General features: G+C 45.5%; 5 protein-coding genes and 1 long non-coding RNA gene across 8 annotated transcripts; 2 read left to right on the top strand and 4 right to left on the bottom strand.

Moving 5' to 3' along the window:
* Positions 1–47,787: 47,787 nt before the first annotated feature.
* On the bottom strand, positions 47,788–85,016 carry LOC142656942 (uncharacterized). Of its 2 annotated transcripts, none has more exons than XR_012849777.1 (7): positions 84,905–85,016; positions 79,821–79,897; positions 68,387–68,498; positions 60,817–60,922; positions 49,642–49,828; positions 48,646–48,825; positions 47,788–48,159 (listed from the first exon to the last, which is right to left on the bottom strand). It is a non-coding gene; the product is annotated as an uncharacterized LOC142656942 (long non-coding RNA). The 2 variants fall into 2 exon arrangements; XR_012849776.1 differs by having other exon boundaries at positions 48,646–48,725.
* On the top strand, positions 47,885–74,778 carry SEMA3B (semaphorin 3B). Its single transcript, XM_075831964.1, has 18 exons — positions 47,885–48,147; positions 56,355–56,480; positions 58,070–58,224; positions 59,491–59,553; positions 60,766–60,885; positions 61,511–61,604; positions 64,825–64,944; positions 67,507–67,649; positions 67,783–67,900; positions 68,408–68,477; positions 69,341–69,485; positions 69,562–69,781; positions 69,860–69,951; positions 70,223–70,264; positions 70,352–70,509; positions 70,647–70,702; positions 72,576–72,715; positions 73,523–74,778. The coding sequence occupies exons 2-18, from the start codon at positions 56,381–56,383 to the stop codon at positions 74,000–74,002; spliced, it is 2,316 nt and encodes a 771-aa protein (XP_075688079.1). The 5' UTR covers positions 47,885–48,147; positions 56,355–56,380; the 3' UTR covers positions 74,003–74,778.
* On the top strand, positions 84,970–104,056 carry IFRD2 (interferon related developmental regulator 2). Of its 2 annotated transcripts, XM_075831965.1 has the most exons (13): positions 84,970–85,256; positions 88,766–88,825; positions 90,739–90,855; positions 90,949–91,033; positions 91,112–91,236; positions 93,135–93,292; positions 93,380–93,430; positions 93,604–93,770; positions 100,152–100,257; positions 100,339–100,476; positions 101,638–101,766; positions 101,853–101,948; positions 103,193–104,056. In XM_075831965.1, the coding sequence occupies exons 1-13, from the start codon at positions 85,202–85,204 to the stop codon at positions 103,271–103,273; spliced, it is 1,368 nt and encodes a 455-aa protein (XP_075688080.1). In that variant the 5' UTR covers positions 84,970–85,201; the 3' UTR covers positions 103,274–104,056. The 2 variants fall into 2 exon arrangements, with proteins under 2 accessions (XP_075688080.1, XP_075688081.1); XM_075831966.1 differs by lacking the exon at positions 88,766–88,825 and having other exon boundaries at positions 84,971–85,256.
* Positions 104,057–111,846: 7,790 nt separating this feature from the next.
* NAA80 (N-alpha-acetyltransferase 80, NatH catalytic subunit) lies at positions 111,847–116,213 on the bottom strand. Its single transcript, XM_075831960.1, has 2 exons — positions 116,154–116,213; positions 111,847–114,575 (listed from the first exon to the last, which is right to left on the bottom strand). Exons 1-2 carry the CDS (start codon positions 116,174–116,176, stop codon positions 113,393–113,395), a joined length of 1,206 nt encoding a protein of 401 aa, XP_075688075.1. The 5' UTR covers positions 116,177–116,213; the 3' UTR covers positions 111,847–113,392.
* A 3,419-nt stretch (positions 116,214–119,632) lies between these two features.
* On the bottom strand, positions 119,633–126,861 carry LOC142656936 (hyaluronidase-1-like). Its single transcript, XM_075831958.1, has 4 exons — positions 126,711–126,861; positions 123,941–124,842; positions 120,938–121,027; positions 119,633–120,191 (listed from the first exon to the last, which is right to left on the bottom strand). The coding sequence occupies exons 2-4, from the start codon at positions 124,835–124,837 to the stop codon at positions 119,874–119,876; spliced, it is 1,305 nt and encodes a 434-aa protein (XP_075688073.1). The 5' UTR covers positions 124,838–124,842; positions 126,711–126,861; the 3' UTR covers positions 119,633–119,873.
* Positions 126,862–130,665: 3,804 nt separating this feature from the next.
* Positions 130,666–138,213, bottom strand: LOC142656934 (hyaluronidase-1-like). The gene is made up of 4 exons (XM_075831956.1): positions 138,092–138,213; positions 133,809–134,734; positions 132,817–132,906; positions 130,666–131,963 (listed from the first exon to the last, which is right to left on the bottom strand). Exons 2-4 carry the CDS (start codon positions 134,712–134,714, stop codon positions 131,577–131,579), a joined length of 1,383 nt encoding a protein of 460 aa, XP_075688071.1. The 5' UTR covers positions 134,715–134,734; positions 138,092–138,213; the 3' UTR covers positions 130,666–131,576.
* Positions 138,214–144,179: the final 5,966 nt, after the last annotated feature.

Raw genomic sequence — 144,179 nt, 5'->3', positions numbered from 1 at the left:
TTCTCACAGCTGCAGTGTGTTACAATGTATCAGTGTAGGTAAGAGCTATCAGCTGGATTCCAGGACAGGAGAGTGATTTGTGCTTCTGATGTTTTTACCTCACAGAGGATTGTCTGCACTGATACACTGTAACAAACCCTCTGCTATGATGGTAAAAATAGCGATGCATGTAGTGTTATTTTTACAGTTAAAATGAGAAACACCTTGACCAATCCTGATGGACTTTGTTATAAGTCGCATTTTGGCCGCGACGTGTGAACCCAGCCTTAAAATTTGGCATATTTTATGAAGTTGCTCCGCCTCCTAGTTGTCCAATCCGCCACCAGTCAATCAGTGATCGTGTTTCTCTGATTACTGTAAACAGCAGGACGACACCACCCCTGTGTATGGAGTCTGTGGTGCCGCACGTCAGTACTGGAACGGACTCCCCTATTCTTACTATTCATAAAGGGTTAATTATTATTTTACTCCTCAGTGATGGAGACGTCTCTGCCCAGTGGAGCTTGCAATCTACCGAGATTAATGACCTCCGGGGTCGGTGTTGGGTGATTGTGAGGATTACTCCTCGTCTCAATGTATCGGGGTACAGAGATGCTGACCCGAGGAGCTCACACTCTTATGTCTGTGCCATATAGGATGGGAGCGATGTAGTGAACCCCTTAATGACCAGATGCTTTTTAGTGGTTTTGCCGGGTAGAGATGAAACAGTCCATGGAATATGAGAGAATCCCTCACCTGTTATTCTGTAATAACCACTCACCTCCCAGAAATATCCAGGAATCTTCTGGAAAAAAAAGGAGACCTTTCGCAAGAGCCGACAAATCTCCCCTAAATATTTCTCCCCGTTCTTGCAGTCCTCTTCACTCCTGAGCGCCACCACCGACAAAGTCCTGACACAGGGAAGAGGACTGCGGGAACGGGAGTATATGCAAAGTATGGCCTGAATTACTTTAAGGGGTCTATATTTATTTAGGGGGTCCAGACGGGTGTCTGTTTATGGGGAGTAATATCCATATTTAGGGGGTTTGTATTTATTTTGTGGGGTCTATATATTTCTCTATTGGCTGTATGGTGCATATTTAGGGCACTAGGGTCTGTATTAGTTTAGAGGGTCTGTAATCATTTTGGGGTATGATGAAGCGGAATCATAGGTCGTTTTTGGGGGAGGGGTGTGCTCGTGTTTGTGTCTGAATACAGAACTGAGCGCTATTTCCCATCGGTTTTGAACTCCTGCTCCCTGCGCTGACATGTTCCCTCTTCCTGGTCCAGAGCCTGCGGACTGCGATCTTTGCGGTAGACACCGGCGCCCCAGTGACTTCATATCGTTGCTGATATGAGAGGGTGTAGTGTTGATTAGTCCCCGACCTGTATGACTCCCCCTCCCTATTCGCAGACCAGGGTGACAATGAGCGCCTCTGTCCATACAATAGGGAGGGCTCAATTTTTGTCCCTTGGACCGGAGCCACCTCAAAGGACAAAAGAAGCCATTGTTGTGACGCCCCCACCACCGTCATCCAAGACATGGGAGACGCGGAGCAGCAGTTGTGTGTAATACTCAGTCTCGCTGTAGAAGGACACTGATGTGTGTGATTGTCTCGCTGTGGGACACTGATGTGTGTGATTGTCTCGCTGTGGGACACTGATGTGTGTGATTGTCTCGCTGTAGGACACTGATGTGTGTGATTGTCCTGTGTCACCTGCTGATGTCTGCTGTAGGACACTGATGTGTGTGATTGTCTCGCTGTAGGACACTGATGTGTGTGATTGTCTCGCTGTAGGACACCGATGTGTGTGATTGTCTCGCTGTAGGACACCGATGTGTGTGATCGTCTCGCTGTAGGACACGGATGTGTGTGATCGTCTCGCTGTAGGACACCGATGTGTGTGATTGTCTCGCTGTAGGACACCGATGTGTGTGATTGTCTCGCTGTAGGACACCGATGTGTGTGATTGTCTCGCTGTAGGACACCGATGTGTGTGATCGTCTCGCTGTAGGACACCGATGTGTGTGATTGTCTCGCTGTAGGACACCGATGTGTGTGATCGTCTCGCTGTAGGACACGGATGTGTGTGATTGTCTCGCTGTAGGACACTGATGTGTGTGATTGTCTCGCTGTGGGACACTGATGTGTGTGATTGTCTCGCTGTGGGACACCGATGTGTGTGATTGTCTCGCTGTGGGACACCGATGTGTGTGATTGTCTCGCTGTGGGACACCGATGTGTGTGATCGTCTCGCTGTGGGACACCGATGTGTGTGATCGTCTCGCTGTGGGACACCGATGTGTGTGATTGTCTCGCTGTAGGACACCGATGTGTGATTGTCTCGCTGTAGGACACTGATGTGTGTGATTGTCTCGCTGTAGGACACTGATGTGTGTGATTGTCCTGTGTCACCTGCTGATGTCTGCTGTAGGACACTGATGTGTGTGATTGTCTCGCTGTAGGACACTGATGTGTGTGATTGTCTCGCTGTAGGACACCGATGTGTGTGATTGTCTCGCTGTAGGACACCGATGTGTGTGATTGTCTCGCTGTAGGACACCGATGTGTGTGATCGTCTCGCTGTAGGACACGGATGTGTGTGATCGTCTCGCTGTAGGACACCGATGTGTGTGATTGTCTCGCTGTAGGACACCGATGTGTGTGATTGTCTCGCTGTAGGACACCGATGTGTGTGATTGTCTCGCTGTAGGACACCGATGTGTGTGATCGTCTCGCTGTAGGACACCGATGTGTGTGATTGTCTCGCTGTAGGACACCGATGTGTGTGATCGTCTCGCTGTAGGACACGGATGTGTGTGATTGTCTCGCTGTAGGACACCGATGTGTGATTGTCTCGCTGTAGGACACTGATGTGTGTGATTGTCTCGCTGTAGGACACTGATGTGTGTGATTGTCCTGTGTCACCTGCTGATGTCTGCTGTAGGACACCGATGTGTGTGATTGTCTCGCTGTAGGACACCGATGTGTGTGATTGTCTCGCTGTAGGACACCGATGTGTGTGATTGTCTCGCTGTAGGACACCGATGTGTGTGATCGTCTCGCTGTAGGACACGGATGTGTGTGATCGTCTCGCTGTAGGACACCGATGTGTGTGATTGTCTCGCTGTAGGACACCGATGTGTGTGATCATCTCGCTGTAGGACACGGATGTGTGTGATCGTCTCGCTGTAGGACACCGATGTGTGTGATCGTCTCGCTGTAGGACACCGATGTGTGTGATCGTCTCGCTGTAGGACACCGATGTGTGTGATTGTCTCGCTGTAGGACACCGATGTGTGTGATTGTCTCGCTGTGGGACACCGATGTGTGTGATCGTCTCGCTGTAGGACACCGATGTGTGTGATTGTCTCGCTGTAGGACACCGATGTGTGTGATTGTCTCGCTGTAGGACACTGATGTGTGTGATTGTCCTGTGTCACCTGCTGATGTCTGCATCACACCTGCGCCTGGTAATGTCAACACCCGATGCCGTACATGGGACAGCCCCCCTCTCTTGGGGTGATTTGAAGTTTGGGGGTCACAGATCAGAAGTGAATAAGTCAGAATGATCTCAGTCATCTCCTCATCCATTGCGGATTACACTATGGTATATGGAGGGTCAGGACGAAGGAGAGGGCAGTAAATCAGGGCGCAGAGTCTGGGGTACAGCGTCCCATCATCAGGGCCTTCCTGTTCACCCAAGATAAGCTGATCGGGGACAGGGGACAAGTAGCCTTGTGTTGCAATAACTTTTCATGTTCAATATCCTTGCTCGCTGCCAGTGAATGGAATCATTCAGTATTTACATCCAGCTGATAACCTGTCCTGCTCTCACAGCTGATGGGCTTGCTACATTGCATGATTTCTGATAATTACGATTGGGTGCGACTTCATGGATTTCTACATAGGATCTAAACAATTCCTTCATTTCATTGGTTGCAGTTTTGCATTAGAGCCCTAAACACGTCAGATTCATATCCGCTACGATGGGGGTGATTGTCGTCAGTCACTACTATTTACAAATGTAAACGGAAGCAGAATAGAGGGAAAAACCTCAGCGTGTGAACGTGGCCCTGGAGATGGCGCTGCGCTCGCCCGCTCTGCAATAAGAGCTGAAAACAGCAAATAACCTCTGTGCCCATAGAGCCCCACATCCTGACCCGCTGTGCCTGCTCGGTGGGTGATGGGGCATCTTCTCCCTCCTTTTTCTGTCGCCCCTTTATTACCCCACAGCAAGCCTCATCCCTGCCCCCTCCCAGCGGTGCCTATGTATGGGACAGGCGAGAGGTGACTGTGTGTGAATTGCCGCCTTGGGATGGGTCACTGCTCCGCCATTGTCTGAGATATCTCGCTCTCTGTGTCTCTCGTAGCCGCAGCACATGTAACAGTCACACAAAACAACCACTAATTAGGGGAGACAATGGGCGCTGGGTGGCCGGGGCTGTATGAATATTCTGCATCCCACTGATTTCATACACGCTCCTATCTATAGCTCTATCTATAGCTTTATCCATCTGAAGCTATTGATGGAGGAGCCGCCATTGTCCTCGCTCCGAGCTGAATGGAACAATAGACTCTTCTGCGCTCTCCATGAAAGACGAACTGCTTCCGAAGAAATAGTTTTCTCTTTGTCTGCTCATTCAGCATTATGACCCCTTTGGGGTGTCAGGGCGAGGCGCAGTCACTCTCTTATTACCGCACCGGCCAGGCTAGAGGCAAAAATTATTCTGTCAGATTTGTTAAAACTATTAATAACGGGAAATTGTGAATATATATACACGATTAGTTATATAATGAAGACATTCTGCAGCTGTGTACAGAGAATATACTCCCATCATCCCTGTCCCCAGGAGCTCACAATCTAATCTCACTGTCTCACATGCAATGTATCACTCCCATCATCCCTGTCCCCAGGAGCTCACAATCTAATCTAACACACACAATGTATCACTCCCATCATCCCTGTCCCCAGGAGCTCACAATCTAATCTCACTGTCTCACATGCAATGTATCACTCCCATCATCCCTGTCCCCAGGAGCTCACAATCTAATCTAACACACACAATGTATCACTCCCATCATCCCTGTCCCCAGGAGCTCACAATCTAATCTCACTGTCTCACACGCAATGTATCACTCCCATCATCCCTGTCCCCAGGAGCTCACAAACTAATCTCACTGTCTCACACGCAATGTATCACTCCCATCATCCCTGTCCCCAGGAGCTCAAAATCTAACTTCCCTATTTTAAACAGACATGTGGGAATAAGCCAGAGAACATAAACTCCCGGCAGATGTGGCCCCTGCTCAGATTTATACCAAGGACCCCAGAGCTGTAAAAGTGCAGCACCGTCCACTGCAACGGTCATTGTAATGTGCACCAGGAAGTGAACAAAGGCTCAGGACTTCATTAGAACAGATGAGCAGGTAACCCCGTAGTCTGGAACTTATAATCAGTACTGGAGCGTTATAAGAGGAGCGGCTGATATCAGTCACATATGATGTAATGTCTCTGGAGGATATAATAGTACTGGAGTGTTATAAGAGGAGCGGCTGATATCAGTCACATATGATGTAATGTCTCTGGAGGATATAATAGTACTGGAGTGATATAAGAGGAGCGGCTGATATCAGTCACATATGATGTAATGTCTCTGGAGGATATAATAGTACTGGAGTGTTATAAGAGGAGCGGCTGATATCAGTCACATATGATGTAATGTCTGGAGGATATAATAGTGCTGGAGTGATATAAGAGGAGCGGCTGATATCAGTCACATATGATGTAATGTCTCTGGAGGATATAATAGTACTGGAGTGGATATAATAGTACTGGAGTGATATAAGAGGAGCGGCTGATATCAGTCACATATATGATGTAATGTCTGGAGGATATAATAGTACTGGAGTGATATAAGAGGAGCGGCTGATATCAGTCACATATGATGTAATGTCTCTGGAGGATATAATAGTACTGGAGTGATATAAGAGGAGCGGCTGATATCAGTCACACATATGATGTAATGTCTCTGGAGGATATAATAGTACTGGAGTGTTATAAGAGGAGCGGCTGATATCAGTCACACATATGATGTAATGTCTCTGGAGGATATAATAGTGCTGGAGTGATATAAGAGGAGCGGCTGATATCAGTCACACATGATGTAATGTCTCTGGAGGATATAATAGTACTGGAGTGTTATAAGAGGAGCGGCTGATATCAGTCACACATGATGTAATGTCTCTGGAGGATATAATAGTGCTGGAGTGATATAAGAGGAGCGGCTGATATCAGTCACTTATATGATGTAATGTCTCTGGAGGATATAATAGTGATGGAGTGATATAAGAGGAGCGGCTGATATCAGTCACACATGATGTAATGTCTCTGGAGGATATAATAGTACTGGAGTGATATAAGAGGAGCGGCTGATATCAGTCACATATATGATGTAATGTCTCTGGAGGATATAATAGTGCTGGAGTGTTATAAGAGGAGCGGCTGATATCAGTCACACATATGATGTAATGTCTGGAGGATATAATAGTACTGGAGTGTTATAAGAGGAGCGGCTGATATCAGTCACACATATGATGTAATGTCTCTGGAGGATATAATAGTACTGGAGTGATATAAGAGGAGCGGCTGATATCAGTCACACATATGATGTAATGTCTCTGGAGGATATAATAGTACTGGAGTGATATAAGAGGAGCGGCTGATATCAGTCACACATATGATGTAATGTCTCTGGAGGATATAATAGTGCTGGAGTGATATAAGAGGAGCGGCTGATATCAGTCACATATGATGTAATGTCTCTGGGGGATATAATAGTACTGGAGTGATATAAGAGGAGAGGCTGATATCAGTCACATATGATGTAATGTCTCTGGAGGATATAATAGTACTGGAGTGATATAAGAGGAGCGGCTGATATCAGTCACATATGATGTAATGTCTCTGGAGGATATAATAGTACTGGAGTGATATAAAAGGAGCGGCTGATATCAGTCACACATATGATGTAATGTCTCTGGAGGATATAATAGTGCTGGAGTGTTATAAGAGGAGCGGCTGATATCAGTCACACATATGATGTAATGTCTCTGGAGGATATAATAGTGCTGGAGTGATATAAGAGGAGCGGCTGATATCAGTCACATATGATGTAATGTCTCTGGAGGATATAATAGTACTGGAGTGTTATAAGAGGAGCGGCTGATATCAGTCACACATATGATGTAATGTCTCTGGAGGATATAATAGTACTGGAGTGATATAAGAGGAGCGGCTGATATCAGTCACATATGATGTAATGTCTCTGGAGGATATAATAGTACTGGAGTGATATAAGAGGAGCGGCTGATATCAGTCACACATGATGTAATGTCTCTGGAGGATATAATAGTGCTGGAGTGATATAAGAGGAGCGGCTGATATCAGTCACATATGATGTAATGTCTCTGGAGGATATAATAGTACTGGAGTGATATAAGAGGAGCGGCTGATATCAGTCACATATGATGTAATGTCTCTGGAGGATATAATAGTACTGGAGTGATATAAGAGGAGCGGCTGATATCAGTCACATATGATGTAATGTCTCTGGAGGATATAATAGTGCTGGAGTGATATAAGAGGAGCGGCTGATATCAGTCACATATATGATGTAATGTCTCTGGAGGATATAATAGTACTGGAGTTATATAAGAGGAGCGGCTGATATCAGTCACATATGATGTAATATCTCTGGAGGATATAATAGTACTGGAGTGATATAAGAGGAGCGGCTGATATCAGTCACATATATGATGTAATGTCTCTGGAGGATATAATAGTACTGGAGTTATATAAGAGGAGCGGCTGATATCAGTCACATATATGATGTAATGTCTCTGGAGGATATAATAGTACTGGAGTTATATAAGAGGAGCGGCTGATATCAGTCACATATGATGTAATATCTCTGGAGGATATAATAGTACTGGAGTGTTATAAGAGGAGCGGCTGATATCAGTCACATATATGATGTAATGTCTCTGGAGGATATAATAGTGCTGGAGTGATATAAGAGGAGCGGCTGATATCAGTCACATATGATGTAATGTCTCTGGAGGATATAATAGTACTGGAGTGATATAAGAGGAGAGGCTGATATCAGTCACATATGATGTAATGTCTCTGGAGGATATAATAGTTCTGGAGTGTTATAAGAGGAGCGGCTGATATCAGTCACATATGATGTAATGTCTCTGGAGGATATAATAGTACTGGAGTGATATAAGAGGAGCGGCTGATATCAGTCACATATGATGTAATGTCTCTGGAGGATATAATAGTACTGGAGTGATATAAGAGGAGCGGCTGATATCAGTCACATATGATGTAATGTCTCTGGAGGATATAATAGTACTGGAGTGTTATAAGAGGAGCGGCTGATATCAGTCACACATATGATGTAATGTCTCTGGAGGATATAATAGTACTGGAGTGTTATAAGAGGAGCGGCTGATATCAGTCACATATATGATGTAATGTCTGGAGGATATAATAGTACTGGAGTGTTATAAGAGGAGCGGCTGATATCAGTCACATATGATGTAATGTCTCTGGAGGATATAATAGTACTGGAGTGATATAAGAGGAGCGGCTGATATCAGTCACATATATGATGTAATGTCTCTGGAGGATATAATAGTACTGGAGTGTTATAAGAGGAGCGGCTGATATCAGTCACACATATGATGTAATGTCTCTGGAGTATATATTAGTACTGGAGTGATATAAGAGGAGCGGCTGATATCAGTCACACATATGATGTAATGTCTCTGGAGGATATAATAGTACTGGAGTGATATAAGAGGAGCGGCTGATATCAGTCACATATATGATGTAATGTCTCTGGAGGATATAATAGTACTGGAGTGTTATAAGAGGAGCGGCTGATATCAGTCACACATATGATGTAATGTCTCTGGAGGATATAATAGTACTGGAGTGTTATAAGAGGAGCGGCTGATATCAGTCACACATATGATGTAATGTCTCTGGAGGATATAATAGTACTGGAGTGTTATAAGAGGAGTGGCTGATATCAGTCACACATATGATGTAATGTCTCTGGAGGATATAATAGTACTGGAGTGTTATAAGAGGAGCGGCTGATATCAGTCACATATGATGTAATGTCTCTGGAGGATATAATAGTTCTGGAGTGTTATAAGAGGAGCGGCTGATATCAGTCACATATGATGTAATGTTTCTGGAGGATATAATAGTGCTGGAGTGATATAAGAGGAGCGGCTGATATCAGTCACACATATGATGTAATGTCTCTGGAGGATATAATAGTGCTGGAGTGATATAAGAGGAGCGGCTGATATCAGTCACATATGATGTAATGTCTCTGGAGGATATAATAGTACTGGAGTGTTATAAGAGGAGCGGCTGATATCAGTCACACATATGGTGTAATGTCTCTGGAGGATATAATAGTACTGGAGTGTTATAAGAGGAGCGGCTGATATCAGTCACATATGATGTAATGTCTCTGGAGGATATAATAGTGCTGGAGTGATATAAGAGGAGCGGCTGATATCAGTCACATATGATGTAATGTCTCTGGAGGATATAATAGTACTGGAGTGTTATAAGAGGAGCGGCTGATATCAGTCACACATATGGTGTAATGTCTCTGGAGGATATAATAGTACTGGAGAGTTATAAGAGGAGCGGCTGATATCAGTCACATATGATGTAAAGTCTCTGGAGGATATAATAGTACTGGAGTGATATAAGAGGAGCGGCTGATATCAGTCACACATATGATGTAATGTCTCTGGAGGATATAATAGTACTGGAGTGATATAAGAGGAGCGGCTGATATCAGTCACATATGATGTAATGTCTCTGGAGGATATAATAGTACTGGAGTGATATAAGAGGAGCGGCTGATATCAGTCACACATATGATGTAATGTCTCTGGAGGATATAATAGTGCTGTAGTGTTATAAGAGGAGCGGCTGATATCAGTCACATATGATGTAATGTCTCTGGAGGATATAATAGTACTGGAGTGTTATAAGAGGAGCGGCTGATATCAGTCACACATATGATGTAATGTCTCTGGAGGATATAATAGTACTGGAGTGTTTTAAGAGGAGCGGCTGATATCAGTCACACATATGATGTAATGTCTCTGGAGGATATAATAGTGCTGGAGTGATATAAGAGGAGCGGCTGATATCAGTCACACATATGATGTAATGTCTCTGGAGGATATAATAGTACTGGAGTGATATAAGAGGAGCGGCTGATATCAGTCACACATATGATGTAATGTCTCTGGAGGATATAATAGTGCTGGAGTGATATAAGAGGAGCGGCTGATATCAGTCACATATGATGTAATGTCTCTGGAGGATATAATAGTACTGGAGTGATATAAGAGGAGCGGCTGATATCAGTCACACATATGATGTAATGTCTCTGGAGGATATAATAGTGCTGGAGTGTTATAAGAGGAGCGGCTGATATCAGTCACACATGATGTAATGTCTCTGGAGGATATAATAGTACTGGAGTGTAATAAGAGGAGCGGCTGATATCAGTCACACATATGATGTAATGTCTCTGGAGGATATAATAGTACTGGAGTGTTATAAGAGGAGCGGCTGATATCAGTCACATATGATGTAATGTCTCTGGAGGATATAATAGTGCTGGAGTGATATAAGAGGAGCGGCTGATATCAGTCACACATATGATGTAATGTCTCTGGAGGATATAATAGTGCTGGAGTATTATAAGAGGAGCGGCTGATATCAGTCACACATATGATGTAATGTCTCTGGAGGATATAATAGTGCTGGAGAGTTATAAGAGGAGCGGCTGACATCAGTCACACATATGATGTAATGTCTCTGGAGGATATAATAGTACTGGAGTGTTATAAGAGGAGCGGCTGATATCAGTCACATAAGATGTAATGTCTCTGGAGGATATAATAGTACTGGAGTGTTATAAGAGGAGCGGCTGATATCAGTCACACATATGATGTAATGTCTCTGGAGGATATAATAGTACTGGAGTGATATAAGAGGAGCGGCTGATATCAGTCACACATATGATGTAATGTCTCTGGAGGATATAATAGTACTGGAGTGATATAAGAGGAGCGGCTGATATCAGTCACATATGATGTAATGTCTCTGGAGGATATAATAGTACTGGAGTGATATAAGAGGAGCGGCTGATATCAGTCACATATGATGTAATGTCTCTGGAGGATATAATAGTACTGGAGTGATATAAGAGGAGCAGCTGATATCAGTCACACATATGATGTAATGTCTCTGGAGGATATAATAGTACTGGAGTGTTATAAGAGGAGCGGCTGATATCAGTCACATATGATGTAATGTCTCTGGAGGATATAATAGTACTGGAGTGTTATAAGAGGAGCGGCTGATATCAGTCACACATATGATGTAATGTCTCTGGAGGATATAATAGTACTGGAGTGTTATAAGAGGAGAGCTGATATCAGTCACACATATGATGTAATGTCTCTGGAGGATATAATAGTGCTGGAGTGATATAAGAGGAGCGGCTGATATCAGTCACATATGATGTAATGTCTCTGGAGGATATAATAGTGCTGGAGTGATATAAGAGCAGCGGCTGATATCAGTCACACATGATGTAATGTCTCTGGAGGATATAATAGTACTGGAGTGATATAAGAGGAGCGGCTGATATCAGTCACATATGATGTAATGTCTCTGGAGGATATAATAGTGCTGGAGTGATATAAGAGGAGCGGCTGATATCAGTCACACATATGATGTAATGTTTCTGGAGGATATAATAGTACTGGAGTGATATAAGAGGAGCGGCTGATATCAGTCACACATATGATGTAATGTCTCTGGAGAATATAATAGTACTGGAGTGATATAAGAGGAGCGGCTGATATCAGTCACACATATGATGTAATGTCTCTGGAGGATATAATAGTACTGGAGTGATATAAGAGGAGCGGCTGATATCAGTCACATATGATGTAATGTCTCTGGAGGATATAATAGTACTGGAGTGATATAAGAGGAGCGGCTGATATCAGTCACATATGATGTAATGTCTCTGGAGGATATAATAGTACTGGAGTGATATAAGAGGAGCGGCTGATATCAGTCACACATATGATGTAATGTCTCTGGAGGATATAATAGTACTGGAGTGTTATAAGAGGAGCGGCTGATATCAGTCACATATGATGTAATGTCTCTGGAGGATATAATAGTACTGGAGTGTTATAAGAGGAGCGGCTGATATCAGTCACACATATGATGTAATGTCTCTGGAGGATATAATAGTACTGGAGTGATATAAGAGGAGCGGCTGATATCAGTCACACATATGATGTAATGTCTCTGGAGGATATAATAGTACTGGAGTGATATAAGAGGAGCGGCTGATATCAGTCACATATGATGTAATGTCTCTGGAGGATATAATAGTACTGGAGTGATATAAGAGGAGCGGCTGATATCAGTCACACATATGATGTAATGTCTCTGGAGGATATAATAGTACTGGAGTGATATAAGAGGAGCGGCTGATATCAGTCACATATGATGTAATGTCTCTGGAGGATATAATAGTACTGGAGTGATATAAGAGGAGCGGCTGATATCAGTCACACATATGATGTAATGTCTCTGGAGGATATAATAGTACTGGAGTGATATAAGAGGAGCGGCTGATATCAGTCACACATATGATGTAATGTCTCTGGAGGATATAATAGTGCTGGAGTGATATAAGAGGAGCGGCTGATATCAGTCACACATATGATGTAATGTCTCTGGAGGATATAATAGTACTGGAGGATATAAGAGGAGCGGCTGATATCAGTCACACATATGATGTAATGTCTCTGGAGGATATAATAGTACTGGAGTGTTATAAGAGGAGCGGCTGATATCAGTCACATATAGAAGATTCTCAGCACTGGAGAGATGTGATATAAATGCTGATCATGGGGGAGGGGAGGTTTCTAGACTTCCGGTCACTCACTATTATAAAGTGGATGAGTAATAATTTGTAATATAATAACTTGTAGTTGCTGGAATATGCAGAGTATAATAGTCTACTGTATGAATATAACACGTCACCCCGCAGACTCCTGACTCACAGAATGTCACAGCAGCACAGAGTGATACATTTCTATATCCTGCCTGTCACCTATAAGGTTATTCTACTGCTGATTATTCTATATGGGATAAAGTGATAACAACTGTAAATTATAAGAATATTACAGGGCACCCGAAGGCTCAGCGACAAGACGGGGAGAACAAGGATCAGAGGAGACTTGTAATATTCATCATGATTTACAGATAAGAGTTCAGGGTCCATCATAATAATACAGTTCTCCCGAGCAGAAGACGATATACAGAAGACTCTGCACACTGTGGATTATACGGTTATAATGTTGTATATTATACAGGGATATTGTAGATTATACGGTTATAATGTTGTATATTATACAGGGATATTGTAGATTATACGGTTATAATGTTGTATATTATACAGTGATATTGTAGATTATACGGTTATAATGTTGTATATTATACAGTGATATTGTAGATTATACGGTTATAATGTTGTATATTATACAGCGATATTGTAGATTATACGGTTATAATGTTGTATATTATACAGGGATATTGTAGATTATACGGTTATAATGTTGTATATTATACAGGGATATTGTAGATTATACGGTTATAATGTTGTATATTATACAGGGATATTGTAGATTATACGGTTATAATGTTGTATATTATACAGGGATATTGTAGATTATACGGTTATAATGTGGCATATTATACAGTGATATTGTAGATTATACGGTTATAATGTTGTATATTATAAAGAGATATTGTAGATTATACGGTTATAATGTTGTATATTATACAGCGATATTGTAGATTATACGGTTATAATGTTGTATATTATACAGCGATATTGTAGATTATACGGTTATAATGTTGTATATTATACAGGGATATTGTAGATTATACGGTTATAATGTTGTATATTATACAGCGATATTGTAGATTATACGGTTATAATGTTGTATATTATACAGGGATATTGTAGATTATACGGTTATAATGTTGTATATTATACAGGGATATTGTAGATTATACGGTTATAATGTTGTATATTATACAGTGATATTGTAGATTATACGGTTATAATGTTGTATATTATACAGTGATATTGTAGATTATACGGTTATAATGTTGTATATTATACAGTGATATTGTAGATTATACGGTTATAATGTTGTATATTATAAAGAGATATTGTAGATTATACGGTTATAATGTTGTATATTATACAGTGATATTGTAGATTATACGGTTATAATGTTGTATATTATACAGGGATATTGTAGATTATACGGTTATAATGTTGTATATTATACAGGGATATTGTAGATTATACGGTTATAATGTTGTATATTATACAGTGATATTGTAGATTATACGGTTATAATGTTGTATATTATACAGGGATATTGTAGATTATACGGTTATAATGTTGTATATTATAAAGAGATATTGTAGATTATACGGTTATAATGTTGTATATTATACAGTGATATTGTAGATTATACGGTTATAATGTTGTATATTATACAGCGATATTGTAGATTATACGGTTATAATGTTGTATATTATACAGGGATATTGTGGATTATACGGTTATAATGTTGTATATTATAAAGAGATATTGTAGATTATACGGTTATAATGTTGTATATTATACAGGGATATTGTAGATTATACGGTTATAATGTTGTATATTATACAGGGATATTGTAGATTATACGGTTATAATGTTGTATATTATACAGGGATATTGTAGATTATACGGTTATAATGTTGTATATTATACAGGGATATTGTAGATTATACGGTTATAATGTTGTATATTATACAGGGATATTGTAGATTATACGGTTATAATGTTGTATATTATACAGCGATATTGTAGATTATACGGTTATAATGTTGTATATTATACAGGGATATTGTAGATTATACGGTTATAATGTTGTATATTATACAGTGATATTGTAGATTATACGGTTATAATGTTGTATATTATACAGGGATATTGTAGATTATACGGTTATAATGTTGTATATTATACAGGGATATTGTAGATTATACGGTTATAATGTTGTATATTATACAGGGATATTGTAGATTATACGGTTATAATGTTGTATATTATACAGGGATATTGTAGATTATACGGTTATAATGTTGTATATTATACAGGGATATTGTAGATTATACGGTTATAATGTTGTATATTATACAGGGATATTGTAGATTATACGGTTATAATGTTGTATATTATACAGCGATATTGTAGATTATACGGTTATAATGTTGTATATTATACAGGGATATTGTAGATTATACGGTTATAATGTTGTATATTATACAGTGATATTGTAGATTATACGGTTATAATGTTGTATATTATAAAGAGATATTGTAGATTATACGGTTATAATGTTGTATATTATACAGTGATATTGTAGATTATACGGTTATAATGTTGTATATTATAAAGAGATATTGTAGATTATACGGTTATAATGTTGTATATTATACAGCGATATTGTAGATTATACGGTTATAATGTTGTATATTATACAGCGATATTGTAGATTATACGGTTATAATGTTGTATATTATACAGGGATATTGTGGATTATACGGTTATAATGTTGTATATTATAAAGAGATATTGTAGATTATACGGTTATAATGTTGTATATTATACAGTGATATTGTAGATTATACGGTTATAATGTTGTATATTATACAGCGATATTGTAGATTATACGGTTATAATGTTGTATATTATACAGGGATATTGTAGATTATACGGTTATAATGTTGTATATTATACAGGGATATTGTAGATTATACGGTTATAATGTTGTATATTATACAGCGATATTGTAGATTATACGGTTATAATGTTGTATATTATACAGGGATATTGTAGATTATACGGTTATAATGTTGTATATTATACAGGGATATTGTAGATTATACGGTTATAATGTTGTATATTATACAGTGATATTGTAGATTATACGGTTATAATGTTGTATATTATACAGGGATATTGTAGATTATACGGTTATAATGTGGCATATTATACAGGGATATTGTAGATTATACGGTTATAATGTTGTATATTATACAGTGATATTGTAGATTATACGGTTATAATGTTGTATATCATACAGTGATATTGTAGATTATACGGTTATAATGTTGTATATTATACAGGGATATTGTAGATTATACGGTTATAATGTTGTATATTATACAGGGATATTGTAGATTATACGGTTATAATGTTGTATATCATACAGTGATATTGTAGATTATACGGTTATAATGTTGTATATTATACAGGGATATTGTAGATTATACGGTTATAATGTTGTATATTATACAGGGATATTGTAGATTATACGGTTATAATGTTGTATATTATACAGTGATATTGTAGATTATACGGTTATAATGTTGTATATTATACAGGGATATTGTAGATTATACGGTTATAATGTTGTATATTATACAGGGATATTGTAGATTATACGGTTATAATGTTGTATATCATACAGTGATATTGTAGATTATACGGTTATAATGTTGTATATTATACAGTGATATTGTAGATTATACGGTTATAATGTTGTATATTATACAGGGATATTGTAGATTATACGGTTATAATGTTGTATATTATACAGGGATATTGTAGATTATACGGTTATAATGTTGTATATTATACAGGGATATTGTAGATTATACGGTTATAATGTTGTATATTATACAGTGATATTGTAGATTATACGGTTATAATGTTGTATATTATACAGGGATATTGTAGATTATACGGTTATAATGTTGTATATCATACAGTGATATTGTAGATTATACGGTTATAATGTTGTATATCATACAGTGATATTGTAGATTATACGGTTATAATGTTGTATATTATACAGGGATATTGTAGATTATACGGTTATAATGATGTATATTATACAGTGATATTGTAGATTATACGGTTATAATGTTGTATATTATACAGCGATATTGTAGATTATACGGTTATAATGTGCTGTGGGGGGCACAGGGAACTGCTGTCAGGATCTGCAAAAGCCAAACTGTGTCCAGCATATTCAGGGTGCAATGCTCTGCAGGTGTGGGAGTGGGTGGCAGTGTCGCCTGTTCACGTCCCAGCTCAGGATTGGTCAGGGCAGAGCTCCTGTTTCCTTGGAGGGGAGATGTGGTGCCATGGAGCTTTAGAGGGGGGCACAGGAATCCCCTCCTCCTCCCCCGCTGCAGGGCCCGTTTTAAGTGATTAATGAGAGATCCTGCTGCTGGAGAGTGAGAATGGGGCCATGCCGGCTTGGTACCCACAGAGGAGGAGGGGGTACAACAGCAACAGGGATAAGTGGGTTAATAAGATGAGGGTACCAGCGGCCGTGAACTCAAGTGAACCCAGCCAATAATGCTGGATAAGGAAGGTTCAGACAATTGGGCCACTAATTAGCATAGACCATTGTACCCGGCTCCGTACCCACCTCAGAGTCATTCACTGCGGGACGCGACCCCCAGACTGCAGTGCGAGAGTCACCGCTGGCACCACAGAAAACTCGCACGGACATGAATGGCGCTCACAGGACGATCAACCGCTGATCGGCAAGACGCGACCATTCTTAACGACTGCTGGAGACATGTTCGGATACAAAGCTGCGCTCACCAAGAAGCAGACACGGGACAGTCAGTCATATTAAAGGGCCGGTACCATGGTATAAATAACAATCCTGACAACTTTCTAATAGACATTGTGTTTCCATTCCTCACTCAAGATATTAGTTTGCTTTCAGTGAATGACAACACAATTGTTTACATTCACAGGCTGAAAACCTGTACATACCTAGTCCTGCTCCCAGCTGAGAAGTGGATACAATCTTACCAAGTCTATACAGGATGGACTGCAAACTGATACATTGTAGCAAACTGCCAGAGCATTGCCTACATTGGAAACAAATCTTTTAAGATAAGGGTAAATTCACACACAGCGGATTTGTTGCAGAAACAACCCTGTTCAGATGAATGGAACAGATTTCCAGTTGTGAATAGACCCGACGGATGCCACTGTATAGGCATATAGTGGCATCTGTCGCCTATAGGCTCTCAGGTTAAAAACCGTATGCCGCATGATATATAGGTTTTATGCGGTCCGCCTCTGTATGGAATAGAGCGGCAGACTACGCTATTCCATTCAGTTAAAAAAAAAATTGGGCCTCCACAAGGTGAATGGGGATCTATGGTTACATTTGCTGATGCATGTCAAGCGGACGGAGTGTTCAGCTCATGTAAGATTTCCTACACTGATACATTGTAACAAACCCCCAGCTGTGTGAGCAGAACAAGGTCAGGGTAGCTTTTTAGTTTCTGGATAAACAAAAAAAAAAAAACATTTACTAACACGAAGGAGAAATCTTAAAAATGTTAAAGAGATGAAACTTCTAGGAAGTAGTACAAGTGTTCGTCATGCGATGTCGTTGTCAGGATCATGGAAATGATAATTGTGTCATTTACTCGTCAGTTGCTCCTCAGCATCAGCCTAAAAACAGACACTTTGCCAACGCTCACAGTAAGTTTGTGGTCTGTTAAGGCCACATTCACACAATAGAGTCAGATTTGCATACGCAGAAAACGGACCATATTTCCTGCGTTAGATGTCCGCGTGCCATCAGTGTGCTTTGCGTGTGCCATCCGTTTTTTACTTCCGGGATTCTCCTCTGCCAATCACTTCCTTTTTTTTATTTCTCTGCATTTCTTTAGCAACTGATGCGTGAAACACGGACAGCACTCGGATGTCGTCTGTGTCCTGTCCGTGGTTTTCACGCACCCATAGACTTCAATGGGCGACTATGTGCGTAAATACGGACCAATATAAGACACAGACACTCGCTGCGTGAAAAATCACATATATGTCTGAATAGCCCCATTGACTTGCACGGGTCCGTGTGCGGTCAGATATTTCCACGGACAGCACCCGGACGACTATTACACTCATCTGAATGAGCCCTAAGGAACAATGATCAGAATCCAGACACATTACACACGGACGTGTCCCATAGTCCTCCATAACTACATAAGAATACATGATCCTCCGCTGCGCCTGTTATCGGAGTATTTCGCACATCATCGCTCTGTGCCCTTCTTATTGGGAGCTGCTCCCCTGTATAAGACAGCAGTGGTCCTGGCAGTGAGGGGGTTACTGAACAGTGCTGATAATCCGGTATAATCTGCTTTAGGCCTCATTTACACGAGCGTGTGCGTTTTGCGCGCGCAAAAAACGCTGCGTTTTGCGCGCGCAAAAGGCACTTGGCAGCTCCGTGTGTCATCCGTGTATGATGCGCGGCTGCGTGATTTTCGCGCAGCCGCCATCATAGAGATGAGGCTAGTCGACGCCCGTCACTGTCCAAGGTGCTGAAAGAGCTAACTGATCGGCAGTAACTCTTTCAGCACCCTCGACAGTGAATGCCGATCACAATATACACCAACCTGTGAATAAAAAAAGACTTTCATACTTACCAAGAACTTCCTGCTTCCCCCAGTCCGGGCTCCCGGCCGTTGCCTTGGTGACGCGTCCCACTCTTGTCATCCGGCCCCACCTCCCAGGATGACGCCGCAGTCCATGAGACCGCTGCAGCCTGTGATTGGCTGCAGCCTGTGCTTGGCCTGTGATTGGCTGCAGCTGTCATTTGGACTGAACTGTCATCCCGGGAGGTCGGACCGGAGTTATCGGTAAGTCAGAACGTCTTTTTTTTTTTACAGGTTCATGGATTTTCGGAGCGGAAGTCACTGTCCATGGTGCTGAACCATTTTAACGCTTTCAGCACCGTGGACAGTGACTGTCTCCTGACGTCGCGTACCCGAACATTTTTTACCGGTTTCGGTCAAAACGAGTTTGGCCGAACCCGGTGAAGTTCGGTGCGCTCATCTCGAATTTGACACTCCGTTTGGATGTTTGTAAACAGAAAAGCACGTGGTGCTTTTCTGTTTACATTCAGGAGTTTGACAGCTCTTGCGCGAATCACGCAGTTCGCACGGAAGTGCTTCCGTGCGGCATGCGTGGTTTTCACGCACCCATTGACTTCAATGGGTGCGTGAGTGCGCGAAAAACGCACGATTATAGAACATGTCGTGAGTTTTTTTCTGCGCACACGCGCTGAGCGCTATTCACGCATCGTCTAAACTGCCCCATTGACTAATATAGGTGCGTACGACATGCGTGCAAAGCACGCGCGTCGCACGCGCGTATATTACGTTCGTGTAAATGAGGCCTTATACACTGGAATAATCCAGGGTTCCTGTGTGCAGATAACTATACAGCGGCGGCCGGTGCCGGGGTGATCTGGTCGCTGTCACACGTGATTTATGGCGCTGCGCTCAGAATGCGATCCCTGCAGGTAAGACTTTTCAGGTGCACTTTTCACCCCACGCCGCTGTACAAGAAGCGACTGGTGGAGGGTCCCCGGGGGCGCCGCTCTTTACAGATGACTCACCATTCTAAAACTGAACTCTCCTTTCTGTCCTGAGCCCAGAAGCTTACAATCTACACAAAGAACACATGTTCTAATATTAGAGATGAGCAAATCCATCCCCCAAATAGGATACAATGGGCAAACCCAAGAAATTCAGTGAATCCATTCCCTCACTGTAAATTGGGGGGCCCATCCTAATTGGCAAGTCCTGGACTCCAGGCTGATAGCTTTTACCTACACGGATACATTGTGACATGTCTTCATCTGTGAGAAGTATTAGGTCAGTAGGGGCTTTCTGCCACTTGGTGTAAATAAGAATGCCCTAATTCACCAACAGCAAGCAGAGATCTGAAAAATGGTGAGAAATTGAAGAAGAAAGTCGCAGAGCTTTTCATTGTACAATGATGAACCTTTCATTTACAACCATTACAGGGAGAGCCGATGTTTGGTGAGATTATGGTCACAGTCTCGGCCTATTCTTGGCACAATGTTTGACGAGTTCTACGGAGGTTGTGCACACGGATGTCGGATATCGCTGGTTTTGCAGGTTGACTGATTAACGGACGCAGTTCAATATATTCTATATCCGCCCTCCCACACTCCTGTATACAACCTCATGGGGTAGTGCCCATCATGCTTGTCATGGGGTTTTTACACTGAAATTTAGATGCTGATGTGCTATCCCGGCCTGTGTGGGTCAGAGGCGTTGGCACCTCCTAAGGTAGATGTGTCTATGTGGCAACGGTTACACTGCTTGTCCTGTGCATGAAGATGTAACGCATACTCCAGTCCCAGCGTGTTTATAAGAGTCCATATTTCCACTCTGCCTGCTGATGCTGGGCTTGTTGGCAGGGTGGAGGTTGGCACCAGCAGTGTACACATGGCGTGTAAAGGGATAGTGTGCACACAGGAGTAATGCTCTGCAGGGAACACACATACTTATACACTGATGTCATTAACGCGCCAGTGATGACTTTTCAATGTGTGTAAAATATTGAGAAAGTAATAAAGAAAGAGAAAAAGGAAGACGGCTCGAAATGAGACGGAGGAGTGTGAGGAGCCGCAAGTGGCCGGTCACTGACCTATATATGTGATGATCATAGCAGATCTGCAGCCTCTGGATGATCCCCTGCTGCACCATTCCTCTCTATTACATTCTTCTAAATTTCGTAAACCCCCCCCACACAAAATGTGAGCTGCACTGACTATTCTGCTGGTGGAGTCACTGTGTACATACATTACTTATCCTGTACTGATCCTGAGTTACATCCTGTATTATACTCCAGAGCTGAACTCACTATTCTGCTGGTGGAGTCACTGTGTACATACATTACATTACTTATCCTGTACTGATCCTGAGTTACATCCTGTATTATACTCCAGAGCTGCACTCACTATTCTGCTGGTGGAGTCACTGTGTACATACATTACATTACTTATCCTGTACTGATCCTGAGTTACATCCTGTATTATACTCCAGAGCTGCAGTCACTATTCTGCTGGTGGAGTCACTGTGTACTTACATTACATTACTTATCCTGTACTGATCCTGAGTTATATCCTGTATTATACTCCAGAGCTGCACTCACTATTCTGCTGGTGGAGTCACTGTGTACATACATTACTTATCCTGTACTGATCCTGAGTTACATCCTGTATTATACTCCAGAGCTGCACTCACTATTCTGCAGGTGGAGTCACTGTGTACATTACATTACTTATCCTGTACTGATCCTGAGTTACATCCTGTATTATACTCCAGAGCTGCACTCACTATTCTGCTGGTGGAGTCACTGTGTATATACATTACATTACTTATCCTGTACTGATCCTGAGTTACATCCTGTATTATACTCCAGAGCTGCACTCACTATTCTGCTGGTGGAGTCACTGTGTACATACATTACATTACTTATCCTGTACTGATCCTGAGTTATATCCTGTATTATACTCCAGAGCTGCACTCACTATTCTGCTGGTGGAGTCACTGTGTATATACATTACATTACTTATCCTGTACTGATCCGGAGTTATATCCTGTATTATACTCCAGAGCTGCACTCACTATTCTGCTGGTGGAGTCACTGTGCACATACATTACTTATCCTGTACTGATCCTGAGTTACATCCTGTATTATACTCCAGAGCTGCACTGACTATTCTGCTGGTGGAGTCACTGTGTACATACATTACTTATCCTGTACTGATCCTGAGTTACATCCTGTATTATACTCCAGAGCTGCACTCACTATTCTGCAGGTGGAGTCACTGTGTATATACATTACATTACTTATCCTGTACTGATCCTGAGTTACATCCTGTATTATACTCCAGAGCTGCACTCACTATTCTGCTGGTGGAGTCACTGTGTACATACATTACATTACTTATCCTGTACTGATCCTGAGTTACATCCTGTATTATACTCCAGAGCTGCACTCACTATTCTGCTGGTGGAGTCACTGTGTACATACATTACATTACTTATCCTGTACTGATCCTGAGTTATATCCTGTATTATACTCCAGAGCTGCACTCACTATTCTGCTGGTGGAGTCACTGTGTACATACATTACATTACTTGTCCTGTACTGATCCTGAGTTACATCCTGTATTATACTCCAGAGCTGCACTCACTATTCTGCTGGTGGAGTCACTGTGTACATACATTACATTACTTATCCTGTACTGATCCTGAGTTACATCCTGTATTATACTCCAGAGCTGCACTCACTATTCTGCTGGTGGAGTCACTGTGTACATACATTACATTACTTATCCTGTACTGATCCTGAGTTATATCCTGTATTATACTCCAGAGCTGCACTCACTATTCTGCTGGTGGTGTCACTGTGTACATACATTACATTACTTATCCTGTACTGATCCTGAGTTATATCCTGTATTATACTCCAGAGCTGCACTCACTATTCTGCAGGTGGAGTCACTGTGTATATACATTACATTACTTATCCTGTACTGATCCTGAGTTACATCCTGTATTATACTCCAGAGCTGCACTCACTATTCTGCTGGTGGAGTCACTGTGTACATACATACATTACTTATCCTGTACTGATCCGGAGTTACAGTTTGTGGTTTCGATTCTATTGGAGAACACTGACCCCCTCAGGTGTCTGGCTTGGATGCCTATGTTTATTGCACTCAGGTGTGCTGGCATTGCACAGGTTAAGCAGTGTCCGTCGTGCGTGCTTTAAGTGTCTGGGAATCTTATCTCCTGTGTTTTTACCTTGCAGGTAAATTCATGTGAGTGTCAGGGGAAGGGGGAAGAACGTCACTCCCGCCTTTCTAGTTAGGAAACTACCAGATGTCCCTCCCGGGGGGAGAACAGGCAGCAACAAGACAGAGACCCCTCCGTCCAGTCACAGCCCCCCCCCCCCCACAATCCTGTCTCCTCGGATCCGAGTGCTGGACTGCTGAGCTGAGTGTGCGCTCTTCTGTTTTATAGAGGAAATTGAGTGTGCGTCAGAGAGCAGAGGTCACAGCCAGCGCCCATACGGAGAGTTACCTGCGTCTGTTACCGGTGTGTGGTCTGACTGTGCCGACAGCCAACCTTCATATGTGACCTCTCCGCTGGGACGGCTGCAGTCACGCCAGCACAAGGTATGTGGCTCAGAAGGGAACCTGAACACCTGAAAATGCCATAATGCTGCACATACAAGACATTTACATATTCCAGGTCTGCGCTGCTGAATGTGAACATCTGTTTTCAACTCCAAAATAGCGGTCATCATACATTGGTCAACATGGCGCGAATATAGCGCCTCCTAAACCCCGCCTCCTTCATAAAAGAAGATCACAAAGGGCTCGTCCAGGCCTATTTCTAGAGTGAGAAAGTTTGCAAATCTGTGATAGACTTTTATGTTTCTTGTCCTTACTATTTCCAAGATCTCTGCTTCCGATCAATGAATAAAAATCCATCCTGACCTAGTCCTATTCAGTCGATTGGCTTGTTACAATACATTCCTGTAGATTAAAATGTTTCTATTCACTGACAAGACCCAGAGACCCTGAAAACAGTGATGAATTGAAGCACAAAGATCCAGAACAGACTGGACGGGACCTTTAAACATCTTCTCAGACTGAACTTGGGGAACGATCGCTGAGTAAAACCATAAATAGATCTGTTCCAATGTTGTATCTGTGATTATTGTACACGGACAATCAGTTGTGTGTCTGGGCACAGGATCAATCATTTGGAACAATGTGTAAGGACCTTTTACACCAGACCAATTATCGGGCAAACGCTCATTCATCGGCGGATCGTGTCGTTTAACCAGCAAAAAATATTATGGTTGTCGGCAGCACATCCCCCGATGTAAACAACGAGGTGCTGCCGACATGATGGAAACGTATGAGGACGAGTGATCGGAGTAACCCGTCTCCATACATTACTGATCTGATCACAGCAAACGAGCGCCGATCAACCAGCTGTGTCTTTGATCTGCACTTGTTTCTCCGGTCCATGTCGGGACAAGTACGGCGACCCCAAGACTGTTCACGTGTCACTGTAAGGCAGGGTTTACATGAGCGTGAGCGTTTTGCGCACGCAAAAAACGCGGCGTCTTGCGTGCGCAAAAGGCATTTAACAGCTCCGTGTGTCAGCCCCGTATGATGCGTGGCTGGGTGATTTTCGCGCAGCCGCCATCATTATGACACTCTGTTTGGATGTTTGTAGCACGTGGTGCTTTTCTGTTTACATTCAAAGTTTGACAGCTGTTGCGCGAATCACGCTCGTCCCAGGGAAGTGATTCTGTGTGGTGCGCGTGATTTTTCACGCACCCATTGACTTCAGTGGGTGTGTGATGCGCGAACGACGCACAAATATAGGACGTCGTGAGTTTTTCGCCGCGGACTCACGCTGTGCAAAAATCACGGACTGTCTGCACGGCCCCATAGACTATTATAGGTCTGTGCGACGCGCGTGAAAATAACACGCATTGTACGGACGTATATCGTGTACACGAGCCCTAAATGTGAGATTTTTGCAGCCATTTGGCGAGAGTATTTGATCAGATCACAATCAACTGAAGCTCTGCTGCGTTCTCCCACCTTATTGAAGCTGCGGGTCGTCTTCCAGGCGCTCTGATATTCTGCGCTGTCATCTTATAGTGCCACGTTCTACCTGTCAGGTGACAAATGAGTGGGTGATAAAATGCTTATAGAATAATCCTATAAGAAAGTCACTATATGCAGCCTGTCTCCGCTCTACGTGTGCTGTGCAGGTGAATACAATCTATTGTTCCCCGTTATCAGCTATTTCTTCGTGATCACTATTTTATGTCACATATCTCCAGTGCTAAGAAAAGCCAGAGATATTTATAGAATATGTGACTGATATCAGCCGCTCCTCTTATATCACTCCAGTACTATTATATCCTCCAGAGACATTACATCATATGTGACTGATATCAGCCGCTCCTCTTATATCACTCCAGTACTATTATATCCTCCAGAGACATTACATCATATGTGTGACTGATATCAGCCGCTCCTCTTATAACACTCCAGCACTATTATATCCTCCAGAGACATTACATCATATGTGTGACTGATATCAGCCGCTCCTCTTATATCACTCCAGCACTATTATATCCTCCAGAGACATTACATCATATATGTGACTGATATCAGCCGCTCCTCTTATATCACTCCAGCACTATTATATCCTCCAGACATTACATTATATGTGACTGATATCAGCCGCTCCTCTTATATCACTCCAGTACTATTATATCCTCCAGAGACATTACATCATATGTGACTGATATCAGCCGCTCCTCTTATATCACTCCAGCACTATTATATCCCCCAGAGACATTACATCATGTGACTGATATCAGCCGCTCCTCTTATAACACTCCAGCACTATTATATCCTCCAGAGACATTACATCATATGTGTGACTGATATGAGCCGCTCCTCTTATATCACTCCAGCACTATTATATCCTCCAGAGACATTACATCATATGTGACTGATATCAGCCGCTCCTCTTATAACACTCCAGCACTATTATATCCCCCAGAGACATTACATCATGTGACTGATATCAGCCGCTCCTCTTATAACACTCCAGCACTATTATATCCTCCAGAGACATTACATCATATGTGTGACTGATATCAGCCGCTCCTCTTATATCACTCCAGTACTATTATATCCTCCAGAGACATTACATCATATGTGACTGATATCAGCCGCTCCTCTTATATCACTCCAGCACTATTATATCCTCCAGACATTACATTATATGTGACTGATATCAGCCGCTCCTCTTATATCACTCCAGTACTATTATATCCTCCAGAGACATTACATCATATGTGTGACTGATATCAGCCGCTCCTCTTATATCACTCCAGCACTATTATATCCTCCAGACATTACATCATATATGTGACTGATATCAGCCGCTCCTCTTATATCACTCCAGTACTATTATATCCTCCAGACATTACATCATATGTGACTGATATCAGCCGCTCCTCTTATATCACTCCAGTACTATTATATCCTCCAGAGACATTACATCATATGTGTGACTGATATCAGCCGCTCCTCTTATATCACTCCAGCACTATTATATCCTCCAGACATTACATCATATATGTGACTGATATCAGCCGCTCCTCTTATATCACTCCAGCACTATTATATCCTCCAGACATTACATCATATATGTGACTGATATCAGCCGCTCCTCTTATATCACTCCAGTACTATTATATCCTCCAGAGACATTACATCATATGTGACTGATATCAGCCGCTCCTCTTATATCACTCCAGCACTATTATATCCTCCAGACATTACATTATATGTGACTGATATCAGCCGCTCCTCTTATATCACTCCAGTACTATTATATCCTCCAGAGACATTACATCATATGTGTGACTGATATCAGCCGCTCCTCTTATATCACTCCAGCACTATTATATCCTCCAGACATTACATCATATATGTGACTGATATCAGCCGCTCCTCTTATATCACTCCAGCACTATTATATCCTCCAGACATTACATCATATATGTGACTGATATCAGCCGCTCCTCTTATATCACTCCAGCACTATTATATCCTCCAGACATTACATCATATATGTGACTGATATCAGCCGCTCCTCTTATATCACTCCAGCACTATTATATCCTCCAGACATTACATCATATATGTGACTGATATCAGCCGCTCCTCTTATATCACTCCAGCACTATTATATCCTCCAGACATTACATCATATATGTGACTGATATCAGCCGCTCCTCTTATATCACTCCAGCACTATTATATCCTCCAGACATTACATTATATGTGACTGATATCAGCCGCTCCTCTTATTACACTCCAGTACTATTATATCCTCCAGAGACATTACATCATATGTGTGACTGATATCAGCCGCTCCTCTTATATCACTCCAGCACTATTATATCCTCCAGACATTACATCATATATGTGACTGATATCAGCCGCTCCTCTTATATCACTCCAGCACTATTATATCCTCCAGACATTACATCATATATGTGACTGATATCAGCCGCTCCTCTTATATCACTCCAGCACTATTATATCCTCCAGACATTACATCATATATGTGACTGATATCAGCAGCTCCTCTTATATCACTCCAGCACTATTATATCCTCCAGACATTACATTATATGTGACTGATATCAGCCGCTCCTCTTATATCACTCCAGTACTATTATATCCTCCAGAGACATTACATCATATGTGACTGATATCAGCCGCTCCTCTTATAACACTCCAGTACTATTATATCCTCCAGACATTACATCATATGTGTGACTGATATCAGCCGCTCCTCTTATATCACTCCAGTACTATTATATCCTCCAGAGACATTACATCATATGTGACTGATATCAGCCGCTCCTCTTATATCACTCCAGCACTATTATATCCTCCAGAGACATTACATCATATGTGACTGATATCAGTCGCTCCTCTTATATCACTCCAGTACTATTATATCCTCCAGAGACATTACATCATATGTGACTGACATCAGCCGCTCCTCTTATATCACTCCAGTACTATTATATCCTCCAGAGACATTACATCATATGTGACTGATATCAGCCGCTCCTCTTATTACACTCCAGTACTATTATATCCTCCAGAGACATTACATCATATGTGTGACTGATATCAGCCGCTCCTCTTATATCACTCCAGCACTATTATATCCTCCAGAGACATTACATCATATGTGTGACTGATATCAGCCGCTCCTCTTATATCCTCCAGTACTATTATATCCTCCAGAGACATTACATCATATATGTGACTGATATCAGCCGCTCCTCTTATATCACTCCAGTACTATTCTATCCCCCAGAGACATTACATCATATGTGTGACTGATATCAGCCGCTCCTCTTATATCACTCCAGTACTATTCTATCCCCCAGAGACATTACATCATATGTGTGACTGATATCAGCCGCTCCTCTTATATCACTCCAGTACTATTATATCCTCCAGAGACATTACATCATATGTGTGACTGATATCAGCCGCTCCTCTTATATCACTCCAGTACTATTATATCCTCCAGAGACATTACATCATATGTGACTGATATCAGCCGCTCCTCTTATATCACTCCAGTACTATTCTATCCTCCAGAGACATTACATCATATATGTGACTGATATCAGCCGCTCCTCTTATATCACTCCAGTACTATTATATCTTCCAGAGACATTACATCATATGTGTGACTGATATCAGCCGCTCCTCTTATATCACTCCAGCACTATTATATCCTCCAGAGACATTACATCATATGTGACTGATATCAGCCGCTCCTCTTATAATACTCCAGCACTATTATATCCTCCAGAGACATTACATCATATGTGACTGATATCAGCCGCTCCTCTTATATCACTCCAGTACTATTATATCTTCCAGAGACATTACATCATATGTGTGACTGATATCAGCCGCTCCTCTTATATCACTCCAGTACTATTATATCCTCCAGAGACATTAGATCATATGTGTGACTGATATCAGCCGCCCCTCTTATATCACTCCAGTACTATTATATCCTCCAGAGACATTACATCATATGTGTGACTGATATCAGCCGCCCCTCTTATATCACTCCAGTACTATTATATCCTCCAGAGACATTACATCATATGTGTGACTGATATCAGCCGCTCCTCTTATAACACTCCAGTACTATTATATCCTCCAGAGACATTACATCATATGTGTGACTGATATCAGCCGCCCCTCTTATATCACTCCAGTACTATTATATCCTCCAGAGACATTACATCATATGTGTGACTGATATCAGCCGCTCCCCTTATATCACTCCAGTACCATTATATCCTCCAGATATTACATCATATGTGTGACTGATATCAGCCGCTCCTCTTATATCACTCCAGTACTATTATATCCTCCAGAGACATTACATCATATGTGACTGATATCAGCCGCTCCTCTTATATCACTCCAGTACTATTATATCCTCCAGAGACATTACATCATGTGTGACTGATATCAGCCGCTCCTCTTATATCACTCCAGTACTATTATATCCTCCAGAGACATTACATCATGTGTGACTGATATCAGCCGCTCCTCATATCACTCCAGTACTATTATATCCCCCAGAGACATTACATCATATGTGTGACTGATATCAGCCGCTCCTCTTATATCACTCCAGTACTATTATATCCTCCAGAGACATTACATCATGTGTGACTGATATCAGCCGCTCCTCATATCACTCCAGTACTATTATATCCCCCAGAGACATTACATCATATGTGTGACTGATATCAGCCGCTCCTCTTATATCACTCCAGTACTATTATATCCTCCAGAGACATTACATCATATGTGACTGATATCAGCCGCTCCTCTTATATCACTCCAGCACTATTATAACCTCCAGAGACATTACATCATATGTGTGACTGATATCAGCCGCTCCTCTTATAACACTCCAGTACTATTATATCCTCCAGAGACATTACATCATATGTGACTGATATCAGCCGCTCCTCTTATATCACTCCAGTACTATAATATCCTCCAGAGACATTACATCATATGTGTGACTGATATCAGCCGCTCCTCTTATAACACTCCAGTACAATTATATCCTCCAGAGACATTACATCATATGTGTGACTGATATCAGCCGCTCCTCTTATATCACTCCAGCACTATTATATCCTCCAGAGACATTACATCGTATGTGACTGATATCAGCCGCTCCTCTTATATCACTCCAGTACTATTATATCCTCCAGAGACATTACATCATATGTGTGACTGATATCAGCCGCTCCTCTTATATCACTCCAGCACTATTATATCCTCCAGAGACATTACATCATATTTGTGACTGATATCAGCCGCTCCTCTTATAACACTCCAGTACTATTATATCCTCCAGAGACATTACATCATATGTGACTGACATCAGCCGCTCCTCTTATATAACTCCAGTACTATTATATCCTCCAGAGACATTACATCATATGTGACTGACATCAGCCGCTCCTCTTATATAACTCCAGTACTATTATATCCTTCAGAGACATTACATCATATGTGACTGATATCAGCCGCTCCTCTTATATCACTCCAGCACTATTATATCCTCCAGAGACATTACATCATATGTGTGACTGATATCAGCCGCTCCTCTTATATCACTCCAGTACTATTATATCCTCCAGAGACATTACATCATATGTGTGACTGATATCAGCCGCTCCTCGTATAACACTCCAGTACTATTATATCCTCCAGAGACATTACATCATATGTGACTGACATCAGCCGCTCCTCTTATATAACTCCAGTACTATTATATCCTCCAGAGACATTACATCATATGTGTGACTGATATCAGCTGCTCCTCTTATATCACTCCAGCACTATTATATCCTCCAGAGACATTACATCATATGTGTGACTGATATCAGCCGCTCCTCTTATATCACTCCAGTACTATTATATCCTCCAGAGACATTACATCATATGTGACTTATATCAGCCGCTCCTCTTATAATCTCCATACTGTTCCCGGCGTCTCTATAGGTTTGTGAACTTGCACATTCCATAGTCTTTGTCCCTCCCATGGTAAAGGTGACTGCTCGGTGTATGGGAAAGGTGCTGCTAATGTGACTTTGTCTCTGTCATTACATACTAATCTGAGCAGGCGGCAGGGTGGCGCAGACAGACCGTCCCCCCCGCTCATGGTTGTGGATTGGACAGGGAGGGGTCCGGCGCTGTCCTGTGACATTACAGGGGTTGGGGTATCTGCTTCTGTGTGAGATGCTGAGGGGGTAAGTGATCGCAGCTCCTGAATTAGCTGTTAATTGTATTAATGTGTAACTAATGTTTAATGTCGGAGGCCAAGGAAAGTGGCGCGGTGATGATGAGCGCGGGGGAGGAGGCCGGACACCAAAACACCGATCCAGACAATCAGCGCAGATATGGACATCTCACCATCAGTCTGCCCTTCACTACCGAAGGCAAAACCTCAAACCACAAATTCATGTTCAGATCTGATATAAAGGGCCAGTACAGTCTGAAAGTTGCAAAACTTTTCAAATAGACATTTGTTTCAATTTCTCACTATTGCTTATACCAGGATGCAAAAAAACCTCATGGATCGAATACTTCTGAGCTGAGGGTTTGTTACAATGACAATCCTCTGTGAGCTAAACAGACCAAACTCCAGACTGATAGAATTTTACCTGCACTGGACAGAGATTTGCGCTACTCGTGTGTTTAGCTCAAAGAGACATATCTACAATGACACAGTGTAACAGGCACATCAGCTGTGTAAGTATGACAAGGTCTGGATGAGCTTTTAGCTCCTGGGTGGAAATAATGATTGCTTCCCTAGTCACTGACAGCAAGGAGAGGTCTTGACCATAAAGAATTGAAATACAAAGTATGTTAGAAACTTGCAGAACTTTTCATGATTGGATAATAAATCTTTATTTGCATGAACTACTCGTCAGTCTGGTCACGGGGTGGATGAAGCCTTCGGCCGGGTTTACACGGCGCAGTTTGGAGCAACGACCGACAACCAGGAGAAATGATAACGCTTCCCTGATAAACCTTACGATATATCAAACCGATCCTCGTCTTTTGTGGGGCAGGTTTATAATTTAGGGATTATTTCATCTATGATTAGATAAAGTCTGTTACAGAGGAGGGAGTTCACGATGATTTGACCACTAGGGGTCACTGTACTGTTGCGGTCTTTATAATGCGCATGTTTAGATTCCTTCATGTTCTGGAATCGGTTTTGCTGACAATACATCACTGAGATTTCACCTATAAGACGCTGGGGGTCATCAATAATCCCGTCACTGGCTGTAAAGCTGGAGAATAAATGTCTTGCTGTGTGACGGTATTATCCTGCGTTATATGTTACTATACACAGATCACCCACCTGTAATAACACACGTCCCTGCCACTGGATATTCTGATGTACTGTATATAGGGAAAACTGACGTACTGCACTGTATATAAGGGAATACTGACGTGCTGCTCTGTATATAAGGGAATACTGACGTGCTGCACTGTATATAGGGAAAACTGACGTACTGCACTGTATATAGGGAAAACTGACGTACTGCACTGTATATAGGGAAAACTGACGTACTGCACTGTATATAGGGAAAACTGACGTACTGCACTGTATATAGGGAAAACTGACGTACTGCACTGTATATAGGGAAAACTGACGTACTGCACTGTATATAGGGAAAACTGACGTACTGCACTGTATATAGGGAAAACTGACGTACTGCACTGTATATAGGGAAAACTGACGTACTGCACTGTATATAGGGAAAACTGACGTACTGCACTGTATATAGGGAAAACTGACGTACTGCACTGTATATAGGGAAAACTGACGTACTGCACTGTATATAGGGAAAACTGACGTACTGCACTGTATATAGGGAAAACTGACGTACTGCACTGTATATAGGGAAAACTGACGTACTGCGCTGTATATAGGGAAAACTGACGTACTGCGCTGTATATAGGGAAAACTGACGTACTGCGCTGTATATAGGGAAAACTGACGTACTGCGCTGTATATAGGGAAAACTGACCTACTGCACTGTATATAGGGAAAACTGACCTACTGCACTGTATATAGGGAAAACTGACGTACTGCACTGTATATAGGGAAAACTGACGTACTGCACTGTATATAGGGAAAACTGACGTACTGCACTGTATATAGGGAAAACTGACGTACTGCACTGTATATAGGGAAAACTGACGTACTGCACTGTATATAGGGAAAACTGACGTACTGCACTGTATATAGGGAAAACTGACGTACTGCACTGTATATAGGGAAAACTGACGTACTGAACGGTATATAGGGAAAACTGACGTACTGCACGGTATATAGGGAAAACTGACGTACTGCACGGTATATAGGGAAAACTGACGTACTGCACGGTATATAGGGAAAACTGACGTACTGCACGGTATATAGGGAAAACTGACGTACTGCACGGTATATAGGGAAAACTGACGTACTGCACTGTATATAGGGAAAACTGACGTACTGCACTGTATATAGGGAAAACTGACGTACTGCACTGTATATAGGGAAAACTGACGTACTGCACTGTATATAGGGAAAACTGACGTACTGCACTGTATATAGGGAAAACTGACGTACTGCACTGTATATAGGGAAAACTGACGTACTGCACTGTATATAGGGAAAACTGACGTACTGCACTGTATATAGGGAAAACTGACGTACTGTATATAGGGAAAACTGATGTACTGCACTATATATAGGGAGAACTGACGTACTGTATATAGGGAAAACTGACGTACTGCACTATATATAGGGAAAACTGACGTACTGCACTGTATATAAGGGAATACTGATGTGCTACACTGTATATAGGGAAAACTGACGTATTGCACTATATATAGGGAAAACTGACATGCTGCACTGTATATAAGGGAATACCGACGTGCTGCACTGTATATAAGGGAATACTGATGTGCTGCACTGTATATAAGGGAATACTGATGTGCTGCACTGTATATAAGGGAATACCGACGTGCTGCACTGTATATAAGGGAATAATGATGTGCTGCACTGTATATAGGCAATACCGACGTGCTGCACTGTATATAAGGGAATAATGATGTGCTGCACTGTATATAAGGGAATGACGTGCTGCACTGTATATAGGGGAATAATGATGTGCTGCACTGTATATAAGGGAATACTGATGTGCTGCACTGTATATAGGGAATACTGATGTGCTGCACTGTATATAAGGGAATACTGATGTGCTGCACTGTATATAAGGGAATACGGACGTGCTGCACTGTATATAGGGGAATACGGACATGCTGCACTGTATATAAGGGAATACTGACGTGCTGCACTGTATATAGGGGAATACGGACGTGCTGCACTGTACATAGGGGAATACTGACGTGCTGCACTGTATATAAGGGAATACTGACGTGCTGCACTGTATATAAGGGAATACGGACGTGCTGCACTGTATATAGGGGAATACGGACGTGCTGCACTGTATATAAGGGAATACTGACGTGCTGCACTGTATATAGGGGAATACGGACGTGCTGCACTGTATATAAGGGAATAATGATGTGCTGCACTGTATATAGGGAATACTGATGTGCTGCACTGTATATAAGGGAATACTGATGTGCTGCACTGTATATAAGGGAATACTAATGTGCTGCTCTGTATATAAGGGAATACCGACGTGCTGCACTGTATATAGGGGAATACTGATGTACTGCACTGTATATAAGGGAATACTGACGTGCTGCACTGTATATAAGGGAATACTGACGTGCTGCACTGTATATAAGGGAATACTGACGTGCTGCACTGTATATAGGGGAATACTGACGTGCTGCACTGTATATAAAGGAATACTGATGTGCTGCACTGTATATAGGGAATACTGACGTGCTGCACTGTATATAAGGGAATACTGACGTGCTGCACTGTATATAAGGGAATACTGATGTGCTGCACTGTATATAAGGGAATACTGACGTGCTGCACTGTATATAAGGGAATACTGACGTGCTGCACTGTATATAGGGAATACTGATGTGCTGCACTGTATATAGGGGAATACTGACGTGCTGCACTGTATATAAGGGAATACTGATGTGCTGCACTGTATATAGGGAATACTGATGTGCTGCACTGTATATAAGGGAATACTGGCGTGTTGCACTGTATATAAGGGAATACCGACGTGCTGCACTGTATATAAGGGAATACTGACGTACTGCACTGTATATAGGGGAATACGGACGTGCTGCACTGTATATAAGGGAATACTGACGTGCTGCACTGTATATAAGGGAATACTGACGTGCTGCACTGTATATAAGGGAATACTGACGTGCTGCACTGTATATAAGGGAATACTGACGTGCTGCACTGTATATAAGGGAATACTGACGTGCTGCACTGTATATAAGGGAATACTGATGTGCTGCACTGTATATAAGGGAATACTGATGTGCTGCACTGTATATAAGGGAATACTGAGGTGCTGCACTGTATATAAGGGAATACTGATGTGCTGCACTGTATATAAGGGAATACTGACGTGCTGCACTGTATATAAGGGAATACGGACGTTCTGCACTGTATATAAGGGAATACTGACGTGCTGCACTGTATATAAGGGAATACTGACTTGCTGCACTGTATATAAGGGAATACTGACGTGCTGCACTGTATAGAAGGGAATACGGACGTGCTGCACTGTATATAGGGGAATACGGACGTGCTGCACTGTATATAAGGGAATACTGATGTGCTGCACTGTATATAAGGGAATACTGACGTGCTGCACTGTATATAAGGGAATACTGATGTGCTGCACTGTATATAAGGGAATACTGATGTGCTGCACTGTATATAAGGGAATACTGACGTGCTGCACTGTATATAGGGGAATACTGATGTGCTGCACTGTATATAAGGGAATACTGACGTGCTGCACTGTATATAAGGGAATACTGACGTGCTGCACTGTATATAAGGGAATACTGACGTGCTGCACTGTATATAAGGGAATACTGACGTGCTGCACTGTATATAAGGGAATACTGACGTGCTGCACTGTATATAGGGGAATACTGACGTGCTGCACTGTATATAGGGGAATACTTAGTCCTTTTTCATATGCACCTTCCGTGTCGCTCTTTTTGATCTGGTCGTTTTTAGATTTACTGGAGATTTTGTACAATTATTTCCTTTGGGTTTTTTAAGCTTCTTCTGAATGTGCTGCCTTGGCAGATACTTGATGTCTGGTTCTGACTATGACCTTCACTGCTGCCAGGTTAACTCCATCCTTACCTGGACGCTTGTGGTATGTTTAACCCCTTAGATGCCAGAGAGTAATGGAGTATGATTACAGCAGGGACGGGAACTCTGTAACTGGGGAGAAGCATTAACCCCTAAAATGAAAACCATGCCAGGGTAATTACAGGCTCTTGAGTTGTTAAACATTGAGCTCTTTCTTAGTTACATCAGTATAGATAAAGTAGGGTCACCATTACAACTCTGACCCAGCTTTCTGGAACCCCTGAATGGTAAATGTGCCTTGCTGAGCTGCAGGGGATTTGTAGTGAATGTGAGCAGGGAAGGAGTTAATGCAGCATAACCCTGAGCTGGTATAGAAGGGGGAGGACAGATTGTTTTCTATATACAAGTGTATGTCAAGGAGAAGGGGCGGCCATCAGCAAGTAGCAGCGTCAGTCCGGCTCTTATTTGGGTTTCTGACTTCTCGGTCAACCTGCTGAATATCAGAAACTTATCGGTCTGATTAATTGCTGTGATGTGTTCTTCTTCAGCGGCCCTGATGCCCTATGGCGTGGTATTAATGCCAGGGTCTCACTTTATTCATATTTCATGTCCCCTGTCAAATGTACAGACCACTTCTGTGAGGTCATCACTGAGGGGCGCCTTCTAGCAAATATCAATGACACCCCTGGATCACGCCACCATACACTCCCCCGCCCCATAGGTTACTGGCAAGAGGGACAATACATTTCCCTCATGGAAAAAGGGGCCGACTTGGTCTATTCCTCTCTGATACGTCCATGGGACCCCTATTCATTTTGGGAGCTAGGTCACATATTCAGTCGGTGACATCATCATAAGTTGGTGCCACTGTGGTTGAACTTTGCCCCCACAGCGGACAGTCACACAAGGGCGCTGCCGCAGGGCCGGTACTGACTTGTAATGTTTGGTCATGGTGAGGTCACGCTGTTGTCACTGGAGGGGGAACTTTCTGGGAATTAGATGGAGTTGGGGGTGTTTCTGGCCTTGCACTTGTCAGTTAAGGAGCGCAGCGCTGGAGAAACAGAGACTGGAAAATCCGAGGCATCAAAAGAATGTTATTTGTAAGTTGCTGGGGGAGATCCAGGCATGTGTGAGACAGCTGGAGGAAAAAGATGAAAAATACAATATGTGAGCAGGCGGCTTAGGGAGGGGGTGCAGCGGGTACCTGCGGAGCGTTCCTGGGTATTAGTGTCACCTTAATGTGTTCATGCCTCTCTTCATCTCCTGCCAGTGAATAGACGCAGCTCTGACCTCCTGCACTCAGCTCTGCTTCTCAATAGGACCCGGCACTAAGAGCATTCCCTGAGGATGAAGGGTGAGCCGGGTCACTGGGAGCCTCGACCTCGGACTCCTCTCACCACTGCGGGTCACTGAGAGCCGCGACCTCGGACTCCTCTCACCACTGCGGGTCACTGAGAGCCGCGACCTCGGACTCCTCTCACCACTGCGGGTCACTGAGAGCCGCGACCTCGGACTCCTCTCACCGCTGAGGGTCACGGAGGTGACAGTGTTAAATGTGCAGTAAATGACCTGTGACTTGGGAGGAAAACTTAATATCTCCTGTGTCCGTTTCCACCCAGCAGGGACATGCTCTTCATGCTGCTCCGACGCCTGTCCTTAATGCACCTGCTTATTCTTCAGTCACCCCTCAATACCTGCACATTCTTCAGTCACCCCTCAATACCTGCACATTCTTCAGTCACCCCTCAATACCTGCACATTCTTCAGTCACCCCTCAATACCGGCACATTCTTCAGTCACCCCTCAATACCTGCACATTCTTCAGTCACCCCTCAATACCTGCACATTCTTCAGTCACCCCTCAATACCTGCACATTCTTCAGTCACCCCTCAATACCTGCACATTCTTCAGTCACCCCTCAATACCTGCTTATTCTTCAGTCACCCCTCAATACCTGCACATTCTTCAGTCACCCCTCAATACCTGCACATTCTTCAGTCACCCCTCAATACCGGCACATTCTTCAGTCACCCCTCAATACCGGCACATTCTTCAGTCACCCCTCAATACCTGCACATTCTTCAGTCACCCCTCAATACCTGCACATTCTTCAGTCACCCCTCAATACCTGCACATTCTTCAGTCACCCCTCAATACCTGCACATTCTTCAGTCACCCCTCAATACCTGCACATTCTTCAGTCACCCCTCAATACCTGCACATTCTTCAGTCACCCCTCAATACCTGCACATTCTTCAGTCACCCCTCAATACCTGCACATTCTTCAGTCACCCCTCAATACCTGCACATTCTTCAGTCACCCCTCAATACCTGCACATTCTTCAGTCACCCCTCAATACCTGCACATTCTTCAGTCACCCCTCAATACCTGCACATTCTTCAGTCACCCCTCAATACCGGCACATTCTTCAGTCACCCCTCAATACCTGCACATTCTTCAGTCACCCCTCAATACCTGCACATTCTTCAGTCACCCCTCAATACCTGCACATTCTTCAGTCACCCCTCAATACCTGCACATTCTTCAGTCACCCCTCAATACCTGCACATTCTTCAGTCACCCCTCAATACCTGCACATTCTTCAGTCACCCCTCAATACCTGCACATTCTTCAGTCACCCCTCAATACCGGCACATTCTTCAGTCACCCCTCAATACCGGCACATTCTTCAGTCACCCCTCAATACCGGCACATTCTTCAGTCACCCCTCAATACCTGCACATTCTTCAGTCACCCCTCAATACCGGCACATTCTTCAGTCACCCCTCAATACCTGCACATTCTTCAGTCACCCCTCAATACCTGCACATTCTTCAGTCACCCCTCAATACCTGCACATTCTTCAGTCACCCCTCAATACCGGCACATTCTTCAGTCACCCCTCAATACCTGCACATTCTTCAGTCACCCCTCAATACCTGCACATTCTTCAGTCACCCCTCAATACCTGCACATTCTTCAGTCACCCCTCAATACCGGCACATTCTTCAGTCACCCCTCAATACCTGCACATTCTTCAGTCACCCCTCAATACCTGCACATTCTTCAGTCACCCCTCAATACCTGCACATTCTTCAGTCACCCCTCAATACCTGCACATTCTTCAGTCACCCCTCAATACCTGCTTATTCTTCAGTCACCCCTCAATACCTGCACATTCTTCAGTCACCCCTCAATACCGGCACATTCTTCAGTCACCCCTCAATACCTGCACATTCTTCAGTCACCCCTCAATACCTGCACATTCTTCAGTCACCCCTCAATACCGGCACATTCTTCAGTCACCCCTCAATACCTGCACATTCTTCAGTCACCCCTCAATACCTGCACATTCTTCAGTCACCCCTCAATACCTGCACATTCTTCAGTCACCCCTCAATACCTGCACATTCTTCAGTCACCCCTCAATACCTGCACATTCTTCAGTCACCCCTCAATACCTGCACATTCTTCAGTCACCCCTCAATACCTGCACATTCTTCAGTCACCCCTCAATACCTGCACATTCTTCAGTCACCCCTCAATACCTGCACATTCTTCAGTCACCCCTCAATACCTGCACATTCTTCAGTCACCCCTCAATACCGGCACATTCTTCAGTCACCCCTCAATACCTGCACATTCTTCAGTCACCCCTCAATACCTGCACATTCTTCAGTCACCCCTCAATACCTGCACATTCTTCAGTCACCCCTCAATACCTGCACATTCTTCAGTCACCCCTCAATACCTGCACATTCTTCAGTCACCCCTCAATACCTGCACATTCTTCAGTCACCCCTCAATACCGGCACATTCTTCAGTCACCCCTCAATACCGGCACATTCTTCAGTCACCCCTCAATACCGGCACATTCTTCAGTCACCCCTCAATACCTGCACATTCTTCAGTCACCCCTCAATACCGGCACATTCTTCAGTCACCCCTCAATACCTGCACATTCTTCAGTCACCCCTCAATACCTGCACATTCTTCAGTCACCCCTCAATACCTGCACATTCTTCAGTCACCCCTCAATACCTGCACATTCTTCAGTCACCCCTCAATACCTGCACATTCTTCAGTCACCCCTCAATACCTGCACATTCTTCAGTCACCCCTCAATACCGGCACATTCTTCAGTCACCCCTCAATACCGGCACATTCTTCAGTCACCCCTCAATACCTGCACATTCTTCAGTCACCCCTCAATACCTGCACATTCTTCAGTCACCCCTCAATACCTGCACATTCTTCAGTCACCCCTCAATACCTGCACATTCTTCAGTCACCCCTCAATACCTGCACATTCTTCAGTCACCCCTCAATACCTGCACATTCTTCAGTCACCCCTCAATACCTGCACATTCTTCAGTCACCCCTCAATACCTGCACATTCTTCAGTCACCCCTCAATACCTGCACATTCTTCAGTCACCCCTCAATACCTGCACATTCTTCAGTCACCCCTCAATACCGGCACATTCTTCAGTCACCCCTCAATACCTGCACATTCTTCAGTCACCCCTCAATACCTGCACATTCTTCAGTAACCCCTCAATACCTGCACATTCTTCAGTCACCCCTCAATACCTGCACATTCTTCAGTCACCCCTCAATACCTGCACATTCTTCAGTCACCCCTCAATACCTGCACATTCTTCAGTCACCCCTCAATACCTGCACATTCTTCAGTCACCCCTCAATACCGGCACATTCTTCAGTCACCCCTCAATACCTGCACATTCTTCAGTCACCCCTCAATACCTGCACATTCTTCAGTCACCCCTCAATACCTGCACATTCTTCAGTCACCCCTCAATACCTGCACATTCTTCAGTCACCCCTCAATACCTGCACATTCTTCAGTCACCCCTCAATACCTGCACATTCTTCAGTCACCCCTCAATACCTGCACATTCTTCAGTCACCCCTCAATACCTGCACATTCTTCAGTCACCCCTCAATACCTGCACATTCTTCAGTCACCCCTCAATACCTGCACATTCTTCAGTCACCCCTCAATACCTGCACATTCTTCAGTCACCCCTCAATACCGGCACATTCTTCAGTCACCCCTCAATACCTGCACATTCTGCAGTCACCCCTCAATACCTGCACATTCTGCAGTCACCCCTCAATACCTGCACATTCTTCAGTCACCCCTCAATACCTGCACATTCTTCAGTCACCCCTCAATACCTGCACATTCTTCAGTCACCCCTCAATACCTGCACATTCTTCAGTCACCCCTCAATACCTGCACATTCTTCAGTCACCCCTCAATACCTGCACATTCTTCAGTCACCCCTCAATACCTGCACATTCTTCAGTCACCCCTCAATACCTGCACATTCTTCAGTCACCCCTCAATACCGGCACATTCTTCAGTCACCCCTCAATACCTGCTTATTCTTCAGTCACCCCTCAATACCTGCACATTCTTCAGTCACCCCTCAATACCTGCACATTCTTCAGTCACCCCTCAATACCTGCACATTCTTCAGTCACCCCTCAATACCTGCACATTCTTCAGTCACCCCTCAATACCTGCACATTCTTCAGTCACCCCTCAATACCTGCACATTCTGCAGTCACCCCTCAATACCGGCACATTCTTCAGTCACCCCTCAATACCGGCACATTCTTCAGTCACCCCTCAATACCTGCACATTCTGCAGTCACCCCTCAATACCTGCACATTCTTCAGTCACCCCTCAATACCGGCACATTCTGCAGTCACCCCTCAATACCTGCACATTCTGCAGTCACCCCTCAATACCGGCACATTCTTCAGTCACCCCTCAATACCTGCACATTCTTCAGTCACCCCTCAATATCTGCACATTCTTCAGTCACCCCTCAATACCGGCACATTCTGCAGTCACCCCTCAATACCTGCACATTCTGCAGTCACCCCTCAATACCGGCACATTCTTCAGTCACCCCTCAATACCGGCACATTCTTCAGTCACCCCTCAATACCTGCACATTCTTCAGTCACCCCTCAATACCGGCACATTCTGCAGTCACCCCTCAATACCGGCACATTCTTCAGTCACCCCTCAATACCGGCACATTCTTCAGTCACCCCTCAATACCGGCACATTCTTCAGTCACCCCTCAATACCGGCACATTCTGCAGTCACCCCTCAATACCTGCACATTCTGCAGTCACCCCTCAATACCGGCACATTCTTCAGTCACCCCTCAATACCTGCACATTCTTCAGTCACCCCTCAATACCTGCACATTCTTCAGTCACCCCTCAATACCGGCACATTCTTCAGTCACCCCTCAATACCTGCACATTCTGCAGTCACCCCTCAATACCTGCACATTCTGCAGTCACCCCTCAATACCTGCACATTCTTCAGTCACCCCTCAATACCTGCACATTCTTCAGTCACCCCTCAATACCTGCACATTCTTCAGTCACCCCTCAATACCTGCACATTCTTCAGTCACCCCTCAATACCTGCACATTCTTCAGTCACCCCTCAATACCTGCACATTCTTCAGTCACCCCTCAATACCTGCACATTCTTCAGTCACCCCTCAATACCTGCACATTCTTCAGTCACCCCTCAATACCGGCACATTCTTCAGTCACCCCTCAATACCTGCTTATTCTTCAGTCACCCCTCAATACCTGCACATTCTTCAGTCACCCCTCAATACCTGCACATTCTTCAGTCACCCCTCAATACCTGCACATTCTTCAGTCACCCCTCAATACCTGCACATTCTTCAGTCACCCCTCAATACCTGCACATTCTTCAGTCACCCCTCAATACCTGCACATTCTGCAGTCACCCCTCAATACCTGCACATTCTTCAGTCACCCCTCAATACCTGCACATTCTTCAGTCACCCCTCAATACCGGCACATTCTTCAGTCACCCCTCAATACCTGCACATTCTGCAGTCACCCCTCAATACCTGCACATTCTGCAGTCACCCCTCAATACCTGCACATTCTTCAGTCACCCCTCAATACCTGCACATTCTTCAGTCACCCCTCAATACCGGCACATTCTTCAGTCACCCCTCAATACCTGCACATTCTTCAGTCACCCCTCAATACCTGCACATTCTGCAGTCACCCCTCAATACCGGCACATTCTTCAGTCACCCCTCAATACCTGCACATTCTGCAGTCACCCCTCAATACCTGCACATTCTTCAGTCACCCCTCAATACCTGCACATTCTTCAGTCACCCCTCAATACCGGCACATTCTTCAGTCACCCCTCAATACCTGCACATTCTTCAGTCACCCCTCAATACCTGCACATTCTTCAGTCACCCCTCAATACCTGCACATTCTTCAGTCACCCCTCAATACCTGCACATTCTTCAGTCACCCCTCAATACCTGCACATTCTTCAGTCACCCCTCAATACCGGCACATTCTTCAGTCACCCCTAAATACCGGCACATTCTGCAGTCACCCCTCAATACCGGCACATTCTTCAGTCACCCCTCAATACCTGCACATTCTTCAGTCACCCCTCAATACCGGCACATTCTTCAGTCACCCCTCAATACCGGCACATTCTGCAGTCACCCCTCAATACCGGCACATTCTTCAGTCACCCCTCAATACCTGCACATTCTGCAGTCACCCCTCAATACCTGCACATTCTTCAGTCACCCCTCAATACCTGCTTATTCTTCAGTCACCCCTCAATACCGGCACATTCTTCAGTCACCCCTCAATACCTGCACATTCTTCAGTCACCCCTCAATACCGGCACATTCTTCAGTCACCCCTCAATACCTGCACATTCTTCAGTCACCCCTCAATACCTGCACATTCTTCAGTCACCCCTCAATACCTGCACATTCTTCAGTCACCCCTCAATACCTGCTTATTCTTCAGTCACCCCTCAATACCTGCACATTCTTCAGTCACCCCTCAATACCTGCACATTCTTCAGTCACCCCTCAATACCTGCACATTCTTCAGTCACCCCTCAATACCTGCACATTCTTCAGTCACCCCTCAATACCTGCACATTCTTCAGTCACCCCTCAATACCTGCACATTCTTCAGTCACCCCTCAATACCTGCACATTCTTCAGTCACCCCTCAATACCTGCACATTCTTCAGTCACCCCTCAATACCGGCACATTCTTCAGTCACCCCTCAATACCTGCACATTCTTCAGTCACCCCTCAATACCTGCACATTCTTCAGTCACCCCTCAATACCTGCACATTCTTCAGTCACCCCTCAATACCTGCTTATTCTTCAGTCACCCCTCAATACCTGCTTATTCTTCAGTCACCCCTCAATACCTGCTTATTCTTCAGTCACCCCTCAATACCTGCACATTCTTCAGTCACCCCTCAATACCTGCACATTCTTCAGTCACCCCTCAATACCTGCACATTCTTCAGTCACCCCTCAATACCTGCACATTCTTCAGTCACCCCTCAATACCTGCACATTCTTCAGTCACCCCTCAATACCTGCTTATTCTTCAGTCACCCCTCAATACCTGCACATTCTTCAGTCACCCCTCAATACCTGCACATTCTTCAGTCACCCCTCAATACCGGCACATTCTTCAGTCACCCCTCAATACCTGCACATTCTTCAGTCACCCCTCAATACCTGCACATTCTTCAGTCACCCCTCAATACCTGCACATTCTTCAGTCACCCCTCAATACCTGCACATTCTTCAGTCACCCCTCAATACCTGCACATTCTTCAGTCACCCCTCAATACCTGCACATTCTTCAGTCACCCCTCAATACCTGCACATTCTTCAGTCACCCCTCAATACCTGCTTATTCTTCAGTCACCCCTCAATACCTGCACATTCTTCAGTCACCCCTCAATACCTGCACATTCTTCAGTCACCCCTCAATACCTGCACATTCTTCAGTCACCCCTCAATACCTGCACATTCTTCAGTCACCCCTCAATACCTGCACATTCTTCAGTCACCCCTCAATACCTGCACATTCTTCAGTCACCCCTCAATACCTGCACATTCTTCAGTCACCCCTCAATACCTGCACTCTAATGCCGGACATACAACGCTGCATTTGCCCCTGATGTACATGGAGGGGGATGGATATCAGAATACGGTGTGGGTGTTGTCGGACTATTTTGTGAGGATGGAGCGGGTATTCTCTAGACATAAGTCTTCTCTATCCGGGACTTGATCTGCACTTCTTAGTTGAATACTTTGTGCACAATGTGAATACTGTTCATGTCCTCAGTAACTTTCTATATAAGCTGAAATATCGAAATAAAAATCTACAGACTGGTGCTCTTCACAAGCAATCAGCCACTAGGGGGTGCTGTTCTATTGGTCTGGTTTAGCAGCCGCGCTCCATTTAACCTTTACACAACCATTACAGACATCTTTAATAAAGAGCCCCCGCTCCCTCTGCTCCTCCGCTCTTATCATTTCTGCCTTCATTATATTCTCCCGCTCCTCGTCTCTACTACTAATTATCGCCCCTGTTGTTGTTGTTGGCTTTCTCTCTAGTTTTACCTCCCACATGAATTACTTCCTACCCCCTGGTGTCCTGCCCCCCCCCCCCCATTTTCCTGGCCCTCATTGTAGGAGCTGCTCGTCTCATTACTTGCCTCCCCATTCTCCCGGCTGTCTCTATATCCCCCTTCCCTCTGTCCTTGCACTCTATCCCTTTGTTACTGGGTGAATGAGGCCCACACTTGTCACTGACTGGAATGTGTCTCTCTGTTCAGTGTGTGACTCCAGACACTGCCCTCTCATGGCGTGTAGGAACGTACATTGTATATGGGGTGATATGTCTGCTGCCCCCCAATCATTAACGGGGGAGTAGCTTGTACCTGCACTGCCCAGGATAGACGGACGGGGTAAACAAAGGGTCAAGTAGGTTCAAATCCGGAACGACTGACCCTTTCTTGTGTGTCCCATCTCACAGATAATGGGGCAGTATGGGCTGACTGCTGGGGAGGGGTCCTCACTGGTTGAGGGGGTTCACAGTGCATTATGATGGTGGGTCTCGGCAGTCCAGCAGCTGTTCACAGTTTTAGGAGGTGCGGAATGAACATTTGTATTTTGCAATGTGTCTGAATGTCAGAATCTGCCATCATATTTGCTGCCAGTCGGTGGGCGTTGGTGAGAGCTGCCAGAATGGAGAGCATTCGGAGAATTTGTGGCTGGTGGCCATGTGTCCGGCGCAGCTGAGCCTCAGGCCTGGCCTGGGTTTTGGGGAGACAGACCGGATATATTCGGGGCCCTCATGTGATTTACAAGTTTTCCAGTCTATTAAATATTAACCATTAAATTGAATGAACAATTCTGGTGCACCGTGCGAGTGACGTACCAGCACCTCTCCATCAACATGACGCACTCCCCGCTGAGAAATCTGGTGTATGCTGACCCAATATTTCTCACAGCAGAGGCTTTGTTACAATTGTATCCAGTCCACATAATCCTCTGTGAGCTGAACACCGATACATTGTAGCAAACGGTCAGGTCAGGAGATGGTTTAGATCAGAGAATTGTCTACACTGACACAATTGTAACAAATTCTCAGCTGTAAAAATGACAAGGTAAACAATGACACTAACAGCAAGCACAGATCTTAAAATTGGTGATTAATTTAGACAAAGTTCATTGAACTTTTTACTATACAATGATTAATTTTTATTTATATAAAACCAGGAACCTCATTTAACCCTTTAACTGAAGGAGAAAATTCCAGTTTATCTTGACTTTCAGAGATGGTGGATTCTGGGCAGAGGTGTGAGCTCAGGTGAGCAGGAGGAGGGACGGGATCAGACATGGGACAGCAGCATCTCTGGCCTCCACATTGCCGTCTCGCCGTCTCTCCTCCCTCTCTCTCTCTTCAGCTGTGAATGGTACGTAGAGTGGGAGGGGAGTGGGAGACACTCAGACCAAGAAGCAAAGAGCTCACCTCTCGGACTCGCAGGCAGACCCCACAGCTCAACGATCAGTGGGGCGAAGAACCCAGGACCTGTTCTCACTCCCTCTCCGGTCCTTAACCCCTTCATCGGCTTCTTTCCTTTGGAGTAGTGGCAGCAGGTGAGTCCTGCACTGTGGGAAGACAAGAACTTGCGTTACTGTCATGCTGTGATTGTCAGCTCTTGGGGGCAGAATGGTGACTGAGTGTAGCTGCGGAGTCTGGTTTTAGGGGCGCTGGTTCTGTGTGATTCTTGGATATCCAGAGAGCTTGTTCTGCAGGTGAGGTGGGATCTTGTACATTTGGATGCAGTAATGCGGGTCTACAATGTGACGGCTGCATTTAAGTCCAGAGCTTTGTGTGTAGAGAAGGACAATGAAGTGTTTATTGGAGCTGCGAGGACTCTGCGGAATACATTGGTCTACTCGTTGTGTATATATATGAGGATTCAGTGTATATTACAGACGTACGCCACATTTATACATATTCATGTGTGTGGAGCTTTCATGTTGCGCTGTGAGTTGTGTATTTTTGAGCATATATCAGAGGGGGCACAGCTGACATTACACCCAGAGATCGGACATGTAGTGCTCTATTATACAGGGGTAGAGACGGCTTACTCATTCTCCTGCTGCCTCCGAACATCTGGGGGAGTTTGTTTGTCATGTTGAGCTCTCTCTGTGGACGTCACGGACGGCACCTGGCGAATGATCGAGTCGTTTGTGTTTTTATTCTTGCTGAAACCTGCGCTGAAATATTCTGCGGCTCACGTGTCAACGGGACAAGTTTATAAAATGAAGCTGAAAATGGTAGAAGCAGGTGCGACATATTTATAAAGCGACCGACGGACGATTTTTGACATTTTCCTTATGTGGTTTAATTTGCCATAAACAAGCGGGAAATTTAGAAATCAAATGCGACATTTTCTCTAAAAAAAAAAATGTAAAAAATTATCAGGTCATGGTTATCAGGTTATGTAGGGTTTGTGGTTCTCAGCTCCGATTATCGCGAAGTTGCGGTGAAAAAAAGCACGCAGTTTTGTGAAGGTTTTTGCTGTGATTTAGCGTAACCACAACCATCTACTGATGTGATTTAGCAATAGCAGCAAAAAAATCCAAAAACCTGCTCATGTGAATACAGCCAAAAGGAGCAAAATGTTGCAGATAAAGTTTCGTGTGTTTGTGATCACTCCATCCTATAGAACGGAGCCAAAATGGCGGACATACAGACATTTGTATATTTTCTGCTCATCTGATTTTGCCCCATTTACATTTAGTTGTTATATTTGCAACACATCCCTTTATCTATCGTCGCCCTCGTACGTCCGGGCGCACGCGGAATCCTGACAATACCGTCATAAAAACAAAACAAATGTATCAACGTCTTCTAAAAAGAAATTTAAATAACTGCCAGAAAGTGATTTTCCTTGTTTTTCACGTGTCCATCCTAAACCTAAAATAATTGTCACCCGGCAGATAATATCCCTGCATTGTTATTTGAGGTCCCAGTTTTGCAGCGGACATTTGCGCTATTGTTCCTGAGCGATGGTCCCTGTGGGTCATGTGATGTGCGCTCCCTTCACACCTGTTTCCCGGGGCGATGAGATCATTTAATACCTGCACGAGGAATCTGATCCCAGGAAGTCACGGATCATCCGGCTCCGTCTATGACGCTGCTGCGCGCGGTTTCATTCCCTCTTCGGTCCCGCGGCGCGCCTGACCTCTGACCTCTCAGGTGCGGTGACCTGGAGGGGCCACTTCCAGGCATAAAAGCTTTCAATCCACCAGGCAGGTTTTACAATCTCTGAATTTCCATAAAAAAATGTGAAGAAAAAAAAAAACAACTTATTTCTTGGGAAAGCTAATCTTGAAATAATGCAGATGCCGGAATTAGCGGCTAATACGGTTCTCCTGATCTCTCCGCAGCGCGCGGTCTTATGTGAGGTCACGGGGTCACGTCTCCCCTATAATATAGTATTCATTTCACACTCATAAAGACCCTGTTGTTTTACGTGACGTCGGCCAAACACAACAGCAATAAGTCGCTATATCCGGTAATTACTTAAATAAGAGGTTCAGCGTCAGGTCACCTGTAGACGTAGCGTCAGCGTGCCAGGCACAGCACACGGCATGACCGCAAATTGTTACGCTTTTGCTATGTCATTTTTGGTCGCACGGCTTTTACAACTGAAGCACATGGTTTCCATCTTTTTAGCTGTACATGGTGCGCCGCCAAAAAAACGCACCGCACAATCAGGGCGATATGCGTTAAAGCCGGCCGTGATTCTTGGCAGCACTTTAGCGCTACGTGTACAAGGGATTATCAAATATTCTGAAGTATCCCACGGTCTTTATAAAACCAAGAGAAGGGAGCCCACAATACAAGGTCACCCCAGGATCCGCTGCAGTCACTTTGCTTCAGAATCGCAGTCATTTTCTCGTTACTTCGTCTTCTGTGATATCCACATTATACGGCGATCCTGTGCTGGAAACAGGAGGATTATCATTGTATATGTGACATGACACTGCGCGGAGCCTCTTGTGGCCGTGTTAGAACTCTCTCCCTATATACTGTACATATATACTTATACTGCTGGCCCTCCGGCCCGTTATCCCGCCGGTCTATTAGAATGATGAATGTTCTGGCCCCTCCACCTGTCATTCATTTGGCGATCACTGCAGGGACTCCAGTAGATCTGTTCTATATTAATCTCTGGATATTATATTGCGCTAATAAAGAATGGTTTAAAATAATGTCTGGATTCCCGCCAGGTGCCCATTAAACTTCATGAGAACATCAAAAGGCAAAACTCTCTTTGAAACTAATATTGAGATTTCTTCAAAGGCCGCAGTTCTGCCCCCCCCCCCCCCTCCTCCGTTATCTGGAAGTGGCCCGGTATGGACTGGTACTGGTTCCCAAATGTAAAAAGGATATTTCCCTCCCCCATTTGCTACTGTTCCCAGCTCCAGGGGGTCCTTGTCACCTCTTCTGATGATCTCCGTCCCCTCTCACCTGTTAACAGGATGATGATGATGATGATGATAATACTTCGTTGATGTAGAACATACAATGGGGTATTATTATGAACCCCGTTAACATTCCCATATTGAGCGGCGGCTGCAGGTAGGGGGTCGAGCACCAGATACTTGGCACTTTACACTTGGACAGCACTTCAGTCCATTACTGGTGGAAGTCCATCCTATACCCCTCTATGATGTCTATGAACACCTCAGGACGTGACATTCTGGAGGAACCCTATGGTCATTTGGGAACTAAACTAACTCGACGGCGCTTAAAGGGTCTCTATGTTTTCATAAATAAAGCGGTTCAGTTAGTGATTGAAAATGTCACCACTTCGTAAAATAAACCATTTTTTTCTATTCTCTGGGTGCAGCCTGCAGTGTAAAGAATGGAGGTTTTATTTTTTTACCTGGTTGTCATGGCTACATCCAGGATCGTGTATAGATGTGAATGACAATTGTGTTTCATTCATTTATATTTACATTCTGTATATTTATATTTAATGATACATACCCCCCATGTAATATAGTGCCTGTGTATATGAGTATAGGTAGTATATACAAGGGGAGGAAGTGGATTTACCTCTATACATATAGAAATGAGCCTGGATGTAGCCATGACAACTAAAATGAAAACCTCCATTCTTTACACTGCAGGCTGCATCCAGAGAGATGGAAAAAGAGCAAATTAGGAACGAGATTTATGTTACAAACGATCTGAACGTCTTGTGATTCTGATTTGTACGGGGGTCACATTCATTGTGTGGGTCATTATATGCACAGCTGAGAGTCCGGTCACAGTAACAATCAACGGCCGACAACAAGTGTAAGAGAAATGTCAAATTATCAGCTCTTCAGAATTCTCCAGTCCTGGAAACAAGAGATCACCCGAGACAGTGCGAAAATAAACCCGTCCTGCGGGGGAATCCTCTACTGGAGCGCGTCCAGGGATGTATCATGCTGGGGAGGAGGCGGGCACGGGGCAGATACGGGGGGCTCGCGCTGGACGCAGTGCGGTGTAATACTGGGGGGACTGATGTGACGCAGTGCGGTGTAATACTGGGGGGCCTGTGTGACGCAGTGCGGTGTAATACTGGGGGGACTGTGTGATGCAGTGCGGTGTAATACTGGGGGGCCTGTGTGACGCAGTGCGGTGTAATACTGGGGGGCCTGTGTGACGCAGTGCGGTGTAATACTGGGGGGACTGTGTGATGCAGTGCGGTGTAATACTGGGGGGACTGTGTGACGCAGTGCGGTGTAATACTGGGGGGCCTGTGTGACGCAGTGCGGTGTAATACTGGGGGGCCTGTGTGACGCAGTGCGGTGTAATACTGGGGGGACTGTGTGATGCAGTGCGGTGTAATACTGGGGGGCCTGTGTGACGCAGTGCGGTGTAATACTGGGGGGACTGATGTGACGCAGTGCGGTGTAATACTGGGGGGACTGATGTGACGCAGTGCGGTGTAATACTGGGGGGACTGATGTGACGCAGTGCGGTGTAATACTGGGGGGACTGATGTGACGCAGTGCGGTGTAATACTGGGGGGCCTGATGTGATGCAGTGCGGTGTAATACTGGGGGGCCTGATGTGACGCAGTGCGGTGTAATACTGGGGGGACTGATGTGACGCAGTGCAGTGTAATACTGGGGGGTCTATGTGACGCAGTGCGATGTAATACTGGGGGGACTGATGTGACGCAGTGCAGTGTAATACTGGGGGGGCGGATGTGATGCAGTGCGGTGTAATACTGGGGGGCCTGTGTGACACAGTGCGGTGTAATACTGGGGGAACTGATGTGATGCAGTGCGGTGTAATACTGGGGGGCCTGTGTGACGCAGTGCGGTGTAATACTGGGGGGACTGATGTGACGCAGTGCAGTGTAATACTGGGGGGCCTGTGTGACGCAGTGCGGTGTAATACTGGGGGGCCTGATGTGATGCAGTGCGGTGTAATACTGGGGGGCCTGTGTGACGCAGTGCGGTGTAATACTGGGGGGCCTGTGTGACGCAGTGCGGTGTAATACTGGGGGGCCTGTGTGACGCAGTGCGGTGTAATACTGGGGGGACTGTGTGATGCAGTGCGGTGTAATACTGGGGGGCCTGTGACGCAGTGCGGTGTAATACTGGGGGGCCTGTGTGACGCAGTGCGGTGTAATACTGGGGGGCCTGTGTGACGCAGTGCGGTGTAATACTGGGGGGACTGTGTGATGCAGTGCGGTGTAATACTGGGGGGACTGTGTGACGCAGTGCGGTGTAATACTGGGGGGCCTGTGTGACGCAGTGCGGTGTAATACTGGGGGGCCTGTGTGACGCAGTGCGGTGTAATACTGGGGGGACTGTGTGATGCAGTGCGGTGTAATACTGGGGGGCCTGTGTGACGCAGTGCGGTGTAATACTGGGGGGACTGATGTGACGCAGTGCGGTGTAATACTGGGGGGACTGATGTGACGCAGTGCGGTGTAATACTGGGGGGACTGATGTGACGCAGTGCGGTGTAATACTGGGGGGCCTGATGTGACGCAGTGCGGTGTAATACTGGGGGGCCTGATGTGACGCAGTGCGGTGTAATACTGGGGGGACTGATGTGACGCAGTGCAGTGTAATACTGGGGGGTCTATGTGACGCAGTGCGATGTAATACTGGGGGGACTGATGTGACGCAGTGCAGTGTAATACTGGGGGGGCGGATGTGATGCAGTGCGGTGTAATACTGGGGGGCCTGTGTGACACAGTGCGGTGTAATACTGGGGGAACTGATGTGATGCAGTGCGGTGTAATACTGGGGGGCCTGTGTGACGCAGTGCGGTGTAATACTGGGGGGACTGATGTGACGCAGTGCGGTGTAATACTGGGGGGACTGATGTGACGCAGTGCGGTGTAATACTGGGGGGACTGATGTGACGCAGTGCAGTGTAATACTGGGGGGCCTGTGTGACGCAGTGCGGTGTAATACTGGGGGGCCTGATGTGATGCAGTGCGGTGTAATACTGGGGGGCCTGTGTGACGCAGTGCGGTGTAATACTGGGGGGACTGATGTGACGCAGTGCGGTGTAATACTGGGGGGCCTGTGTGACGCAGTGCGGTGTAATACTGGGGGGACTGATGTGATGCAGTGCGGTGTAATACTGGGGGGCCTGTGTGACGCAGTGCGGTGTAATACTGGGGGGACTGATGTGACGCAGTGCGGTGTAATACTGGGGGGACTGATGTGACGCAGTGCGGTGTAATACTGGGGGGACTGATGTGACGCAGTGCGGTGTAATACTGGGGGGCCTGTGTGACGCAGTGCGGTGTAATACTGGGGGGCCTGTGTGACGCAGTGCAGTGTAATACTGGGGGGGGCGGATGTGACGCAGTGCGGTGTATTACTGGGGGGGCGGATGTGACGCAGTGCAGTGTAATACTGGGGGGTCTATGTGACGCAGTGCGGTGTATTACTGGGGGGACTGATGTGACGCAGTGCGGTGTAATAGTGGGGGGCCTATGTGACGCAGTGCGGTGTAATACTGGGGGGCCTGTGTGACGCAGTGCGGTGTAATACTGGGGGGCCTGATGTGACGCAGTGCGGTGTAATACTGGGGGGCCTGTGTGACGCAGTGCGGTGTAATACTGGGGGGCCTGTGTGACGCAGTGCGGTGTAATACTGGGGGGCCTGTGTGACGCAGTGCGGTGTAATACTGGGGGGCCTGTGTGACGCAGTGCGGTGTAATACTGGGGGGCCTGATGTGACGCAGTGCGGTGTAATACTGGGGGGCCTGTGTGACGCAGTGCGGTGTAATACTGGGGGGCCTGTGTGACGCAGTGCGGTGTAATACTGGGGGGCCTGTGTGACGCAGTGCGGTGTAATACTGGGGGGCCTGTGTGACGCAGTGCGGTGTAATACTGGGGGGCCTGTGTGACGCAGTGCGGTGTAATACTGGGGGGCCTGTGTGACGCAGTGCGGTGTAATAGTGGGGGGCCTGTGTGACGCAGTGCGGTGTAATACTGGGGGGCCTGATGTGACGCAGTGCGGTGTAATACTGGGGGGCCTGTGTGATGCAGTGCGGTGTAATACTGGGGGGCCTGTGTGATGCAGTGCGGTGTAATATCGGGGGGCCTGTGTGACGCAGTGCGGTGTGATACTGGGGGGCCTGTGTGATGCAGTGCGGTGTAATATCGGGGGGACTGATGTGACGCAGTGCGGTGTAATACTGGGGGGCCTGTGTGATGCAGTGCGGTGTAATATCGGGGGGACTGATGTGACGCAGTGCGGTGTAATACTGGGGGGACTGATGTGACGCAGTGCGGTGTAATACTGGGGGGCCTGATGTGACGCAGTGCGGTGTAATACTGGGGGGACGGATGTGACGCAGTGCGGTGTAATACTGGGGGGGCGGATGTGACGCAGTGCGGTGTAATACTGGGGGGACTGATGTGACGCAGTGCGGTGTAATACTGGGGGGGCGGATGTGACGCAGTGCGGTGTAATACTGGGGGGGCGGATGTGACGCAGTGCGGTGTATTACTGGGGGGACGGATGTGACGCAGTGCGGTGTAATACTGGGGGGGCGGATGTGACGCAGTGCGGTGTATTACTGGGGGGGCGGATGTGACGCAGTGCAGTGTAATACTGGGGGGTCTATGTGACGCAGTGCGGTGTATTACTGGGGGGACTGATGTGACGCAGTGCGGTGTAATAGTGGGGGGCCTATGTGACGCAGTGCAGTGTAATACTGGGGGGCCTGTGTGACGCAGTGCGGTGTAATACTGGGGGGCCTGATGTGACGCAGTGCGGTGTAATACTGGGGGGCCTGTGTGACGCAGTGCGGTGTAATACTGGGGGGCCTGATGTGACGCAGTGCGGTGTAATAGTGGGGGGCCTGTGTGACGCAGTGCGGTGTAATACTGGGGGGCCTGTGTGACGCAGTGCAGTGTAATAGTGGGGGGCCTGTGTGACGCAGTGCGGTGTAATACTGGGGGGCCTGATGTGACGCAGTGCGGTGTAATACTGGGGGGCCTGTGTGATGCAGTGCGGTGTAATACTGGGGGGCCTGTGTGATGCAGTGCAATATCGGGGGGCCTGTGTGACGCAGTGCGGTGTGATACTGGGGGGCCTGTGTGATGCAGTGCGGTGTAATATCGGGGGGACTGATGTGACGCAGTGCGGTGTAATACTGGGGGGCCTGTGAGACGCAGTGCGGTGTAATACTGGGGGGTCTTGCGCAGGTGTCTGATTAATTACAGATTTTAGATGTAATGATCTCTTATAAAGCTTTACTTCTATGTTGGATATTCCGCCTCCTCTACAACCGCCATCTTGTTTTCTTGCAGGTTGGCGAGTCGCCTGTCCCTTTAAGATGAGAGTCCTCCGCAGTCATCTGCTGACATGTGTTTTGCTGTGTTGGGGTGTCAAAGGGAACAGTACGGTTACCCCTCGCCTGAAGCTGTCCTATCATGGTGAGCAGAATATTCCAGAAAATATAAATCCTCGTGTCATACTTTACTGTCTTATCAAAAATTATATTCGGCAGCTTAATTATTTCTGTTTCTGGGAAAGCTGGGTGACAACCAATATGGCCGTCATTAGGACTACCACATGGACCATCACACAGCTTTCCGAAACTTAAAGTCTAACATCCTCTGATTCTATATCACTATATAAGCTGGGGAGATTTTGCTCTACAGGACTCTAGGAAAGCTGGGTGACAGTGTTAATTCTACTGCTGACCATAGAGATTGTCACACAGCTTTCCCAGAGAGAGACGCTGAACAGAACAACAATGTGACAGAAGAAGACGACTAATAGGGGTTGTCCAGGATTAGAAAAACATGGTCGATTTCTTCCAAAGACAGCGCCACACCTGTCCACAGGCTGTGTCTAGTATTGCAGCTCAGCTCCATTGAAGTGACTGGGACGGAGCTGTAATAACACACACAGACTGTGGACAGGTGTGGCGCTGTTTTGGCAGTAAGCAGCCACGTTCTTCTAGTCCTGGACCGGCGCTGACTTTATGGGAGCCGCTCCTTGAACAATTCTTTTTCTGATCGTTATTAAACGTTTGTTATTCAGCAGTGAAGTGGATTGGGGGGGGGGGGTATTCATCTTATTGAGGGCGCTGTAATGGGGGGAATAAAGCCGCATGATGAATGGCTCTCAGCTCTGCCGCCCGCACACACTTAACCTCCGACCTTTAAATGACACTTCCAAAAACAACGCCTGAAAGACTATTGACTGTGACTGGGAATGAGGAGGCTACAGGGGGGCCCCGCTGACCGGGTTATCCACCGAACCAACAGATTCTAGAAAAACATCATCCTCAATGAATTCACAAATGACAAAAGTAACTCTCCTGACACGAAGTGACGACTGATGCGACCCCCAGCGCTGCTCATCTTCTGCCGCAGGCCCGGAGATCTCCGCATCACGTTATACACATTGGCGTGACTCCTTATATAACCGAGTCCGCACCGCAGATGGAAACTCTTTACTTATCTTGTACTATTACATTATGTCTTATACTCCAGTCACATCCAGAGCTGCAGTGACCATTCTGCTGGTCACTGCTTGGATTCTGTCAGTGCAGCCCTGTGCTGACAGACACAACCTGAGCTCCCATAATGCACTGTACTGGTGAAGACTACTGTACAGTGCCTGATGTCAGATCTACATCTCCCACAATGCACCTCAGAAGTGCATGCTCAGTACAGGCGCTGAAACATCCTGCATTGTTGTAGATGTAGCAGCATAATTGTGAACGCAGCTCTGGATGTGACTGGAGTATGAGATGATGCAACAGCTGAATTATAGATGCAGCTCTAGATCTCATTGGAGTAGAACATTTGATGTAACTCAGGATCAGTACGTGAGAAGTAAAGCAGAACATTTACAAGTTCCCTCAGCGTTTTTTGGAGCTATATCCTGTAAGATGAGGGTCTATGATCCGTGACGCCGCCGCCGCCGCCGCCAGGTGACTGGATACAGATACTAGTAATCTGCTGTTATTCCAGATTTGGTCCCCCATCACCCCTATTTGTGTCTCCCCCAGATCTGTCTCTCCACGGCCTGCGCACGTACACGGTCAATCGCTCTTGCTGTTTCGATGCCCTGTTGCTGGATGAGGAGCGCAGCCGCCTGTTTGTGGGGGGGAGGAATTACCTCCTGTCGCTGAGTCTGGATAACATTACACAGAATGAGCTTGTGGTAAGGTCAGCCTATTGTTTTTCAGCGTGGTGGGCACGTAACCCCCCAACAAGACGCCGCCTTTATGGGAATAGAACGTCCGATACTAAACATGGTGTATTGTTCAGAAAAGTGCCGAAAAACGTTGATAATTTGTGCGACTGGAAGGCCCCGCTCCCCCATATACTGATGAACCCTATGCCGGGGGTGAGGGGTCCTGATACATCTGGCGCTCAGAATGTGCAACATTGTTACAAACGCAACTACAACATTACTGCATGAATAATCCCGCTCCATAGCGTTGGGCCCCATGCTCATGACCATGAAATATCTCGGTCCGCAATTACGGACCCGCCCGGTTCTATTGGCCGCCGACACCTTTCCTTGTATCGCTACGGATCGGTGTCTGTGCCGTAGAACCGTGCTGGGAATTATGGAGCATGTCCTACTTTTCGTTTATACACGCCGTGCTTCCATACTTTGTATCGGGGCACGGCACGAAAATGTCGCCCGCGGTTACGGGCACGGCCGTCTGCATGAGGCCTTAGGCTGTATTCGCATCTGTGTTGTGGCTTCCGTTCTAGTGTATAAGTCAGAGGACCACAAGAACGGAAGTTAACGTTTCCATAAAAAAAAAAACATTGATTTCAATAGGTTTTATTTTTGCATAAGTTGCGCTCCGTTAGGCGCCGTTCCATCAGGTTTCGGTTTTGTTGACAGAAGAAATGCTGTAGCCGACTGCGCTATTTATTCCATCAAAACAACGGAACTCGTTCACAACGGTGACAAACGGAAACCATTAGCTAGGTGTTCGTCACCAATGAGATCAATGGTGAGGAAAACGGAAGCAAAGGTTTCCGTTTGCCTTTCCGTTGAGGGGTTAACCCGACGGAAACCTCCAATGGAACCCCCGGAACGGAAAGGCAGCGGTGATGTGAACAAGCCCTAAAAATGAAAGCAAGAAAGATACAAAGATAAAAACTGATCCGTTATAACGGATAACAAACGTAAAGTAGAGAGAGTCTGTTTTTTTTTTTTTTACGGATCCGGTAAAACGGGTGCCACAACGCAAATGTGAATGAAGTCAGCGCCGCACAGCAGAGCCATAGTAACATCGGCCCTGCTTCATCATCGGTTGGTTGCCATCAAGCTCCCTGTATTTTTGTGGCTTGACTCGCCCCCATAGTGTGTAATGGAGGTAATGCAGGGGGTCTGCCGATCCACGAACATCCCGATAATGTCATATTTCTCTGTGTCTCTTGTAATCGGCTATTTCTCCATCTTTAGATTCCGTGGCACGCTCCCGTGGAGTGGAGAGAAGAGTGCAACTGGGCAGGAAAAGACATTAATGTGAGTCCACAAGTAGCGGCCACTCTACTGGGAGTCACAATGTTCTACGGGTTACCAGACGCTGCGTCTATCACATGAACCGCACCGGAGACACGACATGCCGTCCACGGATAAGACACGGCGCGCTCCTCTAACACAACCCCGTACAAGATCCGGACTGTCTTCTGTAAACAAAACTCAATCATTTTTAATGAAAAGTTCTGCAACGTTCTAATATACTGGTTTTCTTTTTTTCACGATTTTCAAGGAATCTGCTTGCGGTCAGTGAATGGGAACATAGATTACTTACATCAAGAAGCTAAAAGCCCATCCTGATCATGAACTTGTCTTAACCAATATACCCGTGTGAGAAGTATTATGTCCCGGCTTTGACGGCAAGCAGAGGTCTTGAAACTGGTGAATTGAAATACAAAGGCTATTAGAAAGCTGCAGAGCCCTCCATTATATAATGACTCATCTCTACTTATATAAAACCAATGCCCCTCTGCTTCACTTCTGCCGCTGACACACTCCTGACGAACATCTCGGGTTGTGTGACGCGACACTTATCACTACCTGCGCTGCCCTACACACCGACTCACACCCCAGCTTTGCCTGTTTACTTTCTGAGCCATTAATGAGTTTCCAGGGGTTAAAGTGCGTAGGAAGCAATCAAATAAAGGTGCAGGAAAGGGAGAGGAGGAGAGGGGGGACAGCTCTTATATGGAGGACACGATGTCACGCCCTATATACAACATTGCAGTTCCCAGATATATATTCTATATAATATATATGTGACTCTATGGGCAGAATGTAGCCAGCAATGGATCCTGCCACTTCCCAATGCCTGGCGGTAGTCAATGCCCTGTGGCACCGCAGCATGTGAGGGGTCTCACCCCCTTGCTGGGCACATGGTTTGTAGAGCGCAGCCCTCGGCCACCTGCAGGGGAATATCTGACTGTGCAGAGATTTGTATTGTTAATCTGCATTGCTGAAAGTTCAGGGTCAAGTATGGGGGGGGGGGGGTGCTTGTGAATTCCAGCTTGAAGGTGCGACTCCCCCTCCTCTTCTTCATCAGCAGGGTCCTTTCCCTCTGAGTTATGCCAGTTATCTGAGGTGGGGGAGGGATGAGCGCGCTGTATGTGGCACCAGCTGGATCTCTAGGATTGTAAAGTGTCATTTTGTACAAGTTGTGACATTACAGCCTCGTAACATTTCCTTCTCTCCCTGCAGTCGGAATGTATGAATTATGTGAAAGTCCTGCAGCTATATAACCGCACTCACCTGTTCACCTGTGGGACGGGAGCTTTCCACCCCGTCTGTGGCTTCCTGCACGTGGGACAGCGCGCGGATGTGAGTAGCCATGATTGTGGAGACACAGCCCACTGACCTGTGGTGAAGGAGATGCAGACATGTTATTTCTATCACATTAGAAAACGTGTGGATTTGTAGCTGTAAACATGAGGGTATTAGTGCGAAAAACCAAAGACATTGTAAATGACAACTTCAAAAATGGAGCAATTCTCTCCAGCAGTGGAGGTGACGCACAGGTTGATGTGTGTGAGGCGGGTTGAGGTGTGTGACGGGTTGACGTGTGTGACGGGTTGACGTGTGTCACGGGTTGACGTGTGTCACGGGTTGACGTGTGGCACGGGTTGACGTGTGGCACGGGTTGACGTGTGGCACGGGTTGACGTGTGGCACGGGTTGACGTGTGTCACGGGTTGACGTGTGTCACGGGTTGACGTGTGTCACGGGTTGACGTGTGTGACGGGTTGACGTGTGTGACGGGTTGACGTGTGTGACGGGTTGACGTGTGTGACGGGTTGACGTGTGTGACGGGTTGACGTGTGTGACGGGTTGACGTGTGTGACGGGTTGACGTGTGTGACGGGTTGACGTGTGTGACGGGTTGACGTGTGTGACGGGTTGATGTGTGTGACGGGTGGCACGGGTTGATGTTTGTGCTGTTCTTTGCAGGACCCCGTGTTTAAGCTGGACACCCGGAGGCTGGAGGATGGGAAGGGGCGATGCCCATATGACCCCAAACATGCAGCCGCCACCATCCTCGTTGGTGAGACGAGATTATTCAGACTGCAGTAAATTGTCATTTACCAACTGCGAGAAGACATTATAAAACCCCAAACATGATGTATACATACAGTGCGGCTATACACGGTGCATTCCTATATACTCACTCTGTACTGTCACCTATATACATCCAGTGCATTCCTATATACTCACTCTGTACTGTCGCCTATATACATCCAGTGCATTCCTATATACTCACTCTGTACTGTCACCTATATACATCCAGTGCATTCCTATATACTCACTCTACTGTCGCCTACATACATCCAGTGCATTCCTATATACTCACTCTGTACTGTCGCCTATATACATCCAGTGCATTCCTATATACTCACTCTGTACTGTCACCTATATACATCCAGTGCATTCCTATATACTCACTCTACTGTCGCCTACATACATCCAGTGCATTCCTATATACTCACTCTGTACTGTCACCTATATACATCCAGTGCATTCCTATATACTCTCTGTACTGTCGCCTATATACATCCAGTGCATTCCTATATACTCACTCTGTACTGTCACCTATATACATCCAGTGCATTCCTATATACTCACTCTACTGTCGCCTACATACATCCAGTGCATTCCTATATACTCACTCTGTACTGTCGCCTATATACATCCAGTGCATTCCTATATACTCACTCTGTACTGTCACCTATATACATCCAGTGCATTCCTATATACTCACTCTGTACTGTCGCCTATATACATCCAGTGCATTCCTATATACTCACTCTGTACTGTCGCCTATATACATCCAGTGCATTCCTATATACATCCAGTGCATTCCTATATACACACACACACTCTGTACTGTCACCTATATACATACAGTGCATTCCTATATACTCACTCTGTACTGTCACCTATATACATCCGGTGCATTCCTATATACTCACTCTGTACTGTCGCCTATATACATCCAGTGCATTCCTATATACTCACTCTGTACTGTCGCCTATATACATCCAGTGCATTCCTATATACTCACTCTGTACTGTCACCTATATACATCCAGTGCATTCCTATATACTCACTCTGTACTGTCGCCTGTATACATCCAGTGCATTCCTATATACTCACTCTGTACTGTCGCCTATATACATCCAGTGCATTCCTATATACTCACTCTGTACGGTCACCTATATACATCCAGTGCATTCCTATATACTCACTCTGTACTGTCGTCTATATACATCCAGTGCATTCCTATATACTCACTCTGTACTGTCGCCTATATACATCCAGTGCATTTCTATATACTCACTCTGTACTGTCACCTATATACATCCAGTGCATTCCTATATACTCACTCTACTGTCGCCTACATACATCCAGTGCATTCCTATATACTCACTCTGTACTATCCCCTATATACTCATTCTGAACTGTCACCTATATACATCCAGTGCATTCCTATATACATCCAGTGCATTCCTACATACACACACACTCTGTACTGTCACCTATATACATACAGTGCATGCCTATATACTCACTCTGTACTGTCACCTATATACATCCAGTGCATTCCTATATACTCACTCTGTACTGTCGCCTATATACATCCAGTGCATTCCTATATACTCACTCTGTACTGTCACCTATATACATCCAGTGCATTCCTATATACTCACTCTGTACTGTCGCCTGTATACATCCAGTGCATTCCTATATACTCACTCTGTACTGTCGCCTATATACATCCAGTGCATTCCTATATACTCACTCTGTACGGTCACCTATATACATCCAGTGCATTCCTATATACTCACTCTGTACTGTCGCCTATATACATCCAGTGCATTTCTATATACTCACTCTGTACTGTCACCTATATACATCCAGTGCATTCCTATATACTCACTCTACTGTCGCCTACATACATCCAGTGCATTCCTATATACTCACTCTGTACTGTCGCCTATATACATCCAGTGCATTCCTATATACTCACTCTGTACTGTCGCCTATATACATCCAGTGCATTCCTATATACTCACTCTGTACTATCCCCTATATACTCATTCTGAACTGTCACCTATATACATCCAGTGCATTCCTATATACATCCAGTGCATCCCTATATACTCACTCTGTACTGTCGCCTATATACATCCAGTGCATTCCTATATACATCCAGTGCATTCCTATACACACACACACACACACACACACACTCTGTACTGTCGCCTATATACATCCAGTGTATTCCTATATACATCCAGTGCATTCCTATATACTCACTCTGTACTGTCGCCTATATACATCCAGTGCATTCCTATATACATCCAGTGCATTCCTATACACTCACTCTGTACTGTCGCCTATATACATCCAGTGCATTCCTATATACATCCAGTGCATTCCTATATACTCACTCTGTACTGTCGCCTATATACATCCAGTGCATTTCTATATACATCCAGTGCATTCGTATATACTCACTCTGTATTGTCGCCTATATACATCCAGTGCATTCCTATACACACACACACACTCTGTACTGTCGCCTATATACATCCAGTGCATTCCTATATACGCACTCTGTACTGTCGCCTATATACATCCAGTGCATTCCTATATGCGCACTCTGTACTGTCTCCTATATACTCACTCTGTACTGTCGCCTATATACATCCAGTGCATTCCTATATACTCACTCTGTACTGTCACCTATATACATCCAGTGCATTCCTATATACTCACTCTTTACTGTCGCCTATATACATCCAGTGCATTCTTATATACACACACTCTGTGCTGTCGTCTATATACATCCAGTGCATTCCTATATACTCTCTCTGTACTGTCGCCTATATACAACCAGTGCATTCCTATATACTCACTCTACTGTCGCCTATATACATCCAGTGCATTCCTTTATACTCACTGTCGCCTATATACATCCAGTGCATTCCTATATACTCACTCTGTACTGTCGCCTACATACATCCAGTGCATTCCTATATACTCACTCTGCTGTCGCCTATATACATCCAGTGCATTCCTATATACTCACTGTCGCCTACATACACCCAGTGAATTCCTATATACTCACTCTACTGTCGCCTACATACATCCAGTGCATTCCTATATACTCATGATAACATTTCTGAACATTAATCTTTCGCAGCATTCCTGAGCACACAGCTGATTTAACCCTTTCTTCCCTGGCTCTCGTTCTCTCACAGGAGATGAGCTCTACTCTGGGGTTGCCACTGATCTAATGGGGCGAGACTTCACCATATTCAGAAGCCTGGGCCGGAGACCCCCCCTGCGCACTGAACAGCATGACTCCCGCTGGCTGAATGGTCAGTCCCGATCACCATTTTGCTGTAAAATTTACAGATCATATCTGCAGGGAATACATATATATATACTGCAGGTAGGGCTGCTTATTGAGGCGGTGGAATACTGGAATGTGGCTGCAGAGCAGTCAGAGATCACCCTCACCATGGAGTGGCTCTTACCTGACTGAGTGCTATATGGGGGGATGGTATTGCCTGGGAATGATCAGGTCATTATTACACATCATAATATAAATGACAAATCAGTTTTCAATCAGTTATGAAAATCCTGTCCAATCAGCCTGTGGATAAAACACCCCAACACCCTACATCAGATGACTGTACAGTACCTGGTGCAAAGAGGACACTTCTCAAAATACAAAATCACCACAGCAAACCCTGTGCAAAAACTGAACAAGCAGGGAATGCTGGGAGATTTTAGCTCTGAAGCCTGCAGACTTGTAAATGCAGCTCTGGAGTATAATACAAGATATAACTCAGGATCAGTGCAGGATAAGTAATGTAATGTATGTACACAGTGACTCCACCAGCAGAATAGTGAGTGCAGCTCTGGAGTATAATACAGGATGTAACTCAGGATCAGTACAGGATAAGTAATGTAATGTATGTACACAGAGACTCCACCAGCAGAACAGTGAGTGCAGCTCTGGAGTATAATACAGGATGTAACTCAGGATCAGTACAGGATAAGTAATGTAATGTATATACACAGTGACTCCACCAGCAGAATAGTGAGTGCAGCTCTGGAGTATAATACAGGATGTAAATCAGGATCAGTACAGGATAAGTAATGTAATGTATATACACAGTGACTCCACCAGCAGAATAGTGAGTGCAGCTCTGGAGTATAATACAGGATGTAACTCAGGATCAGTACAGGATAAGTAATGTAATGTATGTACACAGGGACTCCCCACCAGCAGAATAGTGAGTGCAGCTCTGGAGTATAATACAGGATATAACTCAGGATCAGTACAGGATAAGTAATGTATGTACACAATGACTCCACCAGCAGAATAGTGAGTGCAGCTCTGGAGTATAATACAGGATGTAACTCAGGATCAGTACAGGATAAGTAATGTAATGTATGTACACAGTGACTCCACCAGCAGAATAGTGAGTGCAGCTCTGGAGTATAATGCAGGATATAACTCAGGATCAGTACAGGATAAGTAATGTAATGTATGTACACAGTGACTCCACCAGCAGAATAGTGAGTGCAGCTCTGGAGTATAATACAGGATGTAACTCAGGATCAGTACAGGATAAGTAATGTATGTACACAGTGACTCCACCAGCAGAATAGTGAGCGAAGCTCTGGAGTATAATGCAGGATATAACTCAGGATCAGTACAGGATAAGTAATGTAATGTATGTACACAGTGACCCCACCAGCAGAATAGTGAGTGCAGCTCTGGAGTATAATACAGGATAAGTAATGTATGTACACAATGACTCCACCAGCAGAATAGTGAGTGCAGCTCTGGAGTATAATACAGGATGTAACTCAGGATCAGTACAGGATAAGTAATGTAATGTATGTACACAGTGACTCCCCACCAGCAGAATAGTGAGTGCAGCTCTGGAGTATAATACAGGATATAACTCAGGATCAGTACAGGATAAGTAATGTATGTACACAATGACTCCACCAGCAGAATAGTGAGTGCAGCTCTGGAGTATAATACAGGATGTAACTCAGGATCAGTACAGGATAAGTAATGTAATGTATGTACACAGTGACTCCACCAGCAGAATAGTGAGTGCAGCTCTGGAGTATAATGCAGGATATAACTCAGGATCAGTACAGGATAAGTAATGTAATGTATGTACACAGTGACTCCACCAGCAGAATAGTGAGTGCTGCTCTGGAGTATAATACAGGATGTAACTCAGGATCAGTACAGGATAAGTAATGTAATGTATGTACACAGTGACTCCACCAGCAGAATAGTGAGTGCCGCTCTGGAGTATAATACAAGATGTAACTCAGGATCAGTACAGGATAAGTAATGTAATGTATGTACACAGTGACTCCACCAGCAGAATAGTGAGTGCTGCTCTGGAGTATAATACAGGATGTAACTCAGGATCAGTACAGGATAAGTAATGTAATGTATGTACACAGTGACTCCACCAGCAGAATAGTGAGTGCAGCTCTGGAGTATAATACAGGATGTAACTCAGGATCAGTACAGGATAAGTAATGTATGTACACAGTGACTCCACCAGCAGAATAGTGAGCGCAGCTCTGGAGTATAATGCAGGATATAACTCAGGATCAGTACAGGATAAGTAATGTAATGTATGTACACAGTGACCCCACCAGCAGAATAGTGAGTGCAGCTCTGGAGTATAATACAGGATAAGTAATGTATGTACACAGTGACTCCGCTGTTTATGGAGAGTAACCGCTGACCTGTAAGTACACTGCCATATAATGAAGCTATAACATACAAATACTATGTGTACATGTGGCATATACAGTGTATACAACCATGTGACAGGAGGCTCCTGCAGTTCAGTAGGAAGTTCTTTGTAACTTTCCCTGTTTTGCTATTTCAGAACCCAAGTTTGTTAAAGTTTTCTGGATTCCGGAGAGTGAAAACCCAGACGATGATAAAATCTACTTCTTTCTTCGGGAGACGCCAGTGGAGGGCCTGGGAGGGGTTAAACAGTCCTACGCCCGGATAGGGCAGATCTGCCGGGTAATTACTTTATAACTAATCTATGACTAATTTGTAACCACAAGGATTTTTTTTTTTTTTTAATCTTCTGTACTTTCTCCTTCCGTGTTGTTTGAGACCATTATAAATGATGAGAATTAATTTTGTCTTATAGAATGACTTGGGCGGCCAGCGGACCTTAGTGAACAAATGGACAACGTTCCTGAAGGCGCGGATTGTGTGCAGTGTGCCTGGGAGAGAAGCAGGGGGCGACACTTACTTTGACGAGCTCAGTGAGTATTTATTGGTTGTTTTGGATTTGTCAGCGGTAACCATGTAATAGGACGCTGTGAGGACACGGGCGACAGCTTTTATAGCGCCGCGGTTAAACATTACATTATTTCCGTACCATATAAAACCACAGCAGTGAATGCAATAAATCGGCAGCTGAAACATAAGGCATTGCCCACACTACACCGGACACATTACAATTCATCCTATTGGCTCTGCAGCATAATGATGGGAGTTGTAGTTCCCGTATAGCTGGAGAGCCACACATTGGAAACCACTGAGATCGCATATAGCAGACAACTAATAACAATTCGTTGCCGTAGTTGCCTTTAACAGGAAACGGCAATCACTGATTTTATATGCAGATTCCAAATGAATTATATTGTCTGCTTAAAAATCAATTCCGTTTCATACAACTTTTTACACTTTTGCTGCTACATTAAAAATGCGGAAAAAAAAAAAAAAAAAAAAAAGATTGAGCGACTTACGTTTGTCTTTCTCTCTTCTAGAGGACGTATTTCTGCTGCAAACCCGCGACAGGAGGAATCCACTGATATACGCTCTGTTCTCCACCTCCAGGTGAGATTACAGATACCCAGTCTGGAAGAAGATCAGAAACTACTTTTAACAACCTGTATATACTGTAGATTTAACCTATATAAAACATAGAAGAACATGATTAATTGCTTTACTTATCCTGTACTAATCCTGAGTTACATCCTGTATTATACTCCAGAGCTGCACTCACTATTCTGCTGGTGGAGTCACTGTGTACATACATTACATTACTTATCCTGTACTGATCCTGAGTTACATCCTATATTATACTCCAGAGCTGCACTCACTATTCTGCTGGTGGAGTCACTGTGTACATACATCACATTACTTATCCTGTACTGATCCTGAGTTACATCCTGTATTATACTCCAGAGCTGCACTCACTATTCTGCTGGTGGAGTCACTGTGTACATACATTACTTATCCTGATGAACGCTACACGTGAACTATAATACAGTGATTATCTTTTGACCTCACATACACAACTTCCCCAATGAGACTTTCCTAATTTTTTTCATTATTAAAAACGTAGCTAGAATTACACGACATGTACAGATATTTGGCTACAGTTGGATTTTCCCATGGAAAACATTTGTATGGTTGCTTGTTGTTGAACGCGAACACTAAATGTCTGAGAAAAACGTCAACATCTGTTTCCATTAGTCAGAAGCGAGCGCTAAGTATCGGTCATAGAGTCGACATTGCATCTTCAAGTGCATTCATGTATCAGGGGATAGTGTAGTGCTCTGCAGTGAAGTGATGGACTCCTCTACATCCAGCAAACGAGGAGGCAGTCCCATGTAGCGGCACAGTCCCATGTAACGGTTAGCTCTGTGTGCATAGCAGTGATCTGGTTTTACAGGACCGCTCTGCATTTCCCTCAGTTCTGTGTTCCGCGGTTCTGCAATATGTGTCTACACCATGAATGACGTCCGCAGAGCTTTCTTGGGACCCTTTGCCCACAAGGAAGGACCCAACTACCAGTGGGTGTCATATCAAGGCAGAGTGCCCTATCCTCGCCCGGGGATGGTAAGTGACCAGATGGAGACTGATGAATTCTGGGAAGTGTATTACAGCGGTCACAATACATGAAATCTCTTTCTAGTGTCCCAGTAAAACTTTTGGAAGTTTTGAATCCACCAAGAACTTTCCAGACGATGTTCTGCAGTTTGCACGGAATCACCCGCTCATGTTTAACCCGGTGACTCCCGGCACTGGGAGGCCAATCTTCTTGCACAGTCATTCTGACTTCACCTCCACCCAGCTTGCCGTTGACAGGGTGACTGCTGCTGATGGAGAATACGACGTCATGTTCATTGGCACAGGTGAGACCAGGCTGCAGTCTTCATGTCTTTGTGTCTTTGTCTCCCGGTTCCTCTGACGTGGCGCTTCCTCTCTGCTAGATGTGGGCACCGTGCTGAAAGTGATCTCTGTGCCCAAACAAACCTGGAATGAGAGGGAAGAGCTGGTGCTGGAGGAGCTTCAAGTCTTCAAGGTAGAAACAGAGCAAAAAATATCAGTGACATAGCAACAGGGGTTTCCAAGGCTGCAATGCAACCAGACCCCAAGTCTGGGGGGTCCCTGGACGCCATTGTTCCATAGGAGATCAGTGGCGCTATAGGATGATGTAATAACAGTAGACACCGCTAGATCAGTGAATATTGTAGTCTCAGATTCTATAGTTTAGGCGGGGTGTGCTGTCACTGGCTGTTGGGGGGCTCCGCTCCTGCCTTCTCATATTTTTGCATCTTCCTCTCTCCGAGCAGAATGCGTCCCCGGTCACCAGCATGCAGATCTCGTCTAAGAGGGTAAGTTGAAGAATTTGTGCAAATGTTTGCAAATCTCTGCTAAGGTTTCTCACTCCGGTCTTGACTTTGCTTTTACTTTCTTCCCAGCAACAACTGTATGTAGGATCAGCGAGCGGCGTCTCCCAGGTGCCTCTGCATCGCTGTGGTATCTATGGAAAGGCTTGTGCCGAGTGCTGCTTAGCCAGGGACCCGTATTGTGCTTGGGATGGTGCCACTTGTACCCGCTACCTGCCCAACACCAAGAGGTAAAAGACCCGTGCCAATACCAGAACAGCACCCGCCGCCCTACATACAATTTTCATTTAACGTTCCTACCCTAACCAGGGAAGATCGGCTCCCACCGGGACCACCATCTAATATATCACATGTATGTCGCCCACAGGAGGTCTCGTCGCCAGGATGTCAGGAATGGAGACCCCAATACACTGTGTTCCGGAGGTGGGTTCTGAGCACCCCTATGCTTGTCTCTATATCCAGCCATTATACAAATGTTAAAGGATTTACAGTCTTGGGGTCGTAGATACAGGTTTCTGGGTTTTTTAACCCCCTCAATGGCAGGACAGAACCGAAAAAAATCCAACAGTCGATGAAACTTTCTATAGATTGTCTGTCACTGCCGGGCCTTACATCACAACCAATTCACAGCTAATTATCGGGAAAACGCTCGTTCATCGGCTGATTACATAGTTTTAAACGCATCAACTTTTATCATTGTCGGCAGCACTTCTCCCGGTGTAAACACTGCGGTGCCGACGCGATGGAACTGTATGGGGACGAGTGATCGGAGTAACGAGCGATCATCCCCATACATAGCTCCATGTGAGAGGAGCAAACGAGCGCCAATCAACGAGCTGTCTGATTGGTCTTCGCTAGTTTACACGGCCCACGTTGGACCGTATAATACTACCTTAAAACCTTCAGCTTTCGACAACCACCCTATTTAAAGGGATTATCCACTTCGAACAATCCCCACTTGTTAGGGTATGTGCACACACACTAATTACGTCCGTAATTGAGTAAGTCCCGGACCGAACCCAGTGCAGGGAGCCGGGCTCCTAGCATCATACTTATGTACGATGCTAGGAGTCCCTGCCTCTCTGCCGGACAACTGTCCCGTAGTGTAATCATGTTTTCAGTACGGGACAGTTGTCCTGCAGCGAGGCAGGGACTCCTAGCGTCGTACATAAGTATGATGCTAGGAGCCCGGCTCCCTGCACTGTGTTTGGTCCGGGACTTGCGGCCGAATTACGTCCGTCAATTACGGACGTAATTAGTGTGTGTGCACATACCCTTGGGGTGATATTAGATAGCCCGACGAGGGCCGTGTAAACGATCGCGGATCAACGAGAGAGCTCTTTGATCGGCGCTCATTTGCTGCTTTCACAAGGAGCTAGTGTGAGAACGATCGCTCGTTACTCCGATCGCTCATCCCCATACACGATCATCATGTTGGCAGCACGTCGTTGTTCACACAGGGAGATGTGATGCCGACAACCAGAATAGTTTCAGTATTTAAAACTATACAATCAGACGATGAACGAGTGTTTGCTCGTTCATTGGCTAATCGTTACCCTGTATACGCAGGGCAATTATCAGGAACGAGCGAGGTATGAACACTCGTTTGCCCAATAATTGGCCAGTGTAAAAAGGACCTTTAGAAGGGAGCCTTGACAATAAGAGGACCACAAAGTCTCCCCCTGCTGAGACCCCAGCGATCAATTGTAATCTGCAGGGAAAACTGGCAGCAAGTAATGTCCCTGCAGCGCCACCACAGGATAAATTAAGCATTACACAGTGCCCATCCACATCAATTTATTTCTGTTGCTTATATAGCACCACCATATACTGCAGCGCTGTACAGAAGTTGTCATCACTCGCTGTTCTCAGTGGGGCTCACAATCTAGATTCCCTATGTGTATGTTTTAAAGTGTGGCAGGAAAACCACGCAAACACGGAGAGGACGTACAAACGCTTTGCAGATGTTGACCTTGGTCGAATTCGAACCCAGGACTCCAATGTTGCAAGACAATAGTACTAACCACTGGGCTGCCCATAAAGAGTTGTCTGTGTATTGCAGGACAGGCGCTCCAGAGAGAGGGACGCTGAATGTAAGGGCCAAGAGAAGAGGATCCTGAACGGAGGACCTGCCCTATTAATTATCCAATAGGGTGTATATATGTATATAGATGCAGTCTCTCCTACTACTGACCCCTCTAGTATTCTCTGAATGACTATGTGCAGTGTTGTATCGTGATGGGATGCCTATAGTTTTGTCTTAATAACGTCTGAATATTAACATTCCCCCACACAGAGCAGCAGAGGCTCAGCATACAGAAGAAGCACCTGTACGGGGTTGAGGGGAGCACAGTCTTCCTCGAGTGTCTCCCCAAATCCCTACGAGCTCAAGTCACATGGATCCATCAAAAGGCGCCGGAAACACCTAGAAAAGAGGTAAGAAATACCATCCATTACACGGTCGACATGGGACAGGTCCAGTCATCCGACAATACAACAGAAGGAGATCTGAAAAGCTGCTATAGAGTCAATGCGCACGATTTGTGGTTTGCCGCGCGTGGTAAATCCGCAGCGTAATACATGACCGGCGTACTCAATCCAGTAAATCCCATGTACACGCTGCAGTATTATTCTGCATGTAACATTTTAGATTTTAAAATCCACAGCATGACAATTTATGTTGCGCTTCCGCTTGCGAATTGTATCTGCCGAATGATGAGGAAAATCGCACCAAATACCACAGTATGAAAACGCATCGATTTACGCAGCAAATTGTAAAAAGGCGCGATCTGGTGCGGGTTTTACCTGCAAATTTTCTGCGTATTGCTGTGGTTTTGGTGCATATTTTCTGCAGCAAAATCCGCAAGGTAGGCATGAAGCCTAAACCTTCCCCTCAAGTTACTATTCATAGCTCGCCAGTCACAGTATAATCAGTAGCATCTCTGATAACTTTGCTAAAGTCCATGGTATTAAGGCCAGCACAGCCCCGTGCTATCACCAGATTCTGGGGTCGGCCCAGACACTTCGTATTAAGTTCCATTTTGGTAAGGCACTTACATCTTTAGAATGCTGCCAATACTGTACTTTATGTACGTTGTACTGATTTTGACTTATATCATGAATTGTACTCCAGTCACTTTCAAAGCTGCATTCAGAAGCTGTTTGCTGTTGACTCTCAGGCTGCAGGACATCGCTTCTCCCTGCTGGTTCAGTGTCAAAATGTAATCATTTCCCTTTCTCCAGGTGCAGTTTGATGAACGAGTAATAAAGACGGATCGTGGCGTCCTCCTGCGCAGCGTGATGCGTCGTGATGCCGGCATTTATCTGTGTCACTCCTCGGAGCACGGCTTCACGCAGCTCCTACTCCAGCTCAATCTAGAAGTGATTCCACCTTCTCGGGCTGAGGAGCCATTGAGTGTTCACCGTCTGCCGCAGATGGGATGGTACCACGAGTTTATGAGGCTCATTCAACAGCCCGGCTCCAAAGGAGAGCAAATGTGTGAGGAGCTATGGGCTCGCAAGGGCCGGACATCCCACCCTCCGGGGCCCCAGGGTGCACCACAGCTACCAGCATCTAAGGGTCCTGGAAGGCCACTGGCTCCACTTAGTATGAAAGCAAAAGCACAAAAATGGAAGCACCTGGAGGAAAAGATAAAAGTGCGAAGTCGTCGGACACATGAACGCCAAAGGGCTGAACGTGGGCCCAGAAGTGCCCCAAGTTAGGTGCCTGCCTATTGGACATATGAACCCTTAAACTGTACATGGGGCTGGCCGAGGGTGAGCACCGGGAGGGGCAGAGGTGCTGTTGTATCACTGTAATCCGGAGCAATGTAACAGTATACAGATATTATTGCTCTGTAACCCCAAGTCCTACCAGAGTGTTGCTCCATTAGCTCTTGGTTATGGTGGGAATGCAGAATAAGTGGTATATGAGCTCAGCCCTCGGTTCACCCTCCAGGTTTCCCTATTTATGAGCACTCCAATCACCCCAGGGCATCACACCGTCACGTCACACAGCCTGCGGACGAAGGGCTCTGCCGATCAACTGGTCAATGTGTGCAGAGAACACAGCCCGGATGTTACAGGAGCGCAGCCGGACGTCCGCATTGCACCCGGCACGATGATCTCATGACTCATTCATTCCAAGACCGGACCCTTGTTTATTAGTGAAAGACCAAAACGCAGGAGGCGCATGAAGCAAACGACAGATCTGCTCCAACTGTTGTGGACGCCATTATGGGCGCTGACGATTTACATACCAGATACCAGCGAACGTTTGGTCGTCCAATAACTACACTCCCGTGATCGTGCTCCACACGTCGGTGCCTCTTCTAATATTAGGACAATGGGACGAAGTGGAAATGATGTTAGTGACACACGATATCCACTAGTCTCCAGGTTCAAAGACAATTGTAAGATCAATACATCAAAAAACTGACCCTAAAAGTGAAGGGATATCAGATTATATCAAATCTCAAATACAATGAATTTCCCCAACAGTCGTGAATGCGTTTTAAAGGAAACCTTGAACCTTCCCCAAAGTGGAGGCAGAAAGATGACCTGACACCTGAAGAAAACAACGAGGTGCAACGTACCGGTCAGTATTGGGCTGGATTCACATGCGGCAGATTTTGTTGCAGTAAATCAGTTTCCTTCATCTCAATGTGGTGGTTTCTGCAGCAGGTGCAGGGATTTCTGCAAGTCACATCCAGATAAATGGAACGGATTTTCTGCCACAAAATCTGCTGCGTGTGAATCCAGTCTTAATGAATACCGGCTGTCCGCATCCACGATGTGCAGGTGACCGAAGGACATTGAACATCCCGGTGTTTCAGAAACATCAAGGACTGTTACACGGGCTGCGTGGCTGGACGGCCCCTGTGGCCCTACAGAAAGAGAAGGGTTGTCCACATGTGCCCCAGCTCACAGTAAACCAGGGTTACGGTCCGTTATAAAGACGCTGAATGCCAATAACTTTGCGTTCTTCTTATTGTAAAATATAAGTATTTATCTTAAACCAGCGGCGTGAGCTCCGTGCCAAGCACACCGCCCGGCCTCCTATCAGTGATTGTGTATGTATATATATATATATATATATATATATATATATATACACACACACACACATATACACACACACACACACACACACACACACACACACATATACACTCCATGGTCTTATACATTTCAGTCACGAGAATGTCCCCAATACGACTCATCAGTGACCGATGAGATTATTGGGCCCCCCACAACCGGACGCCCCGAGTACAGACAGAATATTATTTTTGTTAGTGTAAATATCTTTAAAGTATAAATTAACCCTTTCTGCTGCTACAGGTCTGCGTGGCCGGCCCAGGCTGGTCCTTGCTACGGTTGGAGAAGTACTGGATAATATTGTGCGAGAACCGACGAGAGAAAATGAACTATTAAGTTAACACAATAAAAGCGATTATTTAGAGGACGCGTGGATTATTCCGGGACCGTGGCGGCTTCTAGGGACAATGGGAAGGTTTGAGTCTGAAGTCTGCGTATAATCCTGCGCCTGCATGTGATGGTTCCGGTCAACAATCCCCCCCAATATCAGGGTCTCCCCACGGATATTAAAATTTGCTAATTATTAATTCACTAAAAAGTATTTCCGGGCAGGAAGTTTTTGTACAGGAGTGCGGTGGGCAGAGCCCCCCCCCCCCCAGCAAGGACCCCCATATGTGGTGACAGTAGATTATCACCGTACACTCTCAGGGAGTATTCAGACGTTGCATTCGAGGTGAAGTTAAAACTGTATCCAAAATCCGGATTGGGGTAAAAAAAAAACGCATAATATTGTTCCAGTAACGAATGAATTTTTATGCGGGTTTAACCGCAACTCTATTAGAAAGATACAGAATTTTCGGTTATACAATGATTACGCTTTATTTACATAGGACTGGAAAACTTAGTGACGTATTCACGCACGGTGACGAGGGCCGCACTGATTTCAGATACAGCCTGAAGATATAGAGCGATGCACAGGTGACATGCAGCCAGAACAACGTTACAAAGCGGCTCGTTGTGTGATCTGGTGATTACCTGGAACAGAGACAAATCCTAGCATGCACTGCCGGCTAGTGAGGTGTCCGTTATCATTTCTGTTAATACACTGGTTACCTTCACTAGAGATCGAAAGCTTTTGGTCACCCTTTTAAGGACTACAAGTATCAGCATTGCATATTGTTTAGGTGACTGGCAGATGGGGGGGCCACAGGTTGCAGATCCAGACCCGGCACACACTCCGTAATATTGGACTTTAAAAACCGGACCACGTTGGCAATATTTTGAGGGAAGACGACCGTCCCTTGGCCAGACATGGCGGATCCTAGTTGCCTTACATTCCAGGGTAGAGAGAAAATTCGCCCTTCTCCAAGGGGTGGTGACCTGGACAATTGTCTCTCACATGAGGAAGCTCAATGGACGTTCCGGCTCAAGTGTTAAACCGCGGGGTCTCAATGGCTCGATCTACTTTGCGCCATTTATTGGGTAGGAAGGTTACCCCTCTACTCTGGTAATATCTGCCATTCAGCTCTTTATTTATGGAGCTTATTGATTTCTGGTACGCTCCTCTTCGGAGGTCTACCCTATGCACTAAAACTTTAATGATCAGCTTTACGGTGGTACATTATTATGGCACCCGGGACGGGAAGTCCAAGTTGCTCCAGACATATTAGCCGTTTTTAGGCAAACACCATCATTTATCAATTGGTATCACTTTTGTTATGTTGTTGTGGATGGTGCCAGCGATGACGGGACCTTCATCTGCTCTCATACTCGCCCTTCACATGGTGTCTCTTGGATGTGATGTTGGTCTCTAGATAGAAGTTCCCAGTGAAGCAGCGTCCTGCTGCCATGGCTACGGACGCCCCTCCCGGCCACCTCCTCTACCAAACACACCGACGCTCCGTCAGGCCAATCAGGGTCCTGATGATGTGGGGGGGGGGGGGGTGTTGCGGGGTCTTATCCTCTTATAGTTGGTGGTCTCACCGCTGCCATGTGTGACCTCACATCAATGAGCACGAGTCCACCATCAGAGCTTGAGCTCAGCAGGTTTAACTGCTCATCTACCTAGCAGTACAATCGCAGCTTTTCCTGCTGAAGATCAAATTCTGTCATAACATCAATTACTCCTGATGATCCCGCTCTTAGGCTCCGTTCACATCTGTGTCAGGGCTCCGTTCATGGGTTCTGTCGGAGTTTTCCATGAATGGAACCCCGACTGAAAGAACCATAGGTTTCCGTTTGCATCACTATTGATTTCAATGGTGACGGATCTCATGCAAATGGTTTCTGTTTGGGCCTGTTCACATCACCGTTCGCTTTCCGTTCCGGGGTTCCGTCGGAGGTTTCCGTCGGGTGAACCCCGCAACGGAAAGTGAAACCACAGCTTCCATTTCAGTCACCATTGATATCAATGGTGACGGAAACATAGCTAATGGTTTCCGTTCGTCAGCATTCCGGCAGGTTTCCGTTTTTCTGACGGAATCAATAGCGCAGTCGACTGAACCCCGCAACGGAAAGCGAACGGTGATGTGAACAGGCCCTTAACCACATATCCTGATGGAATGATCTGTGATAGCCGCTCCAGACCAGATAGAAGTGACTGAATATCCGTCACTGGGCACCTTGAATGCCAACATTTTTTATGATCTATCTAATAAAAGTTACATTTTAGTTCTTCCACCAATTCCCCAGTGATCTCACAATTTGTAGCGGACATTGTTTACCTATTTTTCAGTGATATTGAATATTGGCTTTCGTGGTAAATATTCAGCTCTTCTCAGTGGCAGATTTCAGAGAACATTTCGTAGCGGAGCCGTTCCTGAAACCTTTCATGTCTCCTTCAGGGATGTCTGGATCCCACTAACTCCGCACATGTCAGAATACAGAGCTGGATGCAGTTCAAAGACAAACGTCTGGATGTAGAAGCCTCTGACTCATCCACGTTCACTTCAAAGACCGTTCTGGACCGGACACGTGGAGAGCGTCTTCCAAGGAACATGTACGTTGTGTACAGGAGTGTGTGTGTGGCCCAGACATGTCCGACACGCAGATGAAAGCCACTCCGTGCCGTCATGTGTGCGCTCCATGTCACTGAATAGCCACTACCCAGGTGATGCCCCTACGTGATGGACACAGACGAGACCCCAGACAATAAGACGTTACTTCTCATTAACCTTCAATGCGACGAACACGCTCCTGTACTTGTAGACTAGACACTTATCGCTCTTTGCCTCAGTCTGGAGATACGCAGTTCGGCCCCGTGCTCACGACCGTAGTTTTCATCTCTAATTACGGATAATCTGCGGACCTATACGTTTCTATAGGCCACGGACATCTTTCCGTATAATTACAGATGTGTGTCTGGGCCGTAGCAATGATCAGCATAATATAGAACATGTCCTATACGCGTCTATAATCGCAAGCTGCTTTGTATTCTCTATACAGAGCAGCTGTATCGTTCACTATTCACTGAATCCGTCAGTCCCGCGGACCTGACCGGTGCAATGACAGCGGGTCCTGAGTGTGGCTGACATGCAGGATCCACCTGTAATCTATCATATCTAAGTTATGAACTGTCAGACACTCAGGACCCGCTGTTACCGAACCCGTCAGGTCCGCGGGACTGACGGATTCAGTGAATAGCGAATGATACGACTGTTCTGTAGAGAATACAAAGCAGCTGTATCTCCAAAAGTAAAACGAATTTTTAATAAAAACGAATTAAGAAGTTCCACTAATCACACTGACTGATCAATTTATTAAAAAAAAAAAAAAGCCTTCAAAAAGGTGTACATAGCTTGGGGGTATTCCGGTTATCATCTATTCACTGGAAAGGTGATAACGGTTAGATCAGTGGGGGCCTGAACACTTTTATCCCAACAATTGCCAGAATGGGGGTTCAGTGTTCCCCCAGCTGCAAAACCGCTAGTCTGGAGGAGTTGAATGGGGCGGTGGTCGAGCACGCGCTCTAACGCTCTATTCAAAGTCTATGGGAATAACGGAACACCCGAGTGCAACGCTAAATTTGCCCATTCAAGTCAATGAGTCTGCAAAAAAAACAGCACACAGACACAATCCACATGCGGTCTGCTTTACATGAATGGGTGGCTAGGAGACACTGAAAAGAATGCTGAAACAGACGTAAAAAAAACGGAAACTGAGGAAAACGGATGCCACGGACAGACTGCGCTCAGACACGATACGGATTCATCCCGGATGGAAAATCTTCCTTTTTTTCCTGATGAAACTGACGCGTTTTACCACGCTCGATTGAGATCAATGGGAGACGGACTGAAAAGCTGATGCAGAGGGATGTCAACTTGTTACCAGTTTCAGGAAGAAAAAAAAAAAAGGAAGTCAAAACATAAGTGTGACCTGGGCCTTATGTGTTCTGTTTTGCACGGTTACATTGGCTACGGGTCACTCTGGATTCATGGAATTAATTATCTGCACTACACGATGCAACATTATAATTACTGAACAACCCTTGGAAGACATGACTTACTTGTAACTGGGCTCCAATTCCCCTGTGACGTCCTGGCAATGTTCTGTGGGCAGCGTCGAGGTCTAGTGACTGCAGCGCTATTACAATATAAGAAAAAAAGTTGTTAATTAGGACATTATAAGACCAGACAGCGATTTCCTAACTGCACACACGGCTGAAGAATTGTGTTGCAAACATGGAGAGAGGTGAACTACGACACACAAGCGGCAAGAGGCATGAATGGAAACTGGTACAAAGATGAAGGGTGACCCTGAGCCGTCTGGGCCTGGTACAAGTGTTGTGTTACTTTCTATAGAAGGGAAATGTCATACAAGAGCCTCACATCTAATGACGTATGACTGCCGGGGTCCATTCACACAGCGCAGAAAAATAGTCATATGACTGCACCGTGCGATTAGACCTCTGAACTCCTTAGACATCAGGTTCAGACCCTGCATCGCTGCCACGGTTCGTGGTCGCCACATTGTGACATCATTGAGGACATGCGACTAATATGCAGTAAAAATTGCATGTAAAAACCGTGCAGCCAATAACGGCGTGGACAAGCGTCATCCTCCGCTGTGTAAGGACTGGTTCTAGCTCCGGGTATTCTACAGATCTGATACAAATGAACACAACATAAAATACTTAGAAAGAGATGAGAAATCCAAAGTGACATTTTACAGTCGGATTTGGTCTCTGAAAATGCTGGAATCAGACGTGCGCCAAATAAACGAAGACGATGTAAGTGCGATGATCCGTGCAATATATCGCCACCATCCAATCATCATTCACTGGGGTCGAGAAGATAAAGTATTGCCGGCAGCAGGACCAAGCGAGCGTCAGATGAGTCTGTGGATCGGCACGCACCTTAATCTCTAACAAGACGCACCGGAACATAGCGCCGACTACGGACGTTCGCCACTTTCACGTATAACTCGAAAACCGCTCCTCCTTTTACCAACAAACAGCAGCCGTCAATTGTATCAGTAATAGTTTTGTGGAGGGGGGGGGGAGGGGAGATAGATCCGGAGTTTTATGTCAAATATTAACTTTTCCTATATTCCTGAAAATAATTTCATGTAGAAAGAATCCTGACAACAATAGATGACGTCTGTGCGATAGATTCACGCAAAATGGATTCAAGCGTCGTTCTTCGTGAATTTCAGCAGATCACATTGCATCATCAGACATCTCTTTGTGCTGTTTTAATCCTCCCGACGCGTTTCTTTACGGCCAAAAATATTCTTATGGGGAGATTGGCCAAAAACAGCTTTACCTAAAGTCCATAGGTGATGAAGAAGGTAATTTGGGCTGTCTCTTCTTTTCTAAAAAATCAACCTGCAGTGGCAGTAGCGGCGCCTGTTTCGGATATCAGACGCCACTACTGGAGCCTGAACCTATACAACTGATCCCTTGCCACTACAGGTTGATTTTTAGAAAAGAAGAGACAGCCCAAATTACCTTCTTCATCACCTATGGACTTTAGGTAAAGCTGTTTTTGGCCAATCTCCCCATAAGAATCTTTTGGCCGTGAAGAAACGCGTCGGGAGGATTAAAACAATACAAAGATGTTCCCCCGAACCCCTTGCAGTATATGAAGAGCTGATGGTATCCAGGACCAGAACACGTGGAGGGGGTGGGGGGGGGAGGGTATTGACCCCTTGGCTCTATCTATACATTTATTGTTTGTACAAGGAGACGTATGGAACCGGAAATGGATTTGGATGAGTGGAGCTCTTTTTGAAAATGTATTAATATATGTAATTCAACAATTTCCGGGTGAATATCCCGCGGTCTGATGATCCAATGCGATTTGCTGAAATTCACGAAGAACGGCGCTTGAATCCATTTGGCGTGAATCTATCGCACAGACGTCATCTATTGTTGTCAGGATTCTTTCTACATGAAAATATTTGAAGGAATATAGGAAAAGTTTATATTTCCCATAAAACTCCGGATCTATCTCCTTCTTCTCGTTATTATATTACGGAGGACTGCAAACCACACCGTTCCTATATAAATAGTTTTGGGGGGGGGGGGCCTTAATAAATAGGGGTTTGGTACCGATCCTCATTCTTTTTAATGCAATAAATGTCATAACCGCATTATTAAATCCCCACCAATGTCATTGCTAAATGCAGATCACGTCCTGAGGGAGGCTCAGCGGTTACCAAGGTCAGTGGATGATGAAGATTATAGTACATCAACAGTGACATCTAGTGGTGACCGGGTTACATGTCACAAAAAGCAACAATTCATTATTAGAAGGACAGGAAAATAAGGCAAATAAAGCAGAGATCATCATCAGAGGCGGCTGAAAGAAAATGATGCTCAAAATCAGAGAGCGTCGATCCCGTAAATGTTCAGCGCAGACGCTCCGGCACCTCCGGTCAATATCAGATCTAAGTGTTCACTAAACACCAACTGGTCTGCTGCTCGGACCCCTGCCCGACAGATCTCCCCCTACATGCACAGTGTACATCAGAAAACGCTAAGGCCCTGTTCACATAGAAGAAAATCTGCCTCAGAACTCCTTCAGGAATTTTTTGCCAGTTTTCGCCTGCGGCCATAAAGCGAATGCTAGGACCGCGGGCAAAAAACGCCGCGAAAAACAATCAGAAACAAGCGCCAAAGGTTTTTTCTGCCTCCCACTGATTTCAATGGGAGGTCAGAGGCGGAAACCCGCGGCAAGAAAGGACTTGCCCCATTTTTTCCCCACAAGCGGTTAAAAGGCGCCCGGGAAAAAGGACGCCTCTGCCACCAAATGAGATCAATTGGGGGCAATTTCAACCATTTTTTTTGGCCCCGATTCCAACGCGTTTTCCACATCAAAATCAGCGCCAAAAACCTGTGAACAGGGCCTAATAAGGTCCATAGGGTGTAGTAAACCTGAGAAGAGCGTATACAATGGGCGAAACTGTGCGCCACAAACCTGGTGTGAACAGAGCCTTAACTGCACTAACACAGTGTAACAAACTATCAGGACAGGAGAGATCTATGCGACTGTTAGGGTATGTGCACACACACTAATTACGTCCGTAATCGACGGACGTATTTCGGCCGCAAGTATCGGACCGAACACAGTGCAGGGAGCCGGGCTCCTAGCATCATACTTATGTACGACGCTAGGAGTCCCTGCCTCGCTGCAGGACAACTGTCCCGTACTGTAATCATGTTTTCAGTACGGGACAGTTGTCCGGCAGCGAGGCAGGGACTCCTAGCGTCGTACATAACTATGATGCTAGGAGTCCCTGCACTGTGTTCGGTCCGGGACTTGCGGCCGAAATACGTCCGTCAATTACGGACGTAATTAGTGTGTGTGCACATACCCTTAATGTGTTTAGCTTACAGAGGATTGTCTCAATTGATACATTGTCACAAACCCTCAACTGTGTGAGCAGTACAAAGTCAGGCCTCATGCGCACGGCCGTGCCCGTATTAACTGCCCACGACTGACGGACACATTTTCGGGACGTGCTCCTATACAAAGTATGGGAGCACAACCTGCAAAACAGAGAACATGTTCTATCTTTTACGGTAGTTCTACGGCACGGACACCTATGTGTAGCGGCGTCTAAGGCTGCATCCGTGTGCGAGGCGTATGGGCACCGGCGTGCTTTGCGGAGTATTTTACGTCCGTGCAAGCGCTTTTTTTGTTTTTTTAAATTTCTATGTAACGGTTTCCGTAAAACACTCAGATGTGGTCCGTGTGCTCTCCGTGGTTTTCACGCGCCCATAGACTTCGAAGGGCGACAAGGTGCGCAAAAACGCAGCAATATAAGACATGCCGTGAGTTTCACGCCACAAACACTCGCAGCCTGAGAACTCGCGCATCTCTGAATAGCCCCACTGTAACGTACGGCTCCGCGTGCGGTCAGTTATTTCAGCGGATGAGTATGCGGTCGAGTATTACGCTCATCTGAGTGCGCCCTTAGTATGAGATAGTTGGCGAGATTTGTGCCAAATTTTCAAAAGGTGCACACCGAAAAAGTTTGCCGCGATTTGCACGGTCTGAGGCGCAGAAAATCAACTCTACACTTGCGGTGATAAGATATATATGTGCAACAAAATTTCACGCCATTTTTCGTTGTTTTACTTGGAGACCGCTCCCACTTTACAAACATGGAAAACGATGAGAAAATTCACCTTCATCTACACGAGACAGGACGCCGGCCTAAGCCCCATCGACACCACCATAGTTCTCATCCGTAATTACAGACCCCTCCATTTCTATGGCGGACGGACCCCCGCCCGTATATTTACAGGATGTCCGTGCTGTAGAAAGGCTGCGCAAAAAATAAGACCTGCCCTATTTTTTTATTTTTACGGACCGTGCGCCTCCACTTTATATGGGGGCACAGCACGCAAATGCGGGTGGTTGTCCGCGGCCGGCTGCGCCCGTAGTGACGGACCGCGATTACAGGCACGGCCGTGTGCAGGGGCCTTACTGAACATCATTTCTCATTCCCACAATGCATTTCTTTCCGTTTTTTCCGGCAGTTTTCAGCTTATTACAGCCGACTTGTGACGTAGCGCTCGTGTTAAAGGCGATCGCCACAGAAACAAGCCGGAGATTCCCAGCACTTCCACTCACCCAACATGGCAGAAAATGTTCATCTTTATACAATAACGAGGGGCGGAGCTGTGACAACCACCAAAAAATGTACTGGGCAGATTTACCAACACGGTGTACGATTTAGACGTAAACGGCAGGTTTTTTTGCACCAGATAATTTTGCTGCATTTTTAATGCACAGCGGCACATTTCTAAGAAAGATATGGGATAGATATGAGATAGATAGATAATGAGATAGATAGATAATGAGATAGATAGATAGATAGATAGATAGATAGATAGATAGATAGATAGATAGATAGATAGATAGATAGATAGATAGATATGAGATAGATAGATATGAGATAGATAGATATGAGATAGATAGATATGAGATAGATAGATATGAGATAGATAGATATGAGATAGATAGATAGATAGATAGATAGATAGATAGATAGATAGATAGATAGATAGATAGATAGATAGATAGATAGATAGATAGATAGATAGATATTCATTAATTCTTCTCCTCAGGCTGCTTATACCCGGTATCTAGTCGAATAGTCTGTTTTCCCGCGCATGGTTGCTAGGAGACGGTTGGCTTCCACGCGTTGCTCCCTGGTTGATGTATTTTCTCCGCTTGAACATCAACTACAGCTCCCGACATGCTCGGCGCCCAGTGCGGCATGCCGAAAATAATACTCGCAGGTACTGTCGGGAGTTGTAGTTCTATGGTGGCCTGGACGACTGAAGGTTGTGCTCAGAAAACTACACATCCTAGGAGTCTGTGTGGCGGCCGAGCCCCGGTCTAGAGTGGCACACGCTGACAGCTGCTCAGAACCATGCCACGGGCCCGGAGAAGCACCGCGGCCACCAAGAAGGGCAGTGCCAGCCGGGGTAAGAGCTACCGAGGAGCGGGGACCGCCATGGCTGCTGTGCGAGTTATGTATGGGGGAGGGGCGGGCATTGATACTATGTAACCTTCACCTGTAACATATGTTGTAACTGATAGAACTCCGAGACCTTCACTGACCCCAGTACAAGGGATATAGAGACCTATAGACACGATGTATGGAGGATATACTGAGACCTATAGACACGGCGTATGGAGGATATACTGAGACCTATAGGCACGGTGTATGGAGGATATAGAGACCTATAGACACGGTGTATGGAGGATATAGAGACCTATAGACACGGTGTATGGAGGATATACTGAGACCTATAGGCACGGCGTATGGAGGATATAGAGACCTATAGACACGATGTATGGAGGATATACTGAGACCTATAGACACGGCGTATGGAGGATATACTGAGACCTATAGACACGGCGTATGGAGGATATACTGAGACCTATAGGCACGGTGTATGGAGGATATAGAGACCTATAGACACGATGTATGGAGGATATACTGAGACCTATAGACACGCCGTATGGAGGATATACTGAGACCTATAGGCACGGTGTATGGAGGATATACTGAGACCTATAGACACGGTGTATGGAGGATATACTGAGACCTATAGACACGGCGTATGGAGGATATACTGAGACCTATAGACACGGCGTATGGAGGATATACTGAGACCTATAGACACGGCGTATGGAGGATATACTGAGACCTATAGACACGGCGTATGGAAGATATACTGAGACCTATAGACACGCCGTATGGAGGATATACTGAGACCTATAGACACGCCGTATGGAGGATATACTGAGACCTATAGACACGGCGTATGGAAGATATACTGAGACCTATAGACACGCCGTATGGAGGATATACTGAGACCTATAGACACGGCGTATGGAGGATATACTGAGACCTATAGGCACGGCGTATGGAGGATATACTGAGACCTATAGACACGGCGTATGGAGGATATACTGAGACCTATAGGCACGGCGTATGGAGGATATACTGAGACCTATAGGCACGATGTATGGAGGATATAGAGACCTATAGACATGGTGTATGGAGGATATACAGACCTATAGACACGGTGTATGGAGGATATACTGAGACCTATAGACACGGTGTATGGAGGATATACTGAGACCTATAGACACGATGTATGGAGGATATAGAGACCTATAGACATGGTGTATGGAGGATATACAGACCTATAGACACGGTGTATGGAGGATATACTGAGACCTATAGACACGGTGTATGGAGGATATACTGAGACCTATAGGCACGGCGTATGGAGGATATACTGAGACCTATAGGCACGGTGTATGGAGGATATAGAGACCTATAGGCACGGTGTATGGAGGATATAGAGACCTATAGGCACGGTGTATGGAGGATATAGAGACCTATAGGCACGGTGTATGGAGGATATAGAGACCTATAGGCACGGGGTATGGAGGATATAGAGACCTATAGGCACGGTGTATGGAGGATATAAAGACCTATAGACACGGTGTATGGAGGATATAGAGACCTATAGACACGGTGTATGGAGGATATAGAGACCTATAGACACGATGTATGGAGGATATAGAGACCTATAGACATGGTGTATGGAGGATATAGAGACCTATAGGCACGGTGTATGGAGGATATAGAGACCTATAGGCACGGTGTATGGAGGATATAGAGACCTATAGGCACGGGGTATGGAGGATATAGAGACCTATAGGCACGGTGTATGGAGGATATAAAGACCTATAGACACGGTGTATGGAGGATATAGAGACCTATAGACACGGTGTATGGAGGATATAGAGACCTATAGACACGATGTATGGAGGATATAGAGACCTATAGACATGGTGTATGGAGGATATACAGACCTATAGACACGGTGTATGGAGGATATACTGAGACCTATAGACACGGTGTATGGAGGATATACTGAGACCTATAGGCACGGCGTATGGAGGATATACTGAGACCTATAGGCACGGTGTATGGAGGATATAGAGACCTATAGGCACGGTGTATGGAGGATATAGAGACCTATAGGCACGGTGTATGGAGGATATAGAGACCTATAGGCACGGTGTATGGAGGATATAGAGACCTATAGGCACGGGGTATGGAGGATATAGAGACCTATAGGCACGGTGTATGGAGGATATAAAGACCTATAGACACGGTGTATGGAGGATATAGAGACCTATAGACACGGTGTATGGAGGATATAGAGACCTATAGACACGATGTATGGAGGATATAGAGACCTATAGACATGGCGTATGGAGGATATACTGAGACCTACAGACACGGCGTATGGAGGATATACTGAGACCTATAGACGGTGTATGGACGATATACTGAGCCCTATGGACACGGCGTATGGAGGATATACGGAGACCTATAGGCACGGCGTATGGAGGATATACAGAGACCTATAGGCACGGCATAGGGAGGATATACGGAGACCTATAGGCACGGCGTATGGAGGATATACGGAGACCTATAGGCACGGCGTATGGAGGATATACGGAGACCTATAGGCACGGCGTATGGAGGATATACGGAGACCTATAGGCACGGCGTATGGAGGATATACTGAGACCTATAGGCACGGTGTATGGAGGATATACTGAGACCTATAGGCACGGTGTATGGAGGATATAGAGACCTATAGACACGGCGTATGGAGGATATACTGAGACCTATAGACACGGCGTATGGAGGATATACTGAGACCTATAGGCACGGTGTATGGAGGATATAGAGACCTATAGATATGCTGTATGGGGTTTGCTCTGTGTTGTCGCTATACGTTCTTTATGGGTTTGCATTCAGGGTCTTATTTATAAGGGACAGTTAGGGGTCTGTTCACACGGCTGTTGGAGGATTGTAAGTCAGTGGGGTCCGTTGTACGACACATCTGGACCTGCGTTGTGGCTTCTATTATGAACAGACCCTCCAGGGCGCTGAACGTATTTACACCATAACGCAAACAAATGATAAAAACAAGCGCATACAATAAACGTGGTATTATAGAGTGACCGCCTGGTACAGAGGAGAACGGAGGGCCATGCTGGATAGGGTTATAATCAGGGTCGCTGTGGGGGTCTGCGTGGCTGTGGGGTCAGTATGACTGAGGGCGCTGCATGGGGTCTGCGTGGCTGTGGGGTCCTCGTGGGTGTTGCGTGGCTGTGGGGTCTGCGTGGCTGTGGGGTCAGTATGACTGAGGGCGCTGCATGGGGTCTGCGTGGCTGTACGCCTTTCGTGGGTTTATGTTCGGGGTTCGTATCACTATGGGGTGAATGTAAAGAAATAAAGTCTCCTCCTGGGTGGCCTCTCGTGGTTTCGTGCACTGTTAGGTCTATGGAGTGAGGCTGGAGTAACGCGTTGTGTAAAGTCGTCTCGCTGAATCTCACCCGTACACCCTGCGCACCGTGTGACCTCTTGTGTTTACCCCCCATCCCCCACCCTCAGGTTCTTTGAGAACGGAGCTGCTGCAGCTGAAAGTTTCAGATAAACTGAACCCGATAAAAGGTAAAACGAGTCGGTCGCGTTTTTGCATGGGGCTGCCGTGCCCGCCATCCATGATGCTGCTCCCTGACTGCATCCCTTCCCTGCACTGCAATAACCGCATATAATATATAACAGGACGGCGCTGCACCGCTGCTTCCACGTGTTGTTACGCCGGCTGGTCACATGACCTCAGTGTCATATAGGGGCAGAGTGCGTTACATACAGACTGATCACTGCGGAGCCCCGGGACGTGACGATGAACACTGGGTGACGACATGTAGAAGAGATCGTGCTGGCTGGTGGTGTGACCAAAGTCTCCTGCCGTTTCCCCCCTTCCGTTTCCCCCCTTCCGTTTCCCCCCTTCCGTTTCCCCCCTTCCGTTTCCCCCCTTCCGTTTCCCCCCTGCTCTCCGTACAGCCCGGCTTCATGTCCATTCCATCTCTATCTCTTTGGTTTATGCGCCATTCCTTGTTTTCTCTAAATGTGAAATGTAACGTGTAACGGAGGACGTGCAGATGAGGGGTCCGGAGGGTCTAATAAATGTTCCTTATAATATGCAGCTTATTACAGGTCGGCTGCTGAGACCACAATGACCGATTCCTCCATTGACCGCCACATAGGTGCGACACAGCCCCGGTTTACAGTCGGTCTCACTTTCAAATAATCTTTGCAGACAGACGCTGCTCTTCATCACTTACATTTTGACACATGGGGGGTGAGGAGAACGTGCTACAAAAGTCGCCCTAGAGCGAGGCTCCGGGAATAGTGGTGCTGGGGGAGTTGAGTCACGTGATGCGACTTTTGTTCAGTTGTAGTTGCGTGACTTTTCTGCCCATAGAAGTCGGTGGAGATGTGCACTGGTGTCGCTTTCCACTGATACAGGTCATTGTTCACACAGCAGCATCTATTCTGGGCAGCAGCCGCTGTAGATAAAAGTTACAGAAGTCATCGTCTAGATCATTCCAGTCTTCTATATCACGACAGAAGATTTCCGATTTTGTTCCAATTCGCCTTTATTTTCAAGATCTCTGCTTGCTTTCATTGTCTGGATACATTCTTATTTATGACCACAGTTTGAAAATCTGTCCTGACCTTGTCCTCCTCACACAGCTCGTGGGTTTGTTACAATGTATCGGCATAGATAATTAATGGACTATGGGCCTGTCCAGGACAGGAGGGACTTCTATTGCTGCAAAGGATTGTCTTCATTGAAACATTGTAACAAACCCTCTGCTGTGTGAGTAGGACTAATTTAAGAGGGGTTTTCTAGATGCAAACCATGAATCCTTCCATTCACAGACAGATAGCAAAGGCCTTGAAAATCGTTAGGAATTGGAAGAAAGTTTATCAGAAAGTTGCAGAACTTTTCATTGTATAGTGATTGGGTTTCTAGAAGTTCTGCGAGCCACGGGCACGATCCTGCTGGTAAAATAGCCCAGAGACGATCACCCGACGTGTCATTCATTTACAGGAATCCTGAATGCAGCTTTTATCATCGTGACTTTCCTCTGTCCCGTGGAGCTCACAATCTGTGGTTCCAGAATAAACACCTGCTATTATGGGAAGGTTTCAGTGACCTCGGCTCAGGACATGCAGCGTGTCGGGCTGTAGTGCAGGGTCATGAGGTCCATCTGACCGGGTAACGCTGTCCTCGGGCTGATCGTGGCCAAACAAAATATTTTTAAAGGAACAGTCCTCCTGAAATAACAAGCTGATGCAACAGGAGAGACGGGCGATCCCACTGCACACGCTCCAGTTACTTGCACTCAGTCGTCTTGTTTTTGCTGTTTTTTTTATTGTAAAGCTCCGTTATTATTATTTTGCGCGCTCTCTAGGCTGTCGCCTGCAGGTCATTATTAATGGTTGCATTAGGACTCGTGTCGTTGAGGTGTCTGAATGCTGCGTTTTTACGGACACATTTTCTTGCATTTCAGGATCTCGAGCTGCGACACGGGCCGAATCGGAGGCCAGCGAAGATGAGGGCGCTAGTGATGTCCTCAGTCACTGCAGCAGCGCCAGCGAAAGTGTCAGTGTGGCTGAGGAGGGCTCAGGTGGGTGGTGTGAGCGGCTATATATATATATATATATACACACACATTACACAGGCTTGCAATGTGGAGTAACATCTTTCTGACCTCCGGCAGGCAATGACGCGCAAGATTTTCTGTCCGCTCAGGAGCAGCGAGAAGACAAGGTGAAGGAAGACATAGACAATCTTACTGATAAGAGGTGAGATTCTGTGGATAGAAGGTTCCTGGTTCTGGGACTTGTCACTACTTAACTGACCTCTGTCAATGCTTCCTACAGCGCAAAAACAAGACTGACAGCACTGGGCGGTCTGCGGCTTTCTCTGTCTTCTCAGGTCCTTGGTGACTTCCTTGCAGAGAGACGAGTCACCTTTACAGATGCTCTAGAACGTTGTCTGAAAAAAGGTATTCACATCCTAGGTGTCTGTTTAATAGTATTTCTTGCAGGCTATCCACTCGCTAGAGAGCAGCGGCGACATCACTGAGAATGCAGCCTATCCATTCACTAGAGAGCAGCGGTGACATCACTGAGAATACAGCCTATCCATTCACTAGAGAGCAGAGGTGACATCACTGAGAATACAGCCTATCCATTCACTAGAGAGCAGCGGTGACATCACTGAGAATGCAGCCTATCCATACACTAGAGAGCAGCAGTGACATCACTGGGTATGCAGCCTATCCACTCACTAGAGAGCAGCGGTGACATCACTGGGAATGCAGCCTATCCACTCACTAGAGAGCAGCGGTGACATCACTGGGAATGCAGCCTATCCATTCACTAGAGAGCAGCAGGGACATCACTGAGAATACAGCTTATCCATTCACTAGAGAGCAGCGGTGACATCACTGAGAATGCAGCCGATCCATTCACTAGAGAGCAGCGGTGACATCACTGGGTATGCAGCCTATCCACTCACTAGAGAGCAGCGGTGACATCACTGGGAATGCAGCCTATCCACTCACTAGAGAGCAGCGGTGACATCACTGAGAATGCAGCCTATCCATCACTAGAGAGCAGCGGTGACATCACTGAGAATGCAGCCTATCCATCACTAGAGAGCAGCGGTGACATCACTGAAAATGCAGCCTATCCATTCACTAGAGAGCAGCGGTGACATCATTGAGAATGCAGCCAATCCATTCACTAGAGAGCAGCGGTGACATCACTGAGAATGCAGCCAATCCATTCACTAGAGAGCAGCGGTGACATCACTGAGAATGCAGCCTATCCATTCACTAGAGAGCAGCGGTGACATCACTGAGAATGCAGCCTATCCATACACTAGAGAGCAGCGGTGACATCACTGAGAATGCAGCCTATCCATTCACTAGAGAGCAGCGGTGACATCACTGAGAATGCAGCCAATCCATTCACTAGAGAGCAGCGGTGACATCACTGAGAATGCAGCCTATCCATTCACTAGAGAGCAGCGGTGACATCACTGAGAATGCAGCCAATCCGTTCACTAGAGAGCAGCGGTGACATCACTGAGAATGCAGCCAATCCATTCACTAGAGAGCAGCGGTGACATCACTGAGAATGCAGCCTATCCATCCACTAGAGAGCAGCGGTGACATCACTAAGAATACAGCCAATCCATTCACTAGAGAGCAGCGGCGACATCACTGAGAATGCAGCCAATCCGTTCACTAGAGAGCAGCGGTGACATCACTGAGAATGCAGCCTATCCAGTCACTAGAGCAGCGGTGACATCACTGAGAATGCAGCCAATCCATTCACTAGAGAGCAACGGTGACATCACTGACAATGCAGCCTATCCATTCACTAGAGCAGCGGTGACATCACTGAGAATGCAGCCAATCCATTCACTAGAGAGCAGCGGTGACATCACTGAGCATGAAGCCTATCCATTCGCTAGAGAGCAGCGGCGACATCCCTGAGCATGCAGCCTATCCATCACTAGAGAGCAGCGGTGACATCACTGAGAATGCAGCCTATTCATTCACTAGAGAGCAGTGGTGACATCACTGACAATGCAGCCTATCCATTCACTAGAGAGCAGCGGTGACATCACTGAGAATTCAGCTTATCCATCACTAGAGAGCAGCGGTGACATCACTGAGAATGCAGCCTATCCATTCACTAGAGAGCAGCGGTGACATCACTGAGAATACAGCCGATCCATTCACTAGAGAGCAGCGGTGACATCACTGAGAATGCAGCCTATCCATCCACTAGAGAGCAGCGGTGACATCACTGAGAATGCAGCCTATCCATCCACTAGAGAGCAGCGGTGACATCCATTCCTGTGTAACCCTTTCCTTCTCTTATCTTTTAGGGAAGGATGAGGAGCAGTCTCTGGCCGCCACTGTACTTTCTCTGCTTTGTTTACAGCTGGGCTCCGGTTCTGAAGGTGAAGAAGTCTTCCACTGTCTAAAACCGAACCTCATCAGTATCTTGACTGACTCCAGTGCTGGGGCGACGGCTCGGCAGAGTGTAAGTTCCGCCATCTTTGGGGTGTTGGGTCATATTAAATGTTACCTCATTAATGGCTCCTCGTTGGTTTCCGTTCTTCCCCCGCAGTGCGCCGCCGCTCTTGGTCTGTGCTGTTTTATCGCTGCTGCTGATGTGGAGGTATGGGGCTGGTTCATAATATCGTATTACCGACTGTTACAGGAATTATACGGGGAGGGGGAGGGGATCACTCTGCTGGTTCTGCATATGTACCAAGACTGGCATAGCCGAACATGAGCCACCCAGGGACGGGCATGTGATAATGTAACGTGAATGTTGTGTGTCTTCTCCAGGACCTGGTCTCCTGTCTCAGCGTCCTAGAGGGAATATTAACTCTATTGTACTCCGAAAACAATGGCGCCCCATCATCACAGCAAGGCCTCGTATGTTGTGCCATTCAGTCCTGGGCGTTGCTTTTAACCATTTGTCCTGCAAGTCGGATCCAAAAGACATTGGAGAGGTGAGTGCCAACAAGGGGCACAGAGGAACCAGACAGATACCCCAACTGCGAGCAGTGCAAGTAGACACGGACTCCGGCTAAACACACAATTATATGCAGCATGTCGGTATAACCTGGGTATAATTATATATGTACAGCTGGTATAAGCTATACATCTTCTTGTATGTAGTGATATGGAGCATGCTGGTATAACCTGGGTATCTCCTGCATATAATTATATATGTACAGCTGGTATAAGTTATACATCTTCCTGTATATAGTGATATGGAGCATGCTGGTATAACCTGGGTATCTCCTGTATATAATTATATGTGTACAGCTGGTATATGTTATACATCTTCTTGTATATAGTGATATGGAGCATGCTGGTATAACCTGGGTATCTTCTGTATATAATTATATATGCACAGCTGGTATAAGTTATACATCTTCTTGTATATAGTGATATGGAGCATGCTGGTATAACCTGGGTATCTTCTGTATATAATTATATATGTACAGCTGGTATAAGTTATAAATCTTCTTGTATATAGTGATATGGAGCATGCTGGTATAACCTGGGTATATTCTGTATATAATTATATATGTACAGCTGGTATAAGTTATACATCTTCTTGTATATAGTGATATGGGGCATGCTGGTATAACCTGGGTATCCTCTGTATATAATTATATATGTACAGCTGGTATAAGTTATACATCTTCCTGTATATAGTGATATGGAGCATGCTGGTATAACCTGGGTATCTTCTGTATATAATTATATATGTGCAGCTGGTATAAGTTATATATCTTCTTGTATATAGTGATATGGAGCATGCTGGTATAACCTGGGTATCTTCTGTATATAATTATATATGTACAGCAGGTATAAGTTATACATCTTCTTGTATATAGTGATATGGAGCATGCTGGTATAACCTGGGTATCTTCTGTATATAATTATACATGTACAGCTGGTATAAGTTATACATCTTCTTGTATATAGTGATATGGAGCATGCTGGTATAACCTGGGTATATTCTGTATATAATTATATATGTACAGCTGGTATAAGTTATACATCTTCTTGTATATAGTGATATGGAGCATGCTGGTATAACCTGGGTATCTTCTGTATATAATTATATATGTACAGCTGGTATAAGTTACACATCTTCTTGTATATAGTGATATGGAGCATGCTGGTATAACCTGGGTATCTTCTGTATATAATTATATATGTACAGCTGGTATAAGTTATATATCTTCTTGTATATAGTGATATGGAGCATGCTGGTATAACCTGGGTATCTTCTGTATATAATTATATATGTACAGCTGGTATAAGTTATACATCTTCCTGTATATAGTGATATGGAGCATGCTGGTATAACCTGGGTATCTCCTGTATATAATTATATATGTACAGCTGGTATAAGTTATACATCTTCTTGTATATAGTGATATGGAGCATGCTGGTATAACCCGGGTATCTTCTGTATATAATTATACATGTACAGCTGGTATAAGTTATACATCTTGTATATAGTGATATGGAGCATGCTGGTATAACCTGGGTATGTTCTGTATATAATTCTATATGTACAGCTGGTATAAGTTATACATCTTCTTGTATATAGTGATATGGAGCATGCTGGTATAACCTGGGTATCTTCTGTATATAATTATATATGTACAGCTGGTATAAGTTATACATCTTCCTGTATATAGTGATATGGAGCATGCTGGTATAACCTGGGTATCTTCTGTATATAATTATATATGTACAGCTGGTATAAGTTATATATCTTCTTGTATATAGTGATATGGAGCATTCTGGTATAACCTGGGTATCTTCTGTATATAATTATATATGTACAGCTGGTATAAGTTATACATCTTCCTGTATATAGTGATATGGAGCATTCTGGTATAACCTGGGTATCTTCTGTATATAATTATATATGTACAGCTGGTATAAGTTATACATCTTCTTGTATATAGTGATATGGAGCATGCTGGTATAACCTGGGTATCTACTGTATATAATTATATATGTACCGCTGGTATAAGTTATACATCTTCTTGTATATAGTGATATGGAGCATTCTGGTATAACCTGGGTATCTTCTGTATATAATTATATATGTACAGCTGGTATAAGTTATACATCTTCCTGTATATAGTGATATGGAGCATTCTGGTATAACCTGGGTATCTTCTGTATATAATTATATATGTACAGCTGGTATAAGTTATACATCTTCTTGTATATAGTGATATGGAGCATGCTGGTATAATCTGGGTATCTTCTGTATATAATTATATATGTACAGGTGGTATAAGTTATACATCTTCTTGTATATAGTGATATGGAACATGCTGGTATAACCTGGGTATCGTCTGTATATAATTATATATGTACAGCTGGTATAAGTTATACATCTTCTTGTATATAGTGATATGGAGCATGCTGGTATAACCCGGGTATCTTCTGTATATAATTATACGTGTACAGCTGGTATATGTTATACATCTTCTTGTATATAGTGATATGGAGCATGCTGGTATAACCTGGGTATCTTCTGTATATAATTATATATGTACAGCTGGTATAAGTTCTACATCCTCCTGTATATAGTGATATGGAGCATGCTGGTATAACCTGGGTATCTCCTGTGTATAATTATATATGTACAGCTGGTATAAGTTATATATCTTCTTGTATATAGTGATATGGAGCATGCTGGTATAGCCTGGGTATCTTCTGTATATAATTATATATGTACAGCTGGTATAAGTTATACATCTTCTTGTATATAGTGATATGGAGCATGCTGGTATAACCTGGGTATCTTCTGTATATAATTATATATGTACAGCTGGTATAAGTTATACATCTTCTTGTATATAGTGATATGGAGCATGCTGGTATAACCTGGGTATCTCCTGTATATAATTATATATGTACAGCTGGTATAAGTTATACATCTTCTTGTATATAGTGATATGGAGCATGCTGGTATAACCTGGGTATATTCTGTATATAATTATATATGTACAGCTGGTATAAGTTATACATCTTCTTGTATATAGTGATATGGAGCATGCTGGTATAACCTGGGTATCTTCTGTATATAATTATATATGTACAGCTGGTATAAGTTATACATCTTCTTGTATATAGTGGTATGGAACATGCTGGTATAACCTGGGTATCTTCTGTATATAATTATATATGTACAGCTGGTATAAGTTATACATCTTCTTGTATATAGTGATATGGAGCATGCTGGTATAACCTGGGTATCTTCTGTATATAATTATATATGTACAGCTGGTATAAGTTATACATCTTCCTGTATATAGTGATATGGAGCATGCTGGCATAACCTGGGTATCTTCTGTATATAATTATATATGTACAGCTGGTATACGTTATACATCTTGTATATAGTGATATGGAGCATGCTGGTATAACCTGGGTATCTTCTGTATATAATTATATATGTACAGCTGGTATATGTTATACATCTTGTATATAGTGATATGGAGCATGCTGGTATAACCTGGGTATCCTCTGTATATAATTATATATGTACAGCTGGTATAAGTTATACATCTTCCTGTATATAGTGATATGGAGCATGCTGGTATAACCTGGGTATCCTCTGTATATAATTATATATGTACAGCTGGTATACGTTATACATCTTGTATATAGTGATATGGAGCATGCTGGTATAACCTGGGTATCCTCTGTATATAATTATATATGTACAGCTGGTATACGTTATACATCTTGTATATAGTGATATGGAGCATGCTGGTATAACCTGGGTATCCTCTGTATATAATTATATATGTACAGCTGGTATAAGTTATACATCTTCCTGTATATAGTGATATGGAGCATGCTGGTATAACCTGGGTATCTTCTGTATATAATTATATATGCACAGCTGGTATAAGTTATACATCTTCCTGTATATAGTGATATGGAGCATGCTGGTATAACCTGGGTATCTCCTGTATATAATTATATATGTACAGCTGGTATAAGTTATACATCTTCTTGTATATAGTGATATGGAGCATGCTGGTATAACCCGGGTATCTTCTGTATATAATTATACATGTACAGCTGGTATAAGTTATACATCTTGTATATAGTGATATGTAGCATGCTGGTATAACCTGGGTATCTTCTGTATATAATTATATATGTACCGCTGGTATAAGTTATACATCTTCTTGTATATAGTGATATGGAGCATTCTGGTATAACCTGGGTATCTTCTATATATGTACAGCTGGTATAAGTTATACATCTTCCTGTATATAGTGATATGGAGCATTCTGGTATAACCTGGGTATCTCCAGTATATAATTATATATGTACAGCTGGTATAAGTTATACATCTTCCTGTATATAGTGATATGGAGCATGCTGGTATAACCTGGGTATCTTCTGTATATAATTATATATGCACAGCTGGTATAAGTTATACATCTTCCTGTATATAGTGATATGGAGCATGCTGGTATAACCTGGGTATCTTCTGTATATAATTATATATGTACAGCTGGTATAAGTTATACATCTTCCTGTATATAGTGATATGGAGCATGCTGGTATAACCTGGGTATCTTCTGTATATAATTATATATGTACAGCTGGTATAAGTTATATATCTTCTTGTATATAGTGATATGGAGCATGCTGGTATAACCTGGGTATGTTCTGTATATAATTATATATGTACAGCTGGTATAAGTTACACATCTTCTTGTATATAGTGATATGGAGCATGCTGGTATAACCTGGGTATCTTCTGTATATAATTATATATGTACAGCTGGTATAAGTTATACATCTTCTTGTATATAGTGATATGGAGCATGCTGGTATAACCTGGGTATCTTCTGTATATAATTTATATATGTACAGCTGGTATAAGTTATACATCTTCTTGTATATAGTGATATGGAGCATTCTGGTATAACCTGGGTATCTTCTGTATATAATTATATATGTACAGCTGGTATAAGTTATACATCTTCCTGTATATAGTGATATGGAGCATTCTGGTATAACCTGGGTATCTCCAGTATATAATTATATATGTACAGCTGCTATAAGTTATACATCTTCTTGTATATAGTGATATGGAGCATGCTGGTATAACCTGGGTATCTTCTGTATATAATTATCTATGTACAGCTGCTATAAGTTATACATCTTCTTGTATATAGTGATATGGAGCATGCTGGTATAACCTGGGTATCTTCTGTATATAATTATATATGTACAGCTGGTATAAGTTATACATCTTCCTGTATATAGTGATATGGAGCATGCTGGTATAACCTGGGTATCTTCTGTATATAATTATATATGTACAGCTGGTATAAGTTATACATCTTCTTGTATATAGTGATATGGAGCATGCTGGTATAACCTGAGTATCTCCTGTATATAATTATATATGTACAGCTGGTATAAGTTATACATCTTCTTGTATATAGTGATATGGAGCATGCTGGTATAACCTGGGTATATTCTGTATATAATTATATATGTACAGCTGGTATAAGTTATACATCTTCTTGTATATAGTGATATGGAGCATGCTGGTATAACCTGGGTATCTCCTGTATATAATTATATATGTACAGCTGGTATAAGTTATACATCTTCCTGTATATAGTGATATGGAGCATGCTGGTATAACCTGGGTATCTCCTGTATATAATTATATATGTACAGCTGGTATAAGTTATACATCTTCTTGTATATAGTGATATGGAGCATGCTGGTATAACCTGGGTATATTCTGTATATAATTATATATGTACAGCTGGTATAAGTTATACATCTTCCTGTATATAGTGATATGGAGCATGCTGGTATAACCTGGGTATCTCCTGTGTATAATTATATATGTACAGCTGGTATAAGTTATACATCTTCTTGTATATAGTGATATGGAGCATGCTGGTATAACCTGGGTATATTCTGTATATAATTATATATGTACAGCTGGTATAAGTTATACATCTTCCTGTATATAGTGATATGGAGCATGCTGGTATAACCTGGGTATCTTCTGTATATAATTATATATGTGCAGCTGATATAAGTTATACATCTTCTTGTATATAGTGATATGGAGCATGCTGGTATAACCTGGGTATCTTCTGTATATAATTATATATGTACAGCTGGTATAAGTTACACATCTTCTTGTATATAGTGATATGGAGCATGCTGGTATAACCTGGGTATCTTCTGTATATAATTATATATGTACAGCTGGTATAACCTGGGCATATTATGCTTGTATAATCTATATACACACACCGCTGGTATATATGATTTACACTCTTGTCTTTCAGTCATCTTCCACGCTTGTCTGGGGTCCTGGCTTGTGAGTCTGTGAGTCTCCGCATTGCGGCTGGAGAGACCCTCGCCCTTCTCTATGAATTGGCCCGTGACCTGGATGTAGGTTTCGCCTGGCGTTACGTGTTCCGTGGCAGCGCACGTGTCACCCGTGTATCTTATGCTCTCCCTATGTTCCCGCAGGATGACTTCTATTATGAGGACACAGACGCTCTCTGTGTGACGCTGAAGGAATTGGCCACCGACAGCAACAAATACAGAGCAAAGACCGATCGCAGAAAGCAGCGCTCCATCTTCCGGGACGTCCTACACTACATCGAGGTGAGACGTGCGGAAGACGTGTAATGTGCTACATCCAGCTGAGATATAGGGTGTGGGTGATCTATATTGGCACTTGTTGGATTAACCCTTTGGCAGCTGCACTTTTAAACTGATTGGGGGTGGGGAGCAGGTGAGGACACAGAAACAAATTTAAAAAATTCCATTTAGGGGGTTTTACACGGCAGATTTTCTTCCTCGTTAATGATTGACTATAAGTCATGTCTATCGGCGCTCGTTTGCTTCATGGCGACCCGTTACTATCGTTTGTCCCCGGATATTTTTCCTCTTGCCATTTTTATGGCCGCATAAAAGATCTGATCAGCCGACGAACGAGTGTTTCTCATTCATCAATCGATTTTTAAGCGGCCCAATGATCGGGAAGAAGAGTTTGTATCAGCACTTGTTCTCCTGATCATCAGCCCATTTGAAAGGTTCTTTAATCTGTAAACTTCCGATAATCTGGCACCTAGACAGTCAGTGGTGCTGGATTACTGGACTTTTGCCGTACCGTCACTCCTAGTTTCATGGTTAAGAATTGTAGTCTTGGCCTGATGAAGACACCAGTTCGGTGTCGAAATGCGTAGCCCTTCCATTAAATATTGCCATGATGGTCATCTAAGTCGTCTATTTTTCTGTCTTTTCGTGCAGCGCCGATGGTCCTATTTTTATTTTTTACAAATAAGAATTGTAGTCGGCACACCTTGCTTGTATTTCAAAATTAATTTATTAGGATTCTCACGATGGATGCCAGAGGCTATATGTGCGACGTCGACGTTTCGGTCGATTAGAGCTTCGTCGGGCACTGAGCCGTACTAGGGACTGGATCGTTGCGTAACTATACTGTGTTGTAGCTCTGCTATGAATAGAAATTGGCGGCTTACCGCTCTTCATGGGCGCTCCTAGTTTCCTGACGTGAGGTCTGGTGGTGATGTCCATACTGCAGGGTCGGTGCAGGATTTGGGATGTGAGCGCAGCTTCAGGGGCCGCTGTGGATACCTGTGCCGGATTATCGGTGGTTCTCTGGTAATCCTCCTTGGGGGGGGGGGGGTTGTATCTTGATCAGTGGGTGCTCCAGGTTATTGGGCACTGGACTCTCTTCACTGTATATATTGCACTAAGTTTAGAATGGTTAGAAAACCTCCTCTTTCCCGACCTCCACAGAGCAGCGAGTTCCATGCGGAGACCATAAAGTTTGGGTTAGAGGTGATGTACGTGGACAGCTGGGTGCGCAGGAGAACGTACAGCACGTTCAAGGAGGCGCTGAGCTCTGGAGTGCGCCACCACCTACAGGTAATAAAACGCTGACCGCCGAGAACTGAACACCCGCCCTGCGCCCGCCCGCCCGCAGACTAACCTTCTTGTGTCCCTCCACCCAGCACAACGAGGTCCTGAGAGACATCTTCTTCATGGGGCCCCCGCTGGTCCTGGATGCTGCAGCAATCAAAGCAAGTAAAATATCAAGAGTGGAGAAGGTGAGACCCCCGGGGACTTGTTCACTGCTGGATCTAATGCTCGTCCAATGAAGCTTAAAGGGGAATATCCGATATCCGCAAATGAATGTTATTTTTTATGTAAATAAGTCATACAATTTTCCAATATACTTTGTGTTCTTTCCTTAGTTTTCAAGATCTCTGCTTGTTGTCATTCAGTAGAGAGATTCATTGTTTACTTCCAGTAGATAAAATTCTGTCCAGGTCATGTGATGGACACACAGGTGCTGTGCTCGTTACAGGGTCATGTGATGGGCACACAGGTGCTGTGCTCGTTACAGGGTCATGTGATGGGCACACAGGTGCTGTGCTCGTTACAGGGTCATGTGATGGGCACACAGGTGCTGGGCTCGTTACAGGGTCATGTGATGGACACACAGGTGCTGGGCTCGTTATAACACACCGCCCTGATACACCTACTGTAATGAGCCTGTGTTTCCATCACATAACCCTGTAACGAGCCCAGCACCTGTGTGTCCATCACATGACCCTGGACATTATTGTATTCTCTGGAAGTAAACAATGAATGTTCCTACTGAATAACAACAAGCAGAGATCTTGAAAACCGTAAGGAATTATTATAGAAAGTAAATTGGAAAATGTTATAACTTTTAATTATTCAAATAGTATTAATTTGCTGATAACGGAATATACCCCTTTAATCACCATATGATAAGTTCTGCGATTTGTAATCTATTTGAGCTACTGGCTGTTTTCAGGATCTCTGCTTACAGTCAGTGAATAGAAACATTCTGGTTTACACCCATACACTGAACCTGTCCTGCTCACACAGCTGAGAGCTTGTTTACAATGTATCCGTGCAGACTAGAGCTAGGAGCCTGGAATCCAGCAGTCAGCAGATTTCTGCTGCGATCAGCCCTTTTAATTTGTCTTTATTTGCCTTTGTTTTCTCTACATATGAAGCTGTATGTGGGGTTAGGGCTCCACTCCTAGTGACCTCCATGACATATACTCCGTTCACATCCAGAGCTGCATTCACAGTTCTGCCGGTTTTCTGTGGGCTCTGCAGGGCCTCATATTTCACTAACACCCCCTGCTGTTTCTGTGTCTGTACAGCGCTCACTATAATGATGAGATGCAGTGTTTACATCACGCCCTGTACAGATGTCTGATATACCCAGAATGCAATGCAGTACGAGAGCTCGTGTCGTTGTCTGGATATAAATGGTCTCATTTGTACATCTATTTGTTTCCTCTCTCCTCAGCATATGTTCAATTCTGCTGCCTTCAAAGCCAGAACTAAAGCCCGGAACAGAGTCCGGGACAAGCGAGCGGACATCTTATAACTGGTGTCACCACTGTCCGGGACAAGCGAGCGGACCTCTTATAACTGGAGTCACCACTGTCCGGGACAAGCGAGCGGACCTCTTATAACTGGAGTCACCACTGTCCGGGACAAGCGAGCGGACCTCTTATAACTGGAGTCACCACTGTCCGGGACAAGCGAGCGGACCTCTTATAACTGGAGTCACCACTGTCCGGGACAAGCGAGTGGACCTCTTATAACTGGAGTCACCACTGTCCGGGACAAGCGAGCGGACCTCTTATAACTGGAGTCACCACTGTCCGGGACAAGCGAGCGGACCTCTTATAACTGGAGTCACCACTGTCCGGGACAAGCGAGCGGACCTCTTATAACTGGAGTCACCACTGTCCGGGGACCTTGTGTCCCTCATTGACTACTTTAATATCCCTTCTTTGCCCGTGTGATGATCTGCAGAGCGTTGCCCTTTTCTGGGTGAGGGAGGAGAGGAGATGCGCTGTTGTGATCGCAGACTGACAGACGGGACGTTTTTATGAAGACTTTTAGATTGATCGGTGTAATGATCGCACAAGGCAGAGCAGACACATCCGGGACTGAGCGCGCTCCTCACTAAGGTGCTTTACACGACTCCTGGACGCCATTCCTGCAGCGGCCGCCATTGGAGGATGTTTACACGGAGATTCTTCAAACCAGTTACAGTAAAAAAAAAAGTTTTAAAGGGAACACGCTGCTTGTTCACCTATTTTGGGGTCTCCTCCTGCCGCCCATGTGTTACTTGGTGTATTAATGAACATTTTGCAGGTTTTATGAGTTGATTTTAACCCGTATCTGCGGATACATTGTACTTCTATAGGTAACAATGACACTAGTGCAGCCAGGCACAGTATACGACGTGCAGACCCCTGTCATCAGGGGAGGGGGCAGTGTGAGGGGAAGCAGTGGTATTGCCCACAGCAGCGGCTTCATTCACTCCTATTGGTCGGGCTGCTCTCTGTTACATTGTATCCTTTTCCTGGCTCCGCTGTTTCTTGTTCTTTATCCGAGGGCATTCATGATCACCCCCCTGGAGGCAGTGTGAGGAATTACAGCAAATTTATCCTGTGTTGTGTGCAGTGGCCCCTATGCTGCTGGTTCTTATATCAGGAGGCGCCGCGATCGGCAAAGTTCTGGGGGCTAAAAAAAAGTGATAGCTGCTTCTCAAGAGGGTTGTTATTTAACCTCCAGCCATCCATAAAGGGAGTCCTTACTCCAGCATAGTCCCTGATACCTCCTTATTTCTACCAGGAAAAAAATATAGTGTGGACCCCAGCAAAAGGAAAAGCTTGTGTTCAGAGTGGAGATTGTATATAAGCTGGAGAATGGCGCCCAGTGGTGAAGACACTTTACACCGTTGCCTCCTCGGACCATTCTCCGCAGTAGTGGTTGTGACTACTGACCCCAGCAGTTATGTTCATGTGTCTTCTCCCCTGAGACCCGATCATTCTGATTTATAGGACTGCCCCCCCCCCCCTTCTTTCCTAGTAGAATACAATCCTATTGTCTGATAGATATTACACAGGGTCGCCGCTGTTTTGGAAGCTTTTGCTAGTGACGTTTTTTCAAGACAATTATTTATTTATTTTTGCAAAGACAAAAAAGAGACTGATCTTCTTCTCCTTCTGGTGCAGAATGTCCGCTCCGCACCAGTCATTGCCTCCTTAGGGTCTGTTCATACGCGGCAGATTTGTTGCAGGAATTTCTGTGACTGAACAATCCCCTCCATGCCGGTAAATGTGGCTGTTTCTGCGGCGTGAACCACTCAGAAGATTAGGGAAGTCACCGAAATTTCTGCAAATTATCCACCAGTGTGAATATAGCCTAATACTACTCACCCATCCTCCAAGACTCTGTGGATGGGTGGGGTTACCCTTTTAAAGAGCATTTCCCATTACAAAAAAAATCTTGGTTATACAGCTATCCAAAAACGATGTAATGGCAGCCGCCACCCCCCAAGCCCCCCCCCCCCCCCCCCCCGAGTGTTAACCCATCTTTCCCAGACTCCTCAATGTCAGATCTGCCTAGTAGGAGTAATTAATCTGATTATACTTGTGTTTTGTTTGCATCGTGACTTTCTGGATGCAAGGAAAGCTGGGTGTCAACTGTAATGGCTGCCCTATTTGTGGTCACCCAGCTTTCCTAGAAACCGATATTTCATTAAGAAACTGCTGAATAGAATTTGTAACCAATTGATCGACGCTGGAATTTTAGGGGGAAATGCGTGTTTTTTTTCTTTTAATCTTTTTAACCCTTTTCTCTGTCATGTGACCTGCTCTGTGACTCCTCCTCAGTCATCACAACAGTGCCTGGGGGGTGTGGCTATGCTCAGTGCCCTCCCCCTTTTGCTATCACGGCCGCAGAAGATTCAGTTCTATTTAACTTGGGTTTTTATACGATCAATGTGATAATATTTTTGGCCACAAGCCAAAGACGTCGGATAATAAAGATTTAAAAAAAAATCCTGTATTGTCTTATGGGGAGGGGGTGAGTCTTCTAATATCTGATGACCAGTCTCACTGAAGAATGCTGCTGCCCTGGCAGAGGATGAACTACAAATCCCAGCATGTGATCTACAACTCCTCATGTTCTGGGGGGGGGGGGGGGGGGCTGCCACATGGGAGAAAACACGTGTTTAATGGTTTGTCCAGGATGAGAAAAACATGGTCTTTCTTCCAAAAACAGCGCCACGCCTGTCCACAGGTTGTTTGTAGTATTGCAGCTCCGCTCCAATCACTTCAATAGAGCAGCAACAACAGTTGCGATCCGTGCTCTAGAGTGCTGCTGGTTTTTGGAAGAAAGCCGCCATATTTATTTAACCTTGGACAACCCCTTTAAATCTGGATGGTTTTGTGTGTTTTATCTTGTTTTCTAGAAAATTTGTGTGAATGCAAAATAATGATTGAAACATTGGTAACTGGCAATCTGATTGGTCGTCATCTGCGCTACGTAGTTGTTATATATGAGGCCCCCGTATCTTTCCAATTATGTCACATTGTTTATTTTGGTGGCCACGGCTATATATATATTTAAAAACCATAGGACGAAGTAATGGCACCTGGAAGTCCTGGTAACGTTATTTCGTCCTATGGTTTTTATGTATTTCAATTGGGGAACTGATTCATCCTCTGATAACGTGCACATGGCCTAATATATAGCTGTATGGGGTGCTGTGTCCATCTACAAGTGGACTATATATAATTTTGTAAAGTGCATTATTTGCATATATAGATAAGCCACGCCCAGTAATTATAAATCTGCGCTCGTCCTCTTCAGTCCGGTTCTATTCTATAGTCACCCAGCTTTACGAGGCTCCTGAATAGCAGATCTGCCTAGTCCTGCTATGATATGCACTGATCCTGATACATAACTTGGTAGAACTTTAGAAAGTTGTGGGAGCTGTAATGATGTCATGATGGCTGTCACCCAACTTTCCCAGAAGCAGAGCGGTTTTTAGCCACCAGACAGATGAGTCCTGCATTGTGCCAGCAGCTGCTATGGAGATGTAATGGTATTTGTGCCAGCCGGGAGAGGGGGATGCGCCACCTCCGCTATTTATATCCTCCCAAACATTCCACTTCTCCTATAATAGGCAGCGTGCGCTCCGGGGCCGGCATCGCTGGACCCTCATTGTGTACAGCTCACTACTGATTGGGGTCTTCAGTCTCCATCTTTTTACTATCAGCCACTGGCCTTATGGCTAATGTACCAGTTTGTGCTCTTCCCACCCTGAGTGTGCCCAGGAGTGGGGGAGATGTGTACCTGCTGGCCGTGGACTCCATCAGTGACCTGCACAGCACCCCCCTGGACACAGAGACCCCACACGAGGAGGACGGTGAGTGCATCCCACAAACTACTGCCGAGTGAATGGGAACGTTCTTGTTTATATCCAGAAGCTAAAAATGAGCCCAAATCTAATATTTCTCACAGCTGAGGGTTTGTTACAATTGTTTCCAGTCTAGACAATCCTTTGTAAGCTAAACAGATTGGATCCCAAGCTGATACATTGTCACAAACTGACAGGAGAGAAATGTGTGCTGCTGTGTGTTTAGCTCACAGGATGGTCTACATTCATTGTAACAAAACCACCAGCTGTGTGAGCAGGACTAGGTCAGGATGGGTTGCCAGCTTCTGGATGTAAACAAGAATATCCCCATTCACTGACGGGAAGTAGAGATCTTGAAGGGTGAGGACTTGAAACACAAAGGGGGAAACTTGACCACGTTTCTAAAAAGTGCAACTGCTGCGTCGGTTTCACCACGTGATTAGAGTGGGTGGAGCATAGTGGAAGGGGCGTGGTCACCCACAGCCGCCATATGTACTATAATTTAAACAACTTTGTTGTTTAAGCCACGGATATCCAGGTTATTAACGGCTTGTTTCGTCACTTCATATGGAACCATAAACGGCCACGTATTATCGCTTCACATATTCTACAACCGCACAAAACAAATGGGGGTGCACATTTTCCGGACATACAACTATATAACAGCTGCTCGACTACGCACAGCGGGACACTGGTTGCAGCAAACCTCTGTTCACACCAACACTACGTTACAGGGACAGTTCTTTCCTCGTATCTCTGATTAACCTGTTCCATACACCGCATCCAGAACCTCCCGAGGGAACTACGAAAAGCCCTTTAGGACACGTGCGCACAAAATAAAAAACGTCTGAAAACACGGAGCGGTTATCAAAGGAAAACGGCTCCTGATTTTCAGACGTTTTTTAATCAAAGTTGCATTTGTCACGGCCGTTTTTGGAGTCTATGAAAAACGGCGGAAGTGACATGCACTTCTTTTTCGCGGGCGTTTTGAAAAATGGCCGCGTAAAAAACTCCCCGTCGGAACAGAACGCCGGTTTTCCCCATTGAAATCAATAGGCAGATGTTTGGAGGCGTTCTGCTTCCGATTTTTCAGCCGTTTTTCGGGACTTTTACACTCCGTGTGAACATACCCTTACTGATCAGAACAGGGACAGCTTGGACCAAGAGTAGACATTTACTCTCACTCAATCCGAGATACTCGCTACTCCTGCAGTTCCTGAAGAATCCCACCTTTCAACATGGCGAGCCTCCCCCATATATAGACTTTGGCGTACTGGAGACCTGGATAGCGCCATAAAATGAGTAGATAAATCCAGGAGGCAAACATATCCCTTCAGCGAGCTCATGTTGAGATATGACATAGCGGCTCCACATCCGCTCTACTTACAAGCCCACAGCTGCACCACTAAGATACCGCAACACCCGACGGGCAGCGATTGGGGTGACACCTGCCGGACAACGCTCCCCGATAACCACACACTATCCATTATTAAATCGAGGCGGGAGTGACGCGATGGACTACCACACTTTCTGATACCACGGCAGACGTCGTTCTCTCCGCATTATAGACCGCCACCATCAGCAACGTATTGGGAAATGATAGGCCGCTCCTGGCTGGCGTAGATTTTTTCCGCGGTGCAGGGACAGACGAAGATGCAATAAAGTTATTACAAGTCGTCCGTCGTCCAGTAACTTTGGCGCCTCTTACTCCAGCTTGTTTCTTAATAAATCTGCGCAGGTTGTAGAACTTGGCATTATAAAGGCGTCATTTACATACAGCCGCTTTAACCCTTCGGGTTTCGTTCACACGCAGTTTTCTGGCATATTTTGGGGCGTCAACGCCTGTTATTTTACGCTGCCATTTTTAATTTAAAAAAAGGCGTGTAGAAAGGAGAATGTCACTACTTGGGTCATTTTCTGCCGGTTTTGACTTTGCGCGTGAACATAGCCCAACACTACTTTTCAGATTCATTGTTTGGCGCAATTATCAACTGAAGTCACCGGCCTTGGAAAAAGTGTCTAACGCCGCAGGCACCAGCCGGACCACAGGTCACATGACCCAACCTAACCGCATCACATGATCTGTAGGGTCATGCTGTTGGGGTCATTAGATCTGCGGTTGGTCCGGGACTTGTGGCGTTACGAAGGCTGTAGCAAGATGCGCTAAATGACAGCTTTGCCGCGTGCGTGTGGCCTTGCAGTGCCGGACCGGGGCCCCTCCATCTTTACACAACACGTCCCCTATAATTGTGCGTGATCTTTGTGGCATCGTAAATGAGGTTTAATACGTTATCACGTCTGTAATAGACCCGAGGGACCGGTGATCGTCTCCTGCTGGATTATTGGGGACCATTATTGTATTAGAGTCGGGGGATCCCCTGGTGGCCCTTTCTGCATATTAGGGCCCATTCACATAAGCATGAATAATCTCCGTGTGCTGCGCAGGGAAATCACGTACAGCACACGGACTCATTGATTTCAATGGGGCCGTTCACACAAGCGCGAGTTTTCATGCAGCGAGAGTCCATCGAAGTCTATGGGTGCGTGAAAGCCACGGACAGCGCACGGCCGCACATACGGGTGCGTTGCATGATTTGCGCATCAATTCAATTGAAAAATAATGAAAAAAGAAAGATGTGCGAGTGCGTGAATGACGCGTCACCCGCGAAGCACTGATGCAAAACGCAGCGCACACGGAGCAGATCCACGCGCGTGAATGAGGCCTAATGGACTAACCGGAAAATTGGCTTAGTTGCCATAACAACGCATCACCCCTGTGCTTGGTTGCTATGGGCAACCAGGCAGTTTGGCAATGAGGCCCGGTGTGTGATATACACTTGTTCCCAGGACGATCATTAGGGGGTCCCAGCAGCAGCCTCCACTATTTATGGGGGTCTCCTTCAATTAATGGGGGGTAGGATGTTTCTTTTCTCCTGCAGGGATTCGCTGACCGCTCCGTCTCTTTATCTACAGTCACATCGGATGCACGCGGTGAGAAATCAATGTCTGGACCCCCTGATAAGTCCGAGACACCGAGCGCTGAACACCCCACCGCCCGCAGATGTGGATCACCCTGTACGAACGCCCTCCTCACCTTCCTCATAGTCATGGCCCTCATCACCATGAGCCTCTTAATCTACAACATGCATCTGTACAGTGAGTAATCTGGACATTGTACTCCAGTCACCTTCAGAGCTGCATTCATAATTCTGCTGGTGTTTAGTTCGATCTTAACCCTGTAGGTCCTCTCATCTACTGCGGGTTCAGTGTCTGGAGAGAGCATACCCTGCTGCAGTGCATTATGGGGGGCATTGCCGGGGGGCATTGCCACGGTGCAGTGGTCTGATGCAGATAAAAATACGTCTCCAACAATGCAATGCAGCATACAGGATCTCTGCCGGGGGATGAGTGTCAGCACAGGACTGATGGGTTGCAAGTGGCAACCAGCAGAAATATTACTGTAGCTATGGATGTGACTGGAGTAGAAGACTGTGTTTAATAGCAGAATTGTGACTGCAGCTCTGGATATGACTGGAGTAGAAGACAGTGTTTAATAGCAGAATTGTGACTGCAGCTCTGGAGGCGAGTGTTTAATAGCAGAATTGTGTCTGCAGCTCTGGATGTGACTGGAGTAGAAGACGGTTTAATAGCAGAATTGTGACTGGAGTAGAAGACTGTTTAATAGCAGAATTGTGACTGCAGCTCTGGATGTGACTGGTGACATGATGTGAATATGTGTAAATATTTAGAGAAATCTTCTGTATTGTATCTGCAGGAAATCAGGACAGTGTGCTCCGTGCACTCGCTGAAACGTTTGACCGTCAGATTGATTCCTTGCAGCAACTGTCTGTGAATGACGAACTCAAGAGACACGAGTCCAGGTAAATCCAGGCTCCTCAGTATACAGCACCACAGCGGAGCCATGCACGTCTAACCTGAGGGGTCTGCTGAGTGACCCCCAACCGCTTGGACATTAGGACTTAGAATCTGAGGCGCAAAATCAACAAATCTTAAAAAACCAACAACATGTGTAAGATAAAGACCCCAGTGATGCCGTCCCCCCTCACCGTCCTCTTCTGGGTAAAGTGCCATTGTTTGCTCTCTCTTCCCCAGGTTCTCTTTTCCGTACAGTGCATTCCTATTAATCTTACGGACCCTCCTCTAATACAGTAACTGGGAGGAGCTTCCTAGTGCGAGAAATGTGCGCAAAGTAGGCGCTCACAGAAACGCCACGCGTGGACCCCTGAAAATCACAAGAGTAAGATGCCATCATCCGCCTTATGGGATGAGACGTGTTAACAAAACTCCCAGACACGACCGAGGACCCATCATCGGCGCTTATTGTCGTTTTTTTACATTCGTTTGGAGTGAAAATTATTTTCTGCTCAAAAATAATAAATTTGTTTTGCAGAAAGATTATACGTTGCGGTCCGTCATCAGGGGGGTGTTCTGCTGGACAGTGCATGGTTAAACACTACATCTTCCACAATGCAGAGCAGCAAAGCATTCTGTATACAAATTCTGATCCAGCAGGGGGCAGCAGACAAACGTCAGGTCCTGAGAGCTAACAGGAAACCATCAGAATTGTGAATACAGCTCTGGATGCGACTATGGTTTTTTGTACTTACCTTGTAGTACCTCATAGTTTCTTATTCTTTAAGTGATTTACCCAGTATAGACCGGACCTGTACAATGACGTCCCGGACCCTCCGCCCGTGCAGTAAGAACACAACATCAGACATTGAGGTTTTATTATAACGGCTCCTGGTGACAATCTTCAGACGGCATTACACAAACTGGTCAGAGAGGAGCGTCGATATGTTCACGTCCTGTGGAGGATCTTCCTGTTCTCCTGACCCCCATTAGATACATTTTTTCATCCAAAATATGTGGTCCCCACGAAAGTCCCGATATGGGGTCTGCAAGGAAAAGCCACTTCTACCTTGATCTGCAGGTGGATGAAATAAAGGCGACATGGGTGTAGGTAGTGGCGGAGAAGTGGGACAGAGGACAGGAGCAGCAGGAGGAGGTGGCGGAGAAGTGGGACAGAGGACAGGAGCAGCAGGAGGAGGTGGAGGAGACGACGTGGAGCAGAGGACAGGAGCAGCAGGAGGAGGTGGCGGAGACGTGGGGCAGAGGACAGGAGCAGCAGGAGGAGGTGACGTGGGGCAGAGGACAGGAGCAGCAGGAGGAGGTGGCGGAGACGTGGGGCAGAGGACAGGAGCAGCAGGAGGAGGTGGCGGAGACGTGGGACAGAGGACAGGAGCAGCAGGAGGAGGTGGAGGAGACGACGTGGAGCTTCCTGTTCTCCTGACCCCCATTAGATACATTTTTTCATCCAAAATATGTGGTCCCCACGAAAGTCCCGATATGGGGTCTGCAAGGAAAAGCCACTTCTACCTTGATCTGCCGGTGGATGAAATAAAGGCGACATGGGTGTAGGTAGTGGCGGAGAAGTGGGACAGAGGACAGGAGCAGCAGGAGGAGGTGGAGGAGACGACGTGGAGCAGAGGACAGGAGCAACAGGAGGAGGTGGCGGAGACGTGGGACAGAGGACAGGAGCAGCAGGAGGAGGTGGAGGAGACGACGTGGAGCAGAGGACAGGAGCAGCAGGAGGAGGTGGCGGAGAAGTGGAGCAGAGGACAGGAGCAGCAGGAGGAGGTGGCGGAGACGTGGGGCAGAGTACAGGAGCAGCAGGAGGTGGCGGAGACGTGGAGCAGAGGACAGGAGCAGCAGGAGGAGGTGGCGGAGATGTGGGGCAGAGGACAGGAGCAGCAGGAGGAGGTGGAGGAGACGACATGGAGCAGAGGACAGGAGCAACAGGAGGAGGTGGCGGAGACGTGGGGCAGAGGACAGGAGCAGCAGGAGGAGGTGATGTGGGGCAGAGGACAGGAGCAGCAGGAGGAGGTGGCGGAGACGTGGGGCAGAGGACAGGAGCAGCAGGAGGAGGTGGCGGAGACGTGGGACAGAGGACAGGAGCAGCAGGAGGAGGTGGAGGAGACGACGTGGAGCAGAGGACAGGAGCAGCAGGAGGAGGTGGCGGAGACGTGGAGCAGAGGACAGGAGGAGGTGGAGGAGACGACGTGGAGCAGAGGACAGGAGCAGCAGGAGGAGGTGGCGGAGACGTGGAGCAGAGGACAGGAGCAGCAGGAGGAGGTGGCGGAGACGTGGGGCAGAGGACAGGAGCAGCAGGAGGAGGTGGCGGAGACGTGGGACAGAGGACAGGAGCAGCAGGAGGAGGTGGAGGAGACGACGTGGAGCTTCCTGTTCTCCTGACCCCCATTAGATACATTTTTTCATCCAAAATATGTGGTCCCCACGAAAGTCCCGATATGGGGTCTGCAAGGAAAAGCCACTTCTACCTTGATCTGCCGGTGGATGAAATAAAGGCGACATGGGTGTAGGTAGTGGCGGAGAAGTGGGACAGAGGACAGGAGCAGCAGGAGGAGGTGGAGGAGACGACGTGGAGCAGAGGACAGGAGCAACAGGAGGAGGTGGCGGAGACGTGGGACAGAGGACAGGAGCAGCAGGAGGAGGTGGAGGAGACGACGTGGAGCAGAGGACAGGAGCAGCAGGAGGAGGTGGCGGAGACGTGGAGCAGAGGACAGGAGCAGCAGGAGGAGGTGGCGGAGACGTGGGGCAGAGTACAGGAGCAGCAGGAGGTGGCGGAGACGTGGAGCAGAGGACAGGAGCAGCAGGAGGAGGTGGCGGAGATGTGGGGCAGAGGACAGGAGCAGCAGGAAGAGGTGGCGGAGACGTGGAGCAGAGGACAGGAGCAGCAGGAGGAGGTGACGTGGGGCAGAGGACTGGAGCAGCAGGAGGAGGTGGCGGAGACGTGGAGCAGAGGACAGGAGCAGCAGGAGGAGGTGGCGGAGACGTGGAGCAGAGGACAGGAGCAGGAGGAGATGTTGAGGAAGGGCGTGGAGGAGATGTATGGCACGGAGGGGCTGATGAGGACACAGGATGATGGTTTGAGGTAGAGTATGTCTTGGAGGCTGCCATCTTCTGGATAATGCCCGCAGGCAGCAGACTATTCAGACTCCCCATATTCTGGACGGGCTCTGACAAGCGATACCCCAGATGGTAGTAGAAGTCCTGCTTGTCGTGGGTGGTCAGGTACAGACACCGGAAGCCTTTTCCTCTTGCGTATCCCTCAGTGGCGTCCATTAGCTTTCGTCCATAGCCTTTACCACGAAGTTCAGTGCTGACCACCACCGACTCCACAAACAGGCTGTCATGGAGGCCCACCACCCTACAAAGTCTAGAATGACCCAGGGCTGGGCCCTCCGGGGCCCCAATAAGCACCAGACAAACAGGGAATTCATCAGAGGAACGCTCTAAGGAGTGCACACGAGCCCCGAGACTTCGCTTCCATGTTTGGTTCAAGAGTTTGGCACAAGATGCTGTGAGGTCGGGACGATGGTGAAGAGGCACAACCCCAACATTGCCTGGAGCGGAGGTCGCCCTGTCAGAGAGGGAAGACGGAGCAGTGAACTTATGCCACGACGCCTCGCAGCTCCTGTACCCTCCGGTATAAGCTATAGTGCGGCTGCCCCTCCCCCACACATGTAATAAAATCCATTAACACGCGCCAACGATCATACCAGCAAAATCTGCAGTGTAAACCCGCCGCACCCCGAGGTGTCTGAAGAAAGCGCCGCAGATCGAAACCGTCATAAAATGTTCACACAAACTACTCAATGGGGCCGGCGTCCGACACTTATCTCTGCGCACGTTACACGTATGGGGGGGTCGCTCTCTGCGCACGTTGCACGTATGGGGGGGGGTCTCTGCGCACGTTACACGTATGGGGGGGTCGCTCTCTGCGCAAGTTGCACGTATGGGGGCTCTCTGCGCACGTTACACGTATGGGGGGGTCTCTGCGCACGTTACACGTATGGGGGGGTCTCTGCGCACGTTACACGTATGGAGGGGTCTCTGCGCACGTTACACGTATGGAGGGGTCTCTGCGCACGTTACACGTATGGAGGGGTCTCTGCGCACGTTACACGTATGGAGGGGTCTCTGCGCGCGTTACACGTATGGAGGGGTCTCTGCGCGCGTTACACGTATGGAGGGGTCTCTGCGCGCGTTACACGTATGGAGGGGTCTCTATGGAGGGGTCTCTGCACGCGATACACGTATGGGGGGGTCTCTGCGCGCGTTACACGTATGGGGGGGTCTCTGCGCGCGTTACACGTATGGGGGTCTCTGCGCGCGTTCCACGTATGAGGGGGTCTCTGCGCGCGTTCCACGTATGAGGGGGTCTCTGCGCGCGTTCCACGTATGAGGGGGTCTCTGCGCGCGTTCCACGTATGAGGGGGTCTCTGCGCGCGTTCCACGTATGAGGGGGTCTCTGCCCGCGTTCCACGTATGAGGGGGTCTCTGCCCGCGTTCCACGTATGAGGGGGTCTCTGCCCGCGTTCCACGTATGAGGGGGTCTCTGCCCGCGTTCCACGTATGAGGGGGTCTCTGCCCGCGTTCCACGTATGAGGGGGTCTCGGCGCGCGTTCCACGTATGAGGGGGTCTCGGCGCGCGTTCCACGTATGAGGGGGTCTCGGCGCGCGTTCCACGTATGAGGGGGTCTCGGCGCGCGTTCCACGTATGAGGGGGTCTCGGCGCGCGTTCCACGTATGAGGGGGTCTCGGCGCGCGTTCCACGTATGAGGGGGTCTCGGCGCGCGTTCCACGTATGAGGGGGTCTCGGCGCGCGTTCCACGTATGAGGGGGTCTCTGCGCGCGTTACACGTATGAGGGGGTCTCTGCGCGCGTTACACGTATGGGGGGTCTCTGCGCGCGTTACACGTATGGGGGGGTCTCTGCGCGCGTTACACGTATGGGGGGGTCTCTGCGCGCGTTACACGTATGGAGGGGTCTCTGCGCGCGTTACACGTATGGAGGGGTCTCTGCGCGCGTTACACGTATGGAGGGGTCTCTGCGCGCGTTACACGTATGGAGGGGTCTCTGCACGTGTTACATGTATGGGGGGGGGTCGCTATTAGTTCTCGTCGGTATTTGACCGTACATGGACTCCTGCACTCACCCAGCTTCTGCTCTCTCCCCCATGCGCTTCCAGTTTGTCTGGCCAATCACATGTCGCGACGTCACAGGAACAGCTGGGAGAAGCGCGGTGAATGCCGGGAATTGTGGTTCTCGCTCTCGTCGCTCTATGTTCTACCTTTGGCGGCCACAAGAGGGCGCCGGAGCAGCACCACAGGAGTCCGCTGTATGGAGAGGGGCTGTCACGTGATCCCCGTCTTCTCCGCCGCTGCTGGAGGACGGTGGCCAGAAATGTCCCACAACAACTCGCTCTGACTAAAAATGTCACACAACATTTGGAGCGTGTTGTCAGACAGAAGGAAAACGTGCAGAAAAAATGGTGGCCAGATAGTTTACATTATTTGGTTCGGGTTTGTGCCATTTTCAGCTTTATTCGTGTTCTGCGCCAGATTCCGGAGTCGTTTCCCGCTGTTCCTCGTGGTTAGTGGGTGACCGTCTCCTCTGAGGGTCATTCTCTGTGTTTGGCGCCACGCTGATTCCTTGCGATTATGGGACTGCGAGGCGAGAAAACGCCTGTAATCCGCGTACATGGAGGCGACGAGTCTATGTTCACACGGAGTATTTTGGGGGAGGAATATCTGCCTCAAAGTTCCAAACGGAATTTTGAGGCAGATATTCCTCCCCCAAAATACTCCGTGTGAACAGCAATTATCGCGCCGTTTTTCGCCCGCGGCCATTGAGCGCCGCGGGCATAAAACACGCTTTCTCCTGCCTCCCATTGAAGTCAATGGGAGGCGTTCTCGGGCCGTTTTTGCCGAGTTTTGCGACGCGGTTTCCGCATCAAAAAACTCAGCAAAATACTCCGTGTGAACATCATTCTCCAGAAACGCCTGTTAATATAAATGTGTCAGCCGACCGTGCGCCATCCAGTCCCCTTCCCCATCGGACGCTCTGTAAAATAAAAGATAAGCGTGCTCCCCTCACCGCTGCTCTCCTTCCCTCTGCGTGCTGCGGCTCATACAAGGACTTTTCATTTTTCTTATTTTATTTTTTTCACTGTCCAATGGGAGAAATTGGGGTGGGGGAGGGGACGGACCCCCGGGGCAGGGTACGGACCCCCGGCACAGGCCTCTGCACCGCTTGGAGCTGGCGTAGATTTCAGATTTCCACTATAATTTACGCCACTTTCTGGTGTCGATTGTTATAAATTTGTCGGGTCATTCTAGCTCCGCCCACTTTTGTGAAGCACCGCCCATATGTAAAACGGCCGAAAGACTTAGAAAGTTGATAAATTCCGCAGTGACTCACTGATTCCCTATGTGGCAATGAGCGCCGCTGCGTTACAGATTCACAATATGGCCGCATAAAAGCAGGGGCGTACTGCGAATATCAGAATGGGCCCCATTCTCCACGGGATGCTCGCAGGCAGCAGAATATTATCATGTAACTCTATGGGAGCTGTATATATCTGTATGTAGTGAGCTCCCCCTAGTGGTGACTGCAGGCAGCAGAATATTATCATGTAACTCTATGGGAGCTGTATATATCTGTATGTAGTGAGCTCCCCCTAGTGGTGGCTGCAGGCAGTAGAATGTTATCATGTAACTCTATGGGAGCTGTATATATCTATATGTAGTGAGCTCCCCCTAGTGGCAGCAGAATGTTATCATGTAACTCTATGGGAGCTGTATATATCTATATGTAGTGAGCTCCCCCTAGTGGCAGCAGAATGTTATCATGTAACTCTATAGGAGCTGTATATATCTGTATGTAGTGAGCTCCCCCTAGAGGTGGCTGCAGGCAGTAGAATGTTATGTAACTCTATAGGAGGTGTATATATCTGTATGTAGTGAGCTCCCCCTAGTGGTGGCTGCAGGCAGCTGAATATTATCATGTAACTCTATGGGAGCTGTATATATCTGTATGTAGTGAGCTCCCTCTAGTGGTGGCTGCAGGGAGCAGAATGTTATCATGTAACTCTATGGGAGCTGTATATATCTGTATTTAGTGAGCTCCCCCTAGTGGTGGCTGCAGGCAGCAGAATGCTATCATGTAACTCTATGGGAGCTGTATATATCTGTATGTAGTGAGCTCCCCTAGTGGTGGCTGCAGGCAGCAGAATGTTATAATGTAACTCTATAGGAGCTGTATATATCTGTATGTAGTGAGCTCCCCCTAGTGGTGGCTGCAGACAGCAGAATATTATCATGTAACTCTATGGGAGCTGTATATATCTGTATGTAGTGAGCTCCCCTAGTGGTGGCTGCAGGCAGCAGAATGTTATCATGTAACTCTATGGGAGCTGTGTATATCTGTATGTAGTGAGCTCCCCCTAGTGGTGGATGCAGGCAGCAGAATGTTATCATGTAACTCTATGGGAGCTGTATATATCTGTATGTAGTGAGCTCCCTCTAGTTGTGGCTGCAGTCAGCAGAATATTATCATGTAACTCTATGGGAGCTGTATATATCTGTATGTAGTGAGCTCCCTCTAGTGGTGACTGCCGGCAGCAGAATGTTATGATGTAACTCTATGGGAGCTGTAAATATCTGTATGTAGTGAGCTCCCTCTAGTGGTGGCTGAAGGCAGTAGAATGTTATCATGTAACTCTATGGGAGCTGTATATATCTGTATGTAGTGAGCTCCCCCTAGTGGTGGCTGCAGGCAGCAGAATATTATCATGTAACTCTATGGGAGCTGTATATATCTGTATGTAGTGAGCTCCCCTAGTGGTGGCTGCAGGCAGCAGAATGTTATCATGTAACTCTATAGGAGCTGCATATATCTGTATGTAGTGAGCTCCCCTAGTGGTGGCTGCAGGCAGCAGAATGTTATCATGTAACTCTATAGGAGCTGTATATATCTGTATGTAGTGAGCTCCCCCTAGTGGTGGCTGCAGGCAGCAGAATATTATCATGTAACTCTATGGGAGCTGTATATATCTGTATGTAGTGAGCTCCCCTAGTGGTGGCTGCAGGCAGGAGAATGTTATCATGTAACTCTATGGGAGCTGTGTATATCTGTATGTAGTGAGCTCCCCCTAGTGGTGGATGCAGGCAGCAGAATGTTATCATGTAACTCTATGGGAGCTGTATATATCTGTATGTAGTGAGCTCCCTCTAGTTGTGGCTGCAGGCAGCAGAATATTATCATGTAACTCTATGGGAGCTGTATATATCTGTATGTAGTGAGCTCCCTCTAGTGGTGACTGCAGGCAGCAGAATGTTATGATGTAACTCTATGGGAGCTGTAAATATCTGTATGTAGTGAGCTCCCTCTAGTGGTGACTGTACACAGCAGAATGTTATCATGTAACTCTATGGGAGCTGTGTATATCTGTATGTAGTGAGCTCCCCCTAGTGGTGGCTGCAGGCAGCAGAATGTTATCATGTGACTCTATGGGAGCTGAATATTTCTTTATTCAGGGAGCGCCCCCTAGTGGTGGTGCAGGTAAACATAACGTTTCACAGGAATCCGTTTCAGGTTCTGCCTCTATGGAAGGAACACCACGGAATACAAGTATCTTTTTATAGTAGTGTTTATCTGCAATATAAATGTGTCTCCTGTGAATATATCGCAGCTTTCTGTATACTCGTCACTTTGCGATGATCGGGCAGATCCTAATTTTTCACCATTTTCTGTTGCAATAAATCAGCCAATCAGATCCTTTCTTACATTCTGTAACATAAAACATGGTCCCGCATGTCTCCGCTGCAGGTTAGTACGTGGCCCCCGGCGTGTTGTGCAGTGTGCGGCTCCATGGTCAGGGCACCGTCCTCTGTGAGCAGTCTGTCCCCTGCCAGCCAGGATAGCAGCGACACTGGAAATGGGCGGCCAAATGTAGAATGTCCATCTTGGTGGCCTGACCGGAGAGCAGGAAGCCTCTACCGTGGGGGTTTCTTGTGATGCTGAAGCTGCTCGGGTGCAGGTGGAGCTGGGCCTCAGAAGAGGGGTCTCTTCGCACACATCGTCCATTGCCGGTACATACGGCCTGGCTGCACAGCGAGGCGCCGCTGCTCACATTGACCACGTACATCCCCAGTGTATCGTCTAGATAGGACTTTACAGCGAGGCAGGCTTCCTGTAACAGAAGAGGGGCACAAGAGCTGACAATCACCACGACCGAACGCTTTATATGATCTACTACAGGCGGAGGGGACAACCCTCATCCTAACGCACCAAATACAAGTGACTCTGATGGGGCCCAGGGGCTTAACTAGAAATCATAGGGCCCCACAGCAGAAAGTCAGGAATGGCCCTCCCCCATATTGACCGTAATGTTAGCAGCAGCATGACTACTTTACTGGTGCAGCAGCATGACTACCTTTACTGGTGCAGCAGCATGACTACCTTTACTGGTGCAGCAGCATGACTACCTTTACTGGTGCAGCAGCATGACTACTTTTACTGGTGCAGCAGCATGACTACTTTTACTGGTGCAGCAGCATGACTACCTTTACTGGTGCAGCAGCATGACTACTTTTACTGGTGCAGCAGCATGACTACTTTTACTGGTGCAGCAGCATGACTACCTTTACTGGTGCAGCAGCATGACTACTTTACTGGTGCAGCAGCATGACTACTTTACTGGTGCAGCAGTCATGAGGCGGATAGTTGTGTAATATGGAGCGACGTTCCTGCATCAGATCGGGCCCCATGGCAACTGCTGCTGTTATAGTGAGGCCCATGATGGTTTCTTGCCCCAACTGCTCCTATAATTAGTTGGTCATCCATTATGTATTCTCATCACTCATGAGCGTCATATTCTGGATAATGTTACATCATCAGTGACGTGTCCATAAAACGCTACCATGCTGGAACAATTACCTTGGTGGAGCTGTAATCTGAGTTCCCCCATAAGATGACCCCAGCGGCCCCCAGCGCTGCACTCTGTCCCATCGTCTGGATCAAATCTTCCTGCAGGAAAACATCATCACTAAGACCTCGAGGTTATAAAGAGAAAAGTGATAGATGGAGGATACAATGTATCAGCGTGACGGATACAGGAACAATCTGTATATACTGCAGGCAACTCTGAATATCACCTATCATTCCCTACTTCATATTGTGGCTCCATCTGTCCGTGGCCTCCCATAATGCCATGCTCTGCAGCACTTCCTGTATGAGCTCTGTTCACCTGATCTTCCTGGTTCATGAATTGAATGACAGAACTACAGTGGAGACTGGCACAGTAGAAAAGAGGGACCAGGAAGGGGTAACTGTACATACTGATATGCCATTCTGGGTGTGTGGAAAGCTGGGTAACACCCCCTATGGATAAGAGTAAACATTTTTTATTAAATATCTCGTTAAAAACGGGGATACAGTCCCCCCTGTCATAACCCAACTATATGAGTTGATCGTCTGATCCGATTGTGAACCCTATGGATGAACGCGCTTATCGTGATATGGGAGGTAACGTGCGCTTCACAATGTGGCTACAGCAGACCAAACCCTGACTCTAGATGGACACTGACAGGGGGCACCGACTCTAGATGGACACTGACAGGGGGCACCGACTCTAGATGGACACTGACAGGGGGCGCCGACTCTAGACGGACACTGACAGGGGGCGCCGACTCTAGACGGACACTGACAGGGGGCGCCGACTCTAGACGGACACTGACAGGGGGCACCGACTCTAGACGGACACTGACAGGGGGCACCGACTCTAGACGGACACTGACAGGGGGCACCGACTCTTCAGAGGGCACTGACTCTAGATGGACAGACCGGCGTTCCCTGAGAGTCCGAGGTGATGGGCTGCATGATCTACGTATGCCGTCAGCTGCACTCACTGTCCTGACCCCACGCGTTTCTATATCCCGTATCATTAGGGGTCTATTTAAGATTCGATGGCGCTGACCATTGTGGCAGAGATAATTCCTATCAGTTATTAGTTGCGCTCGGTACATGTTGAGGGACAAAAGGATTGAGTAAAGAAGGGAAATTACAAATCATTGTACTGTACGGCAGAAATGACCCTGCTGGAGAAGGCTCGTCATTTGTTCCAACTGTTGGGTTTGATTCCTCCACGTGGGTGAACCATCTCCATTTGTTTGCCAGAAAACTTAAGTGGATCAAGTTTTTTAAACATCAAGAACTGGGTCTAGAGGAGACTGCAATGGAAGGACTTCCTACTTTAGGGGAACTTTGGGAAGAGTCTACTAAGGTTCCAGGGCAGGCCCGTTCACTGGCCTAAAAGTAAAAAATTGCCACCCATGGGTGATTTTACCAATGTTGATTTATTTGTTGATCTCGATCAACAGACCAAGACCGATTGTGTCAGGCATTAATGACTTGACTCTGAACATCAGCACTTATGTTGATCTAGTTCTGCGTCCATTTATTCTGGGCTTGTCATCCCATGTCCAGGACACGACAGCTTGCTCAAACGCATTGATGGGATTATTCTGGGACCATGTTGGCCATGTAGAGGCATTATATTCCTCCATCCCTCGTGGCTCGGGTTGTCAGGCAGTGAGCTGTTTTTTAAGATCCAGAGGCACTCAATTTATGGCCCACAATGATTTAGTCCTGTGTCTATTACGTTTTGTTTTGGAACATAACTTTTTTGTATTTGAGGACCATATTTTCCACCAGCAGCGGGAGGCGATCCCTGCAGCTTTCTGAACGCGGGCATCCCCTGGTGGTTGCTGCGGCGGTGATTGGCTGGCCGGATCACAAGTTCCGCCTCGCTCTGAATGGCCGTTCGTCACAGGTGACGTCGAAGTCCTGGATTGGCTGGCGGGCGGCATGGTTGGAACGAGAGGGGAGGAGTGTTGTTTATATAAACTCTCATTCCCAGCTTTGGCATGTCGCTGATATCAAGTGCCAACACCCCAGGTTGCACAAGTAATAACTGATAGGAATTATCGCTGGCACAATGGTCAGCACCATCGAATCTTAAATAGACCCCCTGATGATACGGGATATAGAAACGCGTGGGGTCAGGACAGTGGGGGAGTGAGCGCAGCTGACGGCGTACGTAGATCATGCAGCCCATCACCTCGGACTCTCGGGAGAACGCCGGTCTGTCCATCTAGAGTCAGTGCCCTCTGTCAGTGTCCACCTAGAGTCAGGGTTTGGTCTGCTGCCGCAACATTGTGAAGCGCACGTTACCTCCCATATCACGATAAGCGCGTTCATCCATAGGGTTCACAATCGGATCAGCCGATCAACTCATATCGTTGGGTTATGACGGGGGATTGTATCCCTGTTCTTAACGAGATATTTAATAAAAATAATTTTACGCTTCGTCACTATCAGTGAATTGTAACAAATTGTGGGTGCACGATAATTTATAAATATACAGTGAAAAATAACACCCCCCTATGGGAACTGTAATGGCCACCACTAGTGGTTGTTATCCGGCATCTGTGACCCAGGCAGGAGAGCAAAATAATCCCGAAATAACTAAACTGAACAGAAAATGAAAGGACTTTACACAAGAGCACAACTCCGGGGACGGGGGGGGGGGGGGGGGGGGAACGTCGGGAACGTTTTCATTTTATAGGGAAATGCTTTTGTGCATATGTGAATATATATATATATAATCTCCCTGCCTGCAGGATCTCTGGAAATGTTCACAAACCTCCTGAGTTACCAATAAGTCTGTAATATAGACGTGGCGGAGGGGGAGAGGGGATGCAGCTGCAGCTCCTCTGTGTCGGTGAGGAGGCATTCTGTCAGGGGAGGGGCTGAAGAGTTGCGGATACATCTCATTGGCTCAGACCAGGAGGAGCCCGGCACTCAGCAGCTATGGAGAGAAACTGTATAGAAACCATGGAAGGAGAATCTGCGGGAGGAGGGATTGCGGCATTGTCTTACCTGATCCAGGAAGTCCATGCTGTAGGTGTAGACTATTCGGGCGTAGGGCAGAACCGGGATGTCTGGCCCCGCCGTGGACACTCTGAAGGCTTCTCCTAACCTGTGCCTCACATAGCGGCCCACATATTGTGAGTTCCTCAGCAGCTCCTCCAGGTAGATGTCGGGGTACAGAGCACGGCTGGACCTCCACATCCACTGCAGCTGGTCGTTCCTCTCCACATCCACCTGAGGACATTCTCCTGTGTAATTCTGACTTGAGTTTTTGTAGCCATAATTGTAGCAGGAAGGAAAACCGTAAAATCCCCACAATCCCCCGGCTCTGAATTTACGCCCCAAATCCAAGGTGCCTCCCATGAACACCTCAGCCGCTTCCTCGAACTCCTTCTTGGCCGCTCTCAGCACCTCCTTGTCCGACCACCCCGGATGCCTCTGCCTTACCAGATCCTGGGAACGCTGCCTGTAGATTGACTTCTTATCCCAGTTCCGATCCCATAGAGGCCTCCAGTTCTCCCAGTCCACAACCACCACCCCCTTGAAGTCTGGTGACACAATTGTGGCATTCAGGTCCTCAAACATTTGCTTAAGATGCCTTTGGAGGCTGGCATTTTGGGGTGTGCCACCACTGACGGGGTTGCCATCACTGTCATAGTACGGGTAGAGGCCTAGTTGAGAGCTATAGAAGATCACCATGTCGCTGCCCACAAATGACTGGTTCTCATTAACAACAATGTCAAAGGGATCCAGATCCAGGGCCACTCCATACTTGTCCCAACACCGGCTGCTGGGGGCGTTCCACACTGTGATGAACGGCCGCCTGGGCAGGAGAGATGCTGGACGGCCAAGAGTAAAACCCAGAAGAGTGAGCAGCGTTACCAGGAGCAGGGCGCCGCTCATCATGGAGTCTAAACAGAAGAGAGAATGTTCCAGATGATGAGGAATTAAGAAAAATGGAAAATACATTTATCAGCAGGTCAGCTCATATTACATGTATGATATAGTGGTGGCTGCGACCTCTGCTGTTCCAGGTATAAAGTGGACTGATCTAAAATTACAGCCTGCAATATAGTCCAGAGCAGCGCTCACTATTCTTTAGCTTCAGGATTGAAATGTCCCACAAACCCTGCTTGTTCAGTATCTACACAGGGCTTGGTCTGTTGATTTTCATTCTCCGAAGTGTCATCATTACACCAGGGTCTGTACAGTCATCTTATGTAGGGATTCGCAAAATAGTGGGTGCAGCTCTGCAGTATAATATAGGATGTAACTCAGGATCAGTACAGGATAAGTAATGTATGTACACAGTGACTCCACCAGCAGAATAGTGAGTGCAGCTCTGGAGTATAATACAGGATGTAAATCAGGATCAGTACAGGATAAGTAATGTATGTACACAGTGACTCCACCAGCAGAATAGTGAGTGCAGCTCTGGAGTATAATACAGGATATAACTCAGGATCAGTACAGGATAAGTAATGTAATATATGTACACAGTGACTCCACCAGCAGAATAGCAAGTACAGCTCTGGAGTATAATACAGGATATAACTCAGGATCAGTACAGGATAAGTAATGTAATGTATGTACACAGTGACTCCACCAGCAGAATAGTGAGTGCAGCTCTGGAGTATAATACAGGATATAACTCAGGATCAGTACAGGATAAGTAATGTAATGTATGTACACAGTGACTCCACCAGCAGAATAGTGAGTGCAGCTCTGGAGTATAATACAGGATGTAACTCAGGATCAGTACAGGATAAGTAATGTAATGTATGTACACAGTGACTCCACCAGCAGAATAGTGAGTGCAGCTCTGGAGTATAATACAGGATGTAACTCAGGATCAGTACAGGATAAGTAATGTAATGTATGTACACAGTGACTCCACCAGCAGAATAGTGAGTGCAGCTCTGGACTATAATACTGGATGTAACTCAGGATCAGTACAGGATAAGTAATGTAATGTATGTACACAGTGACTCCACCAGCAGAATAGTGAGTGCAGCTCTAGAGTATAATACAGGATGTAACTCAGGATCAGTACAGGATAAGTAATGTAATGTATGTACACAGTGACTCCACCAGCAGAATAGTGAGTGCAGCTCTAGAGTATAATACAGGATGTAACTCAGGATCAGTACAGGATAAGTAATGTAATGTATGTACACAGTGACTCCACCAGCAGAATAGTGAGTGCAGCTCTGGAGTATAATACAGGATATAACTCAGGATCAGTACAGGATAAGTAATGTAATGTATGTACACAGTGACCCCACCAGCAGAATAGTGAGTGCAGCTCTGGAGTATAATACAGGATATAACTCATGATCAGTACAGGATAAGTAATGTAATGTATGTACACAGTGACTCCACCAGCAGAATAGTGAGTGCAGCTCTGGAGTATAATACAGGATATAACTCAGGATCAGTACAGGATAAGTAATGTAATGTATGTACACAGTGACCCCACCAGCAGAATAGTGAGTGCAGCTCTGGAGTATAATACAGGATATAACTCATGATCAGTACAGGATAAGTAATGTAATGTATGTACACAGTGACTCTACCAGCAGAATAGTGAGTGCAGCTCTGGAGTGTAATGTATGTAGATAACTAATCTGTAAATCTCCAAACTGTTGGTCATTGTTGACTTTTGGGCTATGAATATATTATACTCGTGCAATCTATTACAGCAAGATAATCTGACTGTTCTCCTGTATTTGTTGCTTTCTAGTTCTGATCTGTACCCAGCTCCAAGTTTACTCCTTACCCCTAATGCTGCAGTCTGTGCCCTTCTAGATATTGGTTGCTGGCGCCTGGTGTGGTGGGGTAACCTCATGCCATTTGAAGAGCACCCATTATATGCCTCAGAGGAAAACACTGGTGTAGTCACACTTCCTCTGTGGTGTTCTCCCTACTCTGCTTCCTCTTCCTCTTTCAGTTCAATCATGACCCCTCCTCCCTCTAAACTCCAACTATTCATCCAACCGAGACTCCTGACACCTCCAGTGTATCATCTCCACCCACAATGTATCATTTCCACCTCCCTAGCTACAATACATATATTGCATATAGAAATATGCTGCCCAATACATTAGGCTCTGTTCACATCTGTAATAGAAACCTCCGTTGCAGATTTCGACACATTTGCCATACAAAATAGCTCAGCAGGCAGCGCAATTATGTCCAGCAAAATGACAGAAACCCATTAAAGTCAATACATTTTGTCAGGCACCTTTGAAGTCCATCAAGTGACAGATCCAGTGATTTTGATATTTTTTTTACTATTTCTCTTCCTTTGAATAAAAAAAATGGAAATAGCAACACAAGTGTGAACAGAGTCACTTAAAAGTAGAAAGTACCTCTGCTCCCCCCACTCTGCATGATAGGACAACAGACAAGAGAAGTAATGTCAAGTATGTACACAATGACTCCACCAGCAGAATAGTGAGTGCAGCTCTGGAGTATAAACCAGGATATAACTCAAGATCAGTACAGGATAAGTAATGTAATGTATGTACACAGTGACTCCACCAGCAGAATAGTGAGTGCAGCTCTGGAGTATAATACAGGATGTAACTCAGGATCAGTACAGGATAAGTAATGTATGTACACAGTGACTCCACCAGCAGAGTAGTGAGTGCAGCTCTGGAGTATAATACAGGATTTAACTCACGATCAGTACAGGATAAATAATGTAATGTATGTACACAGTGACTCCACCAGCAGAATAGTGAGTGCAGCTCTGGAGTATAATACAGGATGTAACTCAGGATCAGTACAGGATAAGTAATGTAATGTATGTACACAGTGACTCCGCCAGCAGAATAGTGAGTGCAGCTCTGGAGTATAATACAGGATATATCTCAGGATCAGTACAGGATAAGTAATGTATGTACACAGTGACTCCACCAGCAGAATAGTGAGTGCAGCTCTGGAGTATAATACAGGATATAACTCAGGATCAGTGCAGGATAAGTAATGTAATGTATGTACACAGTGACTCCACCAGCAGAATAGTGAGTGCAGCTCTGGAGTATAATACAGGATATAACTCAGGATCAGTACAGGATAAGTAATGTAATGTATGTATGTACACAGTGACTACACCAGCAGAATAGTGAGTGCAGCTCTGGAGTATAATACAGGATGTAACTGGATCAATACAGGATGAGTAATGTAATGTATGTACACAGTGACCCCACCAGCAGAATAGTGAGTGCAGCTCTGGAGTATAATACAGGATATAACTCAGGATCAGTGCAGGATAAGTAATGTAATGTATGTACACAGTGACTCCACCAGCAGAATAGTGAGTGTAGCTCTGGAGTATAATACAGGATATAACTCAGGATCAGTACAGGATAAGTAATGTAATGTATGTATGTACACAGTGACTACACCAGCAGAATAGTGAGTGCAGCTCTGGAGTATAATACAGGATGTAACTGGATCAATACAGGATGAGTAATGTAATGTATGTACACAGTGACCCCACCAGCAGAATAGTGAGTGCAGCTCTGGAGTATAATACAGGATATAACTCAGGATCAGTACAGGATAAGTAATGTATGTACACAGTATCTCCACCAGCAGAATAGTGAGTGCAGCTCTGGAGTATAATACAGGATATAACTCAGGATCAGAACAGGATAAGTAATGTAATGTATGTACACAGTGACTCCACCAGCAGAATAGTGAGTGCAGCTCTGGAGTATAATATAGGATGTAACTCAGGATCAGTACAGGATAAGTAATGTATGTACACAGTGACTCCACCAGCAGAATAGAGAGTGCAGCTCTGGAGTATAATACAGGATATAACTCAGGATCAGTACAGGATAAGTAATGTATGTACACAGTGACTCCACCAGCAGAATAGTGAGTGCAGTTCTGGAGTATAATACATGTATCTAAGACAGGATTAGTAATGTATGTACACAATGACTTTTGATTTATACAAATAATGGGGATTATAATTTATACTCATAGGGGTTATGTGTGGCCGTTGATAATATGGACAGTTTTTTTCGGGTTTTTATTTTTGCAAATCTATTTGTTTGTGTATTATTTCTGGGGGATGTTTCTTTTAAATTTTACCAGCAGCCGGCGACAAATCCTCTTTTATAAATCAGCGGGGCCATTTATACGGAACATTAGCGCCCGTCAGACACGTCATATGGAAAATGCCCCAACTCCAGGGTTATCAGGAAGCTGCGTGTAACGTCCCTTTAAGTGCAGCCAGAGCGCCCCGTGTTCTCGTCTCCATCAGTCACGTCTTCTTCCTCTTGTCTCGCTTTTGAGGGTATGTTCACACGAGGGCGTCCGTTACGGCTGAAATTATGGGGATGTTTCAGCCTGAAAACATCCTCGTAATTTCAGCCGTAACGGCATGTGCAGGCGCTTGAACGCCGCGTCCACTACGGCCGTAATTAGTGCTGCTATTCATTGGAGTCAATGAATAACGGCTCCAATTACGGCCAAAGAAGTGACAGGTCACTTCTTTGACGCGGGCGTCTAAATTACGCCTCATGTGAACAGACAAACGTCTGCCCATTGCTTTCAATGGGCAGATGTTTGTCAGCGCTATTGAGGCGCTATTTTCAGACGTAATTCGGGGCAAAAACGCCAGAATTACGTCCGTAAATAGGCCGTGTGAACATACCCTGATTGTGACGCACGGTCGTGTTATGGCCCCGCTGTAATATGCCACCTATAGATCTCCCGCTGCTTTCATAGTCACATGCCTTATTACACAGGTGTAGTGAAGCTTTGCTGATGGAGGAGGCTACGGTGCCATATGGGGTCACCATACAGCGGAGCCCCTACATCTCCATCGTACAGAACCGCGGTCCCGTGTGTATGATCTTCATGTTGTCGATGGCTCTGCTGAGGATATATAACCTGTCAGGATCATAGCGCAGTACGAGAAGAACCGGCCCGGCCGCCTGCCTCTGAAAATCAGCAAAATTCTTCCTATGCAGTTCATAGTTTATGTATTAATGTAAAATCTCCGAATAGCAGCAGCTGCTCACACAGGGAAGGGTCCCGGCCCACTAGATTGTCAGCTCTTGTGCCTATCACTACGCCTCATCCTAGAATTATGTCAGACGCATTGGGATCCGTGGCCTCATGCTATTTATTATAGGGAGATAATCACCACAGGGACTGCAGCTGCCATAGACAGGACAATGGTTGTCAGCTGACAACTATCTTCCCAGACTCCCCCGTGGGCCTGTATGTTACTTCTATAGAGAAACCCCAACAATAAACCCTCCACGCAGGGTCCTAACAATATAACGCTCTAATCTTCTCACTTTTATAGTTATAACAACTCTAGAACGTGACGCGTTCCGCAAACCCCCCCCCCCACCAGGGATAAGTCATCGCCGCCAGAAAAGCGCGTTCCGCCAATGTCACCGAACCGGACTGGAAAGTAGAAGCAGAACATCGCAGCCTAGAAATCTCCCGCCCCGGGGTAAAAATATCACAGAGGCGACATTTCAGGCTGGGGAGAGGCCGTGGCGACCTGCAGCAATCAGGACGTCGTAGAGTTTCTATAGGGGGTCATTCACACGCGGCGGTCGTCACGTGTTTTACAAAAATCCGCTACGTGACCGCGACGTGTGAATAAACCCATGGACGCCTCTTTGTATCAATAACCGGATTCAGTTTGTTCCGTTTATGGGTTTTTTATGAAAATGTTTTATTTATTCGTTCAGAACATTTGTGTCTTTTCAAGGAGCAGAAAATGAAAAAAATAAAAAACGGCAAAATAAAACGGCGCTGTATCCGCAACAACGAATCAGATTGCAGCTCTCATTGTACAGATGACCGCGGCCTCCTCCTGGTTTTACTTTTTTCTGGTTTCTCGTTGTGTTTTTGTGTCGATTTTTCTTTTTTTCCGCTTTTCCTCATTTCCTTAAAATTAAAATTAACGAAAACAAGAGAAAAGGTTCTTAACGCAATGCGGCAAAAATGACCCCCAATGTCACCGCAGCACGGGCATAGACACGAAGGATTGTTTTTCACTTTTCACTTTTTTTTTGTTGTTTTTTTTTCTGCAGCAATTACAAAATCACAGCAAAAAAACCAAAAACGACACAAAAACAACGCATGTAAATACTCCCTATACAAACCCCTCCCCCACGTACAGAACTGTGCTGAATTGTGGGAGATTGGACATAACTGACAACAATCAGATTGACCAATCAGATTGCAGCGTCACTTCTGAGGTTTTATAGATTCCCAGGAGTCTCGGTCACTTCCCCTTAAAGGAAAATTATAGTCAAAATGACGACAGACTCGTCTCCCATATGCCCCTCCCCCTGCGCACATAATAAAGTCTTTATGCCGCACCCCCCTCTGTCATTGTTACAGTCTGGGGGTTTCTATATTGTGGCATCTCATGGCTATAATATCCATGACAACTGTTTTCCCACACCAGCAAAAAGTTGTCAGACTCCACCCACTTATGGCCACTCTTTTTCTACACAGACATCAATTGTCCTGTGCACATTGTCATGTGACAACTACACGTCGCCCAGATTTATCAATGAATAGATGGAAATGATGCATCATGGGACATCACTAACATGAGAAATCGTCGATTTGGACATTTCCCTTGTACAATCTTTTAGGTCTGATCATCATTGTTCTTCACGGAGGTCGCCAGAGTCACATTGTCGGATGACTGTAGTGCGGCATTTAAGGTCGTATTCTGTGCGCAGTCGCTTCCTCGCCATCCTCTGTAACAGCGACACAGGAACTGAGGCCACATGGTGCTCGGCGTCTTCTCGGGACGCTTTCTGCGAACCACGTAACCATTCCCCTGAGGACTCTGCTCAATACTGAAGATCTGGGGGTCCAGGTGCAGATGGTCCTCGGAATCAGAGCGTTTTCGGACGCATCGGCCGTTCCCGGAGCACTGGGCGCTGCTGCACATGGATACCGCCGTGGTCACATTCTTCAGATATCGACCCAGCGTCTCGTCTATATAGGATTTCACAGCCAGACAGGAATTCTGCAAACAGCAACGCACGGGATCATGACAGGGACGAGAAAACCTCTCTATGGGGGTCTCTGCACGCGGCGCCGTCAAAGAGCGGTTTATTGCCGCCATTGCTGCTAAATTGCAGCAAAAAGATGCGCTTTTCTGCAAAATCCCAGCTTTTTGCAGATGTTTTGCCGTAATGGCGGCAATAAACCGGTATCTGACTGCACTGTGTGTATAGACCCCGAAACAAAATGAAAAAGTTCCCTTCCCCGGAGTCTGGGGGCTCCGACCGGCCCTGCTCAAGAAACTGTGAACGTCTTAAAGGAGAACCGTATAATGAAAAGTTCTGTAACCTTCTCAAAGACCTTGGCCCGCATTTATTAAGCGTTTTACGTGTACGCTGCGCTGCTAAAATTTCGCAAATGATTTACGTGAGCGTGGAATAGTAGCAAATGGCGCAAATCTACGCCTGACAGAAGTTAAGATGAATCCCATTGATTTAGTGACGTGCACCTTTATATACCCAGTGTCAGTAACTTTCCTCCTTTTGTTTCTCATCACTTTTTATTATACAGTGAAGAAGCCGCGTTCACGTCAAACTGGACTCCGGCCCTTTAAGGGATACGGAAACCTATGAAGACTTTTTTGTTTTTTTTATTAAAACAAGTTTTGTTCAACTTTGTAATTTATTTTTATTAACAAATAATTTTTGCTTTTTCCGATACAGATCCTGGATACATAGAAACTGTATCTTATAGTCAGAGCCGAATCCGTCAGATCAGCGGGACTGACGGCTTCAGTGACAGCGGGTCCTGCGTGTCAATAACAACAAAAATTTCTTCAAAGGTTTACATGGTCTTTGGCTATAAATCATGATTACCTTGCTGGAGCTGTAGTCTGAGTTCCCCCATAAGATCACCCCAGCGGCCCCCAGCGCCGCACTCTGTCCGATCGTCTGGATCAAATCTTCCTGCAGGAAAACACAACATAAATGACGATCTGCGGTCCAAAGACTCCAAATGAGACGACAGATTATACAGGGGCCCCCGATCTAAGGAGCACCGGGACTCAGCTCAGCAGACAGTTTCACACATGACAGGATTAGATACACAGCTCAGCAGACAGTATCACACATGACAGGATTAGATACACAGCTCAGCAGACAGTATCACACATGATAGGATTAGATACACAGCTCAGCAAACAATATCACACATGATAGGATTAGATACACAGCTCAGCAGACAGTATCATACATGACAGGCTTAGATACAGCGGCTCAGAAGACAGTATCACACATGACAGGATTAGATACAGCGGCTCAGCAGACAGTATCACACATGATAGGATTAGATACACAGCTCAGCAGACAGTATCACACATGATAGGATTAGATACACAGCTCAGCAGACAGTATCACACATGATAGGATTAGATACACAGCTCAGCAAACAATATCACACATGATAGGATTAGATACACAGCTCAGCAGACAGTATCATACATGACAGGCTTAGATACACAGCTCAGCAGACAGTATCACACATGACAGGATTAGATACAGCGGCTCAGAAGACAGTATCACACATGACAGGATTAGATACAGCGGCTCAGCAGACAGTATCACACATGATAGGATTAGATACAGCGGCTCAGAAGACAGTATCACACATGACAGGATTAGATACAGCGGCTCAGCAGACAGTATCACACATGATAGGATTAGATACACAGCTCAGCAGACAGTATCACACATGATAGGATTAGATACACAGCTCAGCAGACAGTATCACACATGATAGGATTAGATACAGCGGCTCAGCAGACAGTATCACACAGGACAGGATTAGATACACTGCACACTATCGTTACCTGAGTGAGGAAGTCCATGCCATAGGTGTACACTATTCGGGCATACAGGAGGACAGGAAGCTCCGCGCCCTCTGGCAGCTTTGACACTCTGATGGCTTCTTCCAGTCGGTGCCTCACAAATGGCCGCACATATTGGGAGCCCTTCAGCTCCTTGTCCAGGTAGATGTGCGGGTACAGGGCACGACTGATATTCCAGAGCCAGGTCATGTCATCGTTCCTCTGCACCTCCTCCTCCGGACATCTCCCGCTGTAGTTCTGGCTGCTGTCATTATAATCAAAGTTATAACATTCCGGGAATCCATAAAATCCCCAGGGGCCTTTGGGTCTTTGTTTGTGGCCGAGCTGAAGAGTGGCCCTCATAAAGTCCTGGGCGGCTGCCTCAAATTGCCTCTTGGCCACTTTTCTCGCCCTCCCAAATGACCAGTATGGATGCCTCTGACTGATCAGCTGTAGTGACCGCTGCTGGTAGAGCAGCATTCTCTCCCAGTTACGATCCCACAGGGGTCTCCATTGTTCCCAGTCTACCACGGCCGCTCCCCCAAAGCTGTCGTCAATCATGATGGTTTTCAGGTCCTGCTGGGCTTTATCCAGATGTTCCTCCAGGCTGGCGTTCTGGGGTAGACCACCATTGACCGGTTCATAGTCCTGGTTGTAGAATGGGTATAGGCCCAGCTGGGTGTTGTAGAAGATCACCACCTCAGGGCCCAGGAAAGAGTGGTTCTGGTTGATGATGATGTCATAAGTGTCCAGGTCGATCACTACCCCGTAGGTGTCCAGACACGGACGAGTCGGTGCGTTCCAGAGAATGAAAAATGGACGTTTTGAGACTTCCAGATGAGAATGAGTCAAGACATACAAGAGGGAGAGAGGAAGAAGAGCGGAGATAAAGATGTGGTGGGGCGACATCTTATCACAATGAGTCCAACCTGAAGAGAGAGAAAAGTCCTTAGAACAACAAGGCAGCAGCCTCCAAAAACACTGGTCACGCCCGGAGCACAGAACCGTCACATCGTCCAGCTCTGATCCATAAGCTGAAATGAACTCTAGAGCAAAAACAGGAAGACTTCCAGAGAATGCAAAATCTGTCCTGATCTAGTCCTGCACACACTGCAGAATTTTTGTTACAATGTATCAGTCTAGACCAGGGGTCAGCAACCTATGGCACTGAAGCGGCACGTGAGGCATCATTTGCTGGCACAATACCCTATCTAGCCGCAGTCTCTCCTATGTGCTCCCCCAGCTGGTGTTCAGTAGCCGCGGTCTCTCCTATGTGCCCCCCCAGCTGGTGTTCAGTACTCGCGGTCTCTCCCATGTGCCCGCCCAGCTGGTGTTCAGTAGCCACGGTTTCTCCTAAGTGGCCTCCCAGCTGGTGTTCTGTGGCGGAGGTCTCTCCTATGTGCTCCCCCAGCTGGTGTTCAGTAGCCGCGGTCTCTCCTATGTGCCCCCCAGCTGGTGTTTAGTAGCCGCGGTCTCTCCTATGTGCCCCCCCAGCTGGTGTTCAGTAGCCGCGGTCTCTCCTATGTGCCCCCCAGCTGGTGTTCAGTAGCCGCGGTCTCTTCTATGTGCCCCCAGCTGGTGTTCAGTAGCCGCGGTCTCTACTATGTGCCCCCCAGCTGGTGTTCAGTAACTGCGGTCTCTTCTATGTGCCCCCCAGCTGGTGTTCAGTAGCCGCGATCTCTCCTATGTGCCCCCTCAGCTGGTGTTCAGTAGCCGTGGTCTCTCCTATGTGCCCCCCGGCTGGTGTTCAGTAGCCGTGGTCTCTCCTATGTGCCCCCCAGCTGGTGTTCAGTAGCCGCGGTCTCTCCTATGTGCCCCCCCAGCTGGTGTTCAGTAGTCTCATTTGCACCAAAGAGGGATCATCTTTGCAAAGATAGTCAGAGACACGTGTCTCACTGAGATGTAAGTAATGAACTGATTAATTGGTTTATGTCACACACCTGGTCGCAGTCTGTCTTATATGACTTTTTTTTTCATTAAATGTGGGCCATAAAGTATAATAGAAAGTTGCAGAACCCATTACGATACAACTATCAAAGCGAAACTCCATTTGTTATGAGGTCCAGGATTCTGTGCTGATTAATTCCATAATAAATCTTTATAGCGGTTGGATCTGTTTCTCTGATACAGAATCCAAATCCGCCGCACAGTTACCTGACAAGTTTGTGCTATCTACAGCCACCTCTAGGGGGAGATCACTACATACAGATATATACAGCTCCCATAGAGTAACATGATAACATTATACTGTGTGGAGTCACCACTAGGGGAAGCTCACTATATACAGCTCCCATAGTGTTACATGATAACACTCTGCTGCCTGCAGTCACCACTAGGGGGAGCTCACTATATGCAGATATATACAGCTCCCATAGAGTTACATGATAAGATTCTGCTACCTGCAGCCACCACTAGAGGGAGCTCATTATATGGAGATATATACAGATCCCATAGAGTTACATGATAATATTATACTGTGTGGAGTCACCACTAGGGGGAGCTCACTACATACAGATATATACAGCTCCCATAGAGTTACATCATAACATTCTACTGTGTGCAGTCACCACTAGGGGGAGCTAACTACATACAGGTATATACAGCTCCCATAGAGTTACATGATATGATTCTGCTACCTGCAGCCAACACTAGGGGAGCTCACTAAATACAGTTATATTCAGCTACCATAGAGTTAAATTAAAACTATTTTCTGCTAGCAGCCAACAACTAGTGGAAGCTCACTACATACAGGTATATACAGCTCCCATAGAGTTACATGATAACATTCTGCTGTCTGCAGCCACCACTAGGGGGAGCTCACTACATACAGATATATACAGCTCCCATAGAGTTACATGATAACATTCTGCTGTCTGCAGCCACCACTAGGGGGAGCTCACTACATACAGATATATACAGCTCCCGTAGAGTTACATGATAACATTCTGCTGCCTGCAGTCACCACTAGGGGAGCTCACTACATACAGATATATACAGCTCCCATAGAGTTACATGATGGCATTCTGCTGCCTGCAGCCACCACTAGGGGGAGCTCACTACATACAGATATATACAGCTCCCATAGAGTTACATGATAACATTCTGCTTCCTGCAGTCAGTACTAGGGGGACCTCACTACATACATCTCCCATGGAGTTACATGATAACATTCTGCTACCTCCAGTCACCACTAGGGGGAGCTCACTTCATACAGCTCCCATAGAGTTACATGATAACATTCTGCTGCCTGCAGCCACCTGCAGCCACCACTAGGGGGAGCTCCCATAGAGCTACATGATAATATTCTGCTGCCTGCAGTCACCACTAGGGGGAGCACACTACATACAGATATATACAGCTCCCATAGAGTTACATGATAATATTCTGCTGCCTGCAGTCACCACTAGGGGGAGCTCACTACATACAGATATATACAGCTCTCATAGAGTTACATGATAATATTCTGCTGCCTGCAGTCACCACTAGGGGGAGCTCACTACATACAGATATATACAGCTCTCATAGAGTTACATGATAATATTCTGCTGCCTGCAGTCACCACTAGGAGGAGCTCACTACATACAGATATATACAGCTCTCATAGAGTTACATGATAATATTCTGCTGCCTGCAGTCACCACTAGAGGGAGCTCACTACGTACAGATGTATACAGCTCCCATAGAGTTACATGATAACATTCTGCTGTCTGCAGTCACCACTAGGGGGAACTCACTACATACAGATATATACAGCTCCCATAGAGTTACATAATAACATTCTGCTGCCTGCAGCCACCACTAAGGGGCGCTCATTACATACAGATATATACAGCTGCCATAGAGTTACATGATAATATTCTGCTGCCTGCAGTCACCACTAGGGGGAGCACACTACATACAGATATATACAGCTCCCATAGAGTTACATGATAACTTTCTGCTGCCTGCAGTCACCAGTAGGGGGAACTCACTACGTACAGATGTATAGAGCTTTAGTTTAACTAAAAATAAATCTATTTCCTGTTTCATGAATAGAACACCAGAACTGACACTTACACGGTCAGCACATTTAGGCTGGATTCACACGCGGCCGTATTTCCTGGACCGACCAAATACGACCGTGTGAATCCAGCCTTAGAGAAAGCAAATTGACTGTGACTCTGCATATGGGATATATCGGCCGCTCTGTGGAGAGTGACTGACCCGGTAATAGTCGCTATTAGTGGACAGAACAGATATCTTATTTCATGATGTCTGAGATATAAATAACACCATTGTGAACATACCGCATTGAGGGCTCTCCCTATTGGATGTGGCGTCTGCGTGGAAGGTGATTATGTTCCCGGTGGAATAACGGTGACGGCTCCATCCTTTTCCTTCTGCAGGGATAGTGACCCCGGATATTGCTGCAGCTCTAGGTGTGAGAAGAGGAGACATAACTGTAATTACATCACATTATTTCCCCAGTAAATTATCATCCTGATGTCATTCTCGTTCCAGCTGCCACGCGGATTGTACCCAGCTTTCCTGGAGTCCTGAACAGACCGGTTATGAAGCCTGACAGGAGGAGGGGATGTGTCACTGGTAATCAGGATGATTGTCCTTCACGTCTCTAGTCGGCAAATATGAGGCACAAACCTGCGACTTCTCTGCAGCAGCTGCGGAGCAATAATCTCACTGACAGATGGAGCAGAGCCCAGGGCACAAGAGGCACTTCAGTCACCCCTGACTCCTCCTCTCCGCAGCTGGAGGGGACATGTGCACAGGTAAACGGTGGGGGAAGTGGCGACCAAATGAAATGATGTTAAAAGAGAAAATGTGCCGATAATAAAGAGAATCAGTAATAAATGACAAAGTTCATCAATAACTCCAGGAGCTCCGGGGACGAACCGCCAGCCGGACCCGGTCATAATACAAACAGCGCCGTATACACAAGATAAGTCCGCAGCGTGGACAACCTGCAAAATGACCAGTGAACCCCGAGCCGTCCTCAGCCATCAGCCAACATGGCCGCCATTACAGCTCCCGTAGAGATTCCCACCCAACTCCCCCAGACCCCCGGCTCTGCAGTGAGATGACGGCGGGTTTGGTCACTACTGGGCAGATTTTGTATTCAAGACTCCAGGACAACAGACCTTGTGGGAGACATAACCGCGGCCATATAACTTGTCACCCGACTTTCCCAGAAACCAATATAAGCATGAAATGGCGGGACAGCAGTTACATAATATAATTCTGTTTACCTGCAACTACCACTATAGGAGCTTACTACATACAGATATATACAGCTCCCATAGAGTTACATGATAACATTCTGCTATCTGCAGCCACCACTAGAGGGAGCTCACTACATACAGATATATACAGCTCCCATAGAGTTACATGATAACATTCTACTGCCTGCAGCCACCTCTAGGGGGAGCTCACTACATACAGATATGTACAGCTCCCATAGAGTTACATGATAACATTCTGCTGCCTGCAGCCACCACTAGGGGAAGCTCACTACATACAGATACATATACAGATCCCATAGAGTTACATAAATCTTTAGGTAGTGAGCTCCCCGAGGGGTGACTACAGGCAGTAGAATGGTATCATGTAACTCTATGGGGGCTTTATATATCTGTATGTAGTGAGCTCCCCCTACTGGTGGCTGCAGGCAGCAGAATGTTATCATGTGACTCTATGGGAGCTGTAAATATCTGTATGTAGTGAGCTCCCCTAGTGGTGACTGCAGGCAGCAGAATGTCATCATGTAACTCTATGGGAGCTGTATATATCTGTATGTAGTGAGCTCCCCTAGTGGTGACTGCAGGCAGCAGAATGTCATCATGTAACTCTATGGGAGCTGTATATATCTGTATGTAGTGACCTCCCCCTAGTGGTAACTGCAGGCAGCAGAATGTTATTATGTAACTCTATGGGAGCGGTATATATCTGTATGTAGTGAGCTCCCTCTAGTGGTGACTGCAGGCAGCAGAATGTCATCATGTAACTCTATGGGAGCTGTATATATCTGTATGTAGTGAGCTCCCCTAGTGGTGACTGCAGGCAGCAGAATGTCATCATGTAACTCTATGGGAGCTGTATATATCTGTATGTAATGCGTTCCACCTTGTGGTGACTGCACAAATTAATATGAATACATTATATTTTTTTAGAGTGCTGGATCAACTCACTGATTATAAACAGACAGGGGTTTGTAAAGATATTGACGCTTTACAGGTGGAGTTTCATATCTATGACAGTTGTCTGTGTTTCTGAGAATTGTGTATATAGGGAGCAGTATTATGGTAGTTATATTCTTGTATATAGGGAGCAGTATTATAGTAGTTATATTCTTGTATATAGGGGCAGTATTATAGTAGTTATATTCTTGTATATAGGAGGCAGTATTATAGTAGTTATATTCTTGTATATAGGGAGCAGTATTATGGTAGTTATATTCTTGTATATAGGGGCAGTATTATAGTAGTTATATTCTTGTATATAGGGGCAGTATTATAGTAGTTATATTCTTGTATAAAGGAGGCAGTATTATAGTAGTTATATTCTTGTATATAGGAGTAGTAGTATAGTAGTTATATTCTTGTATATAGGGGCAGTATTATAGTAGTTATATTCTTGTATATAGGGGCAGTATTATAGTAGTTATATTCTTGTATATAGGAGCAGTATTATAGTAGTTATATTCTTGTATATAGGGGCAGTATTATAGTAGTTATATTCTTGTATATAGGGGGCAGTATTATAGTAGTTATAGTCTTGTATATAGGAGGCAGTATTATAGTAGTTATATTCTTGTATATAGGAGGCAGTATTATAGTAGTTATATTCTTGTATATAGGGGCAGTATTATAGTAGTTATATTCTTGTATATAGGGGCAGTATTATAGTAGTTATATTCTTGTATATAGGAGCAGTATTATAGTAGTTATATTCTTGTATATAGGGGCAGTATTATAGTAGTTATATTCTTGTATATAGGAGGCAGTATTATAGTAGTTATATTCTTGTATATAGGGGCAGTATTATAGTAGTTATATTCTTGTATATAGGAGCAGTATTATAGTAGTTATATTCTTGTATATAGGGGGCAGTATTATAGTAGATATATTCTTGTATATAGGGGCAGTATTATAGTAGTTATATTCTTGTATATAGGGGCAGTATTATAGTAGTTATATTCTTGTATATAGGAGCAGTATTATAGTAGTTATATTCTTGTATATAGGGGCAGTATTATAGTAGTTATATTCTTGTATATAGGGGCAGTATTATAGTAGTTATATTCTTGTATATAGGAGCAGTATTAGGGCATGACCACACGTGGCGGATTTCCTCCGCAACTGTCCGCATCAATGCCGCACAGAATCTGCGTTGCAGATTCTGCTGCGGATCTGCACAAAATGTGCCGAAAATTGATGCGGACTGGCCGCTGCGGACTGCAGGAAAAGTGCTTCCCTTCTCCCTATTCAGTGCAGGATAGAGAGAAGGGACAGCACTTTCCCTAGTGAAAGTAAAAGAATTTCATACTTACCGGCCGTTGTCTTGGTGACGCGTCCCTCTTTCGGCATCCAGCCCGACCTCCCTGGATGACGCGGCAGTCCATGTGACCGCTGCAGCCTGTGATTGGCTGCAGCCGTCACTTACACTGAATCGTCATCCTGGGAGGCCGGACTGGAGACAGACGCAGGGAGTTCTCGGTAAGTATGAACTTATATGTTTTTTTACAGATACATGTATATTGAGATCGGTAGTCACTGTCCCGGGTGCAGAAACAGTTACTGCCGATCGCTTAACTCTTTCAGCACCCTGGACAGTGACTATTTACTGACGTCTCCTAGCAACGCTCCCGTCATTACGGGAGCCCCATTGACTTCCTCAGTCTGGCTGTAGACCTAGAAATACATAGGTCCAGCCAGAATGAAGAAATGTCATGGTAGCAAAACCAATACGCTCCGCAGCACACATAAGATCTGCGGACTTCATTGCGGAATTTTGACTCTCCATTGAAGTCAATGGAGAAATTCCGCCATGAGTCCGCCACTGCTCCGCAACAGACAGAGCATGCTGCGGACACCAAATTCCGCTCCGCAGCCTATGCTCCGCAGCGGAATTTTACGCCTCGTCTAAACGAACACTGCTAAATTAAAGTGTAAGTCAATGGACAAACGGCACCGCTGCGGATTAACGCTGCGGAGTGTCCGCAGCGGAATTTAAGTGAAATTCCGCCACGTGTGAACCCGCCCTTATAGTAGTTATATTCTTGTATATAGGGGCAGTATTATAGTAGTTATATTCTTGTATATAGGAGCAGTATTATAGTAGTTATATTCTTGTATATAGGGGGCAGTATTATAGCAGTTATATTCTTGTATATAGGGGGCAGTATTATAGTAGTTATATTCTTGTATATAGGGGCAGTATTATAGTAGTTATATTCTTGTATATAGGAGCAGTATTATAGTAGTTATATTCTTGTATATAGGGGCAGTATTATAGTAGTTATATTCTTGTATATAGGAGCAGTATTATAGTAGTTATATTCTTGTATATAGGGGGCAGTATTATAGTAGTTATATTCTTGTATATAGGGGGCAGTATTATAGTAGTTATATTCTTGTATATAGGGGCAGTATTATAGTAGTTATATTCTTGTATATAGGGGCAGTATTATAGTAATTATATTCTTGTATATAGGGGCAGTATTATAGTAGTTATATTCTTGTATATAGGAGCAGTATTATAGTAGTTATATTTTTGTATAGAGGAGGCAGTATTATAGTAGTTATATTCTTGTATATAGGAGGCAGTATTATAGTAGTTATATTCTTGTATATAGGAGGCAGTATTATAGTAGTTATATTCTTGTATATAGGAGGCAGTATTATAGTAGTTATATTCTTGTATATATGGAGCAGTATTATAGTAGTTATATTCTTGTACATAGGGCCAGTATTATAGTAGTTATATTCTTGTATATAGGAGCAGTATTATAGTAGTTATATTCTTGTATATAGGGAGCAGTATTATAGTAGTTATATTCTTGTATATAGGGGCAGTATTATAGTAGTTATATTCTTGTACATAGGGGGCAGTATTATAGTAGTTATATTCTTGTATATAGGAGCAGTATTATAGTAGTTATATTCTTGTATATAGGTGGCAGTATCATAGTATGTATATTCTTGTATATAGGGGGCAGTATCATAGTAGTTATATTCTTGTATATAAGAGCAGTATTATAGTAGTTATATTCTTGTATATAGGGGCAGTATTATAGTAGTTATATTCTTGTATATAGGGGGCAGTATTATAGTAGTTATATTCTTGTATATAGGGGACAGTATTATAGTAGTTATATTCTTGTATATAGGAGGCAGTATTATAGTAGTTATATTCTTGTATATAGGAGCAGTATCATAGTAGTTATATTCTTGTATATAGGAGCAGTATTATAGTAGTTATATTCTTTTATATAGGAGCAGTATTTTAGTAGTTATATTCTTCTATATAGGAGCAGTATTATAGTAGTTATATTCTTGTATATAGGGGCAGTATTATAGTAGTTATATTCTTGTATATAGGGGGCAGTAGTATAGTAGTTATATTCTTGTATATAGGGGCAGTATTATAGTAGTTATATTCTTATATATAGGAGCAGTATTATAGTAGTTATATTCTTGTATATAGGGGCAGTATTATAGTAGTTATATTCTTGTATATAGGGGCAGTATTATAGTAGTTATATTCTTGTATATAGGAGCAGTATTATAGTAGTTATATTCTTGTATATAGGGGCAGTATTATAGTAGTTATATTCTTGTATATAGGAGCAGTATTATAGTAGTTATATTCTTGTATATAGGGGGCAGTATTATAGCAGTTATATTCTTGTATATAGGGGGCAGTATTATAGTAGTTATATTCTTGTATATAGGGGCAGTATTATAGTAGTTATATTCTTGTATATAGGAGCAGTATTATAGTAGTTATATTCTTGTATATAGGGGCAGTATTATAGTAATTATATTCTTGTATATAGGAGCAGTATTATAGTAGTTATATTCTTGTATATAGGGGGCAGTATTATAGTAGTTATATTCTTGTATATAGGGGGCAGTATTATAGTAGTTATATTCTTGTATATAGGGGCAGTATTATAGTAGTTATATTCTTGTATATAGGGGCAGTATTATAGTAATTATATTCTTGTATATAGGGGCAGTATTATAGTAGTTATATTCTTGTATATAGGAGCAGTATTAGGGCGGGTTCACACATAGCGGAATTTCACTTAAATTCCGCTGCGGACACTCCGCAGCGTTAATCCGCAGCGGAGCCGTTTCTCCATTGACTTTCACTTTA

This window comes from Rhinoderma darwinii, chromosome 7, assembly GCF_050947455.1.
Source record: "Rhinoderma darwinii isolate aRhiDar2 chromosome 7, aRhiDar2.hap1, whole genome shotgun sequence".
In the NCBI taxonomy this organism is placed as follows: Eukaryota; Metazoa; Chordata; class Amphibia; order Anura; family Rhinodermatidae; genus Rhinoderma; species Rhinoderma darwinii.
The sequence above is the reverse complement of the archived record's forward strand: the minus strand, read 5'-3'. Positions and strand labels throughout refer to the sequence as shown.

Bases quoted from the DNA above. Each gene is read 5' to 3' on its own strand.
- LOC142656936 (XM_075831958.1), bottom strand. From the start codon at position 124,837: ATGATGAGCGGCGCCCTGCTCCTGGTAACGCTGCTCACTCTTCTGGGT. The intron at 121,028-123,940 runs GTAAGACAATGC...GTTTTCCTGCAG, and splicing joins GCATGGACTTCCTGGATCAG to GAAGATTTGATCCAGACGAT. The intron at 120,192-120,937 runs GTAATTGTTCCA...CTTCTGTTACAG, and splicing joins CAGATTACAGCTCCACCAAG to GAAGCCTGCCTCGCTGTAAA.
- LOC142656934 (XM_075831956.1), bottom strand. From the start codon at position 134,714: ATGTCGCCCCACCACATCTTTATCTCCGCTCTTCTTCCTCTCTCCCTC. The intron at 132,907-133,808 runs GTAACGATAGTG...GTTTTCCTGCAG, and splicing joins GCATGGACTTCCTCACTCAG to GAAGATTTGATCCAGACGAT. The intron at 131,964-132,816 runs GTAATCATGATT...TGCTGTTTGCAG, and splicing joins CAGACTACAGCTCCAGCAAG to AATTCCTGTCTGGCTGTGAA.
- IFRD2 (XM_075831965.1), top strand. From the start codon at position 85,202: ATGCCACGGGCCCGGAGAAGCACCGCGGCCACCAAGAAGGGCAGTGCC. The intron at 88,826-90,738 runs GTAAAACGAGTC...CTTGCATTTCAG, and splicing joins TAAACTGAACCCGATAAAAG to GATCTCGAGCTGCGACACGG. The intron at 93,431-93,603 runs GTATGGGGCTGG...TGTCTTCTCCAG, and splicing joins TCGCTGCTGCTGATGTGGAG to GACCTGGTCTCCTGTCTCAG.
- NAA80 (XM_075831960.1), bottom strand. From the start codon at position 116,176: ATGGGGGAGAGAGCAGAAGCTGG. The intron at 114,576-116,153 runs GTGAGTGCAGGA...CCTCTCTGACAG, and splicing joins GGGGAGAGAGCAGAAGCTGG to GGCGACCTCCGCTCCAGGCA.
- SEMA3B (XM_075831964.1), top strand. From the start codon at position 56,381: ATGAGAGTCCTCCGCAGTCATCTGCTGACATGTGTTTTGCTGTGTTGG. The intron at 58,225-59,490 runs GTAAGGTCAGCC...CTCCATCTTTAG, and splicing joins TTACACAGAATGAGCTTGTG to ATTCCGTGGCACGCTCCCGT. The intron at 69,952-70,222 runs GTAGAAACAGAG...CTCTCCGAGCAG, and splicing joins AGGAGCTTCAAGTCTTCAAG to AATGCGTCCCCGGTCACCAG.